At 46.5% G+C, this 130,671-nt stretch overlaps 2 protein-coding genes, 1 long non-coding RNA gene and 1 pseudogene across 3 annotated transcripts; 2 read left to right on the forward strand and 2 right to left on the reverse strand.

Annotated features, from left to right (window-relative positions):
• Positions 1-1,043: 1,043 nt before the first annotated feature.
• LOC146172514 (uncharacterized) lies at positions 1,044-7,532 on the reverse strand. The gene is made up of 2 exons (XM_084585781.1): positions 7,309-7,532; positions 1,044-1,202 (listed from the first exon to the last, which is right to left on the reverse strand). Exons 1-2 carry the CDS (start codon positions 7,471-7,473, stop codon positions 1,044-1,046), a joined length of 324 nt encoding a protein of 107 aa, XP_084441907.1. The 5' UTR covers positions 7,474-7,532.
• A 162-nt stretch (positions 7,533-7,694) lies between these two features.
• Positions 7,695-12,722, forward strand: LOC146172515 (uncharacterized). The gene is made up of 2 exons (XR_014702469.1): positions 7,695-8,369; positions 10,857-12,722. It is a non-coding gene; the product is annotated as an uncharacterized LOC146172515 (long non-coding RNA).
• Positions 12,723-23,433: 10,711 nt separating this feature from the next.
• On the forward strand, positions 23,434-29,076 carry LOC146172516 (uncharacterized; annotated as a pseudogene).
• A 4,285-nt stretch (positions 29,077-33,361) lies between these two features.
• On the reverse strand, positions 33,362-112,078 carry LOC146172517 (uncharacterized). The gene is made up of 12 exons (XM_084585782.1): positions 111,971-112,078; positions 100,028-100,171; positions 99,723-99,965; positions 98,116-98,272; positions 96,165-96,343; positions 88,450-88,666; positions 81,848-81,920; positions 76,206-76,325; positions 75,416-75,532; positions 73,460-73,540; positions 47,425-47,520; positions 33,362-33,545 (listed from the first exon to the last, which is right to left on the reverse strand). The coding sequence occupies exons 1-12, from the start codon at positions 112,076-112,078 to the stop codon at positions 33,362-33,364; spliced, it is 1,719 nt and encodes a 572-aa protein (XP_084441908.1).
• Positions 112,079-130,671: the final 18,593 nt, after the last annotated feature.

A 130,671-nucleotide genomic window follows, 5' to 3' on the forward strand; every position in this document is an offset into this window, starting at 1 on the left:
CATGACGAAGGCAGATTCCAAAAAAAGGGTTGCAATAACTCTCTTGACAGTTTTTGAGTGGGCCAAATCAAAGAGTAAAAAATCTGTCCTTGCTCTAGGGGGGTAACACCAGAAAACACATCTGTCTAAGCTTTATGTTGATGTCTAGAAACCAAAGGCCTGGGAACCTGAACGTTCACTAGGTAATGTGTCAGACTCCTGCGAGAATCTACCAGCCCATTGCTGCTCATGAAAAGATGACAATGGTCAGCACTGTGAGCCACAACTTGAGGACGTCAAAATTATGCACAGAAGGTCATATTAGCACATGAATTGTTGGAAGCATTTTTTATCCAGGAAAGAGGTGACACTTGCATCAGCACCACTTCACTCTCCTCGCGAGACAGCAAATACAGATTATGAAATAGATGATAGAATGTAATCTGCTCTTCCTAATCTAGCAAGATATTTTCTACATGCATGCACTCGTTCACTTATTGTGTATAAATTTGGGAAGCGTCTGCTTCAATAAAATTAGTTGGAGCCGGCGCCTGTCCTGTTAATTTTTTCCTGTGTTCGTGTCTTTTATTTAGCGCTCAATAATTTGTTACGAAACCATGCTTCACCAACTAACACGCATAAATGAACACCAGCTTGCCAAAGTAAGTCTGGGGTTCTCCACTATGGCATACCTCATTGCTACTCTGGCTTTACAATGCGAAAATCCATTGAAGGGCCAGTATTGTATTTTTCAATTATATTTTCTGTGTAGCAATCGAAAGCATCTTAATACAAAAAGCAGGACCACCTCTTCCAATAGCCATCCATAAATCCTCTCTAGTCCTGCTTTATCTCTTTCTAAGGGAAAGCAACTAGTCCCGTCACAAGCAACAATAACCCAAGAATTCAGAAATTTTTTCATATGCATGAGAACGGCAGCTGCAGTGGACCATGTTTCTTGAAAGTGAAGTAATGAAAAGTAAACTTGTAAACCTTCCAATGCTTTACCTCAAACCTTTCATAGAAGAGCACAAAAAATGTTTTGAGAGGTCTAGGTTATATCATCACAGCGCATGAAGCCATACCATTTCCCTGGCACCCTGATCAGTGATGCTGTAGAGAAGTGCCAATGCCATGGAGCCCACAGGGAAGATGACTGACGTTGAAGCACCCACCAGCACTGGGACCGCAAAATAAAGTGGGTGACACTGGTTGATGACTGCCTGCAACATATTCAGATGAATTAGCCCCATGACACTGTAGCGATACAGCAAGAACATGTGCACATTATCCAGGATTCTTATTAGTCCAACTTGTGAAAGCTCTTGGGAATGTGTCCACAGTCTGGCAGCAAAATGTCTAAATGCATGTATACAGTATTAGCAGGAAAATTTTACAGGATGCAATTTCTTGGAAAAAGTTCATTGTAGCGCTGCCTCGTGGCTGTCTCCAAATTAGGTTGGTTTGTGGGGTTTAACGTCCCAAAGCAACTCAGGCTATGAGAGACGCCGTAGTGGAGGACTCCGGAAATTTCGACCACCTGGGGATCTTTAACGTGCACTGACATCGCACAGCACACGGACGCCTTGCTTTTCGCCTCCAACGAAAAGCTGCCGCCGAGGCCGGGATTCGATCCCGCGTCCTTGGGAACAGTAGTCGAGCGTCGTAACCACTGCGCCACCCCGGCGGGGTCTGTCTCCAAATTATATTGCCGATTGACAGAGCATACACGTTCACTCATACATATGTGTCTGCATGCATACACAATTTGGCCTTGCTGTGGTGGCTTAGTGGTTAGGAACTCAATAATGGTTCAATCCTGGTAGCTTTTCAGTGCAGGCAGAAAGCAGGGTTGGCTTTGTACTGTGCTATGTCAGTGTGTGTAAAGAACCACAGGGTTGGTGAACTTGTATGGAATCAACTACAGCATCCCTGTAGCCTGAGTGACTGGGATGTTAAAACCTATAAGCATACATGCTGTAAGAGTAAGTTCTATTTTAGGCCGGTGTTCTGGCCGAGCGCTTAGCGAGTCTTGCGTCGTCGTCTTTGTCACCATGCATCCTTCAACTCGCATTCGTCGTCTTTACGAGTTGCCGAACGTGGGTGCTACACTATAAATCCCGGGAGAAAAAAAGAAGCATTCTGCTAACTATATGATGTAGGCACAACTGGCAGGTCGCAATAGTGCTTGAAGCGATCAACGCGCACTGTTTCATGCCTGTGGCGATGCACATCTTGCGTCGGCGCAAGTGGTTCATTATGTAGTTCACTGGAGATATCTAGAAAATAACATATGGGCCGTGGTATTTGGAAGCAAATTTTGTAGAGAGGCTAGAGGCTGTAGCAGGAGCCCATAGCCTCATAAGAGAGTCTGTGGTACATGATGGAGCTGGATACGTCAGTGCGCGAAGGGACTTCTGGTGACTGGTTCTGGGTTGCGAATGATCGAAGAAGCTGCCGATGTTCTGCATATGCTGCTGCTTGAGATATTGTGGTCAATTCAGAGGTATCAGGGCAATGAGAGAGTACCATGTCTATAGTAGAGGTAGGTTCCCGACCGCAGAAAGGAAAGGGGGAAGACGCCGATCATGCTCTGTGTGGCTATAGTGTGGCTGTATTGTAGGCATTTCATTTCATTTTATTACCTTAAAGACCCCTCGCGGGGTATTACATAAGGGGTGGGATGAGCAGAAAAGGTACAAGAAAATGCAATATATGTGATCATATACAAAAAATGTTGTTTAGATTGCTAGCAAACGATAAAGGGCAGGTGATGTCGACGATATGCTGGGGAAGGCCGTTCCAATCTTTAGCTGCACGTGGGAAGAAGAAGGCTGAAAAAGTAACAGTTCGGGAACGTGGGCAAAACACTTGAAGCGTGTGGCTAGTGCGGTGGGAAATGTAAGATGCTGGCATGATGTAGGGGGCACGGTTAAGTGATGAGTGAAAGAATTTGTGGTACAGTGATAGCGTGGCTATGCGACGATGAACGGAAAGAGGCGATAGCGCTGATTTAGCTTTTAGGGCTGAAACACTGACGTCGTACGAGTACGAAGAATGAATGAACCTTGTAGCGCGGTTTTGAACGGCTTCTAGATCGTTTATGAGGTTAATATGATGCGGGTCCCATATGGCAGATGCATATTCAAGTTTAGGTCTAATGAGTGACTTGTAGGCGAGCAATTTCACGTGATGTGAGGTGAGGCGAAGGTGACGTTTAAGAAATCCCAGAGTTTTGCTGGCAGGTGATATCACGTTAGCAACATGTGCATTCCATGTTAGATCATTAGATAATGTGACGCCTAAGTACTTGAAAGATGATACAGATTCTATGGACTCGTTAGTGATTTTGTAATTGAAGGCATGACTCTTTTTGCGACGGGTAATGGAAAGAAGCTTGCATTTGCTAGGGTTCAGGGTCATAAGCCAATTTTTGCACCACTGTTCAGTTTGGTTAAGGTCCTGCTGGAGGGCTTCTTGATCAGTTGTGGTTGTTATTTGGCGGTAAATTACGCATATGTGACGAACTGAAGCCGGTTCCAGTATGAGTGGTCGGATGCAACAGGGCCAGCATATCACTCAAGGTGTTAAAACGTTCCTTCATGCCGTTGTATGCGGGTGGTAGGCCGAGTTAGAATGGTGAACAATGCAGCACTGCTGAAGGACTTCGACAGTTTCGGAAAGAAAAATATGGCCACAGTCATTGAACACATCTTTTGTTGAACTGTGGCGCAGAACGAGATGATGAAGGATGAAAGACGCAATGTCTTGCACTGATGCAGAAGGTAAAGATGCTTTTGCTTAGCAGGTAAAGTGGTCGACTGCCACGATGACCCAACGGTTACCAGATGGAGTGATTGACAGTGGCCCATAAAGGTCTGCCCACACGGTCGAATGGCAAGGGGACAGGAGGGTTGCATCGGAGCGGTGGATCGGCGTGGATTGTTTTTGCGGCGTTGATATTCCTGGTATGCGTGGATGTAATGAGGCACGGAACGGTACATACCCCGCCAGTAATAGCAGAGGCGAAGACGAGTGTAAGTTTTCAACACTCCGGCGTGGGCACACTGAGTGTCGGCATGAAATGTAGCACGTATGTCCAAATGGAGGTGCCGAGGGCAGACGAGGAGCCACTTTCATTCGTCAGAATGGTGATTTCAGCGGTAAAGCATGTTGTCGCAGATGGCAAAATAACGAGCTTAGCGGCGAAGAGTCCGAAAGGCGGGACGCAAGGATGATGTAGATAGAAGAGTGAGAATGGAAGTGATCCAAAGGTCTTGCTTTTGTTCTTTCGGCATGTTGGCAATCTCCAGAGAAGTCACCGATAGAGCTGTCGAGTCAGACCGGTAGGTACCCTGAATGTTGTACTGTAATGTGGAGCTCCCAACGAGCAAGTTGGCCAGATGGGTCTTTAAGAGGGCAACGAGTGCATCGTGATCCGTTACAACAGAAGGGACGACCGCATAGGTAAGGGTGGAACTTCCTGATTGCCTAAGTGATCGCCAAGCACTCTTTCTGCTACATAATTTTTTCGGCCTTTGTTGAAGTTCAACTGGCATAAGTAACAACATACTTGTGGAGGCCGGGCTTTTGTTGTGCATGAACAGTGCCGAAACCCACACTGCTGGCATCAGTGTGGAGTTCGGTAGGTGCCCCAGGGTTAAAGGAAGTCGGAGACACTAGAAGGCGCCGAAGCGTCGAGAAGGCCTAGCTCATCACCGTCGGACGTCGAAAACGAATGGTGTCACCGGCAAGGAGCTGTCAGCGGCAAGATGATTGAAGCCAAATTGTGAATGAAGTGATGAAAATACAGTCTGATAAAATTGCAGTTCTTTGAGTGAAGTTGGCGTGAAAACTTGGCGACTGCACGGAGTTTTGCAGGATCTGGAAGAATATTGTGTTAACCGTGTTTAGAAACGTCCCAATTTATAGGGAGCTGCCGAGCCGTGAAACAACACTAAAATTTAGTTGTAGGCCGGCGTCAGTATAACACTTCAGCACACGCTCGAGGTGGTCTTGAAAATACATCATCCAGGTAACATATAGACAGTCATGCCACTTGAGTCCGCTCAGAACTGTATCCATCATGCGCTTGCAGGCGGCCAGCACCTTGCACGATCCAAATGGCATGACAAATTCATAGAGGCTGTCAGGGGTCTCAAAAGTAGTTTTGGTCGATTGTCAGCTGCCATGAGCACCTGCCAGTAGTCCGAGCGCAGGTCCAGAGATGAAAAGAATTCGGCACACTGCAGGCAATCGAGGGCGTCATCAATACGTGGACGGGAGTACCCGTCTACGCGTAATCTTGTGTAGTCGCCGGTAATCAACACAGAACCGGATAGACTCGTCCTTTCTCCCTCACAAGAACAACTGGAGAGGCTATATAAGGGCTGTGAGAAGGCGGGATGACGCCGCACTGAAGCATGTCGGTAACTTGCTGGGTGATATCTTGATGTTCAGCAGCCGATATGCGATAAGGGCGGTGGCACAATGGGACATGTGTACCGGTGTCAATGCAGTGAGTGAAAACGGATATGTGCATCCCAGAGATGTTGGGAAAGTCAAATGTGGAACAGAAACGCCGAAGCAAGTTGACAAGCTCCCAGTCAAAAAAAATCAATGGGTCCAATTGGGAAGAACAGTCAGATTGAATTGGTTCTGCCAATGCCAAATGGTTTGTCCAATGGGTAGTGTCCAAACCAACTGGTTTCTTCACTCCCAGTTGGGAGGCCCAATGGTTTCTTCACTCCAAATTTGGACGCCCAGTTGGTTTCGTGACTCCCAATTGGGAATGAAGAAACCAACGGGGCATTCCAATTGGGATTGAATAAACCCATTGGGCTAATGGGAAGCCCAATGGGTTACTTCAATCCCAATTGGGATTCCTTCGTTCCCAATTGGAATGCCCATTTGAAATGAATTGGGCTTCCAACTGGGCTTCCCATTGGTTCTAATTGGTCCTAAGCAAACATTCCCAATTGGGAAAGTCAAGTCAGTGATATCCTTGACTGAGATGTGCACAGATATACATACCTCTATAAAGAGAGAACAGAGAAAAATTTAAGTGTTTATAAAAAGTATATGCTGCTTCGTCTTAATTGATTATACCGTGTTCACTGTAAGTGCAGGCATAATAAATAAGTTAACTCTGAATAACAGATGTGTCGCTGGTCCAAACAGCACTGTTCAAAGAATGGAGTATATAAGTCTGCAACCTGGGGATATATACATTGAACCTGTGTTAGTTCCGTGTGTGTAATGCTTGCTTGTCTCTCATATATGATTTCTGTAAAAATTGTAATTTCACTCCACTTGTATAAAAGTCGGCTCCCCTATAACTTGTGGACACAAAACATTCAAATTGCATCTCCAGTCTTTTTTTTCATCTATGTGAGTTCAAACCATTTGGGCTCAGTGGGTATGCCATTTGAGTTCAATTGGTGAATCATTTAGTCTTCATGGGTGACCAATTATTTCCAATTGGGAGCACCAATTCATAGCAAATAGTCAGGCTCAATGGGTGGTGAAAACACAATTGGTTTTTGACCAATTCATTTCTATTGGGAAATTCCCAATTGGACCCATTCAATTTTTTTTACTGGGCTGAACTCTATCTAGTGAAAGGCTGGTATCAATACAGCGAGAAAAAGCTGAAGTGTCTTGGATCAAGGTGAAGTTGGGCTGGGTCATCTGACACGTCATATGTCATAGCATGATAAAGGGTCTCTACATGACCAAGACATTCACTGCATTCACCATGAAGAAACTGACAGGCAAGGAAACGGGTTAGTGACTAACAGCGCTGTAGCCACTGCAGAAGGGCGAAAGGAATGAGTATGCAATGGGAGCGAAAAGAACATGTCAAATCAAAAGCAGGTGCAGGAAACGGGCAGGCTGGGATGTTGGTATCTTCAGCAACGATTATCTTATCAACGTGGGGGCTGTCGGACGAGGTGGTGGGTGAAAGGGGAGACAATTCGATGCTGGCGCGGGCACACTCAATAATCGCATGATGACTGCAGGTGAGAAAGTCGCAACCCAGAATGAGATCGTGCGAGCAGTGAGAAACTCGGCGATGTACAAAACACCTTGGAGGACAATTCTAGCTGTGCACGTCGCAATTGCTGAATGCGATGTGAGCTGGCAGCTCGGAGAAAAAATTTCGAAAGAGGCATCGTAATTTTACGAAGTCGACGGCAAAGGTTGGCACTTATGACAGCAGCGGCAGTGTCGACATGCACGAGGACTGCGAAGCCATCGACAAACTCTTCTAAATGTTGGCCAAGGAAGACAGAAGACTTGCACAATTCGAGAAAACGCAGTTCTTGCCTCTGGAACTGCGGCTGGTGGTTTTCCTCCGGGCGAGCAGGAGAGCGACGGCGCAGCGGCGAGAGGGAAGACAGCAGAGAGAAGGCGATCGGCTGGAGGAGTAGGAGGAGCGGTCAGGATGAAGAGTGCAGAGGCGCCGGCGGCGACAGGTGGTAGAGAAGGCATAGTGGAGCTGTACAGACGGAGACCATCGCGGTACGACCGCGCGCTGGCGGCAAAGCAGAGTGACGTGGCCAGGAAAAAGAAAACTACATGGAGCGATTGGGTGGTTATCGGGGGTCCTCCACGGATTCATAATAGGGCGTCGAGGGAGCAGATAAGGGCTGGGCGGAGGCGGTTGCAACGACACAGCATAGGTGCAGGGAGCGGGGTCCTGGAGGTGATAGTGGCGAACGTTAGCGGGGCTGATGAAGCCGGCAGGCGAAAGCTTGGCGGCAAAACTTCTGCAACTTGTTCCTGGATGGTGCATAAAGTGTGGGATCGAGCGATCGTGAATGTCACATGTAAGAGGCCAAGTAGAGACTTTTTATGAAAGCAAAGACGACGACGGCGAAAAAGATTAAGAAGTCGTTGACATGGCAAGCACTGATTGGTGAACAGAAATGAAGACAACGATAACGCTGACGTGTATGAACGCGGAGGTTATAAAAAGGCGCGATATGAAGAGGCAAGGGGGTGGAAGCCGGAGAAGCGGAGGCTCCGCGGGAGGTGAGGGACGCCTTGGCTGGGAGTGAGCAACGCCGGCTGCTGTACCGGTGTCCTCATGTTCTACGGCACTGCACCGTAGACTCCCGGCTGTTCTCAAACCGGTTCCGGGGATTGAGCCACTACTCAGCCACCTGCGACGTCCAGGGGGCACCTCCAAAGCTCATACCACCGTCCACCTGCATCGCCGAGGAGGTTCACCTCAACACTGTTACGAATGCCAACGTTGCTTTAGCCCATACTTCAACGGGAGGTTGTCCGTTGCGGCCAACAAAACCAGCTCATTGCAAGCCGAATGGCACCTCGACGCCGACGCCATTGCCTGGACCCACGAAACACGTCGCCCGCATCGAACTGTAAGCTGGAACGCTGTCTCTTAGTGTGAAAGTGGAATGCTGTTTCTTAATGGGAAGCATCGTGTTTATCAGTAGCCTTTGTAGGTTGTGTTCATTTTCGTGAAGTTTTTTGTTTGAGTGTTAGCATCTGTATGTGTATTAAATGTGCGTCTGTGTGGGTACGGCATGCGTCTACAGTATTTCCCGCAGAATTTAATCCAAACGCCAGACTATTTATTCATAGCGCCATAGAATTTAATAAAGACGCCACAGAAAATAATCCAAGCGCCAAAACATTTAATCCTGCCGCCACTGATTTTAATCTGGTCGCAGACCAACAGTTCCTGGACAATCAAGATCAATAAATCTATTTCATCAACCCTATAATCATGGGTATCAAATGATTGGGCTTTCTGAGCATATTAAGATGAATAAGGTTGTAAAGCGATTTTGATGAGTCATGTGACAGTAACGTGATTCGGTGTGACATATGCTCGATAATTCGCCCCTTTTTCAACAGTATCATCACGGGTGTCAAATGAAAGGGATTTCGAGCTTAATAAGGCGAATATTGCAGTAAAACGATTTTGCTGAGTTACATGACAGTGTAACATGATTTCTCTTGACATGCGCGATAATTTGCTTTTTCTTTAACCCTATAATCACGGGTATCAAATGATCGGGCTTTCTGAGCATATTAAGTTGAATAAGGTTGTAAAGCGATTTTGATGAGTCATGCGACAGTGTGACGTGATTTGGTGTGACATGAGCGATAATGCGCCACTTTTTCAACAGCATCATCGGGGGTGTCAAATGAAAGAGCTTTTCGAGTTTAATAAGGCGAATATTGCATTAAACGATTTTGCTGAGTCACGTGACAGTGTAACATGATTTCTCTTGACATGCAGGATAATTTGCTTTTTCTTTAACCCTATAATCATGGGTATCAAATGATAGGGCCTTCTGAGCATAATAAGATGAACAAGGTTGTAAAGCGAGTTTGATGAGTCATGTGACATTGTAACGTGATTTGGTGTGGCATGAGCGATAATGCTCCCCTTTTTCAATCGTATCATCACGGGTGTCAAATGAAAGGGCTTTTTGAGCTCAATAGGGCGAATATTGCAGTAAAACGATTTTGCTGAGTTACATGACAGTGTAACATGATTTCTCTTGACATGCGCGATAATTTGCTTTTTCTTTAACCCTATAGTAATGGGTATTAAATGATCAGGCTTTCTGAGCATATTAAGATGAATAAAGTTGTGAAGGAAATTTGGTGAGTCATTTGACAGTGTAACGTGATTTGGGTCACATGCGCGATAATGCGCCACTTTTTCAACATTATCATCACGGGTATGAAATGAAAGGGCTTTTAGAGCCTAATAAGGCGAATATTGCAGTAAAACGATTTTGCTTAGGTACATGACAGTATAACATAAGTTCTCTTGACACGCGCGATAATTTGCTTTTTCTTTAACCCTATATTCATGGATATCAAATGATTGGGCTTTCTGAGCGTATTAAGAAGAGTAATGTTGTAAAGCGATTTTGGTGAGTCATGTGACAGTGTAACGTGACTTGGTGTGGCATGCGCAATAATGCGCCACTTTTTCAACCGTGTCATCACAGGTGTCAAATAAAAGTGCTTTTCGAGCTTAATAAGACGAATATTGCAGTACACGGTTTTGCTGAGTCACATGACAGTGCTGCTTGAGTTGGCGCGACATGCGCGATATTTCAACTATCATCACGGTATCAAATGAAACGACTTTTTGAGCTTAATCAGGCTGATACTAAAGTACACAGTTTTGCTAAGTTATATGACGGAGCTGCGGGATTTGGCGTGACATGCGCGATAATGCGCCGCCGTTTGATCCTTGTCGTCATCGAACCATAAGGCGAATAGTGTTGTAAGACGAATTTTGTGAAAGTGTTGTCATTTGGCGTGACATGTCTGATAATCTTCCAGTTTTTCAACCCTATCATAATGGGTATCAGATAAATCGGCTTTCAGCGCACAAATGCAACTGTTATAGCTAAACGATTCTGCCGGGACATGTGGCGATGTTAAGTGATTTACTGTGACAAGCGTAAAAACATTACTTTTGCAAAGTGCATCAAATGTTTCGCTTTATAAAGCGGAAGAAGACTGCCGTCAGTGTCAAATGCTTTTGCGAACTCATCGCACGCTGTCATGTGACATGCATATCATGTCAACAACTGAATATTCAGCCTGAAAAAAAAAACTAGGCACAAGCATGGAGCTACCCTATCAGCAAACCGCTGCTGAGCAAGAATATGGGGTTAGCAGATGACCCTATACTGTCGTCTGCTTGCCATCATGCTGAAGAATATATTCATATATTATTTCAGTAGATAAATGCCAAAACGTTCTGAATTAACTGAGTCAAAAAGAAGAGAAGTGTATGAAATACTGCCTGTACACAACAATATTGCCATCTGCTAAGGGTGTCTGCTAAATGTCTGTTGCTTTCTCGCTTACAGACGATGTACTCGAGCACAAAGTGGTCGCCACCTGGAGGAAGGAAAAAGGGGAGGCTGTGACATCACTTTTCGCGACGCCGGCCCGCGACCGGAAAATGCTGTGGCGCCACCTACACATGGGGCAGCTTTTCCCCTCGCACTCCTCTGTGTGCCCTTCCCCGTCTGAGCGCTTCTCCGCGCCATCCGACGCGCCGACGCCAACAGCCATGCTGCCCCATAGCAACACTGACGCTGTTGCTATTTGCCCCATATCTAGGCTAAAAGAAGCACGTGACTTCTGGCACGTTTTTCGCAATGCATCTGGGATACATGGGGCCTTTCAGTGTTTTCCTTCCTCCATGGGTCGCCACCAAGTTACAGCGTAAATGAGATAGCAAAAGTAAAATGACCTTAGCTACAGCTATCATTTGGAGGCAGAGAAATACATGTTCTTACTTATTATATTTATATTTCGAAGAGCGTATGTTTTTTTTTCAGTAGATGCAGACGGCAGCACAAGCGTTTCCGAGCCGAGAGAGCAGACGTCCGAAAGCATTGCGCGCGGCGCACAACGTTTGTTCGGTCCTTCCGTCTTCTTTTGTGAAATTTATCGGCGATTATGCTTTTTCGGGAGTGAATAACGGCACATATTATTGAACAGCTGAAAAGATGGAGAACTCCAAGAAACGAGGGCGGCCAAGAAAATTACCTGGTGAGAGCAAAAAAACTTACCGGCTTGTGTCCCCAGCCGACCGCGAAAGAATCATCGATGTGGCTAGGCGTGGTGGAGACCTGAATCAGCTTGCTGCTGCACTTGGCATAAACATAAAGACTGTTCGGTCTATTGCAGCCACTGATAGGAAAGAAGTGAAGAAGCGCGGTGGCTCTGTCCAGAAGTTTGGCGTAAACATCAAGGGCGCATTGTGCGGTATTACTGACAGTAATCCGTCGTCAACCCTGGTTGAGATCAGGAGTTGCCTCAGTGATAAGTTTCCGGAAATACAAATCAGTACATCCACTATCGACCGCCTTCTCGACGGACATGGCTACACTCTGAAGCTTGCCACACCAAGGCCAATGGAAAGGAATCGCGACGTGAAGCGCGACCGCCGAAGATACGCCCAATGGCTGCAGGACCACGGAACCACTGTAGCCCGCTACTACACGGACGAAACAAACTACAATGTGTGGTGTTCGCGAAGCTTCGCCAGATCTAAGCGCGGTGTGCCAGCTGTGCGATTCTTGCCTAGCACGAAAGGCGCAAATGGGAACATCTTGGCCTGCATCTCCCTAGATGGACTGCTTCACTACAGGGTAGTTGAAAGGGTTCACTGGGCCGTATTTAATGAATTCCTTACCGATGCCTCAGAAAATATTGCACAAGATGCTGATTTGCAAGCAGTTTTTGATTTTCGACAACGCGCCAGCACATAGCCGCGCCGAAAGTGCAGTGCTGGCCTCTTAATGCCACTCTGTGAGAAGGCTGCCTCCATACATCCCATTTTTCAATGCCATAGAAGAATTTTTTCGAAATTTAAATCTTCAGTGAAAGCATGCTTGCGCGAGCATCAACAGGATTTGTTGACAACCCCACAAAATGTCACAAAGAAAGCCCACAGACAAGCACTCTTGGTCGACGCCACGAAGAGGTCTTTGCAGCGGATTCAGCCTTCCGAATGCGCAGCATACGACAGACACAACTTTTCCTTCGTTGCGCCGGCTCTAAATGGTGATGACATGTAAAATGGACACAACAGTTCAACGTGCACTGCTCTCATGTTCGAAGCTGGAACTAAATTCTAAGCAGAGGAATAGTTTTTTGTACGCAAAATAACCTTTTGTATATCTTGTTGCTTTCATAAAGTTCTGCACTGACGTCTTTCGTGATCACTCGCATCATTGCATTGGCACACGCATTTGTTTTGCTTAAAAGCAAGAGCCGGATCTAGCGCGTTGTCAATCACTAAGCCATAAAACTTCGATGTAGTCAACGTCTTCTTGACACGTTTTACATTGTTAAAGCGATTGGCGGGGCCACTCGTGCAGATTACTTGCTAACATGAGCCGTCATTGGCGACGGGCGCTAAATTTTATCGTTAATATAAAATGTCTATAACAGCACTACGCGCTTGCAAAGGGACTGTAGCACAGAAGCCTCACGTAAAAAAAATTTGTGTTATACGCACACAAACGTAAATAATAGGGACCGGACAGCTGAATGGGTGGCGCCGCCTCTCGGCGCAGCGCTCATTGGTGGCATGTGCCGGCGGGGCGGGCGCTTTGGAGCGCGGTCTTTGTCCTTGGTTTGTGTGGAAATTGGAAATCCTATTGTTTAGATGATGTTGTGTGTGCATAATCCCCAGGAGAGAAGAAAGTTGGGCTAGTTGTGTGAATATGTTCGGTGAAATAAGTCTGGTCAAACAAGGCTGGCGAAAAGTGGTGCGTTGTTGGCTGCACCGGCAGCTACACGAACTCATCGGGCGCTTTTAAGTCGATTAATTTCTACGGGTTTACACACAAGCATGAGTGGCGGAGGACCTATAAGCACGGTTCTTTGAAAGACAGAGGCACGCATATACGTAGTTGGTTACTGTGTGGTCGTGGAAAGCGTCGACTGTTTCAAATTCCGGTTGCAACCGGATGCTTTGTGCCTTCTGTTCCCCGGGAGTGACGGCACGAGAGTATCAGAGTTGAAGCCGCACTCATTCATCTGTAGTTCCTTTGTTGTCAATTAGAAATCGAAGGAATCCAACAGCGTAAGTTACAACGCTAGTATTTCTTCGCCTGTGTACAAAAAAAACTGCAACACGGAAAAAGAAAAGGCAGCCACCATCGTCGTTGAACCGCGTACGCTCTTCAGTGATGGGCAAAGGCAATGTTTGTGCAGCTACTTTCACTGACAAGATAATTTACTTTCTTCTCTTAACAGAAAGAGCAGATAGGAGACATGAACAATTCCTATTACCATGATCTTGTCCTTTTTCCTCTCTTCGTTTGTCAACCAATGACAGTGTAATGAGAGCTCTGCATTGATACTCTTGCAATTTGTTAACATTTGTGGCATGACCGTCTCGCCTAAGAAAATGACTCATTTCAGAAGTCATTCAACACCGCAGGGTTACAAAATCTGTTATCGGCTTCATATAAAAGACGAACAAGAAAACAAAATTTTATTGTTGGAATCGAGCATTAACGCAGTATTTTTTTTCTTTAATTTCGAAGGCACGCAGACCGCCATTTGGAGTGTTAATAGTTCCCGCAGATATTTCTTCTCGAGTAGAAAATATTTATCTGTTTTTTATTTCGCATTCGTGTTGCACTTGACACGAGTTTACGTATTTTCTCAGCAGCGCCCATTTCCTGGCCTGTCTAGATACGGTGTTTCTCATCGGTGTTTCGTGATTATGCCGTAGTAAGACAAGACCGTTTTACCTTTCAGAAATTGCTTGTATGACTAATGTTGTAAACAGATTGAGTGGCAGTCCGGCAAGCTGCAGTGACAATATATGTAGAAGAAATGGCTTTCAGTTATCCGGAATCCTTGACGTGCAGATAGGAAACTACCTACATGGTTGTATTCCCTCACACTCATCAGGCTATGGAACGAAAAATGGTTGGGGCAACATTAAAAGATAGGAAGCATGCAGAGTGGGTGAGAGAAATAACTCGTTATCGACATTCTAGGGGAAATTAAGAAGAAGAAATGGACATGGGCAGGACATGTAGTGCGAAGAGAGGATAACCGATGGTCGCATAGGGTAACAAACTGGATTCCAAGGGAAGGAAAGCGTAGCAGGGGGCGGCGGAAAGTTAGGTGGGCGGATGAGGTCAAGTGGATGCAGCTAGCACAGAACAGGGTTAATTGGAGAAGTATGGGAGAGGCCTTCGCCCTACAGGGGATATAGTCAGGCTGATGATGATGATGACACTCATCAGGTATCGCGGTCAAGTATCGGCTCCGCAAGTTTGTGGTATGCTGAGAAAGTAGAACACCTAGCGAAGGAGCCATCAGAGGGATTCCTTTAAAAATAGTGCACCCGCTTAGTTGCCTGGCTTATCTTACAACACATCACACTATGTTTTTATTCGATTGTATTTAACAGTTTGGCCGTATTGGACTACTGCCTTCAAATGCTCCAGGCCGCTGCGGTCAATCGCATTGAACGTCCTGCACTTGGAGAACGCCTAAATAAGCAAAAGCCAAATACTCCCAAGATGTCGCTATCGTAGCAGGTGTCCGAAAAAATAGGGCCGCTCATAGCAGGAAAACTTTTTTTTTCACAACCTCCGCAGCATGTCAAGAGCAACATATTTATAATATACCATTTTCTAAATCTGTTATCTGCAGCAGCTCCGACGTGTTCAACCAGAGCATTGTCGTATATGTAAAAAGGATGCTGAAGTGGTATTACTCTTTTCGCTTATATATGATTAAGTTTGGTAGTCTTAAGGCCGGATTCAGTGACCTATAGTAGTGTAATTGTGCAGACAGTTCTGGAAGTATGTTTATTTGCTTTTCCTACCATAAAGATAATCATATTTATTCTTTATTTTTTTATTCAATGAGAACCCCGCTTAGCCCGAGGGCACTACAGCAGGGGGTTGCAGAGTGGAAAAAAACACATCTTCATTTATGGAGCACACTTGATGACCTAAAAGCCGATTCTATTCACTGATGGATCGAACAAAAAAGGAACTGGCATACATGTTAGTTCTGGCACGGTATTCCAAAGTTTTAAAACAATGATCTGTGCTAGCAGAGACAATGAGGCCTATGTAAGTATATTTCCTTTCGAATGCCTGTTTTGTTGTGGTATATTTGGTACAACAGTTTAAGTCGTAATTTCCTTCTTCGAGAGGAGAGGGTTTCCCATCCTAATTCATTTTTCATGATGGTGCAGCTATCAGTTCTCGAGTACCGACACAGGACAAACCTTGTTGCTCTATTTTGGATGTTTTCAATTTTATTGCTAAGTGTTTGCCAAGGGTCCCATACGGCACAAGCGTATTCGAGCAGTGGTCGAACGTACGTTAAGTAGGCTATTGATTTCAAACAAGGCGGCACGTGTTTCAGATTTCGCTGTATAAAGTTTAAGGTCCTGCGGCTTTTGCAACTACGGTATCCCCATGTGTATTCCTTGAACAGTCGGCTGTAAGTGTCACACCTAAGTATTTATGCGCCACTTTTCGTGTCACTACAATACCGCTGATGCTATACTCTGAGGATAACTTATGTTTTTTACGTGCAAACGTAACATGAACACATTTTTTAGTATTTAACTTCATTTTCCATTTAGAACACCATTCAAGAACACATGATGTCACTTTGTAACTGGGCAATGTCGTCTTGATTTCTAATTTGTTTATATAAAACACAATCATCGGCAAACAACCGTATACTGGAATTGATTCCGGAACAAATGTCATTTATATATATTAAGAACAAAAGTGGTCCTAAAACTGAGCCCTGTAGGACACCTGATGTTATATCTACAAAACTAGATTTAATTCCATTTAATACCACGCACTGTCGGCGGGAAGATAACTTTCGATCCAGGCAAGTATTGTAGGATTAATATTTATTGCAGCAAGTTTTCTTAAAAGCAATGGGCGCGAAACATTATCAAATGCCTTATGAAAATCCAGGAAAATGCAATCAATTTGGCCACCCTTGGCAAGATTAAATACAAGGTCATGATAAAATTCAATAAGTTGTGTGGTGCAAGATAAGCCCTTACGGCACCCGTTGTTCTGAAGCCAGTAAGTTGTTTGCCGATAAGTGTGTTATTATCTCTTTATATAAAATGTGTTCTATTACTTTGCACGGTATGGATGTGAGATAGGCCTACAGCTAGAGACTTCTTTTTTTGACCCCCCCCCCCCCTTATGAATGGGAACAATGTGTGCAATTTTCCACCGCTAGATAGCGACTTGTTGTAGACAAAAAGGGTATTACTGCATTATTTGCCTTGGCGTGCTATAAAAGACTGTTCATTTGATACTGGTGCTGATAGGGCTGAACAAAGTGTTTATTTAATAGAATGTCAACTGTGTCAAGTCGAAATGTCACATAATTAAGCAATATTTATTCATTTGAGTACTCATCTTTCTGCGCTCAAAGCACCGACTCATTTGATACTTGTGATTGTACAGTCCAAAATAAGGGAAACTATCGCCGATGTCACACCATATAACGCTACATGACCACGTAACTCAGCAAAGCTATTTTACTGAAACATTCGCCTCATTACTCTCAAAAACCTGAATCATTTCAAACACATGATTATAGGGTGCAAAAAGCTAAAAATAGAACGTATCACGTTACATTGTCACATGACTCATATCATCATCATCGTCATCATCAGCCTGACTATACCCACTGCAGGGCGAAGGCCTCTCTCATATTTCTCCACTTAACCCGGTTCTGTGCTAGCTGCATCCTTCTTAGCAGCCCCTGCTCCGTCACAGGTCTGACCGCCGCCGTGGTCAGTTGTTCCGCAGCCGCTGGTGACTGAGGCCCGGGGTTTTGTGGAGCTTATCATGAGAGGTTGTGGCCAATTACTGCACCAGGGTGGCCAACTCCGGTTCTGGTCAAGGAGTGCGTTGCCGGAGGTGTTCACCGGCATCAGGTCGCACACCAAACCTGTTTATGCAATTCCATCGACACGCGGATTTTTTTTTAATCCGGTGGAGAATCGCGCGGCACCGGGATTTGAACCCCGGTCCTCTTGCATGCGAGGCGGATGTTCTACCGCTACGCCACCGCTGCAACAACCTCATAACAACTTGACTCATAAAGATCGCTTTACAACCTTATTCAACTTATTACGCTCAAAAAGCCCGATCATTTGATACCCATGATTATAGGGTTAAAGAAAAAGCAAATTATTGCGCATGTCAAGAGAAATCACGTTACACTGTCATGTAACTCAGCAAAATTATTTTACTGCAATATTCGCCTTATTAAACTTGAAAAGCCCTTTCATTTGACACCCGAGATGATACTGTTGAAAAAGTGGCGCATTATCGCGCATGTCACCAAAATCACGTTATACTGTCATATGACTCATCAAAATCGGTCTAGAACCTTATTCATACTAATACGCTCAGAAAGCCCGATCATTTGCTACCTATGGTTATAGTGTTAAAGAGAAAGCAAATTATTGCGCATGTCAAGAAAAATGTAACACTGTCATGTAATTCAGCAAAATCGTTTTACTGCAATATTCACTTTATTAAACTCGAAACGCCCTTTCATTTGACATCCGTGATAATACTGTTGAAAAAGTGGGGCATTATCGCGCATGTGACCCAAATCACTTTACACTGTCATATGAATAATCAAAATCGCTCTACAACCTTATTCATCCTAATATGTTCAGAAAGCCCGATCATGTGATACCCATGATTATAGCGTAAAGAAAAAGCAAATTATCGCGCATGTCAAGGGAAATTATGTTACACTGTCATGTAACTCGGAAAAATCGTTTTAAAGCAATATTCGCCTTATAAAGCTCGCAAAGCCCTTTCATTTCATGCCCGTGATGACACTGTTGAAAAAGTGGCGCATTATCGCGCATGTCACCCACATCACGTTGCACTGTCACATGACTCATCAACATCGCTTTACAACCTTATTCATCTTATTACACTCAGAAAGCCCGATCATTTGATGCCCATGATTATAGTGTAAAGAAAAAGCAAATTATCGCGCCTGTCAAAAGAAATCACGTTACACTGTCATGTAACTCAGCAAAATCGTTTTACTGCAATTTTCTCCCTATTAAACTCGAAAAGCCCTTTCATTTGACACCCGTGATGATACTGTTTAAAAAGTGGTGCATTGTCGCTCATGTTACCCAAATCACGTTGCACTGTCACATGACTCATCAACATCGCTTTACAACCTTATCCATCTTCTTACACTCAGAAAGCCCGATCATTTGATATCCATGATTATAGTGTAAAGAAAAAGCAAATTATTGCGCATGTCAAGAGAAATCATGTTACAGTGTCATGTAACTCAGAAAAATCGTTTTAATGCAATATTCGCCTTATTAAGCTCGAAAAGCCCTTTGATTTCATACTCTTTATGATACTGTTGAAAAAGTGGCACATTATCGCGCATGTCACCCAAATCACGTTGCACTGTCACATGACTCATCCACATCGCTTTACAACCCTATTCATCTTATTACACTAAGAAAGCCCGATCATATGATACCCATGATTATAGTGTAAAGAAAAAGCAAATTCTCGCGCATGTCAAGAGAAATCGTGTTACGCTGTCATGTAACTTAGCAAAATTATTTTACTGCAATATTCGCCTTATTAAACTTGAAAAGCCCTTTCATTTGACACCCGAGATGATACTGTTGAAAAAGTGGCGCATTATCGCGCATGTCACCAAAATCACGTTATACTGTCATATGAGTCATCAAAATCGGTCTAGAACCTTATTCATACTAATACGCTCAGAAAGCCCGATCATTTGCTAGCTATGGTTATAGGGTTAAAGAGAAAGCAAATTATTGCGCATGTAAAGAAAAATGTAACACTGTCATGCAATTCAGCAAAATCGTTTTACTGCAATATTCACTTTATTAAACTCGAAAAGCCCTTTCATTTGACACCCGTGATGATACTGTTTAAAAAGTGGTGCATTATCGCTCATGTTACCCAAACCACGTTGCACTGTCACATGACTCATCAACATCGCTTTACAACCTTATCCATCTTCTTACACTCAGAAAGCCCGATCATTTGATATCCATGATTATAGTGTAAAGAAAAAGCAAATTATCGCGCATGTCAAGAGAAATCATGTTACACTGTCATGTAACTCAGCAAAATCGTTTTAATGCAATATTCGCCTTATTAAGCTCGAAAAGCCCTTTGATTTCATACCCTGAATGATACTGTTGAAAAAGTGGCGCATTATCGCGCATGTCACCCAAATCACGTTGCACTGTCACATGACTCATTCAAATCGCTTTACAACCCTATTCATCTTATTACACTCAGAAAGCCCGATCATATGATACCCATGATTATAGTGTAAAGAAAAAGCAAATTCTCGCGCATGTCAAGAGAAATCATGTTACGCTGTCATGTAACTTAGCAAAATCGTTTTACTGCAATATTCGCCTTATTAAACTCGAAAAGCCCTTTCATTAGACACCCGTGATGATACTGTTGAAAAAGTGGCACATTATCGCGCATGTCATCCAAATCACATTAAACTGTCACATGACTCATCAACATCGCTTTACAACCTTATTCATCTTAATATTGCCACACCGCTGACCATCTTCTGGCGCCACCAAGTGGCCGAATGTCTTGGCACGTGGCTAAGCGTCATCCTCGTCTCTCGAGTTTCGCTTGATTAAAAAGGGCCATCTCGGTTGCTGTGCTGCTTGCTGTGTTGGTGACATTTGGTGGAGGTGCGGGGTAGGAGCCCATGTACGTTGCCCCTGAAGACGTCAGTGACGCTGCTATCAAAGCGTGGACGTGACTCCTGTCCATAAAGCCAGCCGTCGCCTCAGAGGCCTACAACCTGAGTTTGAACCGCTGTCCACCCCGCTACGAACCATGACATCCACGACGATCAGCCAGACAAGTCAGCCTTCCAGCAACGCCCCACCGTTCGTCCTTCTCGCACCGCGATCACCGCCATCATTTCATGGTGACCGGTTAGAGGATGTTGAAGACTGGTTGGCCAGTTTTGACCGTGTGGCTGCATTAAACCAATGGGACGACGAGCGGAAGCTAATGAATGTGTACTTCGCGCTGCAAGACTCGGCCAAGACTTGGTTTGAGAACCACGAGGCGTCCTTTGTCAACTGGGCAGCCTTTCGCCGTGAGTTGCTTACAACATTCAGCTCGAGTGCGCACAAAGAAGACGCAGAGATTGCAATTCGTTCAAGGTCTCAACAGTCAAATGAGAGTGTGGCCATGTTCGTCGAGGACATGACGCGGCTTTTCAATCCGGCCGACCCTACCATGTCTGAGGCAACGAAGGTACGGCACCTCATGCGCGAGGTGAAGGAGCGGTTGTTCGCTGGCCTCATTCGCGACCCCCGAAGAACTCGCAGATTTCGCGAAAGAAGCTACCAGCATGGAACGTTCCCTGCAGGAACGGAGTACCCAATACGGCCGCCAGGCAAGCGTAGCGGCCACACCCTGCTGCGCGTCCGTGCCAGCAGCCAGGGACGAGGCATTGCGGGAGCTTGTGAGGAGCATTGTCCGCGAAGAGTTGCAAAACCTAGACTTGAATGCTCCCTCTGCAAAGAATTATTCTACCGTGGACGTCATCCGTGATGAAATTCGGCGAGCGGTGCAGCCACCACCACCACCACCAGCACAACCGGAGCCATGCGTCATGACTTATAGTGATGTCTTACGTCGACCTGCCCCCGAGCCAGATCCATTCCGTCCCGTTGTCGGACCACCGCCTCGCTACATGCGCCCCGTCGAGCAGCAACAAAATCTGCGCCCCGTCGAGCCGCAGCAATACCAGCGTCCCGCTATCAGCAAGGCGCACTTGTGGCGCACGCCCAACAGACGACCGCTCTGTTATCACTGCGGCGAACCTGGTCACATTCTTCGCAATTGCCCATACCGGAGAATAGGCTTGAGAGGATTTCCACCAAACGCGCCTCGACCCCGCTATGGCGAAAGACCACAGGAGATTGAGGAGTACCTGGCTGCTAACCAGATGCAGCCAACGTCACCACAACGGCGGTCGCGATCGACATCTCCGAGGCGTTTTGCTTCGCCCAGTCGGTACTCCTCCTCTGGGCAATTCAGAGGCACATCCCCTCACCGGGAAAACTAAACACGGCGACCTCCGGGGGTGGGGCCGCCGCTACGTCTCAGATTAAACAGCCTCCACCCGACGATTTGACGCGACGGCCCGAGCGGCGACGACCCAATCCGATGAACTTAGCGACGTGATGCGAACGCATTGTTTCCGGGGAAATTTTTGTAACCGCCGACAGTTGTGATGTGACCGCTCTTGTGGATACCGGCACCGATTTCTCCGTCATGAGCAGCCAGCTAGCCACGGCACTCCGTAAGGTTCTGACGCCTTGGTCTGGGCCAATGATGCGTACCGCCGGTGGTCATGTAATGACGCCGATTGGCATGTGCACTTGCCGCATAGAGATCTGCGGTTTTACTTTCACTGGCACATTTGCCGTATTACAAGAGTGCTGCAAAGATCTGATTTTCGGCATGGATTTTCTTCAAGAGTATGTCACCAAGAGGATGTCACCAACACACGTAGGAAGCAGCACAGCAACCGAGCTGGCCCTTTTTAATCAAGCGAAACTCGAGAGAGACGAGGATGACGCTTAGCCACGTGCCAAGACATTCGGCCACTTGGTGGTGCCAGAAGATGGCCAGCGGTGTGGCAATATGTTCGTATAGCCCGATCATTTGATACCCATGATTATAGGGATAAAGACTATGCAAATTATCGCGCATGTGAAGAGAAATCATGTTACACTGTCATGTAACTCAGTAAAATCGTTTTACTGCAATATTCGCCTTATTAAACCCGAAAAGCCCTTTCATTTGACACCCGTGATGATACTGTTGAAAAAGTGGCGCATTATCTCTCATGTGACCCAAACCACTTTACACTGTCATATGAATCATCAAAATCGCTTTACAACTTTATTCATCTTAATATGTTCAGATAGCCCGATCATTTGATACCCATGATTATAGGGTTAAAGAAAAAGCAAATTATCGCGCATGTCAAGAGAAATCATGTTACACTGTCCTGTAACTCGGCAAAATCGTTTTACTGTAATATTCGCCTTATTAAACTCGAAAAGCCCTTTCATTTGACACGCGTGATGATACTGTTGAAAAAGGGGCGCATTATCGCGCATGTCACCCACATCACGTTACACTGTCACATGACTCATCAACATCGCTTTACAACCTTATTCATCCTATTACGCTCAGAAAGCCCGATCATTTGGTACCTATGATTATAGGGTTAAAGAAAAAGCAAATTATCGCGAATGTCAAGAGATATCATGTTGCACTGTCATGGAGCTTAGTGAAATCGTTTTAACGCAGTATTCGCCTTATTAAGCTCGAAAATCCCTTTCATTTCATACCCGTGATGATACTGTAGAAAAAGGGGCGCATTATCGCGCATGTCACCCAAATCACGTTGCACTGTTACATGACTCATCAAAATCGCTTTACAACATTATTCATCTTATATGCTCAGAAAGCCCAATCATTTGATACCCATGATTATAGGGTTGATCAGATATATTTAATGGTCTTGGCTGTCCAGGAACTGTTGGATTGCTACCAGATTAAAATAAGTGGCAGCAGGATTAAGTGTTTTGGCGCTCGGATTATTTTCTTTGGCGCCTATATTAAATTCTATGGCGCTATGATTAAATAGTCTGGCGTTTGCATGAAATTGAGTGAGAAATGCTGTAGTTCATGCTTTTGGTCTGAACATTTACAAGAGATCCGTGAGAAAGAAACAAGTGGCGAGCCTGCCAGGATTCATTTTCTTGTTTAATTTCTAATCGCCTCGGATCTTCCGGATTTCTCGACGGCAGACAGTATGGATTTGGCAAAGACATTAGAGTTGGCTCTCAAGCTGGGGCTAAGAAGAGAGGAGGCGATGAGTCTCTATGAGCTAGAAGTGAAAAGGCCAAGAGATGAAAGAGCACAGGCAAGTTAAGATGCGCATGAAGCAAAGGAATCAGAGGAACGCGAGGTTAGAGAATTGAATGATAGAAGGAGTTTTGGCTTTGGAAACAGCAGCAGGTGATCGGTGAACGCTAGGGGAACACGGATGACGATCGGTGCTCCGAGGTAGGAATAGGAGCGCCTAGATTGGCGAGAGTTTGTTCAAGGAAGCTGATGGCTCCTTTTGATGACAAAAGAGATAACTTAGACGCATATCTACAATGACTTGAGTGGATAGCTTTAGGACAAGGTTGGGAGCACTGTGAATGGGTAACAGCGTTGAGTATGTGTTTAGTCGGGGAAGCGCTGAATGTGTTTGGTAGGATGCCTGCGTCTGATTCCATGGATTACGATAAAGTCAAAAATCACTTCTCCAAAGATTCAGGCTAACTGCAGAGGGTTTTCGTGAGAGATTCTGCACCGCGAAACCTGAGGCTTTCGAAACCGCTAAGCAGTTTGCTTGTCGGCTAGCCAATTATTTCGACAGGTGGCTTGAGATGTCGAACCAGAAAGGACTTTTGAAGGCGTGCGTGACAAACTGGTGACAGAGCAGATCCTAGTATGCTGCAGTCCAAACCTAGCGGTATTCCTGAAAGAAATTTGTGTTCATTAGAAGAGGTTGCTGAGAATGCAGACCAGTTTCTCGAAGCTCAAGATCTCAGGAATATGAGTAAGGGGAAGGAAGAAAATCAGAAGGTTTCAGAATTAAATTAAGCAAAACGAAGACCCTCTGGCGGGGAATTTAAGATGCCAATCAGATGCTTCCTCTGTAACAAGGTGGGACACCGTACAGCTGGTTTTTATCTGGCAGTGCGGCCTGGAGGACGCAGGTCATGTGTCGGGGGTTCAACAGGAGAGGGCATACTGTGGAAGAATGCCGATATGGAACGCAATACCGTGCTGCATGTGTTGAGTTAAAAAAAAAAAACTCATCACACCAGCCAAAGTGCCACAGCTCAAAGAGGAGCAAACTCCACTGGACAATGAAGTGGAGAGTGGAACACCCAAGTCGAAAACAGCAATGCCAGTGGTGGTTGGACAAATAGGAGACCGTCATATATTGGTACTTAGAGACAGGCGCCAATACAGTTTTGGTTCGGAGAAGTGTCACTCTGGTGGACAGCACAGTTAGGCACCTGCCGGAAGCCAGGATTTTAGTGCCAACGCCCTATTATACCGGAGAGCTGCTGGCAAAATGCGTGGAGAAACCCATCTACGGTCTCATCTTAGGAAACATTCCAGGTGCAAGAAGCGTCAATAACCCTGATTCTGAGTGAAGGATGATTGACGTTGGGAAGCACCAAAACGAGGAATGGTGCATCACTGGCCTGCAAGGGGACGCTGCAGTCAGTTTCGCATCGGCAGTAGAGATGCGAGCGCAAGAAGAGACAGCCAGAGGGACACGGCGGCTGCTCTCTACTCTCGTTGCGATTTCTCTGAAAGTAACACCGGGCGGAATGGCAATTAACCAAAGAGAAGATTCGAGCTTGCATGCCTGTTTCGAGAAAGTAGGAGAAATGCAGAGGAGATGGAGTCGTTTCCCGTTTCAGTTTTAATTGGTAGACTGTCTTTGTGGTAGACGTAGCCGGTATAACAAGCAAAACTGTTTATTTATGCATCAGGTAATGGCGCCCGTTTTCACTCTGCTTGGCGCGGTCGCCTATGCCGGGGTCTCCCGGCGATCCGCCTGGTTAGCTTGCCGCTTAGGGCGCTGTCGTCAGTGGCGCCCACAACACCCCCCTTTCTTGAAAGGTTTGATCTCACAGGTCCAGGCATTCTGGTCGCTTACAAACACGTCCACTTCTTGTGGTGCTCGTGTCCTGCAACGGTTGCAGGTGTCTTGCTGTACGTCTTGCTTGTCCTCTGTCGGTTTTTACAACGTAGAACCTTGCTTCTGATGTTGGCTGTGTTACCACGCCATGTGATGCAGCTCCAGCGAGGATGCGCACCGCTGTGCCTGGTGGTAAGCGCTCTCGGCTCCGTACCTTGTGCCGGGTGTCGTATGATCCTTTTGCACGAGCTCTGTAGGCTTCATTATTTTGTCTGAATTCGCTGTCGTCCCACTTCGGGGCTAGCAGCTTCGAAGTGAATGTCACTGTGGTGTTCAGACGACGACCCATTAAGAGTTCTAGTGAAAACTTTTCCACGCTGGGTGCGGCCCTGTAGGCAAGCAGCGCTTCGTGTATGTAGGAAGACTTCCTCAGAAGCTACTTTGCTGTCTGCACAGCCTTCTCAGCCATACCGTTGCTCTGCGGGTAGTAAGGGCTCGAGGTTGTGTGTGTGGCTCCCCAGTGATGTACTAGTTCTTTTAACTCTGTGGAAGTGATTTGGGGCCCGTTGTCTGTGCCTATTGTCCGTGGAACACCGTGCTGTGCAAACATTGGCTCCAAGACTAGGGCTATGTTTTTTGTAGCTGTCCTCGGCAGTTCTAGCTTGAAAAATCGGGAGTAGTAGTCTACTACTACAACATACTCTTTCTCCTCCAGCGTGAAGAGATCCATGCCGACTGTGTCCCAAGGGTGTGCTGGCAATGGGGTTTGAAGCAGGGGTTCTGTTTCTGGCTTTCTGTGCTCTCTGCAAGTTGGACACTTTTCCACGTAGTCTTCAATGTGCTTGCCTATGCCTGGCCACCATATGCATTCTCTTGCCCTCGCTCGGCACCTTGTTGTGCCCAAGTGGCCTGCATGGAGTTTTTCCAGAACCTCTACTCTGTGGAGTATATTAAAGGTAGAGACAACATTGACGCAGATTTCATGAGTAGAGCTGAACAGGCCTAGATTTGAGTTATGTTCTTTGTGGGCTTGTTTCTCGGTTCGTTGATGTGTGTTTATACAATGAAATGTGTTGTGCGCGTTATCACATTTATTAAGGGCACTGTACGGACAACGGCAGTGTTGTGACAGTGTTCTGTGAAGACAATTTTGATGTGTTGTGGCAGCGGGGTGATAGTGTCGTGATAGTGTGCTATGAAGACAATTTTGGTGTGTTATGTGAGTGGTGTGCTTCGGGTACTTTCAAGACAACTGAGGTGTTCCAAATGCTGAGTCCAGACTGGCCGGAGAGGATATTCGGTTTACTGGAAGTCGTAATGGCAGCGGAACTCTAAGCAGTTTTCAAGGATAAAATCTTGAGATAGCCCTTGTCACATGTAAGAGGCCAAATACAGAGGCTTTTTGCCGAAAGCAAAGATGACGATGGCGAAAAGGATTACGTAGACCAACGAAGGATTAAGAAGTATAGTCGGTGACATGGCAAACACTAATTGGTGAACAGAAGACGACGATAAGGCTGACGTATATGAACGCGGAGGTTATAAAAAGGCGCGATATGAAGAGGCAAAGGGGTGGAAGCCGGAGAAGCGGAGGCTCCGGGAGGTGAGGAACGCCTTGGCTGGGAGTGAGCAATGCCGGCTGCTGTACTGGTGTCATGTTCTACGGCACTGCACCGTAGACTCCAGGCTGTTCTCAAACCGGTTCCGGGGATTGAGCGACTGCTCAGCCACCTGCTACGTCCAGGAGGCACCTCCAAAGCTTGTACCACCGTCCACCCGCATCGCCCAGGAGGTTCACCTCAACGCCGCCACGAATGCCAACGTTGCTTTAGCCCACGCTTCAACGGGAGGTCATCCGTTGCGGCCAACCAGACCAGCTCATTGGAAGCCGAACGCCACCTCGACGCCAACGCCATTGCCTGGACCCAAGAAACTCGTCGCCCGCTTCGAATTGTAAGATTGAACGCTGTCTTTTAGTGTGAAAGTGGAATGCTGTTTCTTAGTGTGAAGCATCGTGTTTATCACTAGTCTTTTAGGTTATGTAAGTTTTTGTTAATTTTTTGTTTGAGTGTTAGCGTCTGTGTATGTATGTATTAAATGTGCGTCCGTGTGGGTACGACTGGCTTCTAGTTAATGTTTCGGCCTGAGTATTCGCTATGGCCAGAAATACGATCAGACCTATTGTAAGGAAAGGGGATCTCTAGATCACATAATATGGGAATGTGCAAAGTCATCAGGCAGGTCTACAAATATAACTAAAGACGCCTGGGAGATCCTTCTGCGAAGCTCAGACCAAAAAGCCAAAAGAGAAATTGTTCGACTGGCCGAAGATGCCGCCGGAGTCTAAGAACTACCGGCCTGCAACTAAGGCGACTGTCCCACCTTCCGGGTCTAACCGCCGAAGAGTGGGATAGTCACTCTGTTGGACGAATAAAAGCTCTCTCTCTCTCTCGCCGGAGGTCCGTGACAGTGTGGTTTGGCAGAAGCAGGGAGGAGTGATAGTTGGCGAGCCACTTCCTCTCGTATTAAAGTCTTGACCTCGGGAAGAAGAGGTCAAGACTTTTTTTCCTTCTTATTTTTCTTTCTTCCTATTCTCTAGTTTTACTCTGCTTGTAAATTGAGTGCAGCATATGCTGAGACTTCTCATGCTGCTGGACACTTCCACAAGCCATTTGTGGAGGCCTGTATATGCACCATGGCATTCTACAAACAAAGAATTCAGTAATTAAAAAGTTAGATCATATTATGAGCATTATGTGTGCTCAGTGCATTATGAGTTACTGTAACTATTCTCTATACAGATGTTTTTCTTTTGTGCAAAAGTTATAAGTTACATGACTGTGAACTCATGTTTGATCCTTGAAAAGCCAGTTTATTTCGCGCAGTGATTTACCGAGTATTCTTCATTGTGATAGTGCTTTAATCTTTTTGGCAACCAGTCACACAATAAAAACAGAGTGCGCAAACGTTACAGTATCAACTGTTTATTACTAGTGCTCAAAGCAGAGCAGGATGCCGCGAGGTGAGTGAATTCTGAATGTAAAGGATGCCACTTATTAACTTGGAAGGTTCATAAGGTATGTAACAGAAACCGCTAACTTAAAATCTAGCGCTCTTGGTTTCAGTACGCTGCATATGCTGTGAACCTTCACCACTACGATTTGCGGCCACCAAATATCATTGGACGGCGGCTTTCCTTACGCGTGTATTTCATGTCTCAAGAAGTTCGAGTTTAGTGTCTCCTTCATATTGCATTTAATCACGCACATGCCCACTCACCAAAGCTACCTGCCGTTACTGTAGCGTGATATGCGAAACTTCAGAATTCATGAACGGTACAATTCTGTTTATTTCTGACTCACACACTGCATTGACGCTTCCCTTAACCCATATTCCCTTTGCCCATAATATATAATGTGAATGGAGTATCTTGGTGTACTACTGCTTCAAACAAAACTTACGCTTCCTTCACTGTTATATGCATCGATGCATCGCAACTACCTTGACGCGTTGCACGCACATTCGTTACCCTGTAAGATGAGATCACAACAGGTTCAGACCGTTCAGACTGCCACGACTCAAGAGCAATACCTTACATGCCCCAGGCTCTAGTAAATGCCAGCTACGAAATCGTACGCACAGCCCACAGATTGGTGTACATGCCCCTTTTCATGCAGAAACCACTATCAACAGCTGCTGGATGAGCACAGGGCAGCGCATCGCAACTGCTACACAGGCTAGCAAAAACTCATATGATTGATTATTTACATCGCTCGGCTTGGCTAGCTCGGCCGTCGCTTTGGCCGCGTTAGCCAACCTTTAATTCCAAATAGTAAAGATATTTACACATATAGGCACTGAAAAACATAAAACTGTAAACAAAAAATACATAAATCCAGCTAAAATTGCTTAAGCTTGAAATGTTTGCTGTAATTTGTTGTTTTATGACATCAGTGCGCGTCAAGCTCCGCCCATCGGCTAACTACGTGAAAAAAAAAAAAAAAAAAAAACGGGTCCCGTTCGTCGCGAATGCTGCTCCCTGGGTTTCTGCACGGTCAGCACGCGATGCCCGAGTGATCGTCCCTATCGCGGACACGGAGGTTGTCCGCTGTGCGATACCACGTGAAAAAAAAAAAGGGGTGGGGGGGGGGGGGTTAACAAATGCTTCGCCGACGCTTGGTTGCCCAGTCTCTCCATGGTTGAGGCGCGTGCCGGTCCGCGTGATTCGGCGGGGATCCCGATTCGGCGCGGGCCATCAGGCTGAATCTGATCATACAGCCAATATAGCTCGCAAAGATATAGCTCGAATTCGCTGTGTGAATGAAGACGTCTTTTTTTTTTTTTTTTTTTTTGATGTAACCCCCCTGTTGTAACGCCCTTGGGCGCTGAGAGGTAATCTCTGAATAAAGAATAAAGAAAGATGCAGCAGCGACGAGAAAGCGGGATCGGCTCGAGGCAAACTGACGAAGAATGAGAAAGAAGCTCGAACAGAAAATAAGCGCCAGTATGACTGTGTAGCTATGCTAACAGAGTTTACGCTTGGATAACTAGGTTTAACTGTGATAACCTCCGCATTTTTTTATTGAAGAGCTAGTGCAAGTCAGTAAAGCTATGGTAGTAAAGCTTGCAAATATCTCTCCCGCTTTTGCCCAGCCGGTTCCGGTGGTGTGAATAGCTGCAGAGGCGGAACACGTTTTTGTGCGCACCCTCCGTGCCACGATGGCGTAGTATTCCGTTATGGACGCCTAGGCGCATGGCAATCCGTGGTAATCTAGAGTAGACAGAAATCAAACTCTTAAGAATCGGAATATAGCGAATGGCGACGACTGCTAGCCGTAATACTGGTAGTACGGGTAATTATACATCAAGGCTGCTGAATGGGTATAGTTCGGAATGTCACCATGTAAACCTGCAAGTGTAAAAACCATTTCTACACAAGCCCGGTGAACACATGGCGGCCAGGGGCGTAACCAAGGGGAGGGCTTATGGAGCTTCAGCCCCCCACGAAAGTTTTTCGTACTGTCATACACCGCAGACCAAAACAACTACCAGAGCCGGAAATAAATCTGGACTTCTGCCTCCGTATGCCTTTTGCACGCTCAAAAGGATATTTCTGCGGGAATTAAAAAAGCAAAAGTTGCATTTAGTTTTCTGAAGTTGTTCATTGGATTATACAAAGGAGACCAGCCATACTATCAGATAAGCTGACAAAGCACGCAGAGATGGGATGCGTGGAGAAAAAAAAAAGAAAAACTAGGAGGGAGCGTGACGCCATCATCGAGTTTGGCCTGTGGCACCATCGAGTTTGGCCTCCACAGGCCAAACTCGATCTTCTGACGCCGTGCTGTGTTCTCCCTTTCGGGCCTCTTGTTCGCCCTGATTCTCGGCGTTTTTAGCCGCTATGTATTCTCCGGTGGAAAATATGACGAAGTGGTCTGCTGAGAGTCCTCGTCTATATGTAACACTTCAGTTTGTTAGAGTGCAGATGCTGCAATTAAATCAAAGTTAAAAGCACACTGGAGAGAGTGCAAGCAACCATTTTATCTGCGGATCCGTCAGGAAGACTCCGTATTCGAACTAATGTTAATGGTGCGGCTGGAAAACTAGCTATGATCTTTTTTTTTAATTTCTTTTCTTTAAAGGGGCAGCCAAGGCAAAAGGTTGAAAAACCTGACGAGGCCTCGGCACCCAGACCAGCGAAATAATACATTATCAATCAATCTAGGCATATATACAACCTAACACAAATAATAAACGCATATGCCACAAAAGATTGTTACACACGTGAAACCACAGCAGCAAAAGAAGTACACAACAAAAACAAAATAAATCGTATTACAGACATATACAATAGAATAATAATTTGCCATCCAGTCATAAGCTGCTAACATAGGCGATTGATTCTTTTGATCCAACCAAGAAAATTCAACCAAAAAAATTCTAGAAATTTTAGTTCTGCATTTGATAAATTAAACAAATGATTTTGGTCTGAAACAATATATGCGCAGGATACTCAATGGAACGAAAGCGCCTGACGGTACTATTCTTCCGCGCAATCTTTCCATCCCGGCATGCACAATTTATGGCGTAGTTGAGAGGTGACAGGTTGGTGATAGGTATCTCGATACAGAGGATGTTGAGCAGCGACATCAGCCACCCTCGAAAAAAATTTCTAGATACGCCACTGATGGCGGCCCGGGTAGTCTTGCAACGTCGCTCTGTAGTTTGTCTTCTGCCGTGTCGGATTGCGCAAAGCGCGTTCTGGTGCAGTTTAAATGTCGCTAAATTGTGCGAGATTTCTATATATGCATTCAATAGGCGAGAGGTTTGCGGCACTAATGTATAATTTAAAATGTCTAGAACTGATCATAAGCGGCGGCGGGAAGGTCACCGGAGTGTTTGAATGTGCTATTTATTTCCGTCTAATTTCACCGCCGCGGTGGATCAAGGGCCTCTACTGCTGAACTCAAGGACGCCGTATCAAATTCCGGCAGCCGCGGCCGCGATTCGATCCCGCATCCTTGGGTACAGCAATCGAGCGCCTAATCTTTCTGCTACAGCGGCGGACATAGTCCGAGTCCGACTTATTGTCATGTTATCATTCACAAGCTCGCACATTTTGATACGTGCACGCGTCGCATAGCGGGATGTCCCGTATGACGCGCACGCGAACCGAAGTGCACAGCGGAGGCCGCATACCACGTCCACGACGATGGGCATAAGCAGCGAGGCGGTGGCCATATTTCCGGTAAGCTCTGTGAGAAGCGCCGAGCACACGGTCAGTGCCACTTGGGACAGGGCCAGGTTGGGCGCCGGTATCGCGAGCACCCGCCGTGATATCCACGCGGCCAGCCCAAACTCCTGCACGCGCCATCCAAATTAATCGAGCGCGCACTGCATGGTGTCGACCACTGCGGTGCAGTGTAGCTCTTTAATGCCGGCGTTCGAAGGCCATGCATTGCATGGCGATGCCAGATTTGTCACGCTACACGCAGTTCTATCGCACACGTGCGCCACCAGAGCGGTGCGTTGCATATATGTGTATGGATGCATGATTGAATGCAACGTGTGGCGTCCAAGGGCAGCATTAACGGGCACATGCTCTTCGTTGGTCTGCTGACCAAAAGTAAATAAAAATTGCAGTCGATTAGGTAAGTTGGCCAAATATGGAGTATGTGCAACACAGCACGCGTTTCATTTCTCTTTCGGCTCGAGGCTAGAGTTATAACGTCGGGCTTCAGGGAAAGACCGGTGAAATCGACGATTAGGGACGTTTGGGGACGCTTTGCACACAGAGCAGTGCGCTCTATCCGCGGCTAGGGGGCCTCGACGCGCGCAGTCCGATGCGCCCGGGTGGAAGTCGATGAAGGCGGCGAATGCTCTACGTGGGAGAGTGGCTGGTAAACACGCAGGGTGATCGGCTGCTGCGATAGGCTAGACCGATAGGCTAGTGCAGTGGCCAACGAAATGGATCTCTCTCTCTCTCATTCAATGTCGAGGTTCTTTCCCCTCCGCTCCGGCTGTCCTCCTCTCTCCGAGAGGTTTAACTGGCGGTGACCACACGCATGCACACACCGGCTTCGCTACAGAGAAATGATTTCCTTCACAGCGGCGTCTAATGGTGGCGAATCAAACAGGAATCACTATCAAAAGCAACGCAACACCCCAGTTTCAGACGAAACGAAGACCTGATAGTCTAGACAACAGTATGAGGCGCAGTCACATTCGCATGAATCCGCGCTGCCTCATGAAACGATATTGACTCCGCACGTGATTGTTTATCTTTCATTGCATAGCACACATCAGAGCACGAGCAATAATCTCTCCGGCACCTTTGCTGCCACTAAGTGGCATTCGGGAAACAACGTATTACCTCCTTAGATTGTATGCGCCTTGCGGCATATAAGTGCTGTAAATATTTACAGCACTTATATGCCGCAAGGAATATATATAAGGGAATATAACCGGGTGGTATATACCACCCGGTTATATTCCCTTTGACGAGATAGAAATGATAGGGTTGGGTTTATGCACGAGCCTTTATGACGAAGCCTAGCTGCAGGCTGCTCAGGTAGAGAAAGAAGGCTCCCCATGGCAGCCGTCGGGCGATCCGGCGGAAGTCGAGGGGCTTGCCCTCGAACCATTGCAGCCATGGTATGGAGAACACCAGGATGATCACCAAATAGTCGAAGTCCAAGTGCTCGCGGTATCTGCACGGATGAGGAGGCAGGTTCAGGAAAAATGTAACGGCACAGATAAGTACGCGTGAAGTATACAGCGGCGCGTTTAAAAGGTCCGGTCAAAGTAGAGTGAACGGAAGACGTCAGATGGAAGCGCCGGCCTATAAGTCAGCTGAACCGAAGCGGCTATTTGAGATGGGTCACGCCACACGGGGAGTTTTTTTTTATGGCGCGAAGCTTTATATCGTGATGCTGCGACAACACATGCACTGCATATTGAGTGTAAGTATATCACGGATCCCCGATGCACGAAATTGTGGACGAATTAAAGTGTCGCATAATGGCTCTCTACAGAAGGGACAGGTACCGCTAGGCGAAGGATTTTGACATCTGAACTTATCACCTTCAGGCTAGTCGATCTGTGAGTGTGGTGTTGGTTGGGGGTCTTTGGGATATTCTCGGGGGGGGGGGGGGGGGATACCGGACACGGGTTATGCCGGCCTTAATTCGCGGCGGATGAGTGTGGTGTAATGGAAACTCTTGCTTGCTTCTTTCCCCTCCCCCTTTCCACTCCTTGCGCGTCGATGAGCACGTCTTGGTGTCTCGTTCCTTTTCGGTGGCAGACATCGGGAGTTCGATGCGGCTGGCAGTCGTGCTGCGTGTTGTGTATGCTGGTGTGTGTGTATGTGCCAGTGCCTGTTCGCTATTAGCTGTGTGCATGTAACAAAAATGCGACAGCAAACCTACACGAGCTTCAGTCTGACCGCCGGCACAGAGGAAATTACTGTGTCCCACTGCGGGAGGAAGTTGCCTCCCCAGCCTTGGCAGCGAACCTGATGGTCGCTTGAGGTTTTCGGGGCTTCTGCCCTGGGCGGCCCCGGCCAAATCTTCACCATTGTGTAGAAACTGCCAGCAGATCGCACCCTCATAGTGTCCCCTCATCTTCACGCCAGATCACCACCCACAACAGTGAGCATGAGACTTCTTGTCGGGAACTAGCACATTCCAGCCTCAGGATATTGTTCACTTTATTATTTTTGTAGAAAATTAACTTTCAACCGGTAAATTCAATAGTAATTGCCAGTATGTGATTTTTCCATACATTTCGTTGCTAATTTGTCTTTCGCTCCAGCAAGTCTGACAAATTTCAATGGATGGATAGGGTCCTTCGTTGTTTATTATTATTATCATTTTCACTACCTAAGTAGCTTCATGCTTGATTTGGTTTAGGGGCAGAGCTGTCGCTGTAATGACAAACGCCATCGGACACTTTCCAAAATCCGCAATAGCCTTGTATTGTTTTTTCTTTGTTTTCTCTCTTAATTTCAAAAGCAACCACAAGTTAGGCGCGTTCGCTTATTTTGCACTGCAGTCTCTGCTTAAGGTAACACCAGTACTTCCTGACAGCCTATATGTACTCTTATAAGGTTTAGGTATTAGCAGCGGTCCCAGCAGTGTGTGGTTTATCGCCCTACGGTTTAGCGGTACCTTTTCCGGGTATCGACAAACCTTTAAATTCGATTTCAATAGTCCAGTTCGAATTCAATAGCCGTTCTCTATTTTCTTTAGCTTCGCAAGTAAACCAGCTAATACTAAAACCATTTACTGGTTAAAACTCTGTGTGTAAAAGAGTAGATTAAAAATGTAATATCTAATTTATTAGGTTAATGTCTTTCTCTTTAGCTTCTCGTGTAAACAGGTAGGTCCACTATTTTGTTCAGATACCTCATTAGTTTGTTATAGTTTCGCGCGTAAATGAGCATGATCTCAATATTTATTAACGAATGAGCACATGTGCTTGATCCTCAGTACCCACGTAATTCAGGCTCGTCTTTGAGCTATTCCATATAGGCAGGGAAAAAAGAAAACATGTGGTTTCAAAGCTGTTTTCTTGTAAGGTTTGAAATGGAAGGGGAAATTCAGGTTTCCATTGGCAAACTTGATTGAGTGTGTGGCGCGTTTATCTGAAATACTGAAAATTTCCTTGTGTATGTTGTAATAAAGTGTTATGTTGATATGCAGATGTATGGATCTATAGTTCAAAACCTACATGTCATGCGGGCTAGATCTTTAAATCAGAAATTGTTTAGATAGGTATATCTTGCAAGATATACCTTATTTGGTACTCCAAATCAGGAATTGGGCAGATCAGTCATATACAACCATATTATGCCTTATCTGGTTCTCCAAATCAGGAATTGGGCTGATATGCCTTATCTGACCCAGATGTGTCCTAATATACCATATCTGCCAAATTCCTAATATACCTGATTTGGTGTTTTATAAGTCCAGATATGGCATATCCGTAAGGGTCTGGAAAGTGTTGGCACATGGTAGGTGATAGGCATTGGCATGGCCGGTAACTAATCGGTACAATTGTGAGACATTCTTCCAGCACACGCAAAACACGGACAAAGGTCTCTTTTACTTTTGTCCGTGTTTTTGCGCTGGAAGAATGTCTCACAGTTGTGCTATAAATAGAGGACCGACCCACTGCCAGAGGCGTCACTGGAACCTTCTCGCAGCTTTTCCGATGAGTGGCGATCTTGATGTTGTGCCTGGTTCACGATGCAATTTCGGTACCCTTAGAAAACAGGCCGTCGGCTGAGGTGTTATGCCACGTGCTCTCAGGACGGTCGAAACTCTTGACCGTGAATTCCGCGGCTGGAGGATTTAAGCAGCGTACATCTCCCGTTCAGGGAATCGGCTTCGGTCCGCTCTCGGCTTACTCCGTCAAGAAGGTTGGTTGACGCTCTTTGTGAAGCAGAGATGAGCTCCTTGCTGTAGTCGTTTTCCTATTGCGGAATAAAGGCATGAAGAGGGACGCTGATTCACCCGTTCCGGCCCTGCAGGGTAACTGACCGCCGCACCACGTGGGATAGGAACGCCCGTCGCCGTCACTATCCTCGATTGCCGCCGCTCGCCGGCAACCGGTTCGCTTCTGTCTTGATCTGCTGAAGGCGCGTGAACTTCGGCTGAGATCCCAGTCGTAACATCGCATAGCAAACAAGTTTCTAGCCGGTCGGCAGGAAGGAACAGACCCAGATATGCAACAGACAGCCAGACGAAATAACAACCCTAATAGATGGCAGAAGTATTACGTAGCCGAAAAACAATTTAGCGCCCATGTTTTTAATGCTAAGCAATCATTTTTTAATGCCACGCTCCCTGAAATGCTACGCACAAACCCTCGTCAATTCTGGAGATGTATCAATCCTCACCGTAGCAACCCAATAACACTTCATGATGATGACATGGCTACAGTTGCGAAACATGATGTTGCTGAAGTATTAAACCTGACCTTTAGTTCTTTATTGAGTCGTGAACCAGATTGGGACTTACCGGATTTTCCATGCTTTGGTTTTCTCGCTATGACCGATATATCATTCGAACCCCACGGCATTGCAAATTAATTGATTCTTTGAAACTAACATCATCAGCAGGTATTGATGATATTAACGCAAAGGTCCTAAAAATACAAAACAAATCACAAGTGTCCTGTTGTCTCATACCTTTCAGCAATCCCTTTCATCAATCATTGTACCGCACGACTGGAAGATGGGTAAAGTCATTCCAGTACCAAAAAAGGACCTTCATCTTCTCGTCATAATTACTGTCCTATATCCATTACTAGCGTCCCGTCTAAACTAATGGAACACGTAATCTTTTCTCACATCTTGAAATTTCTTTTATCGGTTCATTTCCTTAACGCTAGCCAACATTGTTTTATAAAGGGCTTTCCTTGCGACACACAGTTAGCTCTATTTATTAATGACCTAAGCTCCAACCTTGATCACAACATTCTAGTGGACGCCATCTGCTTAGATTTCGAAAAGGCGTTTGACAAAGTTCCCCACCGGCGGCTTTTTTTTGAAATTTTCACGTCTTAATCTCAATTCCTTGGTACTTGACTGGCTTCGTAACTTTCTAACTAACCGGCAACAGTTTGTTCTCGCTAATAAATGCTCTTCTTCTCACTCCTGTTATATCTGGGGTACCCCAGGGCACAGTCCTGGGGCCCCTGCTTTTTCTTATCTATATAAACGACCTGCCAACTGACATATGCTCTAACACACGCCTATTTGCTGACGTTAGTGTTGTGTACCGTCCCATAATCACTCACAGTGATCTCCAAATTCTTCAATCCGACATAGATCGCATTTTAACTTGGTGCAGTAAATGGCTCATGTCTCTTAACGTGAAAGAAACTTCTTTACTTCCTTTTCACAGGCGTCCCTCTGAACCACCTTTTAAGTGCCTAATTGCTAATTCAAAAATTGCAGCTGTAACCACACATAAATACCTTGGCCTTCACTTAACACATGATCTTAAGTGGACATACCACGTAACTCAAATTTCTAAAGAAGCAAATTGAGTTATAGGGTGTTTTCGGCGAACACTACGCCTAGTACCACCATCGTTAAAATCACTAGCCTATGTAACATTTGTGCGGCCGAAACTAGAATATGCATGCGTTATTTGGGACAATAATCAACTTAATCTTTCTAACACGCTAGAAGCTATCAAAACCGCTCCGCTAGATTCATTTTCTCTGCCTATTCTTATCATGAATGTGTCGCCAAACTAAAATGCAATGCTCATCTATCAAATTTAGCTAACCGGCGTAGCATCGCAAGACTATCTCTATTTCATAAATTCTATTATCATCTTTCGCACGAATCTGTTATCATCTCTGCATACCGCACCTCCAGCCGCACGAGCCACGAAAAGACAACCCATCCTCCGCAAGCCCATACATCTGCGCATCTATATTCGTTTTTCGTGCGCACAGCAAGACTGGAATGACTTGCCTGCTGACGTCGTGCTCCATACAGACCCATCGCTGTTCAAATCATCACTTGAAGCAATATTATGCCCTGAAACCCACTTCCTCATGTAATACCCGTTCACTGGAGCCTTTCAGGTTGTAATAAATATATAAAACACGATTGCTTGGGTCCCCGACACTGGGATGGAGGGTAATACTAGAATAGGTGCCCTCGTCCGAGGTTTCACTAGCTGGGCGGCGGAGCCATCTGTAGGGCCTTTCACAACACCAGAAGCATACGGGGACCCAATACGAGCGTGTAGGGAGAGGCGTAGAAAGTACGCACTTCCACAAGACACTGTAAGCAGAGAGCAAGCCACTACACTTATCAATCCAACAATCTCTTTCTACAATACTTTTCCTTATCTCCCCTAAACCTCGTCCAGCTGTATTCTTTCCACTTTCTCCCCAAACCCTCCCTCCCGGTCACACGCGCGCTGTGATGCTCTGAGTCTCTCTATTTCGTCCGCCAGTTATCCTCTTTCAGTTATATTCGCTGCCTCAGTCTAGCTAGATATACTGCTACAAAATCGAGTTTTGGCTCACTTTTCTGCCACACCTGCACCAACAGGTCTCTTCAGAACTTTAGCCGGGACGAAACTCAGCGGCGCTCTCTTTCCACGACTATGTCACGGAAAGTATGGGTATGAGAATGTTACAGATGTCGCATAGATGGTGAATAGGATTCACTGTTCAATTTGCCTAACATCGTGTTTTTCCGTTTCGAGTACCGAACGAATATCCGAAAATCACGCATGTCTCTGCTCCCCAGAAGTCGCCGTTAGAAACTGGAGCATTCTAGCGCTCGCCAGTTTGACACGCACGCTTTCGCGCTTATCACATAAAATTGAACCAGAGCCCTTTTACGCATGGCTAATCACCAGCACGAAGCAAATTAAGTTTGCGCCTGATATAGGCCTTGCATAGTTATTTGGCGGTCATTACAGTACCAACTGTCACGGTGAGAGCCACTATTGCCGCTTCGCGACTGGATCAGGAAACGTGGTATCGCGTCATTGCGTATACAACGCAGCCAGCCATTCGCCGTCAACGCGCTAGGGAAGGATGAGAACAGGTGTTCCTTTCCTTCTCAGTCCCTGTGGTGCGGTGCATTCGTAGTAGTATTTATATGAATGAGACAACTAGCGCATTACATCGCATCCGGTTCCTAGCGCATCGCATTCACGTAAACAGGGTAACGCGCTAGGAAAGCACATCACATTAATCGCAGTAAGCGTTGTTTGGGTGCCATGGCCCGAAACCGCAGGATATTCAAATAGCTTCGGGTTGGATAAACAAAGGCGACGAACTCTTCAATTTCGCTTCATACGCTGTTTTTATTTTTCATTAGTTTAACTCTTACCCTGGTATAAATAAAATGAATATTAAATAAAGTCTGGAAAATTTACAACCTCGTGCCGCCGTTGCTTTCAGTTATATGCGAGACCGCTTGCCGCCACCACCGCGCTGGAGATAATGCGCTACATGTAAACGCTGTCGCATCGCATTTACCGTGAGGCGATACGAAATGCAATGCGATGTGCTACTGAGCCCTCATGTAAAAACGGTTAATAGACCACCTTCACGGGGAATTGAACGGCGGCGCAACACGGAAACGGACACAGACAAGAAGGGGACACCACATGCGCACACTACCAACTATTTATTAAACGGAAAGGTGGCATATTTATACGTCCATCTCAAGCATCACACTCATCGCCACAGTCCGCTCCAAACCCAACACGTGAACGCCGAGCAGCACCAACAGGAAATCAGACAAGATATTTCTAACCTCAGTAGATAAACTATCAAAAATGGGAAAAAAAAACATTTTCTTCCTTTTTTAAAAACGGAAGGCAGGCCATATCTCATAGCAAATTCAGTGTGGACCGAAAACAGCAGAGTAAGACATGAGAAGCGACCAGCCCGAACCCTAACACATAAAAAATACAAAACGGTAAAACAATCGTAGCAAAAGCAGAGTCAAAACAGTTAAGCAAAAGCAGTCAGAACCCTAAGCCAACAACAAAAGACGATCGTAGCAAAAGCAGAGTCAAAACAAATGAAGCAAAAGCAGTAAAAAAAAACATTAACAACAACAACAACAGTAAGCAACAACAAAAGACGATCATAGCAAAGGCCGAGTCAAACAAAGGAAGCAAAAGCAGTCAAAAACCTAAACCAACACCAACATTTGTAGCTCAAGGAGAGTCAAAGAAATGAAGCAAAAGCAGTCAAACACAATCGTATACCAAAGGCATAGTCAAAAAAGGGGGAGCAAAAACAGTCAGGAACCTAAAAGGAACTAAAAACGATCGTAGCAAAAGCAGAGTCAAAACAAAAGAAACAACAGCGGTCAAACCTAAAACAACAGAACAAAAAGCACTGGTAGCAAAAGCAGAATCAAACGAGCGACTAAATTAACAACCCGCCTAACTAAACATCACAAGGCCGTTAAAAATTCCGGGCTTAAAGTCGCACAATGCATGTCGTCACAAAAAATTATCAAGGAATGAAACTTCATTTCTACGGAGGGACACAGACGGGTCGCTAACACAAATGCTACCCTTCTTTTTGATCATGAAGGCTTCAAGAATTTCCCGTGCCACCTGATCGCGACTCCTGCCCAGAATTCGTATACCGTTAAGCATTGGCTCACAGTTGCAATCTTTGCAATGGGTAGACAAATTTAACCCGCCTCCGTTTTCTAACGATTTCTCTTGTCTGTGTCCGTTTCCGTGTTGCGCCGCCGTTCAATTCCATCATGCACCAACTCGCCCCCCAGGCCGTTATTCTGGACCACCTTCACGTTGCACAGTAGGGAGTTTTAGAATAGGGGGACACAACCGGTAAGGTGGATATAGCAGGACGACAATGCGCATTCACGGAGTCTTGCGATGAATAGGCGAGGGGTACGGTAATTACTCTGGACATGCGCACTTACGTCCCGATATTACCCTATTCTCCCAACTGATAAGGTGGCCCTATTCTAAACCTCTCTGTTTTTCTATGAGGCCATATCGTATACGAAAGAGCGGAATCCTGAAACAAAGGCCCCGGAATAGGTCGCGCATTGTATCCCGTAGAGCGCGGCCCACGCGCTCTCTCTGGCGTCGTAGTTTCATTTTAGCGCTTTCGTTTGCGTACGCTCGCGACACTGCAATAATGGGCCTGCACCAGCACTTTCGATAAACATCGCGCCACGCATAAAACGCAGGGCGCGTTCTCCAAAAAACTTTCCGAAGCTTTTAATGCATTTGCGTTAAGGAGTCCCTGAAAATTCGGCGTTGTCGCGGCGTTAGACGTGGGCGACCATTATTGATTCGTCAGCAGGATGATGACGGCACAGCAGCGTAACCTCGTGTGGGAATCGCACGCAGCCGACAAGTTCGCGTTAAACGTGCCATCATTCGTGGACTAAATGTGATTGAAGGGGGGCAATGTAATGGCCGCCTCGTGTTGTCTTTCTTTATAAGGTAATTGTTATCGGCGGAACTCGAATCGCTGATCTTTGGTTTGCGAGCTAGATACGCTATGCCGCACGCAGTGTAGGCTTTCACGGCTTGGGAATTAACGAATGAGGATTTCTATACCTAGATATTTTGTGCAGTCTTTCGTGTAAAGTACATTGTATCTTATGGCTACTGCATGCTAACGAGCATGTGTCTAAATAAAGAGGACCACAAGCCACTGTCTCGTAGTCCTTTTTTGCGTGGAGCTTCGCCCCTGCCCCCTTCCCTATATATTTGTTTTTGTTGTAAATAAGCTCTCTGACGGTGTGGTGAAAGCATGTGCACGCTTCAAACGCCTTTGAATATGAGCGCCATTCTTGTGAACGAACTAGCGGGTCAGGAAAAATTTTATGCGGCCACTTTAACGAACCGCCAAAGCTGAAGGCTCAGATCAGTCGGGGTGTCCATGTGCTGAGAATAAAGTACTGCTCCAAAATCACCTCTCTGTTCATCGTTCATAGACATTCAAATAAAACAGCGCTGAGTTCGGCGGAACGCGTGCACCAACCGCGCTACATCTCGCCGAGAAAGAGTTTGGTTTTCTCTGTCAGCGCTTTTCTCCCAGCGTTGCCAGCAGGGAATGTGTAAAAGATGGAGTCGCTGGCATGAATATAGCCCGAGATGTAGCATTCGCGTTCGTTCCGCGAGCTGTCTCGCTTCATTTCGCAGATACACCATTTCTTGTTCTAGAATTCTACGCGGGGACGTCAGGTTTAGTAAGATCGTTTGATACTTTCTGTGTTTGTTTTAATATGCCCAGCGATTTTTCATCTTCAATACAAATAACACTGTTTTTATCAAATCGTTTTTTTCTTCTCCATTTCCTCCTTATAGGTTTCTTTTAGGAGCGTTCTAATGATAAAGTTTGGGTGCATGGATTATGCATTACTTTTAAGTGTGTGGCCGCAGTGAGAAGCTGAATTTATTGCCTCGAAAAGCCGTTATTTTTGTAAAATTCCCTTTCTGTATGTACTATACAACAAAAAAAAATTTTATACGACAGGAATTATTTTTTCTACTTAAAAGCTTCAACCGTTTGCTACAAAAACCATTTTTTTCATGCTACGAAACACGAAAATACTGCTACAGATCGCATTTTCTTCTGCAGCAAATGTTGCTACAAGGAGTCTGTTATTTCCACCATTGACTTGCATGTGCCAGGAGAATTTCCTTTTCTTCGAGGCCTCGCTCTCGTAATGTTGATACGATCCGCAATTCGAACCGCCATCAGCCTCCCGCACCTTCACAGGAGCCGCGAAATACGTGAAAATAGGTTACACAGCAGGAGAGGTTCGAAGCGCAAACATCTACATTTCATATGCTCCCTCGCGTGCGTAGCCACAAACATTTGCCAATTTTGAAATCGAATTCGTGAGAAGGTAGCTAGCACCAGAAAGTAGTCTTCCACACGACTGAGCTCGGCCCTATCACTTTCGCATCAAGCCAAAGTCAGTTTTTTTCCTTATACATAGTTTTCCCTCGTCATTGTAGCTTATCAGTTTCGTTCATAGCCAACATAATGGCCGCCTTATTCTCCCTCCGTCTTTTATCTGCAGAACATGGCGTGTAATGAAATGCACCTCATGTAATGTTTGCGGGCCAAGAAAAGGAGAAGGTAGGAGACGACAAAAAAAAATATTTGCGGTGCTAAGTCGGCTTTAAACCTTGTAAAACAGAGTGCTACCTTGACCATGAGCTGCCCAGTTGCAGCCAGGATTTGCACTGAGGTGCTTAGCAAGCTATCTGTAAATTTGCACTGCATGACGCACCCCGCAGTTCGCACGACGGAAACGCCAGCCATTCGTTTTGTTTAAGTTTTTTTTGTCGACGTTTCGGCAGGAGCCCTGCCTATTGCTAGACTCCCGGGCAGGGTTCCTCTCGAAATGTGTATATGTGTGTATATATATATATAAGCGGCCACCGAGGCTAGGATTCGATTCCGCATCCTTGGGAACAGTAGTCGAGCGCCGTAACCACTGCGCCACCCCGCCGGGGTGGCGCAGTGGTTACGGCGCTCGACTACTGTTTCCAAGGATGCGGAATCGAATCCTAGCTTCGGTGGCCGCTTTTCGATGGAGGCGGAAAGCAAGGCCCCGTGTGCTGTGCGATGTCAGTGAAAGTAAAGAACCCCAGGTGGTCGAAATTTCCGGAGTCCTCCACTACGTCGTCCCTCATAGCCTGAGTTGCTTTGGGACGTTAAACCCCACAAACCAACCAACCAACCATATATATATATATATATATATATATATATATATATATATATATATATATATATATATATATATATATATATATGGCTTCCATATGCGACGTCGACGAACTAGAGGAGAAGGAAATGTGAACCTACCAGACGTCGGGGATTTTATTGCGAACGCACCAACGAATGAAGCCCAATGACGCGTAACTACGGCGTCTCTCATAGCCTGAGTCGCTTTAGGACGTTAAACCCCACAAACAAAACCAAACCCTAATCTTAGCACTATGTATACATGCAGGCGAAGAGTATGCTCAACGCTGAGAAGTCGGCGCACAGCGATGGGAAGATTATATTGCAGCCGTGATTCCTGGGCAGCGAGAAAAGGTAGGATCGCGAGGTTAGCTCAGGGTTACGACCAGCGAGATAGCGCAGCCTGAGTGGCATCTCTTGTTGGACAAACATGTTACCGTAACAGACACCTTGCTGTCTTTTAGAGGGCAGCTACAGGGCGCTTCAAGCAAGGTACCACCTTCTCACAATCGGCACTGAACCTGGGGCGCCAGATTCTCTTGGTCCTTCCGCAATGCGCCATGGCCTTTCGGAGCTCAGACGTCTATTGGCCTCGAGATCGAGCAGAGTCGCCACCTTGCGGCTCAGCGGCGAAACCTAGTCAGTGTGGATGCGTTTTCGCGTCGCGTGCCAGCCCGCAGTGATTTACACGCGCGCATCCGGCGTGTACAGGAGTGCTTTTGTTTGTTTCGCGGTTCCTGTGAATTTTGCTTACCCATATGCCTCTTGCAAAATAAATATGAACAGTCTATAACCCCACGCTTCATTAAAAAAAATATACTTGTCCGTATCGAGCATGTCATGCTTGGATAAGGACATCATCCATCGCGGTCTTCGAAGCTTGAGATCCTTTGACATGCAATGTCTCAAACGAAGTGGTACTGTCGTTACCGCCGTGTCAAAGCAAAACAGGTCGCTGCCGTCAATAAAAGTTAATGCAAATGCTCAGAAATCGCATATTTCCATTTCTGTTTGGAATACCGCAGCTACTGAAACATATGCCACCGCAGACCGCTTCATATAGCAGAAACAGGCCACTCTATGCCTGCTATGCCTTCTTTGTTCACGATAGAGTTGTGTAAGTACTTCTTTTTTTTTTTTTTTTTTTTGCTTTTAAACCCCTGTCGCGGTGTCTCTATGGTAAGGGCGCTCGGCTGCTGATTTCGAGAACGGGGGATTCAATCACAACCGTTTCGAAAGGCGCTCCTCTGCTGTGGGATTTGACTGCACAATAAACAATCCCACGTGGTAAATGTGGTGTTAATAATGAAAAAAAAAACAACACCAAAACCAGCCTCTGAAATCATCCGTCATAGCCGATGCCGCTTTCATGCGTTAAACCCGAGCCAATATGCATTTCTGTTCTTTTTTTATTGTTGTTGAAGGCTTCTGTGCATCCGTAAAACTTTTAGAGAGCACATTTTGCTTTAGAGAAATGCTCGAATGTTTGGGAAACACATACCCTGCGCCTAATTGTTACCCTAAATATTACACAATACACCTAGATTATAGTACTTTACTGGTAGCCTATTATAATCATTATAATCCCTTTTCGTCCAAGTGCTGTCTTCCGAGCAAACTCTTCGTTTCTGACAAGGGGAGTAAAACAGCTCCATGCGGGCTTAAATATGAGTGTTTAGTTCGGGAATAAATACATTTTTATAGTCGCATGATAAGATTACCTCTATTTCTTTCGGAATAGTTTTATATCCGGCATCTGTTTTGGAAGCAACCCTAATATTTTACTTCGCATAAGATTTAGTCACTGCTAAATAATTAGTGATAAAGAAATTTTCAGCCTGTAAAATTGCTTCCCAGAACATGACAGTACCCATGCGCAGTTTATAACGATGTCTTCGCAGCGAGTAATTCGTAGCTTGCACTTTAAAGTTGCTGAAAATTCATCGCTGGTTGTTGTAAATTCTGTCAAGTGTGTAAAAGTTCTCTCACACGGTGAAATTTATTCGCATTGCAAAACAAATTAATTACACTACTAATTTACCATTATATATTAACATCACACACATCAGAAATCCCTTATACTTTACTTGGTTTCAGAAAATCATTTAAAGTTAGTGGCGCATGCAGAAATGCACTATCACATTTTATTACAGTAGCCGCAAAAAGCATCTCGGCAAATTCATTCCACTCAGCGCTGTACACATGAACAATCAGCTTTCCTGTGCGGCGAGGTTTCCTGTATAGTGTCGGCGTGATCTCATTTTTGGGGAATACTTGTGCGTTGTTGTCTGGGCCAGAGTTGATGTGCATTCAGTCTAAAGCAACTCGCCATGCAGTGCGCTGCCACTGCTACATTTAACCTGCTTAATCCTCGAGTCAAGTACGATATAGTGAACCAGGCTGCCTCGATTCAATCTAAATTACTGCAGGTCAGAGCACAAACCTTGTATCTGCGTGGGCTTGACACTAAATTCGCCGGTCTCACTCGCATGAGACACGTGCAAACTGTTTAAAAGTCGATAAGAAAAACAAAGCTGTCATTAGGCAGGCCCAAGCATTAGGCGCGTGCGCGCGGTACAGCGCAAGAAACGTGCAAAGTAAATCTAGAAGACTGGTGGTTGCGTTCTTTGTTTTCCTAAAATCCGCTCTTCTGCTGCATTGGCGAAATCCTTGGATTTTTTTCTGCAATATTGCAGAAATACTGCAGAAGACACGTTTTCATCGCCAACAAACCCGCCGTAAACTCGGAAGCAGACCTACGGAGCGTGCGTTTCTGCGATCGCCGCCGGCTGCCGATCCACACTACCGGAGTGACGGTGGCGCCACCTCTAGGTCGATCTCGCGGCGAATAGGAGAGTGGTGAACGGCGGCGTTGCATCATTAGGGGTCATGTAACGCTATCGCGTCCTGCACTTAAAGAAAAATTTACCAGGGATAGGGTTCCAAGGGTGGCCACCCTATTACCTGGTGGCCGCCCAAGGATGCCTCTGGCAGGTGGTACTTGACAAATGATATGGATCTCAGACATGATGGTGGCATGGAATGACAGCTGTGAGCGTGCGTAGCTTTTAAGATAGGAATGAGACCGTAATCGAACACGGGACACCCTTGAACCCGGAATCAGATAAGCTACCCTTGCAGGCACGTCCAGGGGGCTTGGTTATAAGGGGGTTTACGTCATTAGCCGGGTGGTTTTTCACGGGGTTGGTGAATGTATATGTATATATATATATATATATATATATATATAGCAAATTATTCACCTCAGCTCAAATTTCGCATCACCAGGCGTAATCGCCGGTTGTTTATCGTTTCCATTTCCCCCATATTCGCACTTACTCGGCATGTTTGAAGGGCCCCCTCCAGTCAAGCACGGTGATGTAGTTCGCCACAACCCACGTCATCAGCAGCGTCGTCGGTATCAATTCAGGGTACCTGCATTGCGCGGTGGAAGAAGCGTCTTGGCTTAACAGTGAAAGCAAAGACTGGAACGACATTTATGACGACAGTTGAAGCGGCTGCACTGGAACCATTGTTGTAGTTAGGGTGACCACCTTCCGACTAGCGAAACGCGAGACATGATGACAGGAGGGGAGGGGGTAGAGCACGATGAGAAATTTGCATTTCATTTATTTCTCAACTGATGCCGCGAAATTTTCTCTCAATAATTTGACGGTACAAACAGGGAAAATGAGTAATTAATACAAGTTGAAGTTCAAATAGACATCTATGTGCGCTGAACCGACGCTCAGTTTCACAGCTCCCCACACCGCCTATATAGTAACTCTACACTTGTTCCTTTCCAGGCGTGTCGTTAGCCATCATAGTGTCGTCTGCGACACGCGGCGCGGAAGCGTGGAGTGGCCGGCGCACACATTGCGTGCTGCCGTTGCACTGTACATTGCTACAGTATAGTTATGACTACATTATGACAGCTTTCGCTTCGAAGCCACGCATTACCTCGGAGAATGCGCTTGTGTTATGCGAAATTCACTTGTTAATGGTGTGAAACAAGTGTGACAGCGCCGTCGACTTGCTCACAGGCACTGTTTTTTGCTTTACTCCCTGGCCTGTGTTTTGTCGTGTTCTTTCAGGGCGTAGATACTGTCATCCAAACAAATGCATAGGAGCTCGCTAACCATAGAAGGTAACGCAGCGGGTGTCACGTTTGCTGCTGCGCTGCGCAGGCTGCCTCCATTGCATGTAGAAATCTGCTAGCCATACTGCCCAGCTGGGCAGCCTGTTCATGCAGTGCATGAAGCTACCTACTCGCGTCAAACAATGTACTGAACAAGATTACGAATAAACGAGCTCCATCGTCGCCTGATCAGAAGCTCTTATCTCAATGTCTTACTTTTGAAGTATGGCGCGGTATATATTCAAAATCGGCACTCTCGCACTACCGTATGCGTATAGATGATGGATGGATGGATGGATGGAATATAGGAGCGTCCCCTTTGAAACGGGGTGGTAGCAGTAGCTATCATGCTCATTTTTCTCCCTATACCTTATTTATTGTTTTAGATTGGTTAACTATAGCATCATTCTATTTATTGAAGTTTTGTTTCCACATTGCTAACATTATGTCCCTGCTTTTAAGCCACCAATCTTCCAGTCGTTTTTTGCTAGCTTCCACCGCCGGTTTATTCACCAGGCCATTGGTATCTCTAAACCCCAGAGCTTCAGGAAGAGTGACTACGCCTGCATCGACTTCCAGATGGATACCATTACGTTCGAGAATAATATGGTCAATTGTTTCCATGGAGTTATCACATACAGCACATGCGTCATATTCATTTCTGAATGTCTTTTTGTAGCTGCGTATTCTAAGGCACCCTGATCTAGCTTCAAAAAGTAGGGCACTGCCTCTTGAGTTATCAAATAAATCTTCCTTCCTGATCTGCATTTTCCACTTTCGGTATAATTCCACACTCTGTTTCTTTTCCATCAAATTTATTCAATATTTACCTTCTGTGTCTTTCACCTGTTGCTTAATGCTCTTTATTTTTCCGTCCTTGTGACTAGCATACTTACTAGTTAGTTTGCTAGTTCTTTTCCTCCATTGCGAGTCAACGCTTTTTAAGTCATCATCATCATCATCAGCCTGACTATACCCACTGCAGGGCCAAGGCCTCTCCCATATTTCTCCACTTAACCCGGTGCTTTTTAAGTACAGGTATTTAAATACTTTAGCAGCCCATCTGTTACTGTCCAATTTCCTCAGGCGTTCCTCATATAATATTTTACTCTGATCTTCCCGTACTTCGAAAGATGCCCAGCCCATATCTCCCTGTACCGCCTCATTTGTAGTTTTGCCGTGGGCACCTAGTGCTAATCGTCCGACGACTCTCTGATTTAATTCTAATATCGACTGTACCTCTGAGCTTAGGCACATAACCGCATTTCCGAAAGTAAGCCCAGGCACCATAATTCCTTTCCAAATACCCCTCAAAACATCATACCAGTTGTATCCCCATAATGTCCTATGCTTAATTATCCGGGCATTTCTTCGCCCTTTGGCCTTAAGTGATTGCTCATGCTTTCCAATGTATGCCAATCCTTCGTTTACCCATGCCCCGAGATATTTATATTCTGCTACTTTGGGTATGTCATGGCCTTGCATTTTAAGACCCTGATCAGTTGAGCCGTTGAAAATCATCAGACCCGAATTAACTGCGCTGAAACTGAAGCCTAGAGCGTCCCCTTCGTCTCCGCAATACTTAACTAGAGTTTGCAATTCCTCCAGACTCCCAGCTAGCAGCACAATATTTTCTGCATACATCAAACCGATGAGGCGCTTCTCTGCCGCCTTTCCACCTAACCTATATGACAGGTTATAACCTAGGTTACTTTCTTGTATCCTCCATTCCAGGTTTATCATATAAAGCATGAACAGCACCGGTGATAGAGGACAGCCTTGTCTTAATCCTTTGCATAATTTGACATCCTCCGTACTTCTTATTCCTTCCCACGTAATTTCTACTTTGTTATCCCGGTATATTTCCTGTAGGAACTCTATTATCTCATAACCGATACCATCTTCTTTTAATATGTTCCACAGGAGTTCCCTGCTCACGTTGTCGTACGCCCCGTTTTGTCCAGGAAAGGCCAAATACAAAGGTCTATTTTCCACTCTAGATATTTCGATGCATCGGGTAAGCAAGAACAGGTTATCATCTAAACGCCTACCATTTCTAAAGCCGTTCTGAAGTTCTCTGAGTATCTTGTTCCTTTCGACTCATGCTTGCACCTTTAATTTCACCGCCTGCATGGCCAACCTGTACTTAACAGATGTTATGGTAATCGGCCTGTAGGATTTTATGTGCATCCTTTCTCCTTTCCCTTTATAATTCAAATTCATTTTACTCTGCCGCCAGCTGTCCGAATTTGCTTATTCGTTATGACTGTTTCCAAAGCTTTTACCAACGTTTCCTTACTTCTTGGACCAAGTTCATTCATCAGCTCGATCGGAATTACATCTAATCCGGTAGATGTGTTTTTAGGAATAATTTTTTCTGCCTTTTTCCAGTTTAGATTGGTCAGTTCTAAGCTGCTTTGTATTCTGCTATCTTGTGTTGCTTCCTGATTTGCGGATTACCCTATCGTCGCTCTTAAATTACTCGGCTATAACTGACGTAATGTTGTTCACTGCGTGTTCTCCCTTTAAACAACATCCCTCGTTATCTTGAATCCGGTCCTGCTTTCGTTGATTCTTTTTACCTAGCCAGCTTTTATGGTTCCAGAATTTTCTTGGTCCGCCTCTAGAGGCATCGTGTATGTCAGCCATCCAGCGATCGGTGGACTGCTGTATTTTACTTTGGACGAGGTCCTGTACATCAAGTTTCTTTTGTCGATATGATTCCCATTTTTGGTCGATTTCCTCCTGAGATACCTGTGTTTTCCTTGCCTCTCGGTGTTCCCTTGAAGCAGCCCGTCATTGTTCAATGGCTTCCCTGATTTCCTTATTCCACCAACGCGCGCGCGCACGCGCACGCGCGCACGTACGCACGCACACACGCATACGCGCGCACGTACACACACACACACACACACACACACACACACACACACACACACACACACACACACACACACACACACACACACACACACACACACACACACACACACACACACACACACACACACACACACACACACACACACACACACACACACACACACACACACACACACACACACACACACACACACACACACACACACACACACACACACACACACACACACACACACACACACACACACACACACACACACACACACACACACACACACACACACACACACACACACACACACACACACACACACACACACACTGCCCCCGCCGAGGTGGCGCAGTGGTTACGGCGCTCGACTACTGTTCCCGAGGACGCGGGATCGAATCCCGGCCTCGGCGGCCGCTTTTCGATGGAGGCGAAAAGCAAGGCGCCCGTGTGCTGTGCGATGTCAGTGCACGTTAAAGAACCCCAGGTGGTCTAAATTTCCGGAGTCCTCCACTACGGCGTCTCTCATAGCCTGAGTTGCTTTGGGACGTTAAACCCCACACACACACACACACACACACACACACACACACACACACACACACACACACACACACACACACACACACACACACACACACACACACACACACACAGAGAGAGAGAGAAAAGAAACGACATAATCTTTCTGCTTGCAGCTGGAATACAATATTGTCAAAAACACTAATGTTGAATTCTAATGAAATGTAGCAAACAACCAGAACTTGACTTAATCAATATAGACAAACATTGCGAGGTTACAAGCAGTGCAGAGAATATAATTTACCTATTTTGGGAAATATTTGAGTGGGCAGCATAATCCTTTTTGTGTCTAGTGGGAAAAGAGTGTTATCGTTCCTACTTCCATTGACCATCTTTTTTTGCATGTGATTTTATATTGCTTCAACGGCAAAAACCACATTCACAGCGAATACGCTTCAATGCGTGAATTAAGGAGCTCATATGCTTGGTTGGCAGCATATATTGAGCTCATTCAGAAGCTTATACGCTTGTGCGCTTGCCTGCCTCACAAAAGTGCAGTTAAGAACCCATTCGACATCATACCAGGCAGGCGCTTGACATGCCAGCCGTTGTAAGTCTGGAAGGTCTTGTAGATGCCGATCTAATCCTTTTCTGAGATTTTTAGGCCCTTATTTTTTAACTGCGACATCTTTTTTTTCTTTTTATTGTCAGCGGTCGCAACCCGCAGCATGCGTTTTCTACGCCGCGTGCTCAGTTATTTTTAAGATGTTTTAATTTTTGTGATCATCTTGCTTGTCGAATTTCTCTGCAGTTCTTATGATGTCTCCTGTTTTCGCATTAGCTCTCAGTTGCAAGCCCCATCCAGAATTTAGTAGAATTGACCTTCTTCAGAAGAGCTTCTACGTAATAAATGCTCAATCCACATGATATGAGAACTTTATGCGCAACATAAATTGCCTTGACAATTAACCGCTCAATGGCAAGTCTTCTCAACAAGCAAAATTCCTCGCCCTCGTGGCTGGTCTATTTCTTCGTCGCGAAAATACACAAATTTCCTTCAAATTGCTCGCATTGCGACGAACATAAAATGAATAATCAAAATCCGTTTGTGCAGCTCAGCTGTCCAATTTGCGCGATGTACACTGTTAGGCTCTTTGAATCTTGCAAGTTCCCTTCCGGCATTGCTGACGAAACGCACGGGGCTGCGCGATATTAGGGTGCTTTCTCTTCGGTATAATGCCTTTTGCGTTCGAAATATATGTGCTGCAGCAAGGAAACAAAGACATTTGCTGCACGAACTACATCACGAGAGTGCTTCAATGTAGTTCTTCTTCTAAATGCAGATCGAAATTTGTTCACCTTTCTGTGTAGAGTATGTGCCCACCTTTTAGTCTCGAGGGCGTCTATCAGTGCACGAATAAATGACGGACTTCCAAGTAATTGTTTCAATAGGCGTCGTTGCCTCCCGACGCAAAGTGCAGGTCGGCATGAAGAGGCCTGATGTTAAGAAAAAATAAAGCAGAACGCTTGAGCTTCGTCTTCAGAGAGGACGCAATAACGTCTTTGCCGCCATCTCTTCATTCTGCCTAATTTTAGGCATCGAGAGGCTGGCACGTAGTTGGCAAAGCGTTAAAGGTCTATTTAGTTTGATTTTAGGGGAAAGACGTAGCATCTTCTCAGCTCGCACCCTACGTTAACAGTGAACGACATAGAATTAGAGGCACACATTTCGGCGGCTTGAATAGCTGTTACAAGCTTTACTCAAACTGTACAAAAAGGTGGATGCTAAATAAGAATCGAAATTGCATGGCACCGCAATGAACGCTGCGCAGTTAACGGCTACGTCATAATTTAATATGAAATGGCGTGCGTATATTTCGGATACGTTTTTCTCACTTCTAGGTTACGGTCATTGTGACGCCTTTTCGCCTGGACGAGCTGCTTACGATATCGCGTACAATGAAAAGAAATGAATCCGAAGAGCCGACAACGATACTAGAAAGTTGGTGCAGGCTAGCAAGTAAACAGCGCTGTCACACTTGTTTCACGGCATTAAATTTCGCATCACACAAACGCGTTCTACAAAGTGATGCCAAAGCTGTGGTAATGCAGGTATAATTGCTCTGCAGCCATGCTGATTGCAACGACAGCATGTAACAACGACGGGTATGCCGGCCGCTCCATGTTTCCGCGTCGCGTGTCGCAGACGACGCGCCCAGCAAAGAGTACGAGTAAAGTCAGAGGAAAAATTCCAGTGACTTTAAGCAAGAGTCGACTGCAGCGCCGTTAGTTCTCGCGACCGCCACCAGGGACACCTCTCTGGGCGGAGCTGTGAAACAGTTTGTTATACATCACTGCCATATGCTTAGACACATTGTTGGCTAGAGGCACGTGTGCCACTGCCAGCCGGTGACGAGGTGTAACGACGCGCACTTGTTCAACAAGAGACCACATATGCGGAAGAATGCGCGACGGTGCGTGCAGCTGGCGTCGAAGCATTCGTCGCCGCCGTAAATAGCGCGGCTTGCTGACTTTTTCGGCAGCTTCGACTGCAGAGAGGGTGGCCGGATGCAGCCGAACTCGAGGCGCTGCTGAACAATCATTACAAAGTGTGAAATACGAGACTCTGTCGATATTCGTATCAATTTTGGGACAGCCCCGTGAGTCGCGGGACGGGTGGACACTTCAGTTGGAGTGCGTGAGTGAACAAAACAAGCGGCAGTATACATAGGTTACACTGACGTCACTTCAGGCGAGTCGGCCATACTGGCGAACCACTACCAGACTGAACGCTGGTGCACCGCTGCGTAGGTCGGTTGCTTCGTGTTCATTTACGTCTTTCCGCAGCTACGAAATGATTTTCTGCGTTGTATTTGGCTGCTCCAACCGAAGCGACAGTTCGAGACGAAAGTGAGTGAGTAAATCTAATTAAATGATTAAGTGTCTTTTATCTTCGCCTCTTCAGCCGAGGCTGACGAGCGGTTGGCGCCCCCAGTCCAGGGCACCACAGGCTTTCGTCAGCTTGCGAGTTTTTGTGACCAGGTAGAGCTGAGCCTCCGGGTCAGAGCTGGCCAGCAGTCTCCCACTGCCTTTCATTTGGATTTGAAACTGTTTCTATTTGATGTGAATTGTATTCTCACGTTATGCGGTACAGGGTAGGTGTCCTCCCGCGGCATAGGCATTCCATTCGTCTTTGAATGTAGTGGGATGAAGAAGCCAACAAATACGCACTTTCGCCTGCCGAGAATCATCGCAGACATGTGCGAACGCACCAAGACGCTGAGCCCAAATCGGTTCACGTTGTGGTTGGCTCGCTTTAATCGAGTTGATGTGGACCCCAACAAACCGAATTTACGAGTGCGCGGAGCACACTTCGTTTCAGGTATGTGGCTTGCATGTACCGTGAACTTGTTTTGCAAAGAAATGGAAAGCGAAAGCTGAATGAAGTTATTGTTTTCAAACATTGCTCTACGAGGCTAGGAGTCTCTTAAATTTTGCTATGTTTGGACGCTGTATGATGCCGCTTTGCTTCTTTAGGCGAAGCAGGGCTAGCGTACTTACTTCACATTTGATCCCATTTGAAAGCGCCTACTTCAACAACCGCCGCATTTGATTAAATGCGCAAGTCGATTATTTTTCAGAGACGCCGTCAGGGCTGTCGCTGAGCCTTTGAGAGCGGTTCACCCGCAAATAGAATTATTCATCATCATCATCATCAGCCTGATTATACCCACTGCACGGCGAAGGCCTCTCCCATATCTCTCCACTTAACCCGGTTCTGTGCTAGCTGCATCCACTTGACCGCTGCGAACTTCTTAATCTCATCCGCCCACCTAACTTTCTGCCGCCCCCTGCTACGCTTTCCTTCCCTTGGAATCCAGTTTGTTACCCTCAGCGACCATCGGTTATCCTCTCTTCGCACTACATGTCCTGCCCATGTCCATTTCTTCTTCTTAATTTCCACTCGAATGTCGTTAACTTGAGTTATTTCTCTGATCCACTCTGCACGCTTTCTATCTCTTAATGTTACCCCTACCATTTTTCGTTCCATAGCCCTCTGGGTTGTCCTCAACTTAAGTAGAACTCTCTTGGTTAGCCTCCACGTTTCAGCCCCATAGGTGAGTACAGGCAAGATGCAACTGTTGTATACTTTCCTCTTGAGCGATACCGGTAAGCTGCTAGTCATAATCTGCGAGTGCTTGCCAAATGCGCTCCATCCCAATCTTATTCTTCTTGTTATTTCCTTTTCATGGTCCGGATCTGCGGTTACTACCTGTCCTAAGTAGATATATTCGCCTACTACTTCCAGTATTTCGCTACCTAATGTAAACTCCTGTTCCTTCCCGAGGCTGTTGAACATTACCTTAGTCTTCTGCATATTGATTTTCAAGCCTACCTTTCTACTTTTCCTGTCTAGGTCATCAATCATTATTTGCAGTTCATCTCCCGAGTTGCTTAGCAAGGCAATGTCATCAGCAAATCGCAGATTACTGAGGTATTCTCCATCTATCCTTATCCCTAACTGCTCCCATTCCAAGTCTCTGAATACTTCCTCTAAACAAGCTGTGAATAGTACTGGGGAGATTGTGTCTCCTTGCCTAACACCTTTCTTTATGGGAATTTTGTTACTTTCTTTATGCAGAACTATGGTTGCTGTTGCTGATGACATTGCCTTGCTAAGCAACTCGGGGGATGAACTGCAAATAATGATTGATGACCTAGACAGAAAAAGTAGAAAGGTAGGCTTGAAAATCAATATGCAGAAGACTAAGGTAATGTTCAACAGTCTCGGGAAGGAACAGCAGTTTACATTAGGTAGCGAAATACTGGAAATAATAGGCGAATATGTCTACTTAGGACAGATAGTAACCGCAGATCCGGACCATGAAAAGGAAATATCAAGAAGAATAAGATTGGGATGGAGCGCATTTGGCAAGCACTCGCAGATTATGACTAGCAGCTTACCGGTATCGCTCAAGAGGAAAGTATACAACAGTTGCATCTTGCCTGTACTCACCTATGGGGCTGAAACATGGAGGCTAACCAAGAGAGTTCTACTTAAGTTGAGGACAACCCAGAGGGCTATGGAACGAAAAATGGTAGGGGTAACATTAAGAGATAGAAAGCGTGCAGAGTGGGTCAGAGAAATAACTCAAGTTACCGACATTCTAGTGGAAATTAAGAAGAAGAAATGGACATGGGCAGGACATGTAGTGCGAAGAGAGGATAACCGATGGTCGCTTAGGGTAACAAACTGGATTCCAAGGGAAGGAAAGCGTAGCAGGGGGAGGCAGAAAGTTAGGTGGGCGGATGAGATTAAGAAGTTCGCAGGGGTCAAGTGGATGCAGCTAGCACAGAACCGGGTTAAGTGGAGAAATATGGGAGAGGCCTTCGCCCTGCAGTGGGTATAATCAGGCTGATGATGATGATGATGGTTGCTGTGCAGCCACTATATATATCTTCCAGCACTTTCACGTACGGCTCGTCTACCCCCTGATTTCGCAATGCCTGCATCACCGCCGAGGTTTCAACTGAGTCAAATGCTTTTTCGTAATCAATGAATGCTATGTATAAGGGCTGGTTATATTCCGCGCATTTTTCTATCACCTGATTGATGGTATGGATATGATCGATAGTAGAGTACCGTTTCCAAAACCCTGCTTGATCCTTTGCTTGATTGCAGTCTAAGGTTGTCCTGATTCTATTAGCGATTACCTTAGTAAATACCTTATACGTAACAGACAGTAAGCTGATTGGTCTGTAATTTTTAACGTCCTTAGAGTCCCCTTTCTTGTGAATGAGGATAATGTTTGCATTCTTCCATGCTTCCGGTACCGTCGATGACACCAGGCACTGCGTATACAGGGTGGCCAGTTTTTCTAGCACGATATCCCCCCCGTCCTTCAGCAAATCTGTAGTTATCTGATCCTCTCCAGCTGATTTCCCCCTTTTCATAGTTTCTAGTGCTTTCTTGACCTCGTCCTTCGTCACTGGTGGAACGTCTGACTGTTTTTCCCTACCGCCAATCTCATTACGGTCCTGACTACTTTGGCTGCTGTAGAGATCTGTATAGAACTCCTCGGCTACTTTGACTATCTTGTCCATATTAGTGATGACGTTGCCCGCCTTGTCCCTTATCGCATACATCTGGTTTTTGCCTATGCCCAATTTCTTCTTTAACGCTTTAAGGCTTCCCCCGTTCTTTACAGCATGCTCAATTTTCTCCATGTTATACTTCCTTATATCGGCCACCTTGCGCTTATTGATTAGCTTTGATATCTCGGCCAATTCGATCTGGTCTGTTGGATTGGAAGCTTTCATACTCTGCCGTTTCTTAATCAAATCTCTCGTCTCCTTAGACAGCTTACCGGTATCCTCTCTAACTATCCTACCGCCTACTTCTACCGCGCACTCAGTAATGATATCTCTGAAATTATTGTTCCTAGCTTCTAGGGTAATGTCGCCATCCTCGGTTAGAGCTGAATATCTATTCTGTAGCGAGATCCTGAACTCTCACTGCCCTCCCCCTCACCGCCAATTCGTTGATGGGTTTCTTTCTTAATAATCTGTTGCGTTCCTTCTTCAGATTTAGGCTAATTCGGGACCTCACCATCCTGTGGTCACTGCATCGCACTTTCCCGATTACCTCTACATCTTGCATAATGGCGGGGGTTGAACACATTATGAAGTCGATTTCATTTTTAGTCTCCCCGTTCGGACTTTTCCATGTCCATTTCCGGTTTTCGTTTGCTGAAGAAGGTATTCATGATTCGTAAGTTATTGCGCTCTGCAAACTCAACTAGTAACTCCCCCCTGCTATTCCTAGAACCAATGCCATAGTCACCTACTGCCTTGTCGCCTGCCTGCTTTCTCCCTGCCTTGGCATTGAAGTCGCCCATTAGTACAGTATACTGGGTCTTTACTTTTCGCATTGCCGATTCTACATCTTCGCAGAAGCTTTCAACTGCCTGGTCATCATAACTACATGTAGGTGCATAGGCCTGTACAACCTTCAGTTTATACCGCTTATTAAGCCTAATTACGTTGCCTGCAACCCTCTCATTAATACTATAGAATTCATCTATATTACCCGCTATATACTTATTGACAAGGAAACCTACTCCTAGTTGTCGCCTCTCTGGTAAACCTCGATAACACAGTACATGCCCATCCTTCAGTACAGTATATGCCTCATTCGGCCTCCTAACCTCACTAAGCCCTACGACATCCCATCTCATACCTTTTAGTTCCTGTAAGAGCACTGCTAAACTAGCTTCACTAGCTAGGGTTCTAGCATTAAACGTTGCCAGGGTCAGTTTCCAATGGCGGCCTGTCCAGCGGAGCCAGGCTTTCTTAGCACCCCCTGCTGCGTCACAGGTCTGACCGCCGCCGTGGTCAGTTGTTCCGCAGCCGCTGGTGACTGAGGGCCGAGGTTTTATGGAGCTTATCATAGGAGGTTGTGGCCAATTACTGCACCAGGGTGGCCAACTCCTGTTCTGGTGAGGGAGTGCGTTGCCGGAGGTGTTCACCGGCATCAGGTCGCACCCCAAACCTGTATATGCAATTCCATCGACACGCGGATTTTTTTTTTTTGTCATCCGGTGGAGAATTGCGCGGCACCGGGATTTGAACCCCGGTCCTCTTGCATGCGAGGCGGATGTTCTACCGCTACGCCACCGCTACGCCGCTACGCCACCGCAATAGAATTATTGGGCTTACACAAAGGAGCAGTTTTCTTTTTGAGCAAAATAGGCATATGCACAGCAGATAAATTCGTCGTGGATGAAGCAAGTATTCACTGTTCAATGAAAACTATCTTACAGGACTTTCCATTCAACATTGCATTTAAGCCTCTGCACTTTATCACAAAATGTGTTTTGATAAAAGTAACCCCCAAGCAGTCACCGCTTTTCCCGTTTTCCTCTCTCCAAAATCACCCATTTCTTTTATGCTCAAAACTGCGCCGAACAGGTACAACCCGTCCTCTGTCATCTACATCGAGGCTCCTCACACATCCAAGGATGCATGTCTTCATGTGTTGTAAATACATGTATTTTTGTTCATTTTTTCCTCCCACTCAGTGTAGCGCCTGAGCAGCCTTAAAAGTAATAAAATCAAAAGGCTATGTTGACGGACATGCAGGGCTTATCGTTGTTAACTGCATGTTTCGCAGCCGCAAACTTTGGTTCGCGGACGTTCGATACTTTCTCGTAATAGTAAGTGCTGCCGTTACAGCGAGAACTTTTTTTTTCAATTCGTGAGATTCATTCGCGTAAACCATTTCGTGTAATTTCATTTGAAAGCTTACATCTCCGAACAGAAACACTATTCATCTGGTAGGCGCATCGCAGTCAGGCTTCTTACTCACCCATTTGTGAAATAGCTGTGCGCCTCTAATGATTTGAATGCCTCCATTTCTTCCAAAATCACAAAACTGGAGGAATAAATTAAATAGCTGACGATATCACCGTGGGTAACTTCAGGGAATACATCAGCGTCGGCCGTCGTGTCGACTCCCGGTCGTAGCGTGTATGATTCCGTGCCGCCGTACATTTACACCCTACGGCTCACTCGTCTGAGGAGGAGGCAATGCGGCCAGAAGAACACGAAAATATCGTCCAAGGCGTCTGTACAGGGGTCCGGCGTAACGGAGCTACCAGCGCAAAGCACAGACAGTCGGACGAGCGGTTCGGCACTGTTTCAACAGCATGGCCGCTCGTGCTGGGCAAGGGCTGAAGTGACCTCACGTGCAAGACGTATATCTTTTACTTCATATTGTTAGGCAGCGCTGAAGAGAGAAAAAGGAAGTATGAGCCCTCTTTCTGTTAACGCACCAGGCTAAGGTGGAGTCACCTCTGCAAATAAACCTTAACAGTGTGGAGGCAGGTGCTGGGCCGACCATCATGGAAAATGTAGCACCAGTACCCACTAAGGCTATATTGTTACGCAATGACGACGACGAAGTGTGTCCTTCTCTTGCTTCGCGGAAGAGACAATGTGATGACGACGAAGTGGGGCTGGTTCCGTGTTGATGCTCGCTGCTATGCCAGTTCAAGCTGTGCTGTAAATATACTGTAAGTACACCGAGTTTCCACGTAACTTTCTGGTGGAGGTGCGGCTGTTGATCCCGGCGTCAGCCTCCGCACGACGGAACTCTGCAGCGGCCGCCTGCTTTCTTGCCCAAAGATGCCTCAAGATACCGTCCTCACACCAACGGGGTCCTTGCCGTCGGTCATCCTCACCCACCCGCGCGATCCTGGCAGTTTCACTGGTACCGGCACTACGGACGTGGACGAATGGATACGCAAGTACGAACGTGTGAGCACCTATAATCGCTGGGACCCCACCTTCATACCAGCGAATGTTGTCTTTACCTCGAGGGCAATGCGCTCCCCTGGCACGAGACTCATGAAGACCAGCTGACCAGTTGGGATACTTACAAAGAAAAGCTCCGCGAACTCTTTGGAAAGCCCCTTGGTCGAGAACTTACCACACAGCGAACCCTCGAGACCCGTCTCCAGACAGTTATCGAATCGTACGTGGCCTACATCCAGGACGTCCTGGCCATTTGTTAGAAAGTAGATCACAACATGTCAGCGTCCGCCAAAGTTGGTCATGTCGTGAAGGGCATCGCAGAGGATATATTCAATCTGCTTGTGTACAAAGACAGCAACACAGTTGATGCCATCATCAAAGAATGCCGCCGTTTTGAAGACGCCAAAAGCCGTGGCATAGCCCACTCATTAGCCCGCCTTCCAAATACTGCTCCGACTTCTTCATACGAAGATTTGCCGTCCAAACACCAGCCAACGTCGATCGAAAATGTAACCCGTATCGTCCGCCGCAAACTTGAGGCCATCGCTCCCGCTACCTTGCCGCCACATTTGGCCGACGGCCACCACACAGACATTCATCTAATTCAGGCCGTTGTCTGCCAAGAGCTCGCCACCTTGGGACTCAACTCCGTTGCTACCGTCAGCCCGCCCCCTGTCGCCGAAGTTCGCTCAGTATATTCTGGTCGACCTCCTTATGACACCGATGTTTGCAGTTTATCCTGGCCGACTTGCTTATAACCTCGGCGTTTACTCTGGACGACTTGCCTATGTTGCCCAGCGTCGACATCATCCAGACGAATGGCGCACATCAAATAACTGACCTAGTTGTTTTACTTGCTCTTGCGTCGGCCATATCGTCCGTTATTGACGAAATCTTTGGTTCCAGCCACAAATGTCCCACTTGCCACCCTCCTCTATCTACGATGACCACTCTCGTCCCTTCTCACCTCGTCACGGCCTTTCAAGCACAGCCTTTGATAACGAGTCTTCACGTCCCAACCGATCACCCTCCCCCCACCGCCATCAGTCCCGGACTTCGCCCCAACGCCGTCGCTTTTCATCTCCCAGTCCATATGACTGCTCTCCAACGGAAAATTAGGCGCTGCAGCATCTAGAGGTGATGCTGCAGTAGGGACCACGATCTTAAATCCTCGTCAGGCTCTTCGTGCGCACCGTAATTTGCTCACCGTGCTCGTGGATGGCACAGCCGTTCAAACCCTCATTTACACCGGTGCGCAAGTTTCTGTCATGAGCCCAGGACTCCGTTCTGTCTGACCCGTGAAGTGCTGACCCCTGCCCCTATACAGGTTGTGCGTGTTGCAGATGGAGCAACGTGAAAGGTCTTTGGCTTGTGCTTTGCCCGCGTAACTAATTCTGGCCACCATACTACCGTTCTCTTCACAGTTCTGCAGCGTTGTCCTCACGACATCATTATTGGCCTCGACTTTCTTTCTGACCATGCAGCGATCATAGACTGCGCTACCAGCCTCGTTGACCTTGACCTCCCCTCTCCTTTCGAAACCACCCTCTCTTGTGCTGCACCGCCTTTGTAGTGTCGACTTTGTCCACCTGCCACCTGAAGCCGCACCTTATGTTACGTTCTGCTCTGTGCCCTCTATTCCCGATGGACACTATATCGTTACCCCAACCCTTGATGCTCCCCTAACATAACGCGTTGCCTTTGCTCATACCGTCGTCACAGTGACCGCGAACCAAATATGCCTCCCTGTTCTGAACTTTGCGTCGCAAATCCAGCCCCTCCCGCAAGGCATATCGCTCGCCACTCGTTATCCTGTAAATGAATGTGATCTCTCTGCTGTGACCACTGGTTTACCGCCCTCCCCTCACTGCTCTTTATCGGAAGTTTCCAATCTCCAAAGAAACGCCATGATCCCTCCGGAGCTTTCTCCTCCACAAGCTTATGCACTCTGTGATGATGATGATGGATTTTAATGGCGCAAGGGCGACTCAGGCCAAAGAGCGCCAAACTCAAATTTATGCACTCTGTCGTCTGCTGGCATCTTTCAGATACATTTTTTATTTTGATCAGCGCCCATTGTCTGGAGCTGCTCTTGTGAAACATCGCATACACACCGGAGACGCTGCTCCTATTCATCGCCGTCCTTATCGCGTATCTAGTATTGAACGCCAGGTATTCCAAAAGGAGGTTGACACGATGCTCGCTCAAGACATCACGAACCCTCGACGAGCCCGTGGGCGTCCTCAGTCGTTCTGGTTAAAAAGAAAGGCGGCAGCTGGTGTTCTTGCGTCCATTATTGCCATCTTAACAGTATCACTAAAAAAGAAATGTACCCTCTTCCCAGAATCGATGATGCCCTAGATTGCCTCCATAGAGCTAAATACATTTCTTCCATCGATTTACGGTCCGGGTATTGGCAGATCGCTGTTGAGGAGCAGGACAGTGAAAAAACAGCATTTGTCACACCAGACGGCTTGTAACACTTTAAAGTCATGCCGTTTGGTCTCTGCAATGCACCGGCGACCTCTGAACGAATGGTGGACTCCCTTCGCGGATTTAAATGGACAACCTGCCTGTGCTACCTCGTCGACGTCGCCGTTTTCTCGCCGAGTTTTACTTCGCACTTTGAACGCCCTACCAGTATGCTCAATGTGTTCCGCACAGCCGGCCTCCAGCTCAATTCATCGAAATGCCAATTTGGTCGCAGCCAACTCACAGTTCTTGGAGACATGGTTGACGCCTCCAGAGTATGACCTGATCCGGCTAAAATTCAAGCCGTCAAAGACTTTCCGCGTCCCCAGTCTTCAAAGGATGTGCGCAGCTCTGTCGGCCACTGCTCTTACTTTCGCCGCTTTATCAAAGATTTTGGCCGTATCGCTCGTCCTCTCACCGACCTACTTAAGAAAGACACCGGTTTCACGTGGGGCCCTGATGAGCAAGGTGCGTTTTCAACGCTTATAAGCTTACTGACGTCTCCCCCCGTCTTGGCTCACTTCGATCCCTCAGCTTCCACTGAAGTTGGAACAGACGCCTGCGGATATGGGATCGGTTCAGTGCTGGCTCAACTCCAACATGGCAATGACCGCGTCATTGTATATGATCGCCGCCTTCTCTCCAACGCGGAACACAATTATTTGATTGCTGAGCGCGAGTGTCTGGCCCTTGTATGGGCTGTCGCTAAATTCCGACCTTACTTATTCGGCCATTCTTTCTCAGTTGTCACTGACCACCACGCGCTTTGTTGGTTGTCATCTCTGAGAGATCCCTCCAGCAGTCTTGGTCACTGGTCTTTGCGCCTTCAAGAATACTCCTGCAACATCGTTTACAAGTCGGGGCGCCTTCATCAAGATGCCGTCTGTCTCGCTATCCTTTAGAGCCCTTTGATCTCGAAGACGCAGAGGCGATTCCCTGTGTCTTCGCCCTCTCCAATCTCGCCAACATAGCAGGCGAGCAGCGCAACGACCCATCTTTAAGAACCATCATTGAAGGCCTGGCATCTGGAAGAACAGATTATTCTCTGCAGATTTTGATGTAGAGGATGGTATCCTCTACCGCCGTAACTTTCATAATGACGATTCTCCCCTCCTGTTGGTGATTCCCAAAAAGCTCCACTGCTCTGTTATTGAAGAACTCCATGACCTGCCCACAGCTGACCATCTCGGTGTGTCTCGCACTTACGACCGGGTACAGCGTCGTTTTTTTGGCCGGGAATATACCGCAGCATCCGGCGCTACGTCGCAGCCTGCGACACGTGTCAGCGGAGGGAAAAACTATCGCTGTCACCAGCGGGCCTTCTCCAACTTATTGACGTGCCATTGGAACCATTTTATCATGTTGGGCTCGACCTTCTTGGCCCCTTCCCGACGTCACGGTCGGGTCACAAATGTATCGCAGTGGCAACCGATTATGCAACACGCTATGCCATCACTCGAGCTTTACCTACGAGCTGCGCTACAGATGTGGCTGACTTTCTTCTACACAGCGTCATTCCCTATCACTGCGCTCATCGTCAATTAATCACCGTCCACGGTCACTAAGTTTTGTCCCGAGTTGTGGAAGACATCCTGCGTTCATGTCTTACGAAGCAAAAGCTCGCGATCGCGTACCATCGCCAAATCAACGGCCTTACGGAGCGCTTCAACCGCACATTTACGGACATGTTATCTATGTATGTATTACCTGATAACCGCGACTGGAACTTCGCGTTTCGATATGTGACCTTTGCTTAAAATTCTTCCAAGCACGACACGACAAGTTATTCACCCTTCTTCCTGCTCTTTGGCAGGCACCCCGCTTTACCTTTGGACACGCTGGTTCCGCCTGCTGGCCGCCCCATAACTACCTACGCACGTGACGCCATTGCGCAAGCCACGAAGCGCGCCAAATAGCCCGTAGACGGCTCCTCGCCTCTCAGACTTCTCAGAAGTCAGCCTAAAATAGGCGACATCACCACGTAACCTATTACCCCGGGGTACTTGCTTTTTTGTGGTATCCTGAACGCCGCATAGGTCTCTCAGAGAAACTTTTGTCCCTCTACAGTGGCCCTTATCGGGTGGTGCGCCAAGTCACTGATGTGACTTTTGAACTTGCCCCTCTTGTGCCCACGTCCTCCTCCTCTCACCCCACCACTGACATTATCCATGTTTCGCGCCTGAAGCCATACGAATTCATGCCTTCTTTGCCAGTTTAGCGCCAGGACGAAGCTTACACCGCCAGAGGGTCATGTTACGCGATGACGATGACGAAGTGTGTCCTTATGCCTCGCGGAAGAACAATGTGATGGCGACGAAGTGGGGCTGGTTCCGTGTTGCTGATCGCTGCTATGCCAGTTCAAGCTGTGCTGTAAATATACTGGAAATGCATCGAGTTTCCACGTAACAATATTACCGCAAACACCATCAACTAATTAAGGCTGACGACAGGTAGATGAATTGGCAACATCGATGACCTGACGACCGCACCTCCATCGACCGCACACGCTATTTCCGCAGCCATCTTTCCGTTAACGCACTAGGCTAATTTGTAGTCACCCTTAAACGGCAGGTGCTGGGCCGACCATCACGGACACTGCAGCACCAGTACCCACTAGGCAATAATAACGCCATCACCATCCACTAACACTTCCAGGCGGTTCTTGAGTATAACGACAGGTAGAGGAATTGGCAACAGCGATGACCTGGCGACCGCACCTCAGTCGGCCGCCACCATCTCGCCGCCACCGGTAAACTAGCGTGTGTGGCTGATGGATTTGCGGTCGCCAGGGCATCGATACTGCCAATTCCTTCAGCAGTCGTTAGGCTAAACTGCCTGGAAGTTTTAGAGGACGGTGATTGTGTTATGGCCTTAATGGATACTGATGCTGCAGTGTTCGTGATGAGTTAAGATTTTAGGAATCGCATTGGCCTTAAAATTATATTTGACTGCGATAGAACTGTCATATTTCGCGGCGTAGGGGAAGTCTTGTTGGTTCAGCTTGGCATTTGTTATGTAAATGTAGCGATTGCTGACCACATGTGTAGAACTGAATTTAAAGTGCTCCCTCGCCCTTCGCACATTATTCTAGATGTTGACTTTTTACGACAGTGTGGCACAATGGTCGACTTCAACAGTGGTGGGATATCAATAAGCCTTATCTTTGGATCGGCCCTTATAGAAGGATCGCCGTGGGCTCGCCAAGCATTTTCTGTCCTTGAAGATACTATTTTTCCGGCGATGTCCCCATCTTCATCCCATTTGTGTCCTCGGGCGTGGTTTCTAATGCCTTCGATGCTCTGGTGGAACACTCTTCCCTTGCCGCCACGAAAAAGAGTGTGCTGGTGCCACGCAGCGTTGTTCAAGTGAACGAGGGCCGCTTTAGACTGTCAATCATTCCAAAGAAACTGCCGTATTGCAGCGTGGTTTAAAGCTCACCCACTCTGAAAAACACCTTTCTGTGCCAATTGCCGCGTTCAGTGACGGCGTTGCTCGTCCAACTAGACGTCCCGTCATGACCGATTCCCAATTCCTGGCAATGATAAGCAAATCACTACCCGCCAACGACCACCGGGCAGTGATGAAAATTATTTTGAAACATGTGGAAGTGTTCAGCAACCACCGGTTCCACCTTCCCGCACTCATCACATGATCGACACTGGGCCTGCACACCCGATTATAAGGACGCCATACCGTGTCTCACCTTCAGAACGTAAGATAATTGACGAACAGGTCCGTGATATTGTCACATTAGGCGGTGCATGCGCATAAGGAAAGAAGAACAAGACTCTCGTGAGTTTGAGAGAAGACGACGTTCAACAGCGTCGGCTGGTGCCTGCAGAAAACGTCGGTTTGAAAGCCTTGTCTTCCGTGTCCGCCCTCTGCTACAAGCTGAACTACCCCGTAACAACCGAGTCATACTTGGCCTACATACAGGACGTTCTCGCACTGTGTCGAAAGGTGAATACCTCCATGACCGAAGATGATAAAGTGGGCCATATACTTAAGGGTATCACTGATGACGCATTCAATATACTTCTATGCAAAGACTGCTCTACGGTGGACTCAGTCCTGCAAGTCTGTCGCCGTTTCGAACAGGCGAAGCAGCGCCGCATCGTCCATCGGTTTCAGCGCCTTTCCAACACGGCGGCTACATCCTCATGTGACGACTTGCCCACGTTACAGCAGCCTTCAAGTCAGAATAACCTCACTACAATCGTCCGCAGGGAAATCGAGGCCTTGACTCCTGTTACACATACGTCACCTCCTGCACAGGCAACAATAGCTATGACACAGGCTGTTGTCCGCCAAGAATTCGCTAATGTGGGCCTCGTTTCAAATCCTACCCCACCACCCCCTGCACCACAGCCAATCCCAGTGGTTGCTGCTGCTGCCACAACCCCGCCCTACACACCGCGCTACCCTACCCGCAATCCTGCGGAGTGGCGCACATCTGACGATAGGCCTATTTGCTTCGTCTGCTGTCGAGCTGGCCATACGTCCCGCTATTGCCGCAGCAGTCCGGCTCCCCCCTCTCAACCCTATTACAGCCCTGTCCGCCGTAACTATTATGCACCACGACGCGTTTCTGTCACCCCAGCACATCTTCGTACTGAGAACATAGAGCAAGACCGTCGTCCTAGCCGTTCTCCATCGCCTCAAGCCCACCATTCCCGATCACCTGCTCGTTGCCGCAGGTTGTCCACAACGTACCAATGCACCTACTCGGGAAACTAGGCAATGCAGAGCCTGGACGTGACGCTGCTTTACCAACCCGGACAGCCAACTGTGTTTAGACCATCGCACCACGCCGCAACCTGATCAATGTCCTCGTAGATCGAGTTCCTGTACCCGCTCTCATTGACACTGGAGCCCATATTTCAGTTCTTAGTTCGTCGTTCCGCCAGCGCCTCAAAAAAGTTCTTACGCCCGCTAACACCTCTACAGTTCGTGTTGCTGATGGAAACACTGCTGCCATCATCGCAATGTGCACTGCACGCGTTAGCATTGCCGGCCACCACGTCCCTCTGCTCTTCGCCGTCCTTACTACTTGTCCTCAAGACGTGATTTTAGGCCTAGACGTTTTAACAACCCATTCCGCTCTCATTGACTGTTCCTCCGGACTTCTGCGCCTAGCCCTGCTCTATTGTGTTCACGACCCCAGTGCTGACCATTCCCAGCCTCGCCTCCGCTCCAGTACATTTACTCGCCTACCTCCCGAGGCGGCAGTATACGTGCCCATGTCACCTTTTCCCTCCCTTCCTGACGGCGACTACGTTGTCAACCCCATCACCGACGTCACTCTACAGCGCAGCATCGTCCTACCTCATAACATTGTAAGGTCGAGAATAGCCTCACCTACATTCCTGTACTCAACTTCAGCATGTCTTCGCAAGTTCTCCCGGAGGGCATTTTCCTTGCCGAGCTGTCGCCTTTGTCCAGCTTTACTATTTCTGCAGTGCTGTCCGACCGTCACGCCGACGTACCTGCACAACCTGTCCCATCACATAGTCCGGAGGACCGCATGTCAGCCATGGTTGCCTCTGACCTGCGTCCCGAATATGCCAGCGCCCTTGCCGGCCCTTTGCGGTCATACAGCGACATTTTTGATTTCGGTCACGGATCCCTGGTCCAAACGTCCGTCGTATTGATACTGGAGATGCCCGACCTATTCATCGACGGCCTTACAGAGTTGCTCTTTGCGAACGCAGGATCATTCAGGAAGAAGTAGAGAAAATGTTGGCAAGCAACATTATTGAGCAGTCGAGCAGCCCCTGGGTGTCTCCGGTAGTACTCGTCAAAAAGAAAGACAACAGCTGGAGGTTTTGCGTTGATTATCGACATCTAAACAAGATAACAAAGAAAGACGTGTACCCTCTTCCAAGGATCGATGACGCTCTCGACTGCCTGCATGGTTCCAGCTACTTCTCCTCCATCGATCTCCGTTCTGGATATTGGCAGATCTCTGTTGACGAAAGAGATCGTGAAAAGACGGCTTTTGTCACCCCGGATGGCCTCTACTAATTCAAGGTGATGCCTTTCGGCTTATGTAATGCCCCTGCGACATTCGAGCGTATGATGGACTCCCTATTACGCGGGCTCAAATGGACCACATGTCTGTGCTACGTCGATGACGTCATCGTATTTTCATCAACCTTTGAAGGCCACCTCCATCGTGTTTCGGCTATTATTGGCGCCTTCCGACGAGTTGGCCTTCAGTTGAACTCCAAGAAGTGTACCTTTGGTCGTCGGGAACTCAAGGTCCTAGGACATTTATTCAACACCCATGGCATCCAGCCGGACCCCGATAAAATTCGCGCTGTAAGGGATTTCCCTATACCGAAATCTAGCAGCGACGTGCGTAGCTTCCTCGGACTTTGCTCATATTTCCGGCGATTTGTACCAAACTTCGCAGAAATAGCCCGTCCGCTCACGCAGCTTCTGAAAAAAGAGGTCTCCTTTACCTGGGGCCATGAACAATCAGCCGCCTTCGTCGCTCTTATTGCCCACCTCACTGGTCCGCCAGTGTTGGCTCACTTCAATCCGTCAGCGCCCACAGAAGTACGCACCGACGCAAGTGGTCATGGAATTGGTGCCGTTCTCGCACAACGTCACCTCGGTTTACCTCGCGTCATCGTCTATGCCAGCCGACTCCTCTCTGCGGCCGAACAAAATTATTCCATCAGTGAACGTGAGTGCTTAGCCCTAGTTTGGGCCATTACAAAGTTCCGCCCTTACTTGTATGGGCGGCCATTCACAGAAGTCACTGGCCACCACGCACTGTGTTGGCTTTCTACACTCAAATACCCTACTGGCCGCCTTGGACGTTGGGCCTCGCGCCTTCAGGAGTACAATTTTTCAGTAGTTTATAAGTCTAGCCAGTTGCATCGAGACGCCGATTGCCTGTCCCGTCATGCAGTCGACCCGCCAAGTCAGCCTGAATGTGACAATGACGCTTGCGTGCTCTCTATTTCTGATTTTTCCAACATTCGCCGTGAGCAACGCCAGGACCCTCAGCTTCGCGAAATTTTCAATCGCCTCAGCGCCGATCGCCATGACCTTTCCCTTCATTTGTTTGTGCTCCACGACGGCACCTTATACCGACACAATATGCGACCTGACGGCCCCGACCTTCTACTAGTAGTCCTTCAGCACCTACGCTCAGCCGTCCTTCAACAGCTTCACGACGTTCCTACAGCGGGTCATCTAGGCGTCTCTCGCACATACGACAGTGTGCGCCGTCGGTTCTTTTGGCCAGGCCTATATCGCACAGTCCGACGCTACGTAGCTGCTTGTGACCGCTGTCAACGCCGGAAAAAGCCATCAGTTTTACCAGCTGGACATCTGCAGCCAATTGACATCCCCATAGACCCATTTTCTCGAGTGGGTCTGGATCTTCTAGGGCCTTTTCCACTGTCCGCATCGGGGAACAAATGGATTGCGGTGGCCACTGATTACACCACACGCTACGCGGTCACACGAGCAATAACAACCAGTTGTGCAACTGATGTCGTTGCCTTCCTCCTCAACGACGTCATACTCGTCCATGGAGCTCCCCGTCAACTGCTCACCGACCGTGGCCGTTGCTTTCTGGCTCGTATAGTCGACGAGATCCTACGGCTGTGCAACGTTCGTCATTCTTTCACGACTGCCTACCATCAACAGACGAACGGGCTTACCGAACGCCTTAACCGGACATCGACTGACATGTTGTCTACGTACGTTTCTGATGACCACCGTGACTGGAACATAACACTGCCATTTGTGACATTCGCTTACAATTCGTCGCGTCACGACACTACCTGCTACTCCCCCTTCTATCTTCTATACGGCCGTGAACCTCTGCTTCCTTTTGCAGCCTGCTCCCGTCTGTCACCACTGCCAGCTCATATGCTCGTGACGCCATAGCCTGAGCTGATGCTGCCCGAGTTGTTGCTCGCAACCGACTCGCAGCCTCTCAGCACTCCCAGAAACGTCGCTATGATTCCTGTCATCGCAACACCGAGTATTCTTGCGGCTCTCTCGTGCTGCTTTGGACCCCAGCTCGCCGCGCTGGGCTCTCAGAAAAACTTTTGCCCCGTTATACAGGACCCTACCGTATTTTACGACAAGTGACACCAGTGACATACGAAATTGCGCCCTTGCATCCCGCCCGCCATGCCTCTACACCACGCACCGAGACGGTCCATGTTGCACGCCTAAAGCCGTACTACATGGACCCTGGTTTGGACGCTAGTACGCACCGGGACGGTGCTTTTCAGCCGGCGGGGTAGTGTCACATTAGGCGGTGCATACGCATAAGGAAAGAAGAAGACTCTCGTGAGTTTGAGAGAAGACGACGTTCAACAGCGTCGGCTGGTGCCTGCAGAAAACGTCGGTTTGAAAGCCTTGTCTTCCATGTCCGCCCTCTGCTACAAGCTGAACTACCCCGTAACAATATGATGCAACAAGGAATTATTCAGCAATATTTTGGCTTGGTTTGGTTTGTGGGGTTTAACGTCCCAAAGCGACTCAGGCAATGAGACGGCGTAATGGAGGACTCAGTAAATTTCGACCACCTGGGGTTCTTTAACGTGCACTGACATCGCACACCACACGGGCGCCTTGCTTTTCGCCTCCACCGCGTCCTTGGTAGCAGTAGTCGAGCGCCGTGACCACTGCGCCACCCCGGCGGGGCTTTTTGGGCCGCCCCTGTGATTCTCGTGAAAAATAAAGATGGCACATGGCGATTTTGTGTCGACTATCGCCGCCAGAACACTGTTACAAAGAAGGATGTTTACCCGCTCCCGCGTGTTGATGCCATTGACTGCCTCCATTCAGTTTCCTACTTTTCCTCGGTTGATTTACGGTCCAGATACTGGCAGATCCCCATGAATCCGAAAGACAAAGAGAAGACTGCGTTCATGACTCCAGATGGGTTATATGAATTTAAGGCGATACCTTTCGGCCTATGCAGCGCTCCGGCTACCTTTGAAAGATCTATAGACACCCTTTTGCGTGGACTGAAGTGGCAAATTTACATGTGTTACCTAGATGACGTAGTGACGTTCGGGAGGACCTGCGTTGAGCATAACAGCCGTTTAGCTGTTGTCCTTAACTCCATAGAGAAAGCCGGGCTCGTGCTGAACTCTAAGAAGTGCCGCTTCGGGGAACACTAGATTATTGTGCTTGGGCATCTGGTTGAGAAAGCGGGTGTTAAGCCCTACCCACAGAAGACTGACGCTGTCAACTGCGTCAAAAAGCCCAAGCCTGAAAGAATTCATGAGCTTCTTTTTCTTTCTCACACTTGCTTTTTTTTCTTCAGCGGTGCCTAACAATATTATGCAATTAATGAAGTCTCCGACCGCTGAAAGTAAGCGAAAAGTGTTAGGTTGAAAGTTATAGATCGAGCGGTTAAAAAAAATCGTATAAACGTACCCAGCCACTGCCCATACGGAAGCTTAATTTTAAACGGCTGCTCATCGCTTCCCTTGAAACACAGTGCGTAAAACACAGAATACGGTCCCATTGCTCACACTAGGATCGCACCATCGGCGTCCCTCGGCTGTGACGAATAAGGGCCCGTGCAGGATATTACAACAGGTGGGCTCTGCGAACATATCAATATTCCCACGCTTTGCTCCCAGCGTGGAATGCCTATAGGTTGAAAATCCAGCTAATAAATCTTCCGATAAACACAGTTATCGACATTCTGCTTACTGCTGTTTAATGTGTGAGAGCCACCAATACTGCTTCACCTTTTTCACAGCATGAACCAATTAGTTTAAAGGACATTTCGCTACATCCCTCCCTCGTAACCTCATTTTTCTCCAAAAGTTTGAGCACCTTCCATTAAGACGTTATACATGGCGCTGCATCAATTAAATTCAGCATCATATTCCCAGTTTAGTTCGCTCTACGCGTCGGACGAGATATTCTGAAACATTATTGAAACTCGTAATAAGGAGATGGGGCCTTAACACTACTTATATTTATATCGAGTGCAATAGGCGATAAGTATGCGATCAGGCAGTCGTTCTTGCTTAGTAAAAGTGCACAACAGTTTACATGGGTACCCGAAGAGTCCGATGTCTTCGCGGATCTTTTGGATCAGCAGCTGAATGGCAACGTGGGACTCGGGGTTCTCGGGTGCGTCACTGAAACATTCCAGTAAGAAACTGATCGCAGTAAATGTTTACAATAACATCAATCAGTGAAACAACGTGTGCTGCGTTATTTTAATGCCAACATGACATGGAACCGAACAGTAAATAAAAGCAAGGATGACACGTTAGTAGTCACGTACTTTACGGTTTTAATCGAAAAACCAGGTAAACATTCGCCAATAAAAAACAACAACATAACATTAGAGTCGGTTAAAACCGAGATATTGCTGGCTTTTGGTACGTCATGCTATCCTACAGGACCCTAGGATGCGTTCTTGAAAAAAAAATGTTTCATTTCCTTCCCTTCAGAGTGCAGAGACGGGCAAACAGGCACTCAAAAAGCAGTCCGGGTGGTGACACTTGGCCGCCAAATTGCACCCGCTACCACCTTCGTTGGTATAGCAATGGACAATTGTCGGGAATCTGTCGAGCAGAAAATAATAAACTTTCTGTGGTGTAGGACATCACATCACAGGCACAAAAGGCCCGTCTCCTCCACTTCCAGCCTGGCCTCGGATGGGAGCCATTTTGAAGTCAGTTGGCGACATTTCTGAGTTTACTAAGTAGGGGAACTTGCCAGTTTACCTTTTTGCTTGTATAATTTTCTGTGGTCTGAGATTTTTTTCTTGCCACCGATAATCGCCGCGTTTTACAGCTTCCAGCCCGCAGCTATAGGTAAAAATACCGATTAAAAAAAATGTATTGACGCCGAAAAACATCCGGCGAATTTTTTCGAAAATAAACACCGAAAATTGCACGACACAAACGTAAGGCTTGGGCCGGTTGGTAATGCATGCTGAGTGAACGAAGGCGCGGCAGAAAAGATGAGGATCAGAGTATAACGAACACAGACGAGCACTTAATAACGCTACTCCAAGTGCACCATTACAGTAGGCCAGTTCGCTTGGTTTCCTTCTGTAGTTCCAGTTGCGAATTAAACACTTCGGTTTTCATTTCGGTGTCGGCTCGCACCTACCATTAACGTGGAGGCTATGCTACAGTTGTGATCTAGCGCAATATGTGGAGTGCCACCCGCCACATATACGAAGGCCCGCTTAAACTAAGTCTTACGAACGTGCCTGCATGATTTAGCTATATTCGACTATTGTTGATTGCAATAGCTGGTTTCTCAAAATTTATATTTGGGTGGCATGGCATTGGCTCACGACAACAATATTTACAATATTCTCCTGGTCACCTGAAAATTTCTTTCCTACCAAGATTAAATCCTGCTTTATTACCGATTTAGATCTTGAGCACAGTAATGCTTCGCAATTGACATTAGTATAGTCGCCCTGCCATCTGTATTATCTTGGACGTTGTCACAGTTTTTGCTGCTCTTGGAAATATTAAATAGAATAAATACGATTCAGTTCACAAATAAGTCGACATCATATAGTTCACATAGAAATTTGAGTTTATATATACCAAGTGTCCCATCTATGGGTACCCTCGTGAAACCAACTGATGGCTTTTAAATGTCGCATGGCCTATTGCGCAATATTTTTTTTTTTTCGCTTTTCAGGTGCTTTTCAAGCCGATCCACAGCTTCTAAATCAACTTTCGTTTTTAAGGTAAGAATTTTAAAAAGTTAGTTAATAATCACTACAAAGTAACTAGCTTTCGGGCACGAAAAAATATCCCAGACCAGGAAGTTGGTTTTGCTGGGGATAGGACATTTCTTCCTTTTTAAAGCCATGATTACGATTACCTTTAGCTGGGACGACTGGTATATATGTATATTTATTTTAGGTGCATTTAATGCTGGACCGGTGCGCGCTGAAAGCGGCTGTTCAATTCCGTGCGAAAACAGCTTAACGCGTAGGGTACAAAACTATAATGCCCTCAAAACACAAGAAGCCTTACAAGTTTCTGAGGAAGGAGAACTTCATGCGCGTCCAAAAGGCGAACATGCCAGAGATTTCGGCGGGCAAAAGCACGATCCACCAAATGGCAGCGGTCATGATGGGCTGCTGGTATTTGCTGCACGGAGGAGGAAGAGGTGTCAGCCAATGACAGTTCATAAGCAGTCTGTCGCGTTTGCACCAGCGCGTTTTGCAACATATACGAAGAGGAAGGCTCCGTGCTCCCATGGAGAAAGCTCCGCGAATGTTTATATCAAACAATAATCGCAACTCCAATGCAGGTCTCGCTGCAGTGTCACGTGAACTTTGCTATATAGCGCCTGACGAATTCTTGGTCTTCCGCGTCTCCGAACGGCAACGCGAGACTGGAAGCACAGAATCGCAGGGCCCTATAATAAATATATATGAACGCTCCCAGGCCAACATAAATACCCAAGCAAGCGGAAGATTGGACAGCCGTCGATGTAGCTCAGTTGGAAGAGCACTGGACGAGACATTCGGAGGTCGTAGGTTCGACTCCCACCATCGGCGCATTATTCCTACTTCCGCCTTGCATTTATATTCTTTATTTCTCGAATCATCATAATACTACTCGTTGTCAATACCAACAACAAAAACATAAAAGAAAGTAATATTCCCAACGTGTGCCTTGGACTCGTAGACCGTCGGCATATATATATATATATATATATATATATATATATATATATATATATATATATATTAATGGTGCACAAATGAACATTCGATGAGGCGCGGTTGTGCGAAAAGTTTCTCTTGTTGTGCCTTACCTCTCCAGGTACTTAATAATGCTCCTCTGTACGCTGGTGTGCGCGCGGGATAGCATGCTCGACAGGGACGACGCCACCACTACGCCCACCAACAGCTGGTAGTGGATCATCTGGTAGCGACTGCACAGGAAGGCACGACTGAATTAGTGCGGTGAATGTGATGTGATGCTGCTCGGTGCCATGTCTCATTAAATTAGGCTGCTGAAAAGTACTACGGATGAGCAAGCGTGCTAAAAGACAGGCGAGGTGTGCGTATGGTATGTTGGCGTGCTGGTCTTCGGCTAGGCGATAGAAGATGGTCGTGGAGCTGAAATGTATAGACGCTCTGACAGCGGAGTCTTTTATTGATTTCCACGAACATGCGAAATCAAATCCATACGTGTTTATAGAATAAAAGAAAATAAACAAAAACTCGTCTAGATAATTGAATTGTCTTATAGCGGTGTGCAAATGTTTCCAGTGCGAACTGGATATATCTATATTCGCAATTCATATTCGATTCTGGAAACGGATTCTGGAGAGTTTTCGAATAACCGGCAGCTTTCGACTTCGCGACCGTAGAAAAAGCACAATACCTAGATAAAATTATGCTAAGAGCAAGTTTTGTCAGGGAAACAAAACAGAATCCAGCGCCCCTTCAATTCGTTTCCCTCTTCGTCCATCGCGTACGCCTATCACACTGCGCACCTTATGTCATCGGTTTCCACTGGGCTTGGGCGTCATGCGAAATTGCGTGAATGGTCTTTCTGCACTTGACGAAAACAAGATGGCTGATTAGCCGCTTTGAACTACTGCCCCACAACCGAGTTTTAAGCAAACGGAGTACGCCTACATCGCACTACTCTGATTGGTCAGCATGCGGTAACGTCATTAATGACGTCGCTGCAAGTGCCACGCTCAGACGTCTGAAGCGTCATGTCAGACGTACGTAAAAACGCATTGACGTGAAGCGGAATCTGCCAGCGAATGAGCCAAAAATAATACACACAAACAAAGCTATATTCACCGTCGCATACAATTATACGGTATGGAAACCGTCCTGCGATCCAGAGTCTTCATTATTTTGTAATGTGTTAATATTTCGCGCCTAAGCCCACGTTTCTCTTCTTGTTCGCCTTCAAACTCTTCTACCTGACATATACGGCATTCGATTCGATATTCCAAGTAATTTTTTTTTTCTCAATATCGATCTGTATTTGAACATTTCAGCATTCGCAAACCCCTTCTTGACGAATTGTTTTCTATGTTAGCTCTTTTCTTTGCACAGGATGTTAAAGTACATTATTTCAATGCATGCAAAAGCCGCGTCTTGTACTGTTGCAACTATGGTGAAATCTTGCACCATGGTCGGAACTGAGCGGGTCGACCTCATCGTCAGTGCACTGCGAACGCAGGTTTTCAGAAACTGTTGGCGAAAAGCGTTCCCGGTGCCACCTTATAAATGTATCAGGGAGCCAACGAGGCCAGTAAACATGCTGCTTTAATGTTCATGGGATCTTAGCAGGATTTTTATTATCCCGTCAACTCAATTTAGAAGCAGCGTTGCATCTTCAGTCAAACGAAAGAGCTCATACATTTCTACACAATGGAGATTCCTGATCCAAAAAAGAAGCTCAAAACTCCGAAATATTCATTGATTCTCTTTACTACATGTCCTCTAATACTAACTCCAATCAAGCTGTGAATTTCAGGAAGTATTCAAAGACTTGCAATGGAAGCAGTTAGGGATGAGGGTAGATGGAGAACACCTCAGTAATCTGCGATTTGCTGATGACATTGGCTTGCTAAGTAACTCGGGGGATGAACTGCAAATAATGATTGATGACCTAGAAAGGAAAAGTAGAAAGGTAGGCTTGAAAATCAATATCCAGAAGACTAATGTGAAGTTCAACAGCCTCGGGAAGGAACAGCAGTTTACGTTAGGTAGGGAAGCAATAGAAGTAGTAGGCGAATATGTCTACTACTTAACCGCAGTTCCGGACCATGAAAAGGAAATAACAAGAAGAATAAGAATGGGATGGAGCACATTTGGCAAGCACTCGCAGGTTATCAGTAGGAGCTTACCGGTATCGCTCAAGAGAAAAGTATACAACAGTTGCATCTTACCTGTACTCACCTATGGGGCTGAAACGTGGAGGCAAACCAAGAGAGTTCCACTTAAGTTGAGGACAACTCAGAGGGCTATGGAGCGAAAAATGGTAGGGGTAACATTAAAAGATAGAAATCATGTAGAGTGGGTCAGAGAAATAACTCAAGTTACATACATTCTAGTGGAAATTAAGAAGAAGAAATGGGCATGGCCGGGACATGTAGTGCGAAGAGAGGATAACCAATGGTCGCATAGGGTAACAAACTGGATTCCAAAGGAAGGAACTATACCCACCCTGGAGAGGGTATAGTCAGGCTGATGATGATGATGATGATTACATGTCATTCTGTGTTTAACGGACCGCCATCTCATCACGATTTTTAGCTTTGACATTAGTTAAAGCTCGAAAGCTTTCAAATTCGCACGCAGCGTTTACTCGTGAGGCATCGGACGTGGGTTCTCCATCATAGTTTACCGTTTGGACGAGGTTCTCCTAGACTGCACTCCTGAATAAATATAGTTGTGGTGTTGCATAAAATGAGCGCATGACCGCGAAGACGAGACAGGAAATTGGAAAAACAGGATGCTAAAGCGATAATAATACGGGAACGTCTGCTTCTTAGACTGCGAAAACCGATATTGGCATCTGCCAATCTTTCATGTCCGAAGGTTAACCATCACAAAAGGTTTTCTGTACTCATTCCCCGACATAGACTCTGCAGTACCTCATGAAGGCAAGGGGCCTGGACTCAATCACCGACTCTATTTTTTGAGATGTGCATAAGCGCTAGGTTTCAGGACAAACTTGGACAGGCGCCGGGACACTGGAAGGAACAACACATCGTCGATGTCTCATTCTGAAGTGGCTAAAAAACCCTTCCTCGGCTGCAGTCATGACAAACGCTTGGTTTGTCCCCCTGCAGGCAGCATTTCAATAAAAGAGTTCCGAAATCAGTGCGACTTGTGCTCTAATGTACTAAGCTTACCATGTCTGAATGCCAAAGAATGAAAAGAGCAAGATGTAGTCACCTACATTCGAGCGCCGCTCGTGACCGGAGCTGCACAGGCGGCGAAAGCCATCGACTGTCGGTTGCGTGTTGGTTCTCCTTTCCCCGCGAGAAAGGGAGGAGGTAGGCGCTTGGCGGTTAACCAAAGAAATATAGTTTAGTCTTTGTTAGGGATTCACGGCTCTTGGTCGATCATTCCTGGCCTGCGCTAGCGTCCCAGCAATGTAACGATGTTTACTGTTTTGACGGCGATATATTCATTGTTGCTCACCGATACAATTTCAGAATAAAAACATAGCGCCCAAGGGGCCACCAACTGGACATAATATGTCGGCAAAAGAGCGGCGTCGCAGCGCTCTTTCCGCTGTTGTTTGAAATGTCGCCACCGCGTGTCTCTCAAGTGGGGCTTTGCATTTTATTCGCCTTGGTACGTTCTGTTGTGTTCTTTTTCGTCGTGCTCACAAATGCAAAATAAACTGTCACGGAGGGCCGCACAAAGTGAGTTTCTTAGGGATATAAAATTGGCAACGAAACACAAGAAAGAAAATGAGGCACATAAAGTGTATATGATAACAGGACCTTAGAAAAGGTAAACCTGGTAAGAGTCGACCTGACACCATTTCCCTGAAAGTTGACAAAGGCGAAGATTGCTCCAAAGGAGGGTATCCGTTAAATCGAATTAACGACCTCACCTCGCTAGGTTAGTATGAGCACGGTAAACACTATCGCAGCTGCCGTATTCTGCGGGCTATTCTTTTACAGTCTGTGAGCGCTGAAATAGAAGTTGAGCGCTCCATGACCAACCTTTTACTACATGGCTGCCAAAACACGCCTCAAAGTTTTCACTGACTGGCAGCACTAAGGCTGGTCTCAAGTTCGAACTTTCATTTATGACATGGAGAACAGCATACACCTCGTCTTTGCAACGAGGGCCCCCTGGGCGTCACCATTTTGCTCGCTGGGCTGTTGTGTGCGCCTGACGTCAGCTCGGAAACTGTGCTGGCGCGCCGCGCTGCGAAATGGGTCCAAACAAACGCTAGTACTGGCCAGTCCGGCTTGAATTGATTGCAAGTTCTTTCCTTCCTCCATGGTTGATCGTAAAGCGACCTCGGCGCCCCTCTCTCCTGCTGCGATAAATGGGTGAGGCCACTGAGCTAATACACAGAGAAATTTTTAAAATACTGCTAACTCTTTTCTTTCAGCAATGCAATAGAAAATAAAATTGCGTTTGCGATTTAAAAACAATTTTGTACGCATATGAAAGCAGCCACCACGTCTATTAACGCGTCTGAAGCAAGGAGGTTGCAGACGCGGCTAGCGTGTCTGCTACTTGCCTACTTGAGATACGTCTGCAAATCCGGTGGCGTTTCATGCGTATAAAGAAGTGGTTAAAAAACGCAAACGCAATTTCATTTTCTGTTACAGTGCTGAAAAAAAGAGGGCTAGTAGTATTTTAAAATTTCATCCTGCATATTAGCTCAATGGCCTCACCCATCTACCGCGGCAGGGGAGAGGAGCGCTGCGGTCGCTTTGCGAGAGTGCTGGTCGCAAGTTCGAACTTTCATTCATGAGATAGAGAACAGCGTACAATGAGGCGGGACAGGGAGATATGGGCTGGGGATCTTTTGAAGTACGGGAAACTCAGAGTAAAATATTATATGAGAAACGCCTGAGGAAACTGGACAGTAACATATGGGCCGCTAAAGTATTTAAATAGTTATACCTAAAAAGTGTTGACTCACAATGAAGGGAAAGAACTAGGAAACTAACCAGTAAGTATGCTGGTCACAAGGATGAAGAAATAAAGAGCGTTAGGCAACAGGTGAAAAACACAGAAGGTAAAAATTGGATAAATTCGATGGAAAAGAAACAGATTGTGGAACTATACCGAGAGTGGAAAAGGCAAATCAGGAAGGAAGCTTTCTTTGATAACTCAAGAGACTTTGCCCTACTTTTTGAAGCTAGATCACGGTGCCTTAGAACACACAGCTACAAAGAGAAATTTAACAATGAAGATGACGCATGTGCGTTATGTGGTAACTCCAGTGAAACAATTGTCCATATTCTCGAATGTAATGGTATCCATCTGGAAGTCGATGCAGGCGCCGTCACTCTTCCTGAAGCTCTGGGGTTTAGAGATACCAGCGGCAGGGTGAAAACACCGGCGGTGGAAGCTAGCAGAAATACGATTGGAAGACTGGTGGCTTAAAAGCAGAAAAGTGACATAATGAATGTAAAAACAGAAATTCAATAAATAGAATGATGGTATAGTTAACCAATCTAAAACAATAATTAAGGTATAAGGGGGAAAATGAGCATGATAGCAACTGCTACCCCCCCCCCCCCCCCCGCTTCAAAGGGGACGCTCCTATATTCCATCCATCCAGCCATCCATCCGATCAACTCACGCCGGACCGGCGATCGTTTTGGCCCACTTCGTACCGCGCAGTTTTCCAACTGTCTATATCTAAGAACGTTGGTGGTAGTGGCAGCGGAACCGGTTTGCAACAGCCCAGTGAGAAGGCATTTCCATTTTTCTCGCTTACTCTTTCTTCCAGGCGATGATCTGTTGGAGCTGGTGCCGCAGGACAGAATGCTGGATTCTAGTGCGCCGGTATGCTGCGCCAATAGAGAGATGAAAACATATCTAAGTGCGAATACGTGTTTCACACACATATCAATAAACGAATTCAATGAAGTTTTCCCTCGTGAGCTTGCTCCAAGTTACAGTGAACGGCTCTGAGAGGTCACTCGTCGGCGTCTTTTTTCTCTTTTAAGGCGAAATCCTTTCTTACCTCACGAGTTGTGCGTACAGAGCAACGCTACTGAGGTCTTCTCGATTTGGCTACGCTAGTTCAGGCAGTGCTACACTCGCGCCCTCGATTTGTTAGTGTAGCCAGCGCCACCTGCACTTGGGCACTCGATTTGTCCAGCGCGCTACACGAGTTCTCTACACTTCTGCACTAGCCTCCCGGCGAGTTCACTTCGTGCAAGCGTATCTGTGAGCTTGTAGTAGACGTTTCTGTGGCCATGCTGGTTTTGATCGACCGCACAGAATTGCACGTTATGAAGCACACACGCTCCCATAACCATATGGCAACGCTGAATGATTGTCTTTTACAGTCTACTGAAGCATTGCTTCAGAAGCACAAAGGTGTTTTCAATGGTAACTCTCTGCTGGTTGTGAAATTTGTTGAATCTCTTCTTCCACACAGCAAAACTTCAGCCATTGTCTTTGTATGGCATTAAAAGCCAAGGCAACAATGGATACGCAGAATCTCCGAGTATGTAAGAGTCTTCGCATTCGCCTGCAGCTTCTTCAAAAACTGTGCTGTCCCGCAAGACCTGAGCATCGCGTGCTGAACCGGGAAATCCAACAAATACATCCAGAAACTTGTTTTGGTTGTCACAAACAGATTGTAGTGTTATCGAGGAAAATTGCTTCCCATTGATCTATAATCCAGTTGAATTTTCAGGTTTCAGTATTTCGGCGTGACAGCCATTGATGCATCGAACGGTGTTGCGGGGCCTTTCGCACTGCTTTCTGAAAGGAAGGCCATTTTACGGCGAGTTATGTAAAATGGCCAGTATATCACCTTTTCGCTGATTGACTGCAGAAAGTTTAGCACCCTTTGAGTGCACAGCACAACCGATGACTCGGACACATCGAATCTATCGGTAACTGAATACATACTTGTTTGAGCCCCAAGGTAGCACTAAGTAATTAGGCAACGTTTCTTTGCTGTGATTTGAGGACGACCTGAAACACTTTACGGATAGGACGGTAACAGACGAAACTGCGTGCATAAGTCCTCAAGTATTTCACGCGAAAGTCTGAATAGTTTATAGAATTCAAAGGTGAAGTATTTTGTTGTTACAAGTTCAAAGTAGCCATTCACTAGAGGACGCTCGACCCGTGCCACTTTGCATAAGGCAACCAAAAGCGTGGTGTAAAATTCATCATCACTGCCTGAGCCAATGAGCTCTGTTGCTGCTGCCACCAAATGCTCCATTTTCCACAGCGCACAGCGTTCACAAGAAGAAAAACAATGCTACTAGCATGTCACACCACGCACCGCCAAGCACAAACAGGCATGCAAGCGTCAATCCTGATCAAGCGTCACAAGCGCGGAAGAAGGGCCGATGAAGGCTTGCACTCTCCTGCACTTGCGCACTCGATTTGGCCGCTATACGGAGGGCTCTAGTGTTTATCTGCACTTACACCGCGAGAACTGGCGCTACACTTGCACGGAACTTTTCTGAACGAGTGTAGAAAGTGTAACCAAATCGAGGAGACTTAAACCCAGCTCCCCATACCGCCCAGCGGAGGAATGTGTCCCAGGTGGCCGTCGCGAGAACTAGCGTTGTTGCAGTCAACTATTGCTTATTACTCCTTGCCGGCCGCGTCGTCTGGTACACGCGGCGCGAAAGCATGGAGCGGCCAGCACACACGTAGCTTTTGCATGCTGCCGTTGCACTGTACATGGCTGCAGATTAATTATAACTACATTACGACAGCTTTGGCTTCGAAGCGACGCATTAACTTAGAGAACGCGCTTGTGTTATGCGAAATTTGTTTGCTAATGCTGTGAAACAAGTGTGAGCGCCATCGGCTTGCTCACAAGCACTATTCCTTGCTTTACTCCCTGACCTGTGTTTTGTAATAAGTTCTTTCAGGGCATAGATCCTGTCATGCAGACAAAACAGTCAAATTTTCAGTGCATAGAAGCACTCTAACCTTAGAAGGTAACGCAGTGGGTGTCACGTTTACTACTGCGCTGCGCAGGTTGCCTACATTACATGCAGAAACATGCTAGCCTGGGCAGCCTGTTCATGCAGTGCATGAAGTCTGGTTACTCACGTCAAGCGATATAGCGAACACAGATTACGAAAAAACGGCCTCCGTCGTCGCCTAATCAGAAGCGCTTTTCTTAATGTCTCACTTTCGAAGTATGATATGGAACATAGCTTCGGATCGGCACGCATATAGCAATGTAAGATTGTCGTCTAAAACAACGTCAGATGTGAATAGATATTTAATGAGTTTACTAAATTAGGAATCGGTGAGAATGGGCGTGTGCACTACGAAAGGAAATTACTGAACAATTAAGCGCATGAGTCTATTCAAAAAACTTAAATTGCGAGCAATCAAGTCGCGCCCTTGAAAGATTCCCCTCCCCCTTTACACACACACATACAGAAAAAAACGACGTACTTTTACTGCTTGTAGGGAAAGTTACTGTAATTTCAAACTAGCACTGGACTGCAGTTTTAAAACACGACATTAAAGGTATCTACAGCGCCGGAAAGGGCGTTAGAAGTTAACTGCTTGAACCTAAGGTATTTATTAGCGCAACAAAAAAAAAAAGAGCAAAAATGCAATATTGTCAACACTAACGTAGAACGCTAATGAAATCCAGCAAACAACCTGAACTTTATTTCATCAACAGATACAAACATTGCAATACAAGCAATTTAGAGGAAAACATTATACTTCTTTTGGGAAATATTTTAGTGGGCAGCATAATCATTCTTCATGCCTAGTGGAAATGAGCGTTGACGTTCCTATCTTCCCCTGACCATTTTTTTTTTCGCATGTCATTTTGTATTGCTTCAACAGCAAAAAACATATTTGCAGCGAATGCACTTCAATGCATGCATTAAAGAGCTCATATGCTTGGTTGGTAGCATATCTTTAGCTCATTCAGAAGCTTATACGCTTTCGTGCTTGCCAGCCTAACAAAAATAAATGTAGTTACGAAGCCGGTAGACACATCATATACCTCAGTCCAGGCAGGAGCTGGACGTACCAGCCATTGCAAGTCTGGACGGCCTAGCTTGTAGATGCCGATCTAGATCCTTTTCTGAGCTTTTAGATGCTCATCTTTTAACAACGAGAAACAGCTTGAAGAACCGTGACGAAGCGAGAAACAGCACACCCATCCCTCCTAACTCTCTAATTACCAAAACAGCGGCCGACAGTCATCCCTTCAATCAAAGCAAGGCTTCATTCATTCGTTATCTTTTTTTTTTCTATCAGCTGCCACAGCTCGCTGCGTTTTCTACGCCGCATGCTCAGTTATTTTAAAGATGTTTTAATTTTGTTTGATCATCTTGCTTGTAGAATTTCTCTGCAGTTCTTATTATGTCTCATCTCTTCGCATCAGCCCTGAGTTGGAAGCCCGGCGCACAATTTCGCTTCGTTGATATGCTTCACAAGAGCTTCTAAGTAATCAACGCTCAGTTCACATGATATGAGAACTTTATGCTCAACATACATTGCTGCGACAATTCACCGTTCAATGACAAAAGTCTTCTCAACAAGCAAAATTGCTTGCCCTCATGGCTCGTCTATTTTGTCGTCTCGAAAATAATCAAATTTCTTTCGAATTGATGGTACTGCGACTAACTCAAAATTATCTAAATCAAAATCCGTTTGTGCAGCTCAGCTGTCCAATTTGTGCTATGTACACTGATCGGCTCTTAGAATCCTGCAATTTCTCTACTGGCATTGCTGTCGAAACATATGGGTTCGCAATTATTAGAGTGCTTTCTCTTCGGTTTATAATGCTTTTTGCGTTCGAAATATGTGCCAGTAAGAAAATAAAGAGCCTTGCTACACGAACTATCACGATACTACTTTAATATACCTCCTTTTCTAAATGCAGATCAGAAATTGTTGACTTCGAAGTAAGTTATCTCTTATGTGCAGAGCTTGTGCCCACTGTTCAATCTCGATGAAGTTTATCAGTGGCACGAATCGTTTCAATAGGCCACGTTGCCCCTGTGCTTAGCATGCAGGCCAGCATGAAGAGGCGTGATGTTAACAAAATTTAGCATAAAGCTTATAGCGCCTTTACCACCATCTCTTCAATCCGCCTAATTTTAGGCGTCGAGAGGCTGGCACGTAGTTGGCAAAGTGTTAAAGGTCTATTTAGTTTGATTTTAGGGGAAAGACGCAGCATGCTCTCGGCGCCCACCCTACGTTTACAGTGAATGGCCTAGAATTTGAGGCACACATGTCGGCGGCTTGAATCCCTGTCACAAACTAGAATCAAACTGGAAAAGAAGGTGGATGCTGCTAAATAAGAAGCGAAAAATTGCATGACAGCAAGCTGAACGCTGCGTAATGAACGGCTACGTTATAATTTAACACAAAATGTCTTGCGGGTCACGATGTCGTGTAATAAAAGGAAATGAAGACGAAGAGCAGACAACGTTACTAGAACGCTGATTCTGGCGAGCAGGTCGACAACGCTGCCACACCTGTTTCACGGCATTAAATTTCTCATCACACAAACGCGTTCTCTAAGGTAATGCAGGCCTTCGAAGCCAAAACTGTCGTAATGTAGTCATAACTGAACTGCAGCCGTGTAGAGTGCAACGGCAGCACGTAACAGCTACGTATATGCCGACCGCTGCATGTTTTCATGCCGCATGTAGCAGACGACGCGCCCGGCAAGGAGCAAGATTGTTTTAAGCAAGAGTAGGGTGCCTCAATACCAGCGCCGCTACATCGAGGCACCCTAAGCAAGAGTCGACTGCAGCGCCGTTAGTTAACGCGACCGCCACCGGGGACACCTCTCCGGGCGGAGCTGAGAAACTGAGTTTGTTCTAGAACGTTGGTACAGAGCGTGTCACGCAAAAGATCCCTACAATAGCGTACGAATCTTATTGACTCCTACATCGCTTACACACACTGTGAGCCGCGTTTCCGTCGATTATCAGTCCTTGGCAGACATTGTAAAAAAACTGCCCGTGAAACCTTGGGAATTTTTTAAGGAAAAGAGAACAGAACAGCGTTAGTGACACATCTATCGTACTGTACAATACCGAGATAAATTTCCTATCACGTCTTCTGTAATTTCTGCAGCGAATGCAAGTTCCATGTCTGGTTGCGCTGGCGCAGGCATGATGTATATTTAGATATGTCTCGTTCTCTCTTCAGTAAAGCAGTTGTCAGTAGCGCCCCGCCCCGTCCCGTCTTTTTGCCCTAACAAATATGCCTGTGAAGTCTGAACACCATGCAACTAGCCCAAAATTTAACCCTTTTGTCCTCATGAACTGAATAATAAGAAGAAATTATGTCCGCGCTAAGACTCAAACCACCATCCTTGTCCCATTCGAGAGCGCGCTAATCATTTCTCACTTCTCTATACAGCGAACTTCCGGCGAACGTGACCATAATTCTCTTTGTCTAGCGCAGCGACGCTGGAGGACGTTGATGGAAAGTACATACATACATACATACATACATACATACATACATACATACATACATACATACATACATACATACATACATACATACATACATACATACATACATACATACATACATACATACATACATACATACATACATACATACATACATACATACATACATACATACATACATACATACATACATACATACATACATACATACATACATACATACATACATACATACATACATACATACATACATACATACATACATACATACATACATACATACATCAGTGCACGTTAAAGAACGCCAGGGGGTCGAAATTTCCGGAGTCCTCCACTACGGTGTCTCTCATAGCCCGAGTTGCTTTGGGACGTTAAACCCCACAAACCAAACCAAACCCCCCCCCCCCCCCACACACACAACACACACACAACACACACACAACACACACACAACACACACACACACACACACACACACACACACACACACACACACACACGCACGCACACACACACACACACACACACACACACACACACACACACACACACACACATGCATACATTCTGCGCACATCATGCTTGGTTAGCATGCTTCACCATATGCCTTCCTCTGTGCCAAGATGACATACCCGATAATAACAAACGTGATGCCTTTGTCGAAAGTGCTTTCTTTAGAGGCATAGCAACGTGGAAATTCAAAATTCAATATCTTATTCGTCAACGGTCGTCGCTCAGCGCCAAGCGACAGTGAGCTAGACAGCTTTGTTATACTCGTTGAAAGAATGGGTTCATCGTGAACTTAGATAAATGCAAAAACTGTAATTGTTAGCGATGCCGAGACTAGAGAAATTCATTATACGCCCAGCATAAGGTGCTGGCTTTACGTCAACGACGCCGCTCTTTTGGTGCGCATGATGGCACTCACGGTTGATGCTCTTGATGCCCTTGCGCTCAGGCGAAGACTGTCCCGGCACGACCACCTGGCCATCCTCGAGAATGGAGGTCTTCTTCAGGCGCCGGCTCACACGCGGAAAAGTGAGCATGGATGACTTGTTCGGCACCAACGGGTACTTGGGTGGCGAGTGCCGCCGTGGTGACTCCTCCGCCGTGTCCGTCGAGCAAGGGGCGCTGGCTCGCGACACCTGCGGGTTCGCACGCGTGTGCATGGAAGCGGATGGACTGTTATGCATGAACAAAAGGATTAGGGGGATTGGAGCGATCAGCAGCTGAGAACGCGCACCGATATATACGATACGCTTCAAGAAGTATTAAATGTGAGCTGCAGGAATCAACGCTAAGTAAGCATAGGTAATTTCCTTTTGTTTTGTTAGTTTTTGAACTTATGTGACGCTTTGATAGGCGACACTTAGCGAAACGGTGATAGAGGCAAGCATTCGATTTCCCTTCCCCGCTGCTCGTCAGTATAACAAAAAACGAAGCGAAATACGGGCTACTATCTTTGCTTTCAACAGGTGATAATGTGCGGCGTCCATATACAGCAAATAAGGCCGCGGGAAGTATAACAAAAGAAAAAGAAGAATAAACAATGATTCGCAGTTTCGAAGTACACTGGGGACAAAGTGCACAATATTCTGCTTTTTCTTTTCGTACGAGCGCGATTTCAACAGCTGTGCTTATGCTTTAAAGGGACTATGAAGTTGCTAGAAAGGCCACTGATAAACGCTTTGGATATGTAAAACAAATGCTTCCGAGCGTTCCCCCAAAGTACAACTCCTTGCAACAAAGGCAGCGATTTATTAATTTTAAAAACAGCGTTTTTTTTTTTTAATTCGCGAGCTGTTCGGTTCTGGCGTGGCAATGAGATTATACTTCATGACTACAGAGAGGGGCAGGCTGCCGTCACGGCGGCCAGTACATCACGGGCACACTTTCGGTAGCTGCGAAAGTCGTCTTCTCGAGTGCTGCATGCGTGGACTCCTGAGCTTCTGTTCGCGACGTTAACCGAGAAGGTGTTGGCGTCCACTGAAAGTGCGCGTCGGCGACTGAGTGCGAAAAGCGCTTGAGCTGGTCCGATAAACACTTCTGCTTCAGAACATATTTCAGCGTCAACCTTCGAAGACCGACCGACGGCGCAGCACTAACGTACTGTAGTCCAGTCTCGTCTTTGCAGTATCGATCATTTGTGAGACGTGTTGATAGTTAAACGGAACGTGCGTTAAAAAAGATCTGCCCTCAGCTGCATCGCGAAAGTACGCAAATTTGCGCCGGTTGAATGCAGCTGATTCCACCAGGTAGCCGCAGAGATGCCTTCCGCGGACGACTGCGTTTTGGAATCGGCCGCTTCACTGCCTCTCTAGCGTAACCGCTCGCGTGCTCCTACTCACGATTCTTGAGTGCAGCCGTGCAAATCGGTGACAACTGGCGCTGCCGAACTGCTTTGCCGATGTTTTGCGCCGTCGATTCTGGCTCGGACGATGCATACACATGACATAAAACAAATTCCTAAACAATGTGAGAAATGATTAATAACACCCACTTGTAATCTGATATCTAAACTTCGTAGCGATCTCTCAGTCCATACTCACGTCGAATATACGTACATTCCGCTCGGTATGCACCACAAGAGATACCTCTCGACTACCATCATGAAAGTGGTAGTGCTGGCTAAAAATGGCAACGTCATGTTTGCACGCGTGCAACTCGCAGGCTCGTCTGCCAGCATCCAAGCAGAGTCGTTGCTATCGCGTCAACTCCGCGCGGAGACCAGCAGCCCTTGGTCAAACCGCAGAAGACTGCACCAAAGCTACAGACACGGGAGACTGACCGGCAGTGCGAGAGAAGGAAAGGGGTACTGTAAAAGCCACACTCCGCAGGAGCTCAATAGGACAGGGATATGAAGGGAAGTGCTCCTCCGCGGCGGCCGCCGGAGTCGACAGCAGCCTCCCATCTGCAGGCATGCACTCGCGAATGACCCGGGTTGTTCAGGCTGCTGTCGCACACAATTCCAAGAGGTCAAGAAACTGAAGAAGACGGCGGCCAATCAAGACACGAGGCAAGGTTGAAAGCTATGCAAGCGCAGACGGGAAGAGAAATGCAGACACCGATGGAATGCGTGGTCGACGCTCGAGAAAATGGGTGCGAGGACAGGCAGTCTGCGAACCGAGCATCATCCGATGAGGTTCTCATGGGCAGGGTGGAGTTCCCGAGCTATTTCGTTCATTTCATTGCTGGTGGACTGGGAATGTTGAGCTGAGGGGGGAGAGGAGGAGCGCAATTTTTAATCGCCGATATCTCCGGTGTTAATGAAGCCAGCTTATAAATTCTTGCAATGAATTGCCTTGTGAGGGAGTACCTATCTCTCGACTGCTTTGATTCACCTCATTTTAGGCATTTCATAGTCCCTTTAAGGCTTACCAAACGTTGGTTGAAAATCTTTTGCTCCAGTCAGTAATACGTTTCATGAAAACACCCATGCTAATTACGTACTCAGCATACCAGCTGTTTCAGTGAGCTCTAAAAATTACTAAAAATTGTTATCAAAATATACGAAAAGTCATATTGAACTCTCAGGCGCCACTGACATCATTTACTTGAAAAAGACTGTGCTACATGTGAGCGAAAAACGGAGCGACGCGACAAGGCAGCGCGGCGAAGGCGATCATTGTTCGCTCTGTCGCTTACTGGGGAAAATACATGCATGTGACAGCGCTAACCGACGGCAACACGAAACGGCGACGACGCTCCGTGTTAATGGCAGTACGCATGCTCTATCATGCAATATACCGCCAAACTATTTGCAAGTACAACAACAGCCATAATAATTGCAAGAATTGAATTATTTTGCAACATGGAAAACAAAATACATTTACAATACGCCGTATTGAGTTTGAAGCACTTAACATGTGTTAACTTGCGCGATACAAGCGGTCACGTGACCTTTTTTTTGCGATAAGATGGTCATTGAATCCTTCGCCATTCACGATTGTTCGTACAAAGCGAAAAATTTACGCGGCAGTGCAACACTGCAGGAAAAGAAAGTGTGCGAAATGAGCGGCGGTGACGTACTACGCTTCGCGTTCATGCCATTGGCTGTTCGCACGTGTACTTTCGGGCGAACGAGCGAATTTTTCTATTTCGGCAGATCCGATCGCGACGAGCCAAGTGACACATGCATTTACGTTCGCGCGACGCGTGCCACCGTCGCGTTCGCGTGAGTTTTCACATACATGTAGCTGAGCCAAAAAACCTTTCTAAATGCATAGTAATCAACCAAAACTCACTAATTCACTTAATTAATCAGCTGGGTGGTTAGTGCCAGTGGGGATGCAAGCAGAGTACAGGAGATGCTATACCAGATACGTTAAAACAAGAAAAACATTTTCTGAAGTCATCCAGCGTGACGAAATCTGGCGTTTTTTTTCTGTATTTTTTTTAAACACAATACCGAAACTGAGCGCATTAGACGCGCATGAAGCTGGGTGGAAACGGCACTGCCACTTATGTGGGCTGCAATGATGCAATGATTACGGCAGCTACCGAACTTCATGAGCTATTGTTTAACGTCGATATGTACAGTCGAGCGCGATTTGAAGGTTATCACGCGAGCATCGACCGGGAACATGAACAGCGCCATGGCCCAGAATTCTCTGCCGAGGCGAGGGAGGTGTAAAGCCAGCTTCCCTCACTCTTTTTGCTGTTCCTTCAGCAGCCGTCACTCCCTGTTTGGACATCACTTCCTTTTTTTTTTCTTTTGGTTCTGCGAACAGGCAGTGATCGTTGTGCACATGACGTATTTTTCGGTATTATCTGAAATCGGACAATTTATCGCAACAAATGGAAAGCTTAGAACAGAGAGAAAGGGTGGTGAGTTTGTCACGGGGGTGATGGCTGTTGTATGGAACAGCGAACGAGGGAGAGAAGAATACGAAATCATGATTTTTTTCTATTCCAAACCTGGCCGCCAGGTGCCTGGAGTGCTAGGCTGGTCGACGCTCGCGCGATAACCTTCAAATCGCGCTCAACTGTACATTTTTGCGCTTCGCCGCCTAGCTGGTGATATGCAGCAAGACAGACATTGTTTGCTTCGTTGCCGTTGTTTTTGCTAGCGCCAGAGCAAAAGAAAGCGCATTACACGGCACAGTACGGCAGGCATTCCGAGTTTGGTGTCACAGTCGCTGTAATCCGCCATCAACGAAACTTAATTGTATCTGGGCTAGACGCCACCTATAGATTCGGAAAAGGAAAAAGAAGCGCCATGGTAGAAGAACAAATGGTAGCGTAACTCCCATAGAAGCCTGCGTGTCGACTCTGAGCGAGGCTTTAGTTTCCCAGCGCCCCCTGCGAACTGTGAGGCACAACAAACACGTGACGTTGCTTGTGACCTCACAGTGATGTACTTTTGGCGGGGAATTTGATTGTCTTTTTACTTATGAACGAAAAACAAGGCCAACAACGACGGAGGCAGAACGATGCTCGGATAAGGCAGAAAAATGGACACCGTAACTGTTCAGCCAACTTCACTTGACATGGATTTCTACTGTCAAGTTTTACGTTAACTGAAATGTTACGGCATCTTTAACCACCTCATCATAGCATCGTTCTGCCTCCGTCGTCGTTAGCCTAGTCTTTCGTCGCGCGTCATGTAAACGCATTCTGGGGCTTATTTCTTCGGGCACGTTTGTGAAGGGCCTTCAAGTGAATTCGGCAAGCACATGGATAGAACCACATGGCTTGAGGCGTTTCACTAAGGGCATAAATGAGTGAAGCTGCGCTGCACAGAAAGCCAGGCTTTATTAATTCACGATTACTTACATAGACGCTTCACGACAATGAAATCTAAGTGTAGGAGAGCGACCACCGCTCATTCGTCACGGTCTTCATGAAATCCTCGTGATAACAAAATGACCTGAGCGTAGGTCTCCAAACGAGACGCGGTGAGATTATAAAAGGGTAAAAGATCTTGCTAACAAACAAAGTATACATATCAGCGTCAAAGAACAACAAAAACAAACAAACGGAATAACTAACGCTAGCGCTAGAACGCCAACCTGTAAGATCTTATGTAAGCAATTCAAATTGGGATTGCTAGTATTTAGAAGTTAATGCGTCTGAGAAGTGAAAATATCTACGATATAGCTTCGCTCCAATAAATCTTGCCCTGTTCATGATTCCCATATTTTACTCGCACTTCATTTGCCACTGAAAGGAGTCAATGTGAGGTTACAAATTTACAACTTAAGCATTTAACATGTTCGTGAGAAAGATCCCATTGACAATAGGAACATCACTGTAATAACAGCTAAAGCACATTCAGCGAACGTTGGTGCGGTAATACGACGCAGTAAGCAAAACACGCAGCAAGGGGAGCGGAACGGAAGGCTTTGAGCAATGCGACACGCTTCTTGGGGGCAATAAAATCTCACCTTCACTGCTCAATTAAAACATGCAGCGATACGCCGCTCATGCAGACGTGTATCCGTAAAACAAGCCACCACTTTTGCGACGTGCCTGGGAGGCCGAGCCGAGCCGCCGAGCTGTGACGTAGCATTGTCCCATCGTCCGGAAATGCGCACATGCAGCGGCAATCAGCTTCATCGAGCACAGACAGTCTTCGTCTTGCAGTAAAGCTCTACCAAAACCAGCAGAATGAAATACTGACTGTTTGTTACAGATAACCCACTCTGTACGCAGCACGCAACGATGAACGTTGAACCGGGGCCGACGAAGCACCCATTCCGCGGATGAAAAAAGCTTTGTTCTGAACAGTCTGAACCATATCTGAGCAGCGGATAATAAGTGGCCGAGAGAGGCAGTTAGAAACAAGTTAAAATATCATTAAAAACGTGACAAGTTTTTTCTTACGCAAGAAACGAAAACTGCATTCATTCCTGAGCGCGAATATTATGTTTACCTTCTAGTTCTTTGGAGTTCTGGCAGATCTTATTTTCTGTGCGTTAGTAATTTGCCTCACAGTTCGCAGGAGCCCTCATCATCGAGTTGATGCCGCTGGCAGTAGGCAGCTGCACGCGTTTTCTTCCGAGTTGCGCGACCAGTTGTACATTGACCTTGGAAGCGCTCTGAAAACACACACGAAGAAAACTTGTCCTGTCGTTTTCTTCCTTCCGCGTGTGTTTGTCCCCTGCCATCAAAGGGTGTTGCATTTTCCGCCGAGGTTCTTGCGCGTCTGATGCCCTTACAGTTTTGGGTTCATGCAGAAAAAAGGGTCGGACGTCCTCGCACTGCAGGGCTTTAGAAATCGACGTTTTCTTCATTCCTAAACTGATAAAGACATTGGCATATTGCCCTGATCACGACTGCGAACTACCCATTGTCACAACCCAAACAATAGAGTTAATTAATAAGTTAGATGCGATTATTATCCACGTAATTATAAAGGTTCTTACAGTAAATTATGTTAATTGATGCGTTGTAGCTCCAGGTACATTATTAGGAAACTTTTTAATGTAAATTACACCCACCACGCCTGAGTTTGTTTCTGAATTTTTCTTCTATTATTAACTCCATATTTTTAACCATTTCAGAAGGCCGAGTTCAATTCTTGGCATGTGCGTGCTTTTCTTTATTATTGCTTCTTCATCGTCATAGGTGTGATAGGGCTATCAAACCCACGTCGCACAGAATTACCCTCGGAAAGCACGCGTCATGCGCGTTTTTATTTAAACGGCTGCTTCTAGGAACTCAGCACTCCTTCGTTTAGGGCGAAAAGTTAATCGCTTTGGACGTCCCTTTACTGTTAATCAAATGGTTATGGCAAAACAGTTCGCCCTAAACGCACTCGAGCTCTCGCCCCCTTTTAGTCCTTTTTTCTATGCATCAAAAGCAATCTTCGCTCCTTAAGAACTCCGTAAAAAAAAAAAAAATCTAAAGATGGGTTTTCCTGAAACACTCAGTATTCTTCGGCTCCGGAAATTAGTTCTTTAGCGTGCACTGGCGTCGCACAGTACACGGGCGCCTTGCTTTTCGCCTCTATTGAAAAGCAGCCCCAGCGGCGCAAAGCAGTCGAGCGCCCCATAACCACGGCAGGGCGCCTCCCACGTACGTGTCACCGACTCCGCAACATGGTGCGTCCGTTTCGCCTGACAAGGTCGTCGGCAAGACAATACCCGCGTGCCTTAAAATGAATTTATGAGTGTTTGACTTGGAGGCTTGCACCCGGTGCACTCGCCCATTCGCAGATCCCCACTGTCACCACCACAAAACACCGATTCCGAGTGAGAAAGCAATATTATCTTAAGACGATTTGAGAAAATACATCGTCGCGTTTCCTCGCATGCTGCTCAACCATAATGCGTGGCACAGACGCGAGACATTTTGGTTCAGCGTTTGTCTGTTCCGTCGTTCTTCTACAGCCAGCTCTCCGGTATCGTGCATGGGAGTGCTCTTTCTGTATCAAGCGATGGGAGATAAAGCCGAAAAGAACACTTGTGGCTTATTACAGCTAGTGTCCGTGAGAGAGCACCCGCTACACAACCAGTCTGCAGAGCAAGACTGGGTCGCAGGGTGGGCCGCCTAGAAACAGTGGGGAATTTACAATGATTCATTCAAAACAACAGGGCAAGCCATGAACGAAAGATCACTGCTTTGAACTACGACGCGAGTACGAGATTAGCGCGCGCGCGATAGGGCATGGTTCGGTGGGCCACCGAAGTGACGTGTCACCTCGTGGTTCATCAGTTGGTCGTCGGTGACTTTGGTGTCGGTGAGGAAGTCCAGAACCCATGAATTTGCGTACTTGGCGTTGGCCAGCTTGGGTAGCGTCTCGCGCTCCGCCCCGGATCGCTGGGCCTGCTGTATCGACGACCACTTATGGATGAGGCGCATGGTGGCCTCGCCACCTCCTGCAAGGGTTCAAGGCATTCGCAGCGTCACCTACTACCAGTGTTGTTTGAGGCGATAACTTCAGAAGGGTCAGGGTTCGGGCTAGTGGGTAATCTACATTAGGTATGAGGTTCCACAGCGCACAACAAAGAAGGGACAGAACACGAGCGCTAACTTCCACTAAACGAGTATATATATTTCGCTCTGACAGCTTTATACACAAACAAGCACCGTTTATCTTGTCAATCGGATGATTAGTCAATTCATAAGAACGAAAAAAAAAACACAAAAATAACCTACACGTGAGCAATTTTTACACAATCGTCTACTGCCCTGAATCCAATGGAAAAAGAGGGGTTGGAGAAGTCTATTAGTAGTCCTGTTTCATTATAAAAAAAAGTAGTTTTTTTTTTTATTTGAGGCGGTAGACGATTCTGTGAAAAGTGCTCACGTGTAGGTTGGCTTCTGTGTTTTTTCATTCTGATGTATTAACTCGTTATGCGATTGACAAGATAAACGGTGCTTGTTTCTGTATAAAGATGTCAGAGCGAAATAAAAACTCGTTTAGTAGAAGTTAGCGCTCGTGTTCTGTCCCTTTGTTGTGCACTATGGAACCTCATGCAATAACCTCAATGCGCCACGCGATGCTTTCCGATGGTCTGCGATGCGCCGGAGCGAATTCGTGTGGCAAATGCATGCCAGCGATGGTCACGCTCAACCTGCTTCGCGATAAAATTGCACTTAGTATGATCAGGACTTCGGCTAGCTGGCACGTGGTTAACTTAAGACTCCCAGAGGTCAGTGACGCTGAACAAGCGCGATGCCATATAAACTGGCAGTGCAAAAAGGATGGTAGGAAAGAACAAACGCGCATGCGCAGCACGGGTGCTGTCTTGCGCGTAACTACTCCGCTTCCTGAAGGAATTTATTTTATTTCTTTTTCCTGAGGCAGAGCGACAGAGTCAATCCTTGCTAGACACGCACTTGCTATCAGTACTCCAATTCTGAAGACTTAATTGCAAGCTTCCTGTGCATCTGCAGGCAAGTTAGCCAGATTTTAAACTTTGAATACAACAGGAAAGGATGTGTTCACAATTCCCTCAAAAGTTCGGAGCCCATTGTTGCCGCGTGATCGAAGCGGGACCTCAGCTGCCGAGCGGCGGCGCCCTTGCCTGTGGTGCCATAGAGTTCCAGTGACGTTATGGTGTCAGCAGACGCTACGCCGGGCAAGGAGGCTGAAAGAATCGTCCAAATGGGCCGGTCTTAGTGCCGACACCACCAGCAAAAGCGCCGCCGCTCGACAATTGCACTGTTGGCCCGACTACGCGGCCACAGTGAACCTCCGGGTAATTGTGCTTCACCTGGGACTCAAACGCGCTAGGATCATCACAAGCTCTCATTTATGTGTTCTGACGAGCTCAGCTCGTCCTGGGTTTTCGGCATTATCGCCCAACGTAAACGATTGCTCAGCTGACAGGCTGTGATATGGGTTTTAAAAGGCCACTTTGGCTCTAATTTGTTCACAAAAATGCCCGTTCGGAAGCCAAGAGCTAATAAAATTGGCCACTCGTTAGCGCGTGTCCGTTCTGTATTTCGTCTTGTTCATCATTAACTGGCTTGCCCAAATGAAAGAACGGCTTGATCTAATACGGTCGCTTTATGCGTTGATGTTTTCACTGTAGCACATCGCAACTCGTGGTAGCGATCGCAGCGTACGCTACGGTTGCTTAACGGACCTCATCTTGTGCAACTTTCTGGGGCCGGGGCAACGAATAAAGATGGGTGCACGCACTTATCGACGGCTTGGGGCTGGGCTCTTCTCTAGCTGGAGTCGTGGTCGGCTCGCGGTCTCCGAAGCGCCTCGGCCACAAGATGTCCTCCAGCAGACGCCGCCGCAGCGACGGCAACTGAACGGTCGCCTTATCGAAGAGCGCGCGCTGCTGGAACGCCTGCACGCCGCACGACATCAAACGACGCTCAGAGTATGCGCAATCGTTTAGCCGCCAGTGGTCCTGTATATGCGCCCGCAGGGAGCAGAGTTGTGTGAAAGTCCGCCACTGCGTTCCAAGCTCTGCGGATATGTCACACTTATTAGCCCTTTCACACAGCATTCGAGTGCTACAGCGAGAAAGGACCGAAGGCGGCAGTGACATGACAGCGCCAGTGCCGTTAAGCCTGTTTCACAAGCAAGCGAAAACGCTAGCGATTTCTGCCACAGCGGCGCAAAAACCTGTTTTCAGCTGTCGCAGCGGTTCGAGCGGCGAGAGCGACGGGGTTCCAGCACTTTGGCCAACATTTTTCGTTTTTGTCTCTGCCGTTCGCCGCTCAGTTCGCTCAATCGCTTGCATGTGAACCATGGGTTTGAGTAGTGTGTTTCGACAAGGACGCTGGCGAGTTATTCATTTCACTTTTATTGCTTGTTTCAAGCTGTCTTTTCGCGCTGATGGCAAATGCTGCTCACTACCGCTCGGTGCCGACTTGCAACTGTAAAGGTGCCACTGATCGTTTCTAGACGGAGCTTCCCGGAGGGCACATTTCTTGCCACTATGGTGTTCTGGAGCGTCAAAGGCATCCCACCACATGCACAGCTCTGGGGGAGCATGTGAGCCGGACATTACCGACAGTGACTGAACGTGTACACATACAGATAAGCAAACCACTTTTCGCAACTGAAAGGTGCGAGGAAATTTTCACACTGCAGTTGGAGCAGCAACCATGGTTGCTGCTCCAACTGCAGTGTAAAAATTTCTTCTCACAGAGAATTAAGTGCAGATCATATCATTTAACTTTTGCCTATTTTCTACAATTTGCAAGACATAAAAGTTTTGTTCTGATTCCCGTATTTCGAAAACTAAAGTGGGCAATTGTACATGCGACTCCTTAAACCTTGCTGCCTTGTCCCCGTTACAGGACGTTCTCTCTTTTGTTGCTCTGGTAATGCCATTATCTCGTGACTTTCTTTCCACTTTAGACCAGGGCAAGCTTTGGGGCAGGGCGAGTCGAGACAACTATGACTACTTGGTGATTGCATTCATTTAGTGTCGATTTTCATACGGTTCGGCTTCCTGAACCTACGCGCTCCAGTCGGGTTTATGTAAGCGAGCTAGAGAGAGAGAGAGAGAGAGAGAGATAACTTTTATTTGTCCAACAGAGTGACTATCCCGCTCTTCGGGGGTTATAGTCGGAAGGTGGGACAGTCGTCTTAGTTGCAGGCTAGAATATCGCGACGCGATCAGCTTGCCAGTTTCGCGCTACAAGTAAGCGCAGGCAACTAATGCGCTCATTTCGTTACAAAAAAAAAAACACGCATCGCGCGCGCACCTGGAAATTTGGAATTCCTGAGAGGAGGCGATACGTGAGACCGCATAGAACAATAGAAGATGTTACAAGGACAAAGACCTGCACAAGGTCGTTCTGCAGCAGTTGGACCATGTTGTCGGCAATGGCGGCCATGATGAGCATTGCGGCCGTGCCGCTCATGAAGAGCGTGCACAGCGTTGCGCCCACCAGGCACACGCACAGGAGCGACCGCACCCGCGTGCCGAACAGCGACATCGCGTACAGCGCCACGCGGCAGAGCACGGAGGTCGCGTCCACACTGGCCACCATCAGCACCACAGCGAGCTCGTGCAGCAGCTCCGTCTGCCGAAACAGTGGGCCACTCTTAGCCACCGTCTTAGCGAAACTGACTTGCAACCACTCACGGGTATCTTGAAGTACTCCGGGTGGTCGTCAGCGCTCTTGTCCAAGAAAAGCACGAAAGGCAGCAGGGCGGCCACTTGAGGAGACAGTGCATCCGTTAACAATACCGCCACCAGCAGGCACACACAGTAGGCGCATCGGGCCTCCTGCGAAGGACATCATCCAGTTTCAGCTTCGCGGCGTGTATACCATGACGCTATGCCAAATAGCATCCTCAATCGCTTGCATCAGTGCGCACCGGGGCGCCCTGGTGCGCACCATCTATCTTCGATCAACCGCACTGGTGCGCACCCACTGTCCTCGATCACCGGAAGCGCCCCTAGCCGGGGCAGTTTTTCGTTCCCCGTCACGCACCCAGAAAATCGGTGGTTCGCAGGGGTGCAATCCCGGCAAGCACTGCGGGACGCGCGCTGCAGAGAAGCCACTTTGCTCTGCTCGATGTGCTCGCATCTGCCATGGCTTCTGCACGCAGACTGACGCGATAGAGAAAAATAGTACGGATGGTTGCCGCAATCGATAAACTGCTGTCAAGATCATCTGGTTACGAAGACGGTGTGACAATCGACCTCACACCGCATAAACACGGTGAATGCCCGATTAACAATGGATGTTTGCCAACTCGCCCAACAAAGTATCTTGCGAATGCCCGAAAGATGACCAGTTTTTTCATCGGGCCGATCCGCCTCAACGATAGCGAGCGGCTGTTTACGATTCCCTGCTTAACAAAGCAGTGTGCAGAACCTTTGACACGTCAAGCTTGTAATGTACGACATGTGCCTTTGAGACGTAAATTGTGTGATTTATATGCAGTTCCGAAAGCATTATGGGTGAGCAGGAACGCCTGCTACAATGTGATCGGCACGGCTATGTGAGAAGTCGTGTAAGCTCAGCGGGGCCCTTACCCAGAGAAGACGGCTGAAGAACACGTCCTTTCATTTCTTGATTTTGAATAATCACGATTGTGTGCGTATAATGACTGGATTTAACTCACTTATGGTATGCGGGAAACAAAGTAGCGAACAAGCCGTCGCCGTAATATTTGGCATAGCAGAAAGTACACTCTATATCATTTCACCATGTAGCCGCTTCCATGACATCATTAAAAATGATGCCTCGTACCGTTGATATTGTTGCTTTCTACAACGGTGCGTGCTGGGGCACGGAGTTTGACGAAATTGCAGCAGACGCTCCAGAAGAAAGGTGTCGCTGTAGGTATGCACCCGCGGGGTGCATTTTGTCCTCGATGTTGAACTTTCTTAGGGTGCCACCGCTGTGGTGCACAGGGCACCACGCCAGTTTTGGGGCGCACCTAGTGTGCGGTGATCGAGGATGCTAAATGTTTCCGAACTACTCGAAGCACCACCGTACAACGCAGCCTGCTTCAAAAACAGGAATCACAAAAAGTGAAGGGTCAGCGCTGTTTATTCATGCCGCATGTGAGCTAGACTCTACTGTTCGTCCCGTTATCTCTTGGCTGCTGAAATCAAAACTGGTTAGAACAAACATTAATTATTCAACGGTCGTAGGCGAAAATATAGGAATGTATACAGGAATGTCTTACGCATCATTAACAAGAAGAAAATGCCACCAAAACTTGGCGTCTATAGTATTTTAAGAGTTTGAAAGCATGTTTCAGATGTCCGAATAACTGTCACCGCTATGTCGCTGTTCACCATAATTGGCGCTTTCCAAACGGTTCTAGGCAGCCAATGAGTGTCGAAAACAGTTATGACACATTCCTTCAGGCTACAGCAACACATTATCACTGTACACATGGCACAGTTTGCCCAAAGAAAGCTTAGTAACATCATCTAACCTGCAGTATCGAGGAGAAGAAAAAAAATCATGAATAATCAATGACTGCTGCAAAAAAAAAACCGTTTGCAGATGGGCACTGATTTTGTGGATGCTTTAGGTTGACAAACTGAGTTCGCTCACGTGACAATTTAAGTTCTTTGTTATTATGAAGGGGTGGTCCAAATCTCCCGCCGTTTCGTTTATCTTTTCAACTGTAATTAGGTGAAGCTTCCTTGCGGCCTTTTTAACCCGACAGCTCTTCTAGCCTAGCATGATCGATTTCATAATGTCCGTACTCCATCCGCCTCATCCAGTGTTGCTATAACTAAGGCCAAACCTTTCCTATACATAGTTATACAGTGACATGGTATGAGTAACCGTAACAGAATGACGATCATGACTATGACCAGGAACAAGGTTACAAAGAACGTTAATTAGGTCAATTAACACTAATTCGGCCTAACCAAGCACAGGTTAAGGAATGAAGTCAACGTATCTGAACACAAACCACCGGCGTATAAGATTGCGTCTTCGCAGGTGTATAGTTGAGCGTCCCATGCTTAGCTAAGGCGTATAAGCCTATCTAAGCCTGAAAGCCATTGCCTGCCTTCGCGCGTAAAACTTGCGCTTAGCTGTGGCTAAAACAGTGTCGTCTTTTTCCGTCTCCAAGTGTGGCCACATGCTCTGGCGTATGAAAGCCGTCGCTCAAAACTGGCCAGGCGTTCGAGCTGAAGCTCGCACGTGCAAGTGGCCGCGTGATCTTGCGCTTGTACTGTCTCAAACATGGATAAGAGTTGATGAAAATGACACAGTTCAAAGCACAGCGCGAGCGACTGGCAGTTTTAGTTGCCTGATAAAGCTTTGGCTAACAAAGCTGAATCTTTCGCTCAGCCACGGGCCGGAATAGCGCTGCAGGGTAAGGCACCGCTTCACCTGCTCATTACGCAGACAGACAGGACTTCAGAACACAGGTGTTCATAGGGCGCTATAGGGCATTCCTAGGCCACTAATAAACACTCACAGATGGCCCGACACTACTAAAAGAAAGAAAATAAGAGACGTACACTCTTTAAAAGGCTCTAAATATTCAGTGGTTTCCAAACTTTCAGGTAGACAATCCCGCTCCCATGCGATGTCCCATTGACCCGACTGTTCTAATGGGCCGACAGTGGCCACTCCATGTTGAGCGATAGGACGCTTGGGCATGTAGGTTAGACATTATCGGTGCAGCGCAGTGGTCCAATCAAGTCGGCACTAATTAATCTCTAAAAATAATCTCTTCAGGCGTTGTCTTTTACGTTGCGGCTAATCATCACGGTGTCAGTGACGCCTACCATTAAAACGACCTCATAATATATCCAATAATGCGGTGTACTCAATAGAGCATTATAGCCAAATGGACGAGTTGGTGAAATATATTCAAGGGCAAGCAGCTAAATAGACAGTGACAGGAGCAGAAGAACCACAGGACGAGCCCGTGGTTCTTCGTTCCTGTCCACACTAACACAATTTCAAAAAGCACACACATCACATGATCTCATAATTCAAGAATACCTGGCGCTAAAGGAAAAATTGCATCGCATTTTATAGAGATGCCTCAAAAACTAAAGACCATGTCGGAAGTGCGATAGTGCAGGATGAAACAAAGAAATCAGTTGCACTGTTTCAGTGTGCATCAGTTTTTACAGCAGAATGTTATGTAATTGGTGTCGCAGTGGAGCAAATAAAGAATAAAAACATGAAAAATAGCATTATTTATGCAGCCTCGTTAAGTGTGCTCACTGCATCAACACCTAAAAATCATGTCGAGCCACTGATAGAACACATAGTTATGGAGAACTTTTAAAACAACAACAACATGAATTTTAATTCTCCAAACGGCACTCACTACAACACTGGTGGGAGAGCGTCTCCACGAACTATGCACAGCACTGCTCTGTAAACGCTGTCTTTCTCTCCCACTTGAAGGGAGCGTTCCAGCCGCGCACCACTCACCGACTACACCACACAACACACGCGCGCACAGCCGTACCCCCCAGGGAAGAATGGGCGATCCCAGTCCATATACGTCCCTCCCCCGGAGTCAGTGGGATGGCCCAGATGTCGTGCCGTGAAGACCGCGGAGGCGGCACCAGTAATATTCAACACATAGTACATAAGACAGGAAAAGTCACGGCGCAAATGTCCCCATTCACATAGGGATTAGGGATAATGAGAGACCAGATGCACGCGCTCTCCATGAGTATCATCCTTGGCGTATATTGTGGGAATACACATGACTGCCCTTTTACATTCAAACGGCCGCGTGTAATTATCACGTTATGTTTCGTGCATCGTTCGAGAAATTTACGAGGATTTTTCCGATTCCAAAACTGTATTACCAAATTTCGCCAGAGGCAGGATCCATGAAACCGCCTACTGCATGCTAGAATCGATTTCTCCGTAACCATCCCGCCAAGTGGAGTTGAGCCTCGATAGCATGTGACCCAAATGAGCAACGCCGCGCAAACCTACGTAGGAGTTCCGTGCAGCACGTTTAGAAGTTACGAGCGTCGCATGGGTGTTGAAAGCGACGGAAGCAGGAAGGTACACAATGATTAACCCCATCTATTCGGTAAAGTCGAGTGGGGGACGAAGGTGACAGCAATGCGATCGTTTCGGTAAACACGTGGCTCTCGGGGAAGGAAACTGGTGAAATGCCACGGCATCCTTGCGTACTTTTTTGCTAGAAGTTCATCGTACAAGTAGGTTCTACGCCTCGTGGGATTACGCTAAATACGATAAATGCAAGCGCTGTATTAAAACTAAGAAGCTGGTTAGGATTGTAGACAACGAATGCAGCCCTTGACAAGTTACAGCTGCTACTTAAATAAAATTTCACTTCTATCTAGATTTGCCATCTTTATTTTACTGAGGGTGACATTATGCGAGAGGCCTTCTACGTCGACGAGCTTACAGGACGCACCATCACTGCAGCTCAAAGTTCGACACCTGCGATGATGGCCACCAGTGTGAACTTCTGTTGAAGCACCTGTTGTGGCGTACCACCAACAGATTACTACAGCAAAATGCTGGACACTGACGCAAAAAAGAGAAAAGCTGGAACTTTGCGGAACAAGGCAGCTGTCGCCTGGTAAACAGCCAGATCAGTTTTTATATTTAAATTTCTAAACTCAGTTGCTATGCTGTAAATAAGTAGCATATTGCAGTGTGTGTGTCTCTCTAGAGCGATTGTATTCATTTAAAGTATAAATGTTGTCGTGACGCTGGGACTAAGTCGACCCGGCCTTCACTTGGTAGCGTGCAGATACTCCGGGTTGGTGAAGGATTGAATCTTCGAAGTTGGTAAAATATACACAAGCATGTTTAATGGCACTTTGACAAAACTTATTAACATGAAAAAAGGGTATATCAGCAAAATGGCAAGCGTTAAGAGTTCATAGCGAGAAGCGTCTGGATGAGCCATTTACCCAGGGCTCAGAACGTCATTTCGTGCTCTGCAACGTCCTTAAATCCCCTATGTCCAGCCCCTCTCTGAAGATGCTGACCAATCAGTTCCAGGGCACACCCCTCAGATATCGGCAACCAATCGAACACATCACTGGACTGATGGTCTCATGCACTGACTGGTCCAGTATTGTTTCGTCGGGCGTCGTCACTTGTTGTCAGGTAGAGCTTGGGAACGGCGAGGAGGTAAATTTCGATTCTTCTGCAAAGATCCGCTATGCTGGTTCCGGCAAGTGGATTTCCTTCTCAGAAACCCAAGTGTATACGCGCGCGCCACGAATACTGCTCCCAGTATTGTCCCTTTCCGGCAATTGCAACTCTTTCCTGCATTCACGGGAAGTCCTCTAATGGCCGTAATCCTCATGCTCCTTTCTTCTCCTGTACTTCAGAGGACGTGTCACTCCGATCATCTCCTTTGGACAATAGGCATTCCTCACTTGACAATAGCGCCTCTCGACGGGAAGGGTGAACAGTTGTACAAAAGCACTTCCGGCTATTTCTCATAGGGCGACGTTTCTTTGTATTTTTCTTGACGTTCCCTTGACAGGGCCAACTTGACAGTTTTAGGGTCACGGCAAAGCAAAGCATGCTCACACAAAAAAGATTCATGTGAACATGCTCACTCAGAGCCCTTGCACAAACAGCACATATCAATACCATGCCCACAGGCGCACAACAGTGCGCGCATGCGCGGACCATGCACGCTCACAACAATGTGCCATTCGGTCTTCCGCACAGAGTGTACGACGCGAGGTAGCTGTTTGCGACTCAGTGTGCACCTGACGGAGGCTCGTTCCGTCTCCGTCTTGCCTTCCAGCCACAGATGTTTTTCCAGCGTACGTAGTAACAGTGTTTGAATGCATGCAGCCGTCATTTCTGTGGCCAGTAGGCCCTTTTTGTGTCCTCTTGTTTCCCTGTACCTGCGCTCTAAGCAGGTACAGGCGCGGACGTAATTAAACGGAGCATGCTTTTCCGCTGGAATTAAAATCAGGTCTTCCGCGCCAGAGGTAAGAAAACCATATTTGTACAGATGAAAGGGCACTGGCACATACCATGACTGCCATACTGCACATACCATGACTGCCAGGTTCAATTATGCAACGCGTGAAAATGTTAGAAGCAAATAGCGTGCTCCATTTACTTTTTGTCCGCACTGGTACATGGTGGCTGACCGGTACGCGATGCGACGCCAAAGGGTTGTTTGAGCTTCGGATGCTCAGAAGAGGCGCCTGGTAAAGCTGGAGTTTCCACTGAGCGCTTGACCCCTCAACGACAGCTTTATTTAAAAAAAAGCCTTAAGCAATTGTTCCCGCGGCATACGTTTGTCCCGTATGCACGTGTGCGAAAGGGCAAATGTAGTGGAAGGCCGAGGTTTCAGGTACTTCAGTGCTGTTTGTATGTTGGCTCGGGACCTCTCATTTCCCAATAATTTGATTGGTTAATATCCTTTCCCCAGTCTTTAATTAGCTGATAGAATATTTCCCTAACCATCGATTGGTTAGAACTGTTTGATTTCTTATTAGCTGTTGTACCCGCCAAGGGCTGATTTCGTCTAATCAACAGTTCACTTATGTTGTTGTAAATATGTTGTAAATAGTTTTCTCCTTGCTTATTTGTTCTTGTTTGTTTATGCTTGAAATAAATAGTTAACCTTCTTTTCCTGCCATAGAGTAATGTGAATGTTTTCAAGTCCAAACCATTAATACATTAAGAACCCCGATTTCATCATCACCAAGTGTTTCCTCACATCTCCACCTGAAGAGAAAACTCAACTATCATGTTTGGAAATTGCGTGCCTCCAATAAAACTACATACGGAGTGCTGAAGCAAATCTAGTGTGTTTTATTTATCATCATTGCTGTGCTTCTTAAAACTACTTTGAATTGAAAAGTGAGGGAGGAACACTTTAATAACAATGGCAAAAGTATTTAAAATAATGCGCAAAGGAAACGTTTACTGGGGATGACGAGAAAGCGCAACGGAATAAAGTTGTCGACATCAATGCCTCATACGATCTTTACACGTGGCTAATACCCTTACATTAATGCCGCGCAAAGTGCCCACTCTTCATTTTAGCTGTATAACTGAAGACATTGGTGGGTCGATAAATGAAACTTTATTGCTGCAACGAGATCCCAGTCGCGAATCCTCATACTCCGCCAAAGGTGGCGCCAACATTGGGCTTGTTTCTCTCTGCTCTCTTTTCTTTCGCATAGCTGGAGAGACCACCTCTCCGTAGCTCGGAATATGCCAACACTACTTGCTATTTAAAAAAATGGTTTTCAGCACGGCGAAAAACAGAGGCAACCTGGTCCAATCAAGATCATGCGCACTGCAAAAGCTAATTGTTTCCCTGCGTGCCTCTCGGCTCCCAAATAGATGGGAGCGACAGTAGGGGCATAATTATCTATTATAGTGCGCAAGGGTGAGAGGCACACAGGAGCACAATTGCCTGTTAAAGTGCGCATTATCATGAATGGGCCACGGTTCCCCTGCCTTCCGCATGGCTGCAATGAATGATCGTGCCTCACCAGAGTTAGCCACCCTACCCGAGTGCCTCGCCTTTCGGCCGGTTGACACACACGCCCTTGGATCGCACATTCTGCCGAGAAGACCGCTGCCGTCACCTCAATTGCTCGATCATGCACTCACTGACGGCTGCGGGTCGTGAGCGCGAAGCCACACGAGGTGAGCAGAGCATTCCTCTCCCGTTTTATTATCCGCTTGTCCCATTTGTGCTTCCTTTTACCCCCGTACGAGTGCGAGACGCTCACTCGCTACGGCGGTTGTTTATGAGCGTTGTCACTGACGTATAATTCATCATCATCATCAGCCTGATTATACCCACTAAAGGGCGAAAGCCTCTCCCATATTTCTCCACTTAACCCGGTTCTGTGCTAGATGCATCCACGTGACCCCTGCGAACTTCTTAATCTCATCTGCCCACCTAACTTTCTGCCGCCCCCTGCTACGCTTTCCTTCCCTTGGAATCCAGTTTGTTACCCTCAGCGACCATCGGTTATACTCTCTTCGCACTACATGTCCTGCCCATGCCCATCTCTTATTCTTAATTTCTACTAGAATGTCGGTAACTTGAGTTATTTCTCTGACCCACTCTGCACGCTTCCTATCTCTTAATGTTACCCCTACCATTTTTCGTTCCATAGCTCTCTGGGTTGTCCTCAACTTAAGTAGAACTCTCTTGGTTAGCCTCCACATTTCAGCCCCATAGGTGAGTACAGGCAAGATGCAACTGTTGTATACTTTCCTCTTGAGCGATATTGGTAAGCTGCAAGTCATAATCTGCGAGTGCTTGCCAAATGCGCTCCATCCCAATCTTATTCTTCTTGTTATTTCCTTTTCATGGTCCGGATCTGCGGTTACTACCTGTCCTAAGTAGACATATTCACCTAATACTTCCAATATTTCGCTACCTAATGTAAACTGCTGTTCCTTCTCGAGGCTGTTGAACATTACCTTAGTCTTCTGCATATTGATTTTCAAGCCTACTTTTCTACTTTTCCTGTCTAGGTCATCAATCATTATTTGCAGTTCATCCCCCGAGTTGCTTAGCAAGGCAATGTCATCAGCAAATCGCAGATTACTGAGGTATTCTCCATCTACCCTTAAGCCTAACTGCTCCCATTCCAGGTCTCTGAATACTTCCTCTAAACAAGCTGTGAATAGTACTGGGGAGATTGTGTCTCCTTGCCTAACACCTTTCTTTATGGGAATTTTGGTACTTTCTTTATGCAGAACTATGGTTGCTGTGCAGCCACTATATATATCTTCCAGCACTTTAACGTACGGTTCGTTTACCCCCTGATTTCGCAATGCGTGCATCACCGCCGAGGATTCAACTGTGTCAAATGCTTTTTCGTAATCAATGAATGCTATGTATAAGGGCTGGTTATATTCCGAGCATTTTTCTATCACCTGATTGATGGTATCGACATGATCGATAGTAGAGTGCCGTTTCCGAAACCCTGCTTGATCCTTTGCTTGATTGCAGTCTAAGGTTGTCCTGATTCTATTAGCGATTACCTTAATAAATACCTTATACGTAACAGACGGTAAGCTGAATGGTCTGTAATTTTTAAGGTCCTTAGAGTCCCCTTTCTTGTGAATGAGGATAATATTCGCATTCTTCCATGGTTCCGGTACCGTCGATGACACCAGGCACTGCGTATACAGGGTGGCCAGTTTTTTAGCACGCTTTCCCCCCCGTCCTTCAGCAAATCTGTAGTTATCTGATCCTCTCCAGTTGATTTCCCCCTTTTCATAGTTTCTAGTGCTGTCTCGACCTCGTCCTTCGTCACTGGTGGAACGTCTGACTGTTTTTCCTTACCGCCAATCTCATTACAGTCCTGACTACTTTGGCTAGTGTAGAGATCTGTATAGAACTCCTCGGCTACTTTGACTATCTTTTCTATATTAGTGATGACGTTGCCTGCCTTGTCCCTTATCGCATACATCTGGTTTTTGTCTATGCCCAATTTCTTCTTTATCGCTTTAAGGCCTCCCCCGTTCTTTACAGCATGCTCAATTTTCTCCATGTTATACTTCCTTATATCGGCCACCTTGAGCTTTGATATCTCGGCCAATTAGATCTGGTCTGTTGGATTGGAAGCTTTCATACTCTGGCGTTTCTTAATCAAATCTTTCGTCTCCTCAGACAGCTTACCGGTATCCTCTCTAACTATCCTACTGCCTACTTATACCGCGCGCTCAGTAATGATATCTCTGAAATTATTGTTCCTTGCCTCTAGGGTAATGTCGCCATCCTCAGTTAGAGCTTAATACCTATTCTGTAGCGAGATCCTGAACTCTTCTGCCCTCCCCCTAACCGCTAATCCGTTGATGGGTTTCTTTCTTACTAATCTGTTGCGTTCCTTCTTCAGATTTAGGCTAATTCGGGACCTCACCATCCTGTGGTCACTGCATCGCACTTTCCCGATTACCTCTACATCTTGCATAATGGCGGAGGTTGAACACATTATGAAGTCGATTTCATTTTTAGTCTCTCCGTCAGGACTTTTCCATGTCCATTTCCGGTTCTTCCGTTCGCTGAAGAAGGTATTCATGATTCGTAAGTTATTGCGCTCTGCAAACTCAACTAGTAACTCCCCCCTGCTATTCCTAGAACCAATGCCATAGTCACCTACTGCCTTGTCTCCTGTCTGTTTTTTTTCCTACCTTGGCATTGAAGTCGCCCATTAGTACAGTATCATCATCATCATCATCATCATCATCATCAGCCTGATTATACTCACTGCAGGGCGAAGGCCTCTCCCATATTTCTCCACTTAACCCGGTTCTGTGCTAGCTGCATCCATTTGACCCCTGCGAACTTAGTACAGTATACTGCGTCTTTACTTTTCGCATTGCCGATTCTACATCTTCATAGAAGCTTTCAACAGCCTTGTCATCATAACTACATGTAGATGCATAGGCCTGTACAACCTTCAGTTTATACCGCTTATTAAGTCTAATTACGATGCTTGCAACCCTCTCATTATTACTATAGAATTCATCTATATTACCCGCTATATACTTATTGACAAGGAAACCTACTCCTAGTTGTCGCCTCTCTGGTAAACCTCGATAACACAGTACATGCCCATCCTTCAGTACAGTATATGCCTCGTTCGGCCTCCTAACCTCACTAAGCCCTATGACATCCCATTTCATGCCCTCTAGTTCCTCTAGCAGCACTGCTAAACTAGCTTCACTAGCTAGGGTTCTAGCATTAAACGTTGCCAGGGTCAGTTTCCAATGGCGGCCTGTCCAGCGGAGCCAGACTTTCTCAGCACCCCCTGCTGCGTCACAGGTCTGACCGCCGCCGTGGTCAATTGTTCCGCAGCCGCTGGTGACTGAGGGCCGGGGCTTTATAGAGCTTATCATAGGAGGTTGTGGCCAATTACTGCACCAGGGTGGCCAACTCCTGTTCTGGTGAGGGAGTGCGTTGCCGGAGGTGTTCACCGCCATCAGGTCGCACCCCAAACCTGTGTATGCAATTCCATCGACACGCGGATTTATTTTTTTTTTCATCCGGTGGAGAATTGCGCGGCACCGGGCTTTGAGCCCCGGTCCTCTTGCATGCGAGGCGGATGTTCTACCGCTACGCCACCGCTGCACTTAATTATACTTAATTATTATAGTAATTGCACTTAATTATTATAGTAATAAGTGACGTATAATTACTCGAGCGCAATAAACGCTACTTCCTGTAAGCAACTCGAGTTTGTCGCCTCTGGCCCGAACCCGCTTTGGCGGCGGCTTATTTCAACGCGGGTTGGGAATCACAACTATGATGTTGGCTGGCACGCTGGTGCTAGATAGCGAGTAGAGTCTAGTCCTTTGGCCGTTATTATGATAACGCTCAAAGCGACAGGAAGTTGTCAAAGATGTCTGAGACTTTCGGGTCTAAAATCGGCTAAGGACGTTTCCCCTGCACCCAGCTTGGTGACGCCGACCGTAGAAAACTTTCAGTGCTTTTGAATATGTTGCTGGTGCTGAACGCTCCTTGAGAATCGCAGAGCTTTCTACATCCCTGAAAAAATAATTACGAGTACATTTTTGTGTAGTGTGCAAATCGAAGCGGGCGAGCAGCTACCGGACCTAATTGCCGATGGACTCACGTTGGTGCCGATGAGCACGATGGGGCAGAAGATAACGGGAGACCACATGCCGAAGAATGTAATGCTGTCCGCAGTCTCGTTGGCCACATAGGGAACAGCTGCAGGCATAGGTCGCCGAGGCACCTGGGGTGCACGCCCCTCCGCTTGGCGACGCGCAGCAGATGACTCTGCGCTCATCGGGGAGGCCGAGAGGACTTGCTTGCTGTCGATTTTGATGGGCGTTCGAAAGCAAGTCACACAAGAGCAGCCACGCTAAATTTGTGCGCAGTCGGGGCTCTGGAGCTGAAAAAAACGCCTCGATAGTCATGCAGAGTGCGCGCGAACAGCGCTCTTTTTCTTCTTCATTGTTGCCGAAACTGCCGAGACCTCCATCTCCTTCGACTACAGTACCGATGACAGATGGAAATTGCTGTCAACTAACTGTCCCGCTTCACCCGAGAGTGAATGCTGGACGGAAGATGTCCTGTCGTCTTAGCGGCGGACAGCTGAACATCTTCAAAGCTTGCCCCGGCGTGTGCCGGGCGGGCAAGAGAGCATGTGTGGGGGCAGAAAAAGCAAGCTGGAACGTAAGGAAAACAATACACTGCCAAGAAATAAACAGTGCTATTGGCTGGTAAGTAAACAGCATGGTTGAGTTTAACCAGCACTGTGAGAGGAGGGAGAACATTTAGATGCATGCCGCTGTTTCACTGAACCACCAGTATTTTTTGCGCAATATTTGTGAACCTAGTACAAAATAAAACAAACAAAATTAATGAAAAAGAAATGTGTATACTAGAATCTGATAGTATTGGCGTCAATCAGTGGTCTCGGCGGCACCGTAAGACGCACGATGCTGAACTTTGTACTTTTCTTTGTATAGGCGCTACTGGAATGCAGTGGTTCAGGCTGGGGCAACTTCCATGTGCCACCGGACCATCTTTCTTCTGTGGCGTCGGTGACGCGGCACTGGCAGCCATGTTTGCGTACGGGTGTATTTGTGTCGCCTATGTCGGTCCTATCAGGTGGAAAACACATGGAAGGTTTATCGTCGTTACCTCGTTTGAACACATCATTTGGCGCAGCGGCAACATCCGAGACTTCGTGGGAACGGCTTAAAACGACTGGACGGACAGCAGAGCTCTTCAGTGGGCTCAGCAGCACTGTAAGACGCACAATGCTGAACTTCGTACTTTTCTTTGTACAGGCGCTACTGGAATGCAGTGGTTCGGGCTGGAGCAACTTCCATGTGCCCCTGGACCATCTTTCTTCTGTGACGTCGGTAACGCGGCACTGGCCGCCATGTTTGCGTACGGATGTGTTTGTGTCGCTTATGTCTGTGCTATCAGGTGGAAAACACATGGAAGGTTTATCGTCGTTGCCTCGTTTGGACACATCGTTCGGCGCAGCGGCAGCATCCGGGACTTCGTGGGAACGGCCTAAAAAGACTGGACGGAGAGCGACAGGAGAGCTCTTCAATGGGCTTGGCAGCACCGTAAGACGCACGATGCTGAACTTCGTACTTTTATTTGTTCAGGTTAGTGACAAATGGTCATTCGCGAGTTGCCTTAGAAGCGAATGTGCCTGCTTTGTGGTGCTGGCGAGCTCCAGTGTATTCTTTGTTGCTGCCATGAGTCATCGCGAGTGCTTGGCATGCTGTTGAAGCTGAGTGGTGATGTGGAGGAGAACCCTGGGCCTGATGATCAGAAACTGGATAAAATTCTGAACACTGTCACCGAAATTAAGGCTACCCAAACTGCTTTGCAAGCTGGCCCTGAGGGCGTTCCAGTCCAGGCTCTCTGAAATAGAAACCACATTAGCGTCGCTAAAGTTATGTAATGAAAAAGTGCAGAAATCAGAGTAATCTATAGAGGTGATGCATAAGAAAGGGTTCCAAATTATTAAAAAATTGGATGACCTGGAATATAGAAGCCGTAAAAATAATATCGTGATTGGGTAAAAAATTGCGCAAAAAAACACAAAGGACAAAGAAGAACACATAAGACGTGTGACAAGCGCTAACTACCAACTCTTTATTCAAGCCGAAGACACAGCTTATATATGAAAAAATCGAGCATGCGCAGGAGGGGGCAGAAAAACAGTAGCAGTCAACACAAAAACATGTCTAGAAAGGCACATTCCGCCGAGTACATGTGTACAGACGTATCGCTAACACAACGATCGGATAGCTTATCGATATGATATGCCTCTAATAGAAGTCTAGCCTTATAATTCCCACTTCTGCCCAGAATCGTCGTCTTCCCAAATCCTGCCCTACACTTACAAGAGGCAATGTGCCGCACAAGGTTGGCGTTTTCATCTTTAACTTCAACGTTTCGAGCATGCTCCCTCAACCGGTCATTGACACAGCGGCCAGTTTGTCCAACATATGAGGCACCACAAGAGAGGGGGATTCGGTAAACCACTCCCACTGCACAGTTCACATAGGGTGACACGTGTTTTTTGCTGCAACCCCCGCCGGCACACCCCCGCCGGCACACCCAGCTTAGCTTTCTAAGCTTTGCCCACGCATCACTGGGTGTGCCGGCGGGGGTTGCAGCAAAAAACACGTGTCACCCTATGTGAACTGTGCAGTGGGAGTGGTTTACCGAATCCCCCTCTCTTGTGGTGCCTCATATGTTGGACAAACTGGCCGCTGTGTCAATGACCGGTTGAGGGAGCATGCTCGAAACGTTGAAGTTAAAGATGAAAACGCCAACCTTGTGCGGCACATTGCCTCTTGTAAGTGTAGGGCAGGATTTGGGAAGACGACGATTCTGGGCAGAAGTGGGAATTATAAGGCTAGACTTCTATTAGAGGCATATCATATCGATAAGCTATCCGATCGTTGTGTTAGCGATACGTCTGTACACATGTACTCGGCGGAATGTGCCTTTCTAGACATGTTTTTGTGTTGACTGCTACTGTTTTTCTGCCCCCTCCTGCGCATGCTCGATTTTTTCATATATAAGCTGTGTCTTCGGCTTGAATAAAGAGTTGGTAGTTAGCGCTTGTCACACGTCTTATGTGTTCTTCTTTGTCCTTTGTGTTTTTTTGCGCAATTTTTTACCCAATGGATCACCAACTAGCCCGGCAATACGCTCTTCTCAACTAATATCGTGATCTACGGGTCGAAATAGGAAGATAACGAGAGTGCCCCGGAGCTTCAAGAAAAAGTAGAAAACGATCTCCTGGGGAACAAATTGGAAGTCCAGATCAGATCCATTGAACGCATCCATCGTGTTGGCAGGAAAGATGCTGGCAAAGAACGCCCTATCATCTTGCGCTTTTATGATTTCACTGAAAAGATTAAGGTTTTTCGAAGTTGTCATAAACTAAAGAACAGTGGAATATCAATATATGAAAGATTTCTCGGTTCCTGTGCGCGAAATACGTAAAAAATTATGACAGCCCTCTAGATTAAATCGTGACAATGGGGATAAAGTAAGTTGAGTTTTTGACGAGCTCAAAATAAACAATAATATTGCTACGAAGATGACGAAGCAGGCAGTGGCGCGGGGCGGAGCGCTCGCGCCAGGCACGCTGGCCATTAAAGCATATTTCATCGTCATGTCATCATATCGTTCTGTTTCTGTTGTGTCGCCGTGTTCTATCGCTTGCCATGCCACCACGTAACATTTGGTGGAGGTGCGGTTCGTCCCCATTCTCGGCTTGCACCCACCGTCGAAGCCAACAATAAGAAGGGTCCATCGGCCAGCAGCCCAGCTTTGCCCAAGCCAGTTGTGCTCAGATCCGACCAGCCGCTCTCCCCAGCCCCGTCCCCAGCCCTGAACACAACACATGACGACCAGGAAGAGCCCAAAGCCGACCCGACCGAACCTACGACGAAACGACCTCATGACCACTCGAGCGAAGACAGCACCCCCGACCAAGCCGTTGGGCGTGTCCATGAGCCTTGGCCTTCGGCAAACGGTGAAGATTGGACCTGATGCTCCGGGGCAAGCATTCATCCCACCTTCGCATTCATTGTGGTGTCCAGCGTTTCATGTCCTAATCCTGTGCCTGGGTTCATCTTCACTTCATGCAATGGATTTCTAGCAATCGATCGGGATGATCGCTCGGTGGCCCCGGGTAGTGATACGAAGATGACGAAGCGGGCAGTGGCGCGGGGCGGAGCGCTCGCGCCAGGCCCGCTGGCCATTAAAGTATATTTCATCGTTATGTCATCACATCGTTCTGTTTTTGTTGTGTCGCCGTGTTCTATCGCTTGTCATTCCACCACGTAACAATATGTACGCATGGGATCCCACCGAGAATAAAAGGGTACCAGTGAAGCAAACGAAAAACATTTTTGGAATCTCAAGGTGGTCCCGCTGAATGACGTTTTCGCAATAAACCATTAATCATTCTGAGTTTCAATACTATGAGCATTATTAATAAGGTTGATAAATTAGAATTATTCCTGCTTTACAGTACAGAAGTACTAATAATTACAGAAATGTGGTTGCACTCTTCCATACATGACTCGGAAATCGTCCCTGCGTCTTTCACACTTCTTAGATCTGATAGGGACAGCCATGGTGGTGGTGTTGCTATTGCCATAAAGCGGAACCTCTACTTCAAGGAAGAGAAAGGCATGGACGGCCATGAAATTGTTTGGTGCACGATAACAACGGATAATGCTAAAGTACTAATCGGTGGTATTTATAGGTGCCCGAACGCAACAGATGATTATGTTTTGAAATTGCATGACTATTTGAATTCTAAAATGAAAGAACAGACTAAAATTATAATAGCTGTAGATTTCAATTTACCCGGATTTGATTGGACCACTTTAACTCCTGGAAGGAAGTGACTAATTGCGAACTGCTTTTATACATAATGTTCAGGTTTTCCTTACAACAGCTTGTTACAATGCCGACACGCATTCAGGGCGAGACTAGCTCAGTGCTCGATATTGTTTTTGTATCTAGCACGTTAATCCCGGAACTTGTCATTGCGGAAGGTATATCAGACCATAAATTACTTCCATTAACACTTCCACAGATGGGACAGAAGCACCCCGGAGTCCACCGTGAGCAGGCACGTATTGTAACGAAAGATTATAGTCGGGCTGATGACGTGAGCATAATGGATTTTATATTTAAAGTCTGATCGTTATATTTTGGAAAACCGGTCAACTGTTAACGAGTTATAGCTAAAGTGCAAGGAAATGATAAATACTGTGAAGAAAACTTCATTCCATCCAAGACGAAAAGAATACAACGTAAAACGCTATACATTACCCGCAATGTAATTCACCTAATTCACCTAAAACTCCAGAGAATGCGTAGAGAAGTAAAAAAATCACCTGCGGAAATATGTGAACTTTCCCATGTTCTTAAAAAGGAAATTAAACGTTCGAGACTAAGGTTTTTTTCAAGCACTTCGTCAAACTTTATGTCTACACAACCACATAAATTTTGGCGCTATTTATCAAAATCTGATGATGCGATCTCAAAAATAGAAGATGGCGGATGTATCGTTGAAGATCAGCGAGCGATTGCGAAATATTTCAGTTCATACTTCCAATATGTCTTCACACGTGCAACACCGGTGAATGCACCCCCTGCGCAGCACACTAGCCACATGCACGAAGTGGTGATAATACAAACAGGCATCCTAAACTTGCTCTTGGAAATAGATACAAAAAAGGTGTCCTGGTCCTGACGGCATCTCAAACGCATTTATTAGACGCTATGCTAAGCAGATTGCTCCTTTTCTGTGCGCAATATTTACCGAGTCACTTAAAACAGGTACTGTTCCACAAGATTGGCTCCATTTGAAGGTGAAACCTATTCACAAGGGTGGCAGCAAACTGCTGGTGAACTCATACCGACCTATGTCATTATTCAGTTCTTGTTGCAAGGTAATGGAGCATATAATTCATAAGGCTATCATAACATATTTAGAAGAAATCAATCTGCTATTCCCCAGACAACATGGATTTCTAAAAAAATTGTCAACAGTTACTCAACTGCTTGAAATCACACATGACCTGGCATCAATAATTATTTCTCGACTACAGGCTGATACAATCCTCAGATTTCGCTAAAGCTTTCGATCGTGTTCACCATAAAAAATTGATTTTAAAGCTAAAATCGATAGGTATTGATCTGAAAATAGTAGCATGGATAGAAGCCTACTTTTTCATCCATAAACAGTTTGTGTCAATAAATGGTTTCGACGATTACCTTAAAGTCCTCTCGGGGGTCCCACAAGGCTCCATTCTTGGGCCCCTGCTGTTTCTCATATATAAGTGAATGATATTTATTTGTGTGCTGAACCTGGAGTGACAATGAGACTTTTAGCAGAAGACTGCGGGATTTATACAGCCGTGAACAGCTTTGGTGATCAAATGAAACTTCACTCTTCTTTAAAAAAAAACATTTCTGACTGGTATGCAGCCTGGGACATGGATATTAACATCTCGAAAACGACGTATATATACATAACAAGAAAAAAACAATTTGTCTTACAACTACACATTATCTGGTTCCCCGATACCACACGTACACAAAGCAAAATATCTGGGGATCACACTAACCGAAGACCTTAAATGGAACACGCACATCGACAACATATGTAGCAGCGCTTTTAAACAGGTTGTTTTTCTTCGCCGCAGACTTGCAATGGCTCCACCGCACGTGAAGTTGACAGCCTAAAAAAACATTAGTCCGACCTATCCTTGAGTATGCGAACATAATCTGGGGTCCCTATCAAGCGTACCTGATCGATAAGTTAGAAAAAATTCAGTCGAAAGCACTACGGTCCACATATTCAAAATACTCCCCTGCTATAATGCCCCTGGGCGCTGCAGGTACTTGTATAAATAAATACTCACGTCATGAAAGCGTAGCAGCCATGCGCATCACTGCACAGATACAGACCTTGTTTTGTCGCCGGAAAACTGCTGCAATAAAGCTTATTTTCAATATTTATCATCATTGATTAAACATAGATAAGGCGTACTACCTGAAAACACCCCAGCGTCACTCCACCCGAGGTAACCATAATTATTGTATTAGACCATTCTGGGCGCGTTGTGACACGTTTAAATACTCGCTTTTTCTCATGGCAATCGAAACGTGGAATGCGCTACCAAGTGAAGTTGTTAACATTACTAACCCTGATGTCTTTTTCTGAAAAGTTGAACGTTTTTTCTTCAATGAAAATGATGTTATTTGATTGGCGGGGATTTTCAGTTCCATTGTGTTCCTTTTTGTCTGCACTGGGTCTATGTACGATTGACTGACCCACTCCTGTATGAGCCTGAAGAAGGCTTACAGTATTATTTTAAAAAATCATGCACACGAGCGGGAATTCGCAAATTATAGTCGCAGCATTACCCAGCGCACGCTGATTTTTTTTTTTGTTTACCCTATATACCTATACTGATTTTTGCACATGTAAGCAGGGCTGCGTTACGAACATACTACTTCATATATAGTGGGCTTCTATTATTTCCCTCGTCAGCGTGTCGCGGTTCTTTTCTATCACGGAGCATTCTTTATACAGGGGAGAACAGACATTGGTACCATCGTCTTCTTCATCGTCATCTTTGCAGTGTCTGCAGTGTTTGGCTACGTGGCCTGTGATAGCTGCACGAGAAACATTGTACTCGTGCTCCTTTAACCTTTCGTTCGTTCCGTGATAGAAAAGAACCGCGACACGCTAACGAGGGAAATAATAGAAGCCTGCTTGATAGCTAGGACATCGAAACAATGTATCAGTGCTCCCTCTGTAGCGCTGTCAGATAAAGAAAATCGCCATTTAGATTGCGAATATTAACGTGTGCCTGCTGTTATGCTGACAGTTTTTTTTCCCAGGTATAACAATTGCCTGTAATTGACACGTGCCTAATGTACTGGCGTTTATAATATCACGCAAGTCAAGCGTGTCTGTTTCCTTTGTGGCACCAGGGCAGTATTTATACTGGCTGGGGGCTAATAAACATTTCAGTTGTGAGTCAGCGCTCTGTGTTGTCGTCCTTTCTTCCACGTCCCGTCAGTCGCGCTGTTTTTATGGATCACCGTGCACACTAACTCGCCCAACAACTGGTATTGTCTCCTTGCTTCGCCGAGAGAATTTTTCCAATGGGCCGAATTAAATTAACAAACTTCTTTAATTAAAACAAAAGGTTGGCCGAAGGAACATGTACAACACAGTCGAAAGAAAAACAGAATATACACACACTGAGTTGGGTCGCCCTTCGGCTTAGGACGGTCTGTTGTCCTAAGCGAGCGTGCAGGTGACGTACGTCGTCTCCTCCGCTCGGGCCGCAACTGCTCGGACTACCCCCCGCAATTCTCGGTTGTCGCACTTGCAGACGGCAGCTGCCCAGCCGATGGCTGCCGGCTGCAAGCCGCGAGGTCTAGCTTGCGCGCGGTGCGGACACCGCGGAAACGGCAGCGACGTCAAATAACACATTTACGCATCAAGCCGCGAAGTTTCCTTACCAGCTTGTCACACCGTACTAATTGCCGGGGAACTCCCAGTTTAATTGCTCTTCCTTTGTCTATACATCTGTGTGAGGCCGTTTAGCGATAAAAACAATCGAGGTTCGCCAACGCGGTTTGACCTATTCTTAGGCCTTCCGGGCGAATTTTCCAGTGACAATTCTGTACACCATGTTTGCGGTGATTCCGCTCTTCGGTACATTTCGTATTTGCAATATATTTTTTGCAAAAAGTTTCCGTTGCAAATAACTTTCTCGATGCGACATTTTTCAGGCGCGCGGGTTCTCGGCAATGGTCGCCTGCCCCGTTGCCACGCGTCCCGATACAATTCGGTCTTTGCTTTAACCAGGAATGCGCCCAGTGGCCGTTCTAATTGGCTAAAACGGCCAATTTCCTCCCTCCAAAGTAACGCTCCGGCGAATGCATATACTAGTATATGATGCCGGCCGGCAACACCGCTGCACCGGCGCTTCGTGGTGATTACAAGCGTCATGTTTTTAAACAAAGGTGGCGCTGCGATCGGCAGCGATGTGGGGTGTAGGTAAAAACCATAGAGTATCTCTATGGTAAAAACCCAGCGTGCCTACACAGCGCCAAGCGACGCTGCCTTCGAAACCAGTTCGCGCGTGCGAATATACTGAAGCGTAAGCTTCGCGTGCACATAGAAATAGTTTGGCTTATGCCTGAAGAGTAGTTAAGCATTTTTGCAGCCGATTACTGCTGGAATCACCCGGCTAAGAGCTGCATTGGTTTCCTTCGCCGTGGCCTCAATCGCGCACGGCTACGGTGGGTGGATGTAGTGACTAAGTTAAATGAAAATGAGAAAGCGCGATGTATAAAAAAATATTAGTTATCACTGTTAAACTCCCGGGCCTATATACTAGCGTATGAAATGAGGACACCGATATAAATGTCTGGAAGTGTCTTCACATGGCGATGTTTCTATTGGCCTCGAGATCGAGCAGAGTCGCCACCTTGCGGCCTAGCGGCGAAACCTACTCAGTGTGGATGCGTTTTCGCGTCGCGTGCCAGCCCGCAGTGATTTACGCGCACGCATGCGGCGTGTACAGGAGTGTTTTTGTTTGTTTCGCAGTTTCTGTGAGCTTTTGCTTACCTATCTGCCTCTTGCAAAATAAATATGAACAGTCTATAACCCCACGCTTCATTAAAAAAAAATATTTACTTGTCCGTATCGAGCATGTCATGCTTGGATAAGCACATCATCCATCGCAGTCTTCGGCGCTTGAGATCATTTGACATGCAATGTCCCAAACGAAGTGGTACTGTCGTTACCGCCGTGTCAAAGCAAAACAGGTTGTTGCCGTCAATCAAAGTTAATGCCAACGCTCAGAAATCTCATATTCCCGTTTCTGTTTGGAATACCGCAGCTACTAAAACATATGCCACCGCAGACTGCTTCATATAGCAGAAGGCAGTTTGAACAGACCACTCTATGCCTACTGTGCCGTCTGTATGCACAATAGAGTTGTTTGAGTACTTTTTTTATTTTGCTTTTAGACCTCTGTCGCGGTGTCTCAATGGTAAGGGCGCTCGACTGCTGATTTCGAGAACGGGGGAATCAATCACAACCGTTTCGACAGGCGTCCTCTGCTGTGGGATTTGACTGCACAATAAACAATCCCACGTGGTAAATGTGGTGTTAATAATGAAAAAGAAAAAAAACGACACCAAAACCAGCCTCCGCAATCATCCATCATAGCCGATGCCGCTTTCATGCGTTAAACCCGGGCCAATATGCATTTCTTTCCTTTTCTTTTTTTTTTTTTTTTTGTTGTTGAAGGCTTCTGTGCATCCATAAAAGTTTTAGTGAGCACGTTTTGCTTTAGAGAAATGCTCGAATGTTTGGGAAACATATTCCCTGCACCTAATTGTTACCCTAAATATTGCATAATACACCTAGATCAATGTACTTTAATGGTAGCCTATTTTAATCATTATAATCCCTTTTCGTCCAAGTGCTTTCTTCCGAAAAAACTCGTCATTTCTGACAAGGGGAGTAAAACAGCTCCAGGCGGGCTTAAATATCAGTGTTCAGTTCGGGAAAACATTTTTATAGTCGTATGATAAGATGACCTCCATTTCTTTCGGAATAGTTTTATATCCGGCATCTGTTTAGGAAGCAACCCTAATATTTTACTTCGCGTAAGATCTCATCATCATCATCATCAGCCTGACTATACCCACTGCAGGGCGAAGGCCTCTCTAATATTAGTCCACTTAACCCGGTTCTGTGCTAGCTGCATCCACTTGACCCCTGCGAACTTCTTAATATCATCCGCCCACCTAACTTTCTGCCGCCCCCTGCTACGCTTTCCTTCCCTTGGAATCCAGTTTGTTACCCTAAGCGACCATCGGTTATCCTCTCTTCGCACTACATGTCCTGCCCATGTCCATTTCGTCTTCTTAATTTCCACTAGAATATCGGTAACTTGAGTTATTTCTCTGACCCACTCTGCACGCTTCCTATCTCTTAATGTTGCCCCTACCATTTTCGTTCCATAGCCCTCTGGGTTGTCCTCAACTTAAGTAAAACTCTCTTGGTTAGTCTCCACGTTTCAGCGCCATATGTGAGTACAGGTAAGACGCAACTGTTATATACTTTCCTCTTTAGCGATACCGATAACCTGCTAGACATAATCTGCGAGTGCTTGCCAAATGCGCTCCATCCCAATCTTATTCCTCTTGTTATTTCCCTTTCATGGTCCGGAGCTGCGGTTACTACCTGTCCTAAGTAGACATATTCGCCTACTACATTCAGTACTGCGCTACCTAGTGTAAACTGCTGTTCCTTCCCGAGGCTGTTGAACATTACCTTAGTCTTCCGCATATTGATTTTCAAGCCCACCTTTCTACTTTTCCTGTCTAGGTCATCAATCATTATTTGTAGTTCATCTCCCGAGTTGCTTAGCAAGGCAATGTCATCAGAAAATCGCAGATTACTCAGGTATTCTCCAGCTACCATTATCCCTAACTGCTCCCATTCCAAGTCTCTGTATACTTCCTCTAAGCAAGCTGTGAATAGTACTGGGGAGATTGTGTCTCCTCGCCTAACACCTTTCTTTATGGGAATTTTGTTTCTTTCTTTATGCAGAACTATGGTTGCTGTGCAGCCACTGTATATATCTTCCAGCACTTTCACGTACGGCTCGTCTACCCCCTGATTTCGCAATGCCTGCATCACCGCCGAGGTTTTAACTGAGTCAAATGCTTTTTCGTAATCAATGAATGCTATGTATAAGGGCTGGTTATATTCCGAGCATTTTTCTATCACCTGATTGATGGTATGGATATGATCGATAGTAGAGTACTGTTTCCGAAACCCTGCTTGATCCTTTCCTTGATTGAAGTCTAAGGTTGTCTTGATTCTATTAGCGATTACCTTAGTAAATACCTTATACGTAACAGACAGCAAGCTGATTGGTCTGTAATTTTTAAGGTCCTTAGAGTCCCCTTTCTTATGAATGAGCATAATGTTTGCATTCTTCCATGGTTCCGGTACCGTCGATGACACCAGGCACTGCGTATAGAAGGCGGCCAGTTTTTCTAACACGATATCCCCCCCGTCCTTCAGCAAATCCGCAGTTATCTGATCTTCTCCAGCTGATTTCCCCCTTTCCATAGTTTTTAATGCTTTCGTGACCTCCTTCTTCATCACTGGTGGAACGTCTGAATGTTTTTCCCTACCGCCAATCTCATTAAGGCCCTGACTACTTTGGTTACTGTAGAGATTTGTATAGAAATCCTCGGCTACTTTGACTATCTTATCCATATTCGTGATGAAGTTGCCCGCCTTGTCCCTTATCGCATACATCTGGTTTTTCCCTATGCCTAATTTCTTCTTTACCGCTTTAAAGCTTCCCCCGTCCTTTACAGCATGCTCAATTTTCTCCATGTTATACTTCCTTATATCGGCCACCTTGCGCTTATTGATTAGCTTTGATATCTCGACCAATTCGATCCGGTCTGTTGGATTGGAAGCTTTCATTCTCTGGCGTTTCTTAATCAAATCTTTCGTCTCCCTAGACAGCTTACCGGTATCCTCTCTAACTGTCCTACCGCCTACTTCTACCGCGCACTCAGTAATGATATCTCTGAAATTATTGTTCTTTGCTTCTAGGGTAATGTCGCCATCCTCGGTTAGAGCTGAATACCTATTCTTTAGCTAGATCCTGAACTCTTTTGCCCTCCCGCTCACCGCTAATTCGTTGATGGGTTTCTTTCTTACTAATCTGTTGCGTTCCTTCTTCAGATTTAGGCTAATTCGGGACCTCACCATCCTGTGGTCACTGCATCGCACTTTCCCGATTACCTCTACTTCTTGCATAATGGCGGGGGTTGAACACATTATGAAGTCGATTTCAGTTTTAGTCTCCCCGTTCGGACTTTTCCATGTCCATTTCCGGTTCTTCCGTTTGCTGAAGAAGGTATTCATGATTCGTAAGTTATTGCGCTCTGCAAACTCATCTAGTAGCTCCCCCTGCTATTCCTAGAACCAATGCCATAGTCACCAACTGCCTTGTCTCCTGCCTGCTTTTTCCCTACCTTGGCATTGAACTCGCCCATTAGTGCAGTATGCTGCGTCTTTACTTTTCGCATTGCCGATTCTACATATTCGTAGAAGCTTTCAACTGCCTGGTCATCATAACTACATGTAGGTGCATAGGCCTGTACAACCTTCAGTTTATACCGCTTATTAAGCCTAATTACGATGCCTGCAACCCTCTCGTTAGTACTATAGAATTCATCGGTATTTCCCGCTATATACTTATTGACAAGGAAACCTACTCCTAATTCTCGCTTCTCCGGTAAACCTCGATAACACAGTACATGCCCATCCTTCAGTACAGTATATGCCTCATTCGGCCTCCTAACCTCATTAAGCCCTACGACATCCCATCTCATACCTTTTAGTTCCTGTAAGAGCACTGCTAAACTAGCTTCACTAGCTAGGGTTCTAGCATTAAACGTTGCCAGGGTCAGTTTCCAATGGTGGCCTGTCCAGCGGAGCCAGGCTTTCTTAGCACCCCCTGCGGCGTCACAGGTCTCACCGCCGCCGTGGTCAGTTGTTCCGCAGCCGCTTGTGACTGAGGGCCGAGGTTTGATGGAGCTTATCATAGGAGGTTGCGGCCAATTACTGCACCAGGGTGGCCAACTCCTGTTCTGGTGAGGGAGTGCGTTGCCGGAGGTGTTCACCGGCATCAGGTCGCACCCCAAGCCTGTTTATGCAATTCCATCGACACGCGGATTTTTTTTTAATCCGGTGGAGAATTGCGCGGCACCGGGATTTGAGCCCCGGTCCTCTTGCATGAGAGGCGGATGTTCTACCGCTACGCCATCGCTGCAGCCATAAGATTTAGTCACTGTTAAATAATTAGTGATAAAGAAATTTTCAGCCTGTAAAATTGCTTCCCAGATCATGACAGTGCCCATGCGCAGTTTATAGCGATGTCTTCGCAGTGAGTAATTCGTAGCTTGCACTTTAACGTTACTGAAAATTAATCGCTGATTATTGTAAATTCTGTGAAATGTGTAAAAGTTCTCTCACACGGTGAAATTTATTCGCATTGCAAAACAAAATAATTACACTACTAATTTATTGTTATATATTAACATAACACACATCAGAAATTCCTTATACTTTCCTCGGTGTCAGGAAATTATTTAGTTAGTGGCGCATGCATTAATACACTATCACATTCTATGACAGTGGCCGCAAAAAGCATCTCGGCAAATTCAATCCACTCAGCGCTGTACACATGAACAATCAGCTTTCCTGTGCGGCGAGGTTTCCTGTACAGTGTCGGCGTGATCTCATTTTTGGGGAATACTTGTGCGTGGTGGTCTGGGCCAGAGTTGATGTGCACTCAGTCTAAAGCAACTCGCCATGCAGTGCGCTGCCAGTGCTATATTTAACCTGCTTAATCCTCGAGTCAAGTACGATATAATGAACCAGGCTTTCTTGATACAATCTAAATTACTGCAGGTCACAGCACGAACCTTGTATCTGCGTGGGCTTGAAACTACATTCGCCGGTTTCACTCGCATGAGACACGCGTAAACTGTTTAAGCGTCGATAAGAAAAACAAAGCTGTCATTAGGCAGGCCCAAGCATTAGGCGCGTGAGCGCAGTACAGCGCAAGAAACGTGCAAAGTCAATCTAGTAGTCTGGGGGTTGCGTGCTTTGTTTTCCTAAAACCCGCTCTTCTTCTGCTGCATTGGCGAAATCCTTGGATTTTTTTCTGCAATATTGCAGAAATACTGCAGAAGACACATTTTAATCGCCAACAAACCCGCCGTAAACTCGGAAGCAGACATACGCAGCGTGCGTTTCTGCGAGCGCCGCCAGCTGCCGATCCACACTACCGTAGTGACGGTGGCGCCTCCTCTAGGTCGATCTCGCGGCGAATAGCTCACTGTACCTGCAAGTGACAGAATTTCATCGACTAAGAACATAATGTTTTCGTTATTTGTAACATTCGCCTAAAGTGCGCTGTCAAATTGTTCTATCCTGCTCGATAAAAATACGTTTCACGTCTGTTTCATCGTACAGACACTTAAAGGTCATTCACAGGTTAATATATACATGAAGGCTTTTAAGAATGCTCTAATTTGACTCTATTTGCTCTATAGGAGAGGTGCATGAGCGCAAACACAATGTTCTCCACAATCCCTTCCAGCGAAATTTAATCGGTCTGCTGACATTTTTTAATATAATTGGAACATTTTTATTCAAATGCGCGTCATCTTATTCTGGTTGTTTTGCACGCCTCATAGCCGAATCCATTTTGGGACATTATACTCTATATTCCATATATATCACAACTAAATATCCTGCTTGGTTGTACGTGGATATTTAATTCAATTGTCAGGTCTTAATTATGACACTAAAATAGTTTAATAATTGAAGAAAAAATGCTGCGTGACTTTGCCAGGATCATAACGATGTTTACTCGCTTTCAAGAACCGGTGATGACGATTCACTTGTAGAAACTCGCGAAAGTGAAAATAGAAAAGCTACCTCACAAGTCCGGCGTCATTTCGGCAATATCGTGCTGGAGTGACCGCTCATGCAGCTACCTTCGCAGCAGGTGTTGTGTCCTTTCCTGTACGAACATATACACGGGGCAGTACTGCAGGTGAATGGAATGTCACAGCGAGGCTTTTTCTGCCTTCAATTAAGACCATAGGTACACGGAATAACGCTTCAAAACTTGTTATGAAGTTGATAGTATATACCACAAAACAGGCGTTTGTTGTTGCGCTCCTCTTCGTGCGGCTAAAAAGCAACCACGAAAATTAAAGTTGCCAACGAACTGAACAAGTTTCAATGCAGAAGTGCAACACACGTTAGCTGCGAAGGCAATCCATCGCCGAAGGGTCTACTTATTGCGCTTAGCGCCGCTGCCCTTCGCTCATATCTTTATCTGACCGCAAGAAACATGTGAAAACAGATGCCATTTTCTTTTTTTTTTTTTTGCCATGTGGCCCAACCAACCGACTAATCCTTGCAGGAATGTCGGGTATTATGCTCGAAAACACAGCAACCGCCAAGCATCCAATGCAGACGACGCGGGCTTTTGCCTACACCGCTTACACCCCGGAAGTCACTGTTGTCGCCAGCGCCACCGCATCTCCATTGACGTCACGGGCTAATGCCTTGCACGTGAGGTCACTTCCGCCCTCGCCCAGCGCGAGTGGCCATGCTGGTGCACCACTGCCTAACCATTCGTCGGACTGTGTGCGTTTCGCGCTGGTAGCTCCGTTACGCCGGAGCACTGTACAGGCGTTTTGGGTCATATTTTCGTGTTCTTTTGGGCACGATTCCTCCTCTTCAGAGAAAAAAGTCGCTGTGTGCAAGCAATTACCCTAAATTAGTTGGATCGGCGCGCGTACGCTATGAAGAAAAACTGTAAATATGCGGCGGTACGGATCCACGCTAGGACCGGGAGTCGACACGACGGCCGACGCTGATAAGTTCCCTGAAGTGGCCCACGGTGGTATCGTCAGCTATTTAGTTTATTCCTGCAGCTTTGCGACTTTGGAAGAAATGACATTCAAATCATTAGAGGAGCACAACTATTTCACCAGCGGGTGGGTGACAAGCTTGACTGCAATGCGCCTACGAGATGAAAAAGTGCTTCTGCTCGGAGATGTAAGCTTTCAAATAAAATTACACGAAATGGTTTACGCGAATGAATCTCCACGACTTGAATAAAGAAAAGTTCTCGCTGTGACGGCAGCGCTTACTGTTACGAGAAAGTATCGGACGTCCGCGAGCCAAAGTTTGCGGAGCACGTCTAAAATGAAGTTAACAGAGATGAACCCTGCATGTCCGCCTACATAGCCATTTCATTTTACTGCTTTCAAGGCTGCTCTGGCGTTAGACTGAGTGGTAGGACAAAAATTAACAAAAACATAGTTACAGCACATGAAGACAAGCATCCTTGATGTGTGAGGAGCCTGGTTGGTTGGTTTGTGGGGTTTAACGTCCCAAAGCAACTAAGGCTATGAGAAACGCCGTAGTGGAGGACTCCGGCAATTTCGATCACCTGGGGTTCTTTAACGTGCACTGACATCGCACAGCACACGGGTGCCTTGCTTTTCGCCTCCATCGAAAAGCGGCCGCCGAGGCCGGGATTCGATCCCGCGTCCTTGGGAACAGTAGTCGAGCGCCGTAACCACTGCGCCACCCCTGCGGGGCATGTGTGAGGAGCCTCGATGGAGACGACGGAGGACGGGTTGTTGCAGTTCGGATCAGCAGTGAGCATAAATGAAGCAGGAATGACTTTGGAGAGAGGAAAAGAGTAAAAGCTGACTGCTCGGGGTTACTCTTTACAAAACGTATTTTGTGAAAAAGTACCGAGGTTTAAATGCAATGTTGAATGGAAAGTTCTGTAAGATAGTTTTCACTGGACAGTCAATACTTCCTTCATCCACGACCAGTTTATCTGCTGTGCATATGCCTATTTTGCTCAAAAAGAAAACTGCTCCTTTGTGTAAGCCCAATAATTTCATTTGCAGGTCAACACTCTCAAAGGCTCAGCGACAGCCCTGACGGCGTCCTTGAAAAAAAAAATCGACTTGCGCAGTTAACGAAATGTGGCGGTGGTTGAAGTAGGCGCGTTCAAATGAGATCAAATATGTAGTAGGCACGCTTGCCCTGCTTCACTTAAAGAAGCAAAACGGCCTCAGACAGCGTCCAAACATAGCAAAATTTATGAGTCCTAGAAGAGCAATGTTTGAAAGCATTCACTTCATTCGGCTTCTACTTTCCACTTCTTTGCAAAACAAATTCACGGTACATGCAAGCCACGTACTTGTAACAAAGTGCGCTCCGCACACTCGTAGATTCGACTCGTTGGTGTCCAGATCAGCTCGATTACCACACCGTGTGCCGATCTGTGCTCAGCGCCTTTGTCCGTTCGCACATGTCTGCGATGATTCCCGGTAGGCGAAGGTGTTTGCCGGCTTCTTCTCTCGCCTCAAACTGTCGCTTCTGTTGGAGCAGCCAAATATAACGCAAAAAACCATTTCTAGTTGCTGAAAGACGCAAACACGGAGTAATCCGACCTACGTAGTTGTGCACAAGCGTTCCGTCCGGCAATGGTTCTCCAGCATGGCCGACTCGCGTTCCGCACTAACCGGAAGTGACGTCGGTGCAACTTATGTAATAGCTAGCTAGTCGATGACTGTAGGGGGCTAAAAAAAGCCTTGAGGAGAAAGGAATAGAGATACGATACTAGGTCATTCAACTATGCAAATTTTTCAGGTCAGAATTGTGATGCTGGAGTGATATAAATGATTAGGAGAAAAAAAAACGAAATAAGCTGTATGTAGTATTAAAGGATAAGCTCTCACTGTTTTGGTTACCCTGTTGCCAAAAACAAGTGCCTAATGGATATCCTATTCTCTTTTGGGCTATGATTATTATATAGTGCTATGTAAATCATTTCATATTGATCACGGCTTAATTTAGATTAAGCTTAATAAAGCAAATCCTCATCTTGCACTTGAAGCATAATGCCTTCATACCTCAAATAAAGTTTGTGGAGCATATCATAAAGTAACAATACAACCAGAATTTGGAATGTTCAGCTCAGGATTTCAGCCTAACAAGAAGAAATGAATGTTAATTGTACATTGTTATTAAGGCTGTTATGTTATTTTTGGGTAACTAGAGGCATTATAGGATATGTACTTCCTAAGTAGTACAGAACTTAGCGTAGCCTTTAGAAAACATGA

This window comes from Amblyomma maculatum, unplaced genomic scaffold (genome assembly GCF_055883805.1).
Source record: "Amblyomma maculatum isolate TAMU_Amacu unplaced genomic scaffold, ASM5588380v1 scaffold_13, whole genome shotgun sequence".
NCBI classification, from domain to species: Eukaryota; Metazoa; Arthropoda; class Arachnida; order Ixodida; family Ixodidae; genus Amblyomma; species Amblyomma maculatum.

What these genes read in the sequence shown, in the direction of transcription:
- LOC146172517 (XM_084585782.1), bottom strand. Translation starts at nt 112,078, where the DNA reads ATGCCTGCAGCTGTTCCCTATGTGGCCAACGAGACTGCGGACAGCATT. An exon ending in TTCTCCTTCCTCAGAAACTT is followed by an intron (nt 73,541 to 75,415) that starts GTAAGGCTTCTT and finishes GGAATGTTTCAG; the next exon opens with TGACGCACCCGAGAACCCCG. An exon ending in GGGCCCTTCAAACATGCCGA is followed by an intron (nt 33,546 to 47,424) that starts GTAAGTGCGAAT and finishes TCATCCGTGCAG; the next exon opens with ATACCGCGAGCACTTGGACT.
- LOC146172514 (XM_084585781.1), bottom strand. Translation starts at nt 7,473, where the DNA reads ATGCCTTCTCTACCACCTGTCGCCGCCGGCGCCTCTGCACTCTTCATC. An exon ending in CACCAGCCGCAGTTCCAGAG is followed by an intron (nt 1,203 to 7,308) that starts GCAAGAACTGCG and finishes AATATGTTGCAG; the next exon opens with GCAGTCATCAACCAGTGTCA.